The sequence below is a fragment of the Oreochromis niloticus genome, linkage group LG22 (assembly GCF_001858045.2).
Source record: "Oreochromis niloticus isolate F11D_XX linkage group LG22, O_niloticus_UMD_NMBU, whole genome shotgun sequence".
NCBI lineage: Eukaryota > Metazoa > Chordata > Actinopteri > Cichliformes > Cichlidae > Oreochromis > Oreochromis niloticus.
In genome coordinates this window covers 38,095,107-38,239,285 of record NC_031985.2, presented here as the reverse complement: position 1 = coordinate 38,239,285, position 144,179 = coordinate 38,095,107, and the positions used below count along the sequence as shown (strand labels likewise).

The following is a 144,179-nucleotide window of genomic DNA, read 5'->3' as shown; positions in this document are numbered from 1 at the left end:
TGTGGTGGGAGACGTGCAGTGATGATGAGCTGCCACTGTGACGCCGTGACACAGAGAAGAGAGCACGATGGAAAGCTGGGAGAGCAACAGAGGGACCGGAGCCTGAGAAGTAAGAAAACCACCTTCATCAACATCATCCTGGTCATCAGTGTGGCTCTCTCCCACAGCGAGTCTTTGTCCTGTCGTCCTCAGTGTCATAATAACCCCCACCTTTGTGCACATTTGTAAAGTTATGCCTGTGATCTTCCACGTCCATGGATAGCAAATGCAATGAGAGCTAGCAACCAACGAAACAAGCACCTACAAAACCAGGCAGTGTGGCCAGTTATGCTGTGAGAACCTCCCATCAAAATCACCCGAGTCCGAACATCATAACACAAACTGGTGATCAGAACCTGCATGAAATCCCAGCTGTCCACAATCGATGATGAAGACCAAGAGAGTGAAGGAATCAGTGAGTTGCATTAATGCAGTGATGGGGCTTTCTCTTCATTACTGTTACCTTTCAATCTCAAGCGATTTAAGGAGATTGTTGTGATTTGTTGATAAAATTAAACTGAATATAAAACTGAACTGGATGGATGGAATCACACAGTCACTCTCACCTGACCAGGGACTGAGCGGGGCCCCAGGAACTTGATGGTCATCGCAGGTTGGGAGGAGAAGGAGGAGGAGGAAAGAAGGGGTCTGACTGACAGCTGGGAAGAGCTGGAGGGGAGGAGGTGGATGGGGATGAAGGCTCCGCCCTCACTGCCAGAACATGTCGTGCTGCAGGGTTAATATTTATAAAACAAACAGAAGGGAAAACAATGAAAAACCTTTAATTACACAAAAATAATTGAATATAGTTTGCCCCAGATATATGTCTCATTGCACTCTGAAATGAAAGCATAGTACAAATAATCAATTGGAGTTAAAACAGAAACCATGGAATCAGTTTATAGACAAAAGACCTAAATAGACCTAAACCTGTGACTCCTCAAAGTAGCCACCTTTGTCAGATCCAGCAAACAGCCCCAGACCATCACACGTCCTCCTCCATGTTTGACAGTTGATGCCACACACTGTGGAACCGTCCTTTCACCTACTGGACGGCGTACAAAGATCCTGCATGATGAACCCAAGATTTCACATTTGATTCATCAGTCCATAAAACCTTCTTCCAGTCTGCAGTTCCAGTGGCAGTGTTTCATGGTCCAGCCAAGCCTCTTTGTCTTATTCTGACGTCTTAGCGATGGCTTTCTTGCTGGAGCTCGTCCTGTCAAACCTGCAGCTCGAAGTCTTCACAGTTGAAACTGAGACTTGCTTACTACGACCCCCATTACCCAGTTTGCCCCAGTTCTGAGCCTTTTCATGGTGAAGGAAACTGTACTCACTTTCTTTGCAGTTTCTCTGTAGGACAGACCTACATCTGTAAGTGTTATGATGGTCTGTCTCTCTTCCATTGTTTATTGTCTTTTTCTCCGCATTTATGTACCAACACACTACTTTCTGCAGTACAGTACACCTGTAGGAATTCGTAGCACCAGCTTTCAAGGTTTGCTCAACCTCCATTTCTGTAGAACAGCTTTAAACTGTTAATCTATGTTGTGTTCTCTGAAAAAGGCCTTTTTGTATAATTCTGAAATGTACATTATTAACCTCTGGCAGTTCACCACTTATCTTTGTACCATTTCAAATTATTCATTGGACATGAATGACTTGAATAACAATAAAAAGGTGGACAATTGGGGCGTTCTAAAACGTTTGACCGTTTTTTGTGTGTGTGTGTGTGTGTGTATATGGGAGGGAGGGAGAGAGAGAGAGAGTGCAAGACCATGGAAGGAGGTTAGCTAACTATCAGAGGTGCCTACGAAGTATAGCAAGCTGTCCACACCTGGCGCCTTGGAAACTGCCAAGCAAAGACTCACAGCCTTGGCCAGCTGCTTAAAGGAGGTACACCAGAGAGAAGGCAGGAGAATAAACCAGCTGTTCTCCACAGAACCAGCCAAGGTGTACTCTCATGAGAACAGCACCACCAAGGCTGGAGACGGAGCAATACTGGAAGAGCATATGGGAGAAGGACGCAACCCATAACGGCAATGCTCAGTGGCTAGTGGATCTGAGGGCAGACCATAGCGACCTCCCTGAACAGGGTCCAGTAACCATCACAGTGGCAGATATCCAAGAAAGGGTCTCCAGTATGAAGAGTTGGACAGCACCAGGCCCTGATATGGTTCACGCCTACTGGCTGAAGAAGCTGACTGCACTCCACAAGCGCCTGGCAGCACAAATGAACCAGCTGTTGGTTGACAAGAAACACCCAGAGTGGCTAACCAAAGGCTGGACAGTCCTGATCCTCAAGGACCGCCAGAAGCGACCGGTCCCATCCAACTACCGGCCAATAACCTGCCTCAGCACCACGTGGAAGCTCCTGTCAGGACAGGAGCTTCCACGTGGTGCTGGAAGCTCCTGTCAGGACATAGCGGCTAAGATGAACAGGCAATGGCTCAATACATGAGCGGAACACAGAAAGGGAATGGCAAGAATACCAGAGGCGCAAAACACCAGGTAGACAGAGCAGTCAGCAGAGACTGCAAGACCAACCTGTGCTCTGCCTGGATTGATTACAAGAAGGCCTATGACTCAATGCCCCACACCTGGACCCTGGAATGCCTAGACCTGTCCAAGATCAACAGGACCCTGAGAGCCTTCATCAGGAACTCAATAGGGATGTGGCAGACAACACTAGAGGCCAACTTCAAGCCCATAGCACAAGTCACCATCAAGTGCAGGATCTACCAAGGAGATGCTCTGTCCCCACTGCTGTTCTGCATAGGCCTTAACCCTCTCAGTGAGATCATTAACAAGACTGGCTACGGATACCGACTACGGAACGGAGCAGTTGTCAGCCACCTCCTGTACATGGATGACATCAAGCTGTATGCCAAGAGTGAACGAGACATCGATTCACTGATCCACACCACCAGGATATACATCGATGATATCGGAATGTCATTTGGATTGGAGTCTTAGTGTAGTCTGATGGACATACAGAAGTCCTACCAGTGGCTGGACAAAGCTGGACTGAAAGACAGCACAGAGGCACTAATCATGGCAGCACAGGAACAAGCTCTGAGTACAACCGAGCTAAGATCCTGTGGGACCAGATACAGACGGACAAAATGGTGGTGGCTAACCAACCGAACATAGCGTGGTAGATAAACAGAAGAAGACGGCCGTAGTGATAGATGTAGCGATGCCGAATGACAGCAACATCAGGAAGATGAAACACAAGAAGCTGCAGAAGTACAAGGGCTCAGAGAAGATGTGGAGGGTGAAGGTAACGGTGGTCCCCGTGGTAATTGGACCACTAGGTGCGGTGACTCCTAAACTAGGCGAGTGGCTCCAGCAGATCCCGGGAACAACATCAGAGATCTCTGTCCAGAAGAGCGCAGTCCTGGGAACAGCTAAGATACTGCGCAGGACCCTCAAGCTCCCAGGCCTCTGGTAGAGGACCCGAGCTTGAAGGATAAAGGCCGCCCGCAGGGGCGAGTGGGGGATTTATTCATTTTTTTTAAAAGCGTGTGTGTGGGGTTGGTTTTTCGGATGTTAATTTGTCATATTTTAATAATACGTAAACATCTTTTGTAGCAACATGTTTTCATATATACACACGCACACATGCTACCTGTCAGACTGTGATTGTGTGTCGGCTCCACTCTCTCTCGGCTCTGATACAGTTTCATTCTGATAAGTCATCCCACTCTCTGAAAGAGGAAAAGAGTGTCAAATCTGGCAGATTCCATCTTTATCATCTATCAGGGAAAACTTAAGTTAGATTTATGAGGTCTGTAACAGACGGGAGGTTTCCAGGCATGTGACAGCTGTGATAGGCTCCGGGCCCGGCCACAACCCTGAGTGGAGTAAGTGGAAGAAAGTAGATGGATGAATGTGTGAGTGGATAATAGTGATTAAAACAACTCCAGGTTCACATTACCATAGATCACTGTATTCAAATGGAGATCTGCTCTTTATGTACCCACTGTCACTATGAATCCTGGTAGCTCCATTCCCGATAGAGCAGATTCACTCTGATCAGCCTTTCCTGACCTGAAGCTCTGACCCTCTCACAATCAGAGTGAATTATTTTGCTGTGGTGCCCCCTTGTGGTCACATCATGAGCAGCTGTGCAGGACATGGAACCAGTTCCTGACAGAATACTTTAAATCATTTCAAAATGATTATCTGAATCAGGCAGCAGCGTTTTTAAGGTCAGAAGGTGTCGAACCATGCATTAACCTCTCACAACATGAAAACCTTTTCCTTTTTATGCCGTATACCTTGAATGTGTGTGCTTCACCTGTGCACGTTACCTGTGTGCGCTAACATGATGCAGGTGTGCTTTGGCTTCTTTGTCAGATGATTGGCCATCAGGTCTCCTCTGCAGGTTAAGAGTTTGCATGTCACACACATCAACATGTCCGGCAGCCTAGAAACACACGAGAGCAAGTCAATTATTCAGGTGTTCCTGTTCACCTGTAGATAATTGATCACACTGATCTGATTCTGCTGTCTGGTTACTTGGGGTCAGAATGGAAGATGGTTTGGTACGGCGGCACCTTCTTGCAGGTCGCATGGTTACTAAAAAACAAAAACAAAGACAGTCACACGGTTCAGGAAAACAAACAAACAAAAACAAGACATTTAAAAGAGACTGTGAGATGACCAATCAGAGGAGCGTACTTGATCATGTGGTTGGCGTAGGAGGTGGAGCAGCAGGTGATGAACCTGCAGAGCGAGCAGTGGACCAGAGAAGGGTAGTGTGTCCTGAGGTCAGGGACCGAGTTCAGACACTCGAGGCAGCGCTGAAGCGGCCGAGACAGCCTGAGAGAGAGAGAGAGAGAGAGAGAGAAAGTGAAGGAGTGAGAGGTTTTGTGCAGTGGCGCCGCCCTGCTGGGAGGATGAAGCTGTCAGCAGAATCTGAGCCACAAAGATAAAACATGTAGGCCTTTTCTACTAGAATCTACCCTGCTCAACTTGGTGTTGGTCCTTTTTCATGACATCCACGTAATGTGCATGGGGGGTTGTTAGAGGGTTGTTATTGATGACTCTGTCATTTTAAAGTTTTCTTCTCTTTTTAATTTTAAACCTTCTTCTGATGATGTTGACATCCTTATTAATTCTTTTAATGAACACTGTCTTGCCATTCTTAATCAGGTTGCTCCTTTCAAAACTAGTCATTGCACTGTTAGTTCCTGCACACCCTGGTTAAATAATCAAACCCGTGGTCTTCGACGCTCCTGTCGAAAAGCAGAGCGTCTCTGGAAGTCCACTGGGCTGGTTGTCCATCGGGAACACTTCAAAGAACTTCTTCACTTATTTAATGAGTCAGTCAAAGAGGCCAGATCCTCTTACTTCAATAATCTCATAAATCGTCATAAAAATAAGCCAAGAATTCTATTTGATACCATCAACAGTATTGTTTCTCCTCCAACTCAGCATGCTGTGTTACTTTCTGACGAAGACTTCAGCACTTTCCTCAATTACTTTGTAAATAAGGTGATGGACTTGAGATCCAAAATCTCCTCAAGTGCCTCCCCTTATGAAGATGCCCCTTGTTGTCCCGGGTCATTTACTTCTTTTTCTCCAATCACACTCAATGACTTAATTGCAGTAATAGGTAAAATGAAAATCCTCATCATGCTCCTTAGATATATTACCTCCCTCTGTCCTGTCTGGGACTCTCACTAGCATTGGTCCCACACTTCTATACATCATCAACAATTCACTGAGGCAAGGCTGCGTTCCGTCCTATTTTAAACATGCTGAGGTAACCCCTCTGTTAAAAAAAACAGAATCTAGATCCTACCTCCCCTAGTAGTTATCGTCCTATTTCAAGATTGCCATTTATAAGTAAATTACTAGAAAAAATTGTAGAAAACCAGTTCAGGTCCTACTATGCCGATTGCAGATTTTTGACCCTTTTCAGTCTGGCTTTCAAAAGCAGCACTCTACGGAGACCGCTCTCTTAAGGGTCCATAATGATCTACTAATGGCATCTGATGCAGGAAATTGTTCCGTGATCATTTTGCTAGATCTTAGCGCAGCCTTCGATACCATCGACCACAAAATCCTACTCAACAGGCTGAAGGTTCTGGCTGGTATATCTGGCACCGCCTTAGACTGGTTTTCTTCCTACTTATCAGACAGGACCTTTTCTGTTAGGACTGATAGGTTCTCCTCTAACACTGCTGCCCTGACCTGTGGGGTTCCACAGGGTTCAGTTTTGGGTCCATTGTTATTTTCTTTTTTATATGCTTCCTTTAGCTGGCATTATTCAGTCTTTTAGTGACCTGTCTTATCATTTCTATGCCGATGACATTCATCTGTATATGTCCTTTAAGCCTCATCAGCTGGATAGGCTGTCCTAGTCCAGTGTTTAACTCAAATCTCTGATTGGCTTTCCAACAATTACCTTGTTTTAGACATGAACAAGACAGAGACCATGATCATAGCTCCTCCTGATCTATATTCTAAAATCAGTCAGGTTCTTGCCCCTTTCTGTTCTTCTGCTAAGCCAAATATTCGAAATCTTGGAGTAATATTTGACTCTTCTTTGGGCCTTGACTCACACGTAAAATCTCTGTCTCGTTCCTGTTTCTTTCATTTAAGGAATATTTATACTGCAACATATGGTCTCCTTAGCTGAACTGGAAAAAATTGTCCATGCATTTGTGTCATCGCGTTTAGATTATTGTAATTCCCTGTTTACCAGCTTGGATAAATCATCTCTTTCTCACCTCCAAGCTATACAAAACGCAGCAGCCAGACTACTAACTCGCTCTAGCGAGCGAGCTCACATCACTCCTATTTTATGTTCTTTACATTGGCTCCCAATAGATTTTAGAATTCGTTTTAAAATTATTGTTTTAACGTACAGAGCACTAAATGGCCAAGCCCCAGATTATTTATCCAAGCTTCTCACAAAATACACTACTGCTCGCTGTCTCCGCTCTCAGACTCAGAGTTTGTTGGTTGCTCCCCGAACACGACTGAAGACGAAAGGGGGCGGAGCCTTTCAGTCTGTGGCACCAAGGCTGTGGAACAGTCTACCTCTACAACTACGTTTGGTTGACTCTGTGGAATCCTTTAAAAAACAGTTAAAAACTTTACTGTTTAAACAAGCTTTCTGTTGACCAATGCTTTTTACATTTTTATATTTTTAATTTACATTTAAACTCTATATTGTGTATATTGTGCATTTTGCTATTTATCGTACTGTTTATTTTTGAATCTCTGTGTGCAGTGCTTTGTGACTACCTGTCTATGAAAAGCACTTAATAAATAAACTTTACCTTACCTTACCTTAGAGCACTGCAGCCGAAAGTCCTGTGACGTCACTGGTATGTGACTTGAACATCACAACAATTTTTTATCCAACCATTTCCCCGACTGCCACGTTAAAAAAAAGAAGTTGGATTTAATTTTCGTGAATGATACGCTTTCGTGACTCATCGAGTGACGCCACTGACCAGCCAATCGGTGGCACACAGTCTCTTGATGTCACATTTTGGCTCGCTTTAAGATTGCTTGGACCCTCAGCTGAGTAGGTACTAAACAAGTACCTGGTACAAGGACCGACCCTCTAATGGAAAACCTTAAACACCGAGTCAAGCCCACCCGAGCAGGTACTTGTGGAAAAGGGCTAATGAAAAATTTTTCTTCTACAGTTCTGTTGGGTTTTCTGCAACATCTTTATCTAAACAAGGGCTTCTTACGACCCATATGTGAGTAGAATATTTTAGGTATTAAACAGCAGAAATTATTTAATGTCATTTACATTCTTATAAATGCTTGTTTTTTGAAGAATTCCCCACACACTCACATCCCACGGGCCCATTCTCCTGCGCAAGATAAAGAGTTTAAATGGAAGAAGAAGTCACTTGGATGAGTAACGAAACGTTTCTCCTACTGAAAACGCAACGCCCAGATGAACAGAATCAACTTTTGGAGAGTTTAAACGGACTCTGGCGCTTTAAACTCTGAGGGGTTGTATGTTCAGCTTCCATTGATTAATCGTTTGGGCCAATAAAATCACGGTAATGAGGCAGTTTTCATGTCAGTTCCACCAATCAAAAGTTGTAAGGCGAATACCCCACGTGGCCCTAAATGTATCCAGTCACATATCTGTAACTGGGCTGAAAATGGCGATTGTTGATGGAACTGGCTGTGATGCATGGGGTTAGCGCCATTATCAGTAGCTACAGCGGCTCTCAGCTACCAGCTTTAGCACACTTGGCACGCTACGTGTATATGTGGTTTTCTTTTGCGGCTGGTTCAGTGAATTTTGGTCGGAGCGTGATGAAACTTGGAGGCTTGAATTCTGTGAGAGCTCGGCTTGGTACCCCGTTACATAAAGTCGGGAGAGTTTGTAGCTCCGTTGTTTGTGTTTAGTGGACGCAATTACGCAACTGCTCTTAAAATCATGGCTTGTTTTCGCTGTTTGGGGGCGTAGAAATTATTTATATGAGCATTTAGCTGAGATTCTGAGGTTTCTGTGGATGCCACACATGTCCATATTTACATAAAAGCCCCCCTTTGAACCCGGTACCGGGGGCTTTGGGACTATTTTTCCATTTTAATTATTTTCTTGAGACTTTCCAATGACCCAGGGAACCCCGGCTCTGATACCTGTCCGGGTTCAGGCTAAGCAGCAGCGATCCCAGCGTTTCCACTGGTTTCCTCTGAGGAACTTCCTGCAAAGACGTAGGAAGGGCAACATCCACCACCTGAGAAACAGGAGAAAAACAAAACATCATGAAGAACATGAGGAGGGAATAAAAGAAGTGAAAGAAACAAAACTTTATTCACACATACACCCATCTTCATATGCTTCTGCATTTTGTGGGTAAAACTACAAACAGTAAAAAGCTAAATGAAGGCAGAGGAGAAAAAGAAGAAATAAACAGAATCCATTGAAAAGATGGAGGATTTCCTTCCTTCCTTCCTTCCTTCCTTCCATCCATCCATCCTCTACATCAGCCTAAGCAGAGAAGCCCAGACCTCCCTCTCCCCGCCCACCTCCTCCAGCTTGTCCGGGGGAACACCAAGGCGTTCCCAGGCCAGCCGAGAGATCTCTCCAGGGTGTCCTGGGTCTGCCCCGGGGCCTCCTCCTGGTAGGACGTGCGAAACACCTCAGCCAGGAGGCGCCCAGACTTTGAGGTAGGGCTGGGCGATAAGAGGGAAATCTAATATTTACAAACTAAAAACCAGCAATAAACAACTTAAACATAAACAATCACAAAGAAAGAACAATACAGTATCCACATCTGAACCAAAGAGTAAAACAGTGAAATGTGGATTATTAAATATTAGGTCTCTCTCCTCCAAGTCTCTGTTAGTACATGACTTAATAATTGATCAACAAATCGATTTACTCTGCCTTACAGAAACCTGGTTGCAGCAGGATGATTATGTTAGTTTAAATGAATCAACACCCCCGAGTCATTCTAACTACCAGAAACCTCGAAACACAGGCCGAGGGGGCGGTGTGGCAGCAATTTTTCACACCAGCCTATTAATCAACCAAAGACCAAGACAGACTTTTAATTCATTTGAAAGCCTGATGCTTAGCCTCGTCCACCCCAGCTGTAAAACTCAGAAACCAGTCTTACTTGTTATCATCTATCGTCCACCTGGGCCTTACACAGAGTTTCTCTCTGATTTCTCAGACTTTTTATCTGATTTAGTGCTCAGCTCAGATAAAATAATTATTGTGGGTGATTTTAACATCCATGTAGATGCTAAAAATGACAGCCTCAACATGGCATTTAATCTGTTATTAGACTCAATTGGCTTCTGTCAAACTGTAAAAGAACCCACCCACCACTTTAATCACACTCTAGATCTTGTTTTAACATATGGCATAGAAACTGAACATTTAACAGTGTTTCCTGAAAACCCTCTGCTGTCTGATCATTTCCTGATAACATTTACATTTACAATAATTGATTACACAGCAGTGGAGAGTAGACTTTATCACAGTAGATGTCTTTCTGAAAGTGCTATAACTAAGTTTAAGAATATAATCCACCCACTGTTATCATCTTCAATGCCCTGTACCAACATAGAGCAGAGCAGCTATCTGAACGCTACTCCAACAGAGGTCGATCATCTTGTTAATAATTTTACCTCCTCACTACGTACAACTCTGGATACTGTAGCTCCTGTGAAAACTAAGGCCTCAAATCAGAAGTACCTGACTCCGTGGTATAATTCTCAAACACGTAGCCTAAAGCAGATAACTCGTAAGCTGGAGAGGAAATGGCGTGTCACAAATTTAGAGGATCATCATTTAGCCTGGAGAAATAGTTTGCTGCTTTATAAGAAAGCCCTCCGCAAAGCCAGAACATCTTACTATTCGTCACTGATTGAAGAAAATAAGAACAACCCCAGGTTTCTCTTCAGCACTGTAGCCAGGCTGACAAACAGTCAGAGCTCTACTGAGCCAACCATCCCTTTAACGTTAACTAGTAATGACTTCATGAACTTCTTCACAAATAAAATTTTAATCATCAGAGAAAAAATTACCAATAATCATCCCACAGATGTAATATTATCTACAGCTACTTTTAGTACCATCGATGTTAAGTTAGACTCTTTTTCTCCAATTGATCTTTCTGAGTTAACTTCAATAATTACTTCCTCCAAACCATCAACGTGTCTTTTAGACCCCATTCCTACAAAACTGCTCAAAGAAGTCCTGCCATTAATTAATTCTTCAATCTTAAATATGATCAACCTATCTCTAATAATCGGCTATGTACCACAGGCCTTCAAGCTGGCTGTAGTTAAACCTTTACTCAAAAAGCATCTCTAGACCCAGCAGTCTTAGCTAATTATAGGCCAATCTCCAACCTTCCTTTCATATCAAACATCCTTGAAAGAGTAGTTGTCAAACAGCTAACAGATCCTCTGCAGAGGAATGGCTTATTTGAAGAGTTTCAGTCAGGTTTCAGAGCTCATCACAGCACAGAAACAGCTTTAGTGAAGGTTACAAATGATCTTCTTATGGCCTCTGACAGTGGACTCATCTCTGTGCTTGTCCTGCTAGACCTCAGTGCAGCGTTCGATACTGTTGACCATAATATCCTATTAGAGCGATTAGAACATGCTGTAGGTATTACAGGTACTGCACTGCAGTGGTTTGTATCATATCTATCTAATAGACTCCAATTTGTACATGTAAATGGAGAGTCCTCTTCAGACACTAAGGTCAATTATGGTGTTCCACAGGGTTCAGTGCTAGGACCAATTCTGTTTACATTATACATGCTTCCCTTAGGCAGCATCTTTAGAAGACATAGCATAAATTTTCACTGCTATGCAGATGACACGCAGCTCTATCTATCCATGAAGCCAGGTAACACACACCAATTAGTTAAACTGCAGGAATGTCTTAAAGACATAAAGACCTGGATGGCCGCTAACTTTCTGCTTCTTAATTCAGATCAAACTGAGGTTATTGTACTCGGCCCTGAAAATCTTAGAAATATGGTATCTAAGCAGATTCTTACTCTGGATGGCATTACCTTGGCCTCCAGTAACACTGTGAGGAACCTTGGAGTCATTTTTGACCAGGACATGTCCTTCAACGCACATATTAAACAAATATGTAAGACTGTTTTCTTCCATTTGCGCAACCTCTCTAAAGTTAGAAATATACCTGGTACCTGGACCCAGGGCATAGAGTATGTTTGGGGAGTATGATTGTGTGTACATGTCTATGTATGTCTGTCCCTACGTTGGGTGAGTGCTGAGTGTTTGTATATGTGTGCATGAGGGTGGGAAAGCATGTTTATGTCTGTGTGTGCCTGTTTGTCTGTGTCTATATGTCAGGTCGGGTCTTAGACTCCACCTCTCTGGGTACTCCCAGGCGCTCCAAGTGTGGAGGCCTATCTCCCCTCACCACACTCCCTGCTGGTAACTGATGCCCTCAGGGGTTGGTGCATTGGTGGTTCTTGGTGTCCGGGGCTGGGCGCTCAGGTATGCACCAGCTCACTCCCGGTGGCTAATTGGCGGGGCCTGGTGCCTGTCGCTCGGTCAGGCCTCTTCCGGAGCAAAGGGGGCCCTCGGGCCTCCGGGCCTGCAACTCGGTTCACTCTGGCACAGCTGGCTGCCGGCAGAGCCAGCGGGCACGCCGGTGCAGCCCCCTCTGGCTTCTGCTCCGTGGCTACTGGGTGACCCCTCGTCTGGGGATCTCCTCAGCCCATCCCAGGAGGGTGGCACGGATGCCCCTCCGGTGGTCCTCCTTGGGCTCTCGCACTCTGGGGCCTCTGGATGTCTGGAGCCTGGATCTCCTCCATGCCTGCTTCATGCCCTGGGGGACGGGGCTATGGGCCTCCACACCCTCTAGCAGACCGTTACATGGGGAAACCTTTTGTATACAAGCGCGTTGATCCACACAGGTGTGCACACGGGTGTTCACTGTTCGTAGACATAAACTACACCTTTCTTAGCTGCTACTTCAAAGCACATTGTGCGCTGTCTGTCCTGCGTGCTGCACAACAACTTTCAATATTTAGTATTTACTGCTGTTCACACTCAGCTAGATTAACATGATGGTGTTGTGTTTAGTATGTTGCTTTGTTTTTTTTTTGTTTTTTTGTTTTTTGCTTGTCTTCTCCTTTTTCTCTCAACAGGTGATCCAGGAGATTTTTTTTTTTCCTTTCTCTTTGTCTTTGTAAGTGCCCTTTCTCACTGTCCCTTTTCCCTTCTGTTTTTCTTTTCCTTCCTCTCTTTCTTTCTCCCTTTCCTATCCCCCAGTCATGTCTGTCCCATCTGTAACAACTGAAAATAAAGTAAATAATAATAACAAAGTTTGATCAAATGGACCAATACGGCAATGCCATGATGATCCATTTGGCAAAATAAATCCATTTGGTATCCTTGTTGGTCTTCAGACAACAATTCTGACGGCTTAAGAACCAAATGGGACAGAAAAAAAAAAAAAAAGAAAAAAAAAAGACTGCTTTCTTCCATTTGTGCAACATCTCTAAAATTAGAAATATCCTGTCTCAGAGTGACGCTGAAAAACTAGTTCATGCATTTATTACTTCCAGGCTGGACTACTGTAATTCATTATTATCAGGATGTCCTAAAAACTCCCTGAAAAGCCTTCAGTTAATCCAAAATGCTGCAGCAAGAGTCCTGACAGGGACTAGAAAGAGAGAGCAGATTTCTCCTTTTTTGGCTTCCCTTCATTGGCTTCCTGTTAAATCCAGAATTGAATTCAAAATCCTGCTCCTCACATACAAGGTCTTAAATAATCAGGCCCCATCTTATCTTAATGACCTTGTAGTACCATATCACCCTATTAGAGCACTTCGCTCTCACACTGCAGGCCTACTTGTTGTTCCTAGAGTATTTAAAAGTAGAATGGGAGGCAGAGCCTTCAGTTTTCAGGCCCCTCTTCTGTGGAACCAGCTTCCAGTTTGGATTCAGGAGACAGACACTATCTCTACTTTCAAGATTAGGCTTCAAACTTTCCTTTTTGCTAAAGCATATAGTTAGGGCTGGACCAGGTGACCCTGAATCCTCCCTTAGTTATGCTGCAATAGGTGTAGGCTGCCAGGGATTCCCATGATGCACTGAGTGTTTCTTTTTCAGTCAGCTTTTCCATTCACTATGTGTTAATAGACCTCTCTGCATCGAATCATATCTGTTATTAATCTCTGTCTCTCTTCCACAGCATGTCTTTATCCTGTCTTCCTTCTCTCACCCCAACCGGTCGCAGCAGATGGCCCCGCCCCTCCCTGAGCCTGGTTCTGCCGGAGGCTTCTTCTCCATTCTTCTAATGGAGATTTGGCGCATCAATGCAGTTATGGCGTTAACGTCATTTTAACGAGATTAACGCTGACGGCACTAATAAAAATTCTAACATAAAAATGTGATGAAATTACAGAAACAAAAGTGTAGATAGTGACTAAAAACGACTGACGTAGAACAATCACAGCTGGTTTATGTAACGTGCTCTTTGGTGTGCACGCAGACACTGACATTTAAAAAAACGTTGCAGTGGATGACTTTTCAGACTTTTCATGCATTCACAGTGTGTGGGAACAAAAACATGCAGACATCCAAATGTTGCCATGGCACTTTATACTCTATTGTTACGATAAAGCCATTTTAACCATCGTACATGGAAAAACTCCTGATACATCGAGTATATTCGATATATCGCTCAGCCCTAATTGGAGGTGCTGAATCTCTTTCCCACTGCTTCACACGTGACTGCAAACTGCTGCAGTGCGAGCTGGAGAAAGCGAACAGAACCACAAAAAGCAGAGATGAGGTTCTGGGACCGCCCAAGCGGCTAATTTCCAGCTTTCTCCACTTTCTACAACTAATTATTTATTCTAACATCTTTGCACTTACCATACAGTGTGTCTGTGTTAACTTGTCAGTTGTTTCTAAACAAACCAACCTCCTTTTGGTTGATCTTCTGTCTCTAAACAAGAACAAACTAAAAAATGGTCTTGGATGGTAGAGCAGATGATTTGGATCTGAAAGCTCAGGTGATGAGCGTTTCCACGCTGCTCACCTTGCATGAAGTAACAGTCGTCTTAGGTCCTTCACCTTCAGATTCCCCAACCACAGAATACGCCCTGACCGTCACCTGCATACAGAGATACTCAGTAAAGGTGAGGCGGTTCCAACGGGAGTTCATTAATTATCGAAGGATATTTTCCTCGTTTTTTAGAACTATTAATGATCAAATCTGGGTCATGTGTGCCAGGTGTGCTGTGGACAGGTGTGTGAGGTCTACCTTGGTTCCAGGTTTGAGTCCGCCGAGCTGAGGTGGTCTGATGTGCGTCCTGTGATACAGAACTCTGTGCTCAACCAGCTCTTTTACGTACAGGAAGTGGAGACGACATTTATCACAGCCAAGCTCGCGCTTCTTCTGCAAACGTGTACCAACACACAGAATTAAACCCCACCTCAGTGCAGATGATACACTGCTTTATATCAAAGTTCCTCCTCGGTCCTCTCCAAACCCTCAGTGCCTCAGACTTGATCTCCAAAAACAAACGCTGATGGTGGCATCTGTCCAGTTCAACAAAGCCAGGCTTTCTTTGCATTAACTGGTCTGATAAAACCTAAAACCCCAGTCAGGGATGATGGGCATCGCACCAGTGGATGTCAGCTTTATCTGTTAAGCCAGGCTTCCTGCTTCAGGCTCTGTGTGGGCTCACATAAGAGGGACATTTCATTGAAGGAATTGGACTCCTGGCTCCCTGCTAGCATATCTGTGAGGCCAGACAAGCCTACAGAGGTTTATCTGCAGGACGAGATCCTAGAACAAACTCATATCAAACTCATGTGGTCTGGAAGAACATCTGGATATTCCAGGAGAAACGGGGATATATCAACTACAAGCACACTGATGTTGTTCCTCCTAACTCACTCACTGGTGTCCTTCCTCTCTACATCTCCAGGCTGAGAACCATGGAACGTGGAGTTTCGGAGTCTAGACCAACCCCTCGGAAATCTCTCTACCCAAGGACCCACGTCATCGTGGTAGTTCCAGAAAACCTCTCTGTGCTTTAGATTCCCCTTGATTTAACTGTGTAACACATTTTAACCTACACTTAAACTCTCACGGGTCTTCTAAGTTAAACCCATTAGCTGCATTACCTGCAGCAGTTACCTACCTGGTGGCGGATGAAGTGCTGCTGGTAGCAGGTGTTGCGGCGCAACACTCTCAGGCAGTATTGACACATAAGGTTTCTGGTGCTGGCGTGACACTCCTCAAAGTGGAACCACACATCTGAGTAGAAGGACGACCTGAAGCCACACTCCTGCAGACAGAAAGCGGGGCACATAAACTCTCAGGTCAAAACGAGCACTGACAAAGGTGAGGGCAGGTTTCTGGTGCTCGGAGTCGAACCTGGCAGATGTAGGGCATCTCTCCCGGTTTGTGGGTGGTCTTCATGTGCCACAGGAAAGCAGGTTCACTTTCAAATGCCAGCTCGCAGATCCTACACGTGGCTACGAAGGCAAATGAGAAACAAATCCATCACTGCATGACAGACACACAAACCTGAAGCATCCTTTTTACAGTGGGAAACACTCAGGATCAGCAGGCCATCCTGTAACTGCTAAACCAACCAAAGGGTAACCGCTTATGGTGTCACAGACCTTTGGACTCGCACTGATTGTGGACAGCCTCCACGTGACTCTGCAGTTTCCCAGCAGACAGGAAGTGACGGAAACAGTGAGGACACGAGAATGCCGAGTCCTGCTGAAATATCATGGACACATGCTGCTGCATGTGACTCATCAACCTGCAACATATACAAAACATCAGGAGTCACAACTGAAGACACAAACCAAACATCTAATGACTTGAGATCAAGTCCACAATTTCCATAACTAATGTCACGCTTTATTCAATAAGAGAGCATGAATTCATGAGACAAGTGGCCCGTTTTCTTTTTTATAAGCACAGGAGGCACATCCTGCTCATTTAACAGAAGGCAGGTTTAAGACAATCTCCAGAGTCTCACTCGATGTTGTTGCAGAGCGTCGTGGGACAGTGGATGCAGCGGTATGGCTCGCTGTACTTTGCGCCCATCAGGTTGCACTTCTTAGGGTGTTGTCCGGGGGCGGAGCCGTAATAAAAATCCTCAACCAGGATCACAAGTTTGCTGTGAGGCGAGCTGGGCAGGGATCCAAACAGATCTGGCTGAGAGGGGTCGCAGAGGGAAGGAAGGGAGGCGGAGGTGCTAACCTGGCTGGTCAGGAGATCACCAGATGACCGGTGAGCCCTCTGAGAAGGAGAAACACCTTTATACTGACACACAGAGAAGGAGAATGATGTCACATGAAAAAGGTTCATCAGGTGACTCTCTTGGAGTAGATCCTCATTGATCAGCAGTGTGAACTCACAGCAGAGGGTCCTGGTCTGGTTTTGGACACCCTGCTGTTGGTTTGAGAGTCTTTGCTGGGTTTCAGGGTTCTGACTTTGTCCCTGCTTCGCCCGTGGTGTTTGGTTTTCTTCTTCCTCTTGAGGTTCCTCAGACTTTGCATGATGGCTGGGCTGCACATCTGAAGGAGGACGGAGGAGGAAGAGGGTTTTAATCAGGCTGTGTGATGACACAGGTAGAGGTGTAAAGGGGTGGCTGTGCAGGACTTACACACATGAATCCTCGCAGCTCTGTGATCAGTTTGTACTGAGATGTGCAGATGAGGCAGTCGGGGGGGCGCACAGGACCCAACTCACCTGAGGGGGGGACACGACACACGACAGCTAAGTACATATCCTACACCTTAGCAGAAATCTGACCTGAAGCAGCCTGCACCTGAATCCTCTACAACACAGTCCTCTGCACTTCACCTCGCCTGAATCCTAACCACAGTCCTGAGTCCATGATATCAGCACTCAGAACTGAAGCCCCCACATCACCTGAGTCCTAACCTCATTCCTCAACATCCGTCTTCCCTCACACCTGGGTCGTCTTCACCTTGGTCCACATCTTCATCCGAGTCTGAATCTCCAAGTCTTATCACAGGGTTAAGGGTCATCTTTGGGTTTGTGTCAGCTTTTTATCAATAATGAAGCTGACTAAATCACCATGGTAACCTGACGCTGCAGGTAAACGTCTACTGACAGCCTGACAACTGACCAATCAGATCACAGGACTGGGAGAGTGACGTACTGTAGTCTTCAGAGGTATGTGATCAGGACCTAACTTGATAGTGGGGTTTACACGGGAACTTTCTTTTGTTATAATTTGAAAAACATGAATGCTTGAACTTTGATATACAGTAATTTGTTATTTTCAAGGTTTAGACTACACACAGTTTTGGGGCCAGAGAACATCTGCAGGAGAAATCCCTCCAGCCTGACATTGTAATCACACGCGCTGCATCAGAGCTTTGAAAACATTCATTCAGTTCCATAAAAGGAAAAACTACTTTTCACTGATTTTAATACTACTTCTAATACAATTGATCAGCTTTTTTTGTTTGTTTTGTGTAGGAAACTGGACCAGCTGAAGGTACATTTTTTAAAATCAAGCATCAGTCCTTTTTAATCAAATGGGCTACAACTTTTAATACATTTAAATCAGCTCTTTCTGAAATACAGGTCAGCAGTAGAAGGAAGCACCGGCTCAGCTTTTCTGTTTACAGATGACTGTGTGAGCTCAGGCAGTCTTCATTCACAGGTAACTCTGGCTACGTTCACACTGCAGGTCTTAATGCTCAATTCCGATTTTTTGATCAAATCCGATTTTTTTTGTCTGCTTGTTCACACTACAAATAAAATGCGACAGCAAACGCGCTCTAGTGTGAACGCTCAAAGCGGCCCGCATGCACAAAAGAAGACGTCACACACAACGCGCTCTGTTTAGACCCAGAGCAAACAGTATTGTTTGACTGATGGTCCTTAATATAAAGACTTCAGACTTTGTTTCCCAATTTTTGCTTTAAATTATTTTGTTATTTACATAATAATGTAAATAACCTAATAATGATCCCTATTGCTGTTTTAGAGGAGCGCTGCTTCAAAGGATAGCTGCAGATTTCTGTCAGAATCTGCAGATTATACAGTACAAATAAAATGTTCACGTTGTCTTCCCAACAGTTTCACTGACATCTACACTGGATGGCCAGGAAGCGTTCGCGATGTCTTCTCCGGCGCTGATAATTGGCGTCTGTCTTGTGTCAGTGACGTAAAAGACGGATTTAATGCGACATGACCGTTCAAACAGCAGTCGCTTTCTAAAACATCGGATATGTATCGGATTCAGTACCACATACGAAAGTGACCCAGATCGGATTTGAAAACATCGGATTTGTGCCGTTCACACTGTCATGATCGGATATGGGTCGCATAGGGTCAGAAAAGTCGGATTTGATGCGCTTTCGCCTGCAGTGTGAACGTAGCCTCTGACATTTCCAGGCTGGTAAACTGGTGTAATGACTGCAGACCCCCCCAAAAAAAGCTCTATCAACAACTGTAGCCATGACAACCGCCTGGTTACGTCGTACTTAGCAGCTCTGAGAGAATCCATCAAGATCTCTATAAACATTTTTAAAGTTTTATCTGGAGACTTTTTGGTGTCGGACAGAATATTAGGACAGTATTTAAATATCTGCTGGACTGTCCATCTGATCTCCTCAAGGTGCTGGTTTGGAAAACTCACAGTCAAGTGTAAACCTCAAATGTATTAATATGGTTAAAACAGGAAGGATAACTGGAACAACAGCACTCCTTACTTCCAGAGACAGTTCTGTTCACAGTTTTTGTTCTGATCCTTTGCATGAGTTAAACTCACACGGGCTTCCTTTCTGTAAGAACAACCGTAAAAACAAAAACCAAACCAAAGAAGATCAAAAACAAGGACAAACTAGGAAACATGGTCACCTTGTATGATGAATAAAGGAAGTGAACCCTGACATTTAGTACTAGTTAACTCTTTGGTCATGCTGGATTAAGCTGAACACTGAGATTTTACTTACTGTACGTAAACAGAAGGACTTCACTTGATTTATAAGCATTTGTAGTAAAAATTTGTGTAAATGAGCAGTTTTACCCAGCTTGTACAGTTTTTATGATCACTGAATTCAAACTGGGGCTGAAATTTAAATGTTCTAACTCTGTATGGTCTCGTCTTGCTTAGCGTCATGGTGATGAGTTCAAACCATCTACATACTGAGCTATGACAGGATTTATTTATTTATTTGGCTTACTCTCTAACATCTCTACAGACCTGAGCACAGACGATTAGGAGTTGTCAAACCTTTGTGCAGCAGTGTGTGCGGTGCTGCAGATCTGCTGCTCGGACGCTGTTTGGTCCTGACAGGTGCTGGGGGGGGTGTGGCCTGCGGTGAGGTGAGCGGTGATGCCGCAGCAGAATGTTGATTCTTTAACCCGGATGGAGGGTTGAAGTTCACGTTGTGGTCAATCAGAACCTTCTGAGCTGCTTCACCAGAGATCACGCCTGAGCACAGAGACAGTGTGCGTTAGCCTGAGGAACACCTGAACTGGGTCACATCTGCTGGCAGAGGGATTACCTGTGATGATGGGGGTGGGGACAGGAGCAGGAGCAGGGGAGGCACTCAGCGAGGCAGTGGTGCTGATGTACTGGATCCCTGCAGGACTGTGAAGGGTCAGCGTGACAGGGATCTGGACCGTGGTGAAACCGCTGGCTGAACCTTCAGGATGAGCACGCAACTTCAGCTTTGCAGTGCCCCCTGCAGGATAGACGCAGAAATACATGACACCGTTGATCAAAACATCAAACCATTTTTAGGATCATTATTATTATTATTCATTATTTATTGCAAACACTCACAGAAAACCAGTTATTTTCCATATAATAAATAGTATGGGGATGGGACATCGGTGGTGATTAGTAGGGGTGGGTTTCAATAATCGATTTATCAATTCAAATCGATTTTATCTTGAATAAAGTGATATCGATTCATTAAATCCTGAATCGATTTTTAAATATAAATGTATTTTGCCAGAAATGCCAGAATTTCAGGTTAAAGTTCACAAAACTATTTCAACAACCACCAAACAGCTAAAACAGCAAATGAGAGCACATGGATGTAAACGCAAAGCGCAGACCTGACGCATCCGAATCTGTGAGCTGGCGGGTCCGCGCTTTGTGTTTACGTCTTTTTTGCGCTGATCCTGAAGCTGCAGTTTTGTCTCTCTCCAAACAAAGTTGACTGAACCAGCAGCAAAAGAAGATCTAAGCTTCAGATTTCGCTTCACATTAACATTGTCATGAATTCCCTCTGACTTTTGCTGTTTTGTTTCCACCACAATTTAAAAAAAAAAAATAAAAAAAAAAATCACACTTCCTGCACAGCTCTCTCTCTCTCTCTCTCTCTCAGTGTACTTCCAGAACAGTTTCCAATCTCAAATCTCTGTTTTCTGCATTATTCGCGTGCTTATTACCCACCAGTCTATCGTTGTGTACAGCACTGTCAGCCGCTGTTTTGGTTTTTTTTTTACCTCCGACAAGAAAGCCTCATTTCTGCTGTTCAATACCGAAGAAATTTTAACTTTTAATATTAATAATAATATTAATATAATATATAATATTATTAACCTATCCCCACAAGTCAAGTCAAGACATGCAGCTTGTGGGGATAGGTTAATTGGATAATTCAAATTGCCACTAGGTGTGAATGTGCGAGTGAATGGTTGTCTGTCCCTGTGTGTTAGCCCTGCGACAGACTGGCGACCTGTCCAGGGTGTACCCCGCCTCTCGCCCTATGACAGCTGGGATAGGCTCCAGCGCCCCCGCGACCCTGGAAAGGGTAAGCGGAAGCGAATGGATGGATGGATAATATTATTATATATTATATTATAATATATATTATATAATATTATTCTTCTCTTTTTCTATTTACTGAAGAATATCTTAAGCGCATTATTTGCTATAAAAAGCCAGGCCAGGAAAATCTCCTTCATGTTTTATCCTCAGTTACTTTGACACAAAGTCACCTGCTGTGATGCTCACACCTCGGATGAAGTCTCATGAGAGTCAGTACTGACAAATGATCAGAATTATCACATTTTTGACTGAGTCAAAACTTCCCAGATTCAAATCGAATCAAATCGTGGATCGAATCGGTTCTAGGAATCAGTGACGACACCCAGCCCTAGTGATTAGAGTCTTGGACAAAATCTTTTGCCTCTCGACACCTTCGTGGACAAAAATGCCACATTTATTTCCATTATAACCACATTTTTAATCTCTCTGCCACTGCAGTATAAAACCATGCATTCTGTAATGTCAGCATTTTATTTTGAAGAATAGTCGTGATATTTGACATTTTTACTGTATTTCCCCGGATTCAACCCTTTTCCTGTTGTAGGCCAACGCATGAAACTTGTATTACTGCCATGTAATCATGTATCATGTAACTACATGATGGAGCCGTGTGACCACCAGGGAGGCCCCAGAGTGATTTGTGTGGATGTGTGTCTGAAACTATTTTCTAATCGAGATCTGAGTCATCAGTGGAAACAATTATGCAAACTTCAACAACAAAAGATAAATATAACAGAACATATGAAATATGAAGAAATATTCAGGCTATGCGGGAAAAGAATCGGTTTTTGTGAATTATTGTAATAAATACTTAATTCAAATGTTTAAACTGGCAATTAAGTGATTAAAATAGTGAAAATAATTTAATATTTGATCATTTTGAAAAGGTCTCAAAGTCATTAAGTGATTTATGAAAAAAAAGCAGACTATAACATTGTATTATATATTGTATGAGGATTTTATGGCCGATTTTGTGTGTGCACATTGTGTTTGAGGAGGGCACAAGGGTCAAACATGAACACAGCGAGCTTCAGGGTCAATGTTTAGCAGTGACTGATTGTATGAACAAAGATATGAATGAAGTGCTTCTGTCTGAAAGTGTTTAGGACTGACCTCCAGGCAGCAGGGGGACCAGCTGACCGTTGACCCTGAAGCTTAGAGAAGCACCTGCAGACTGAACACATCACATGTTTGAAATGCTGCAGATGATCTATAATCAACAACCAGCAGTCGATCTATAATCAATAATCAGCCAGTACCTCCATTGCGCTGCTGACTGTGAGGGTTCCACAGCTGTTCTCTGCGTTAGGCTGGACTGGGATCGGGATGATCTGGACTGCTGGGGGGTCAGCGTCCTCCTGTAGACCTGAACATGAGACACACACCTAATCAGCTGACTGTCTGATCACAACAATCAGCCAATTTGAATTTAAGAGGAAATTCTACGGTCACTTTGCTTTTATCAGGTGCTGAACTTTATCCAAATGCTAACAGCTTCCTACTGAAATCCTACAGACTCAATCATATTTGGTCTGTTTAATCTGAAGGCCTTACTGATGTTAAATTCCAAAGCTTTTGGTTTTTGGGTGAAGGCCGCGTCCGTGGTAACACGTTAGTCGACTAATCATCACCATTAGTACGAAACTTACTCGTCATTTAAAGGGGACATGAGACGCTTCATATATAAAGGCTAATTTACATCATGGAGCCCTGCTCTCAATGACATCTCAAAATGTCATTATTGCTGGTCTCCTCTGCAGGAAGATAAGGAGGGTGTAAAGTTTTTCAGTAGCCTCTAAAATCTTTGTGCTTCCATGATGAGCATCAGTAATAGTAATAGTAATGAGCATCCTTCCGACGTCACATCTTATGAAGACTCTAGAGCGGCTCTTCCTCAACCTCCTCCAACCACAGGTACAACATGCCCAGGACCCACTACAGTTCGCCTACAAGGCGGATGTCGGAGTGGAGGATGCCATTCTGTACCTCCTACACAGAGCCCACTCACACCTGGACAAGGGAAAAGGCACGGTCAGGATCCTGTTTCTTGACTTTTCCAGTGCCTTCAATACAATCCGGCCCTGTCTGCTCCAGGAGAAACTAAACAGGATGCAGGTGGACCCCTGCCTGGTCGCTTGGATCTCCGACTACCTCACTGACAGACCACAGCACGTCAGGCTGAAGGACATCACGTCTGACCCTGTGGTCAGCAGCACAGGTCTTCACCTCTGACTTCTGTTACAACTCTGAATTATGGCATATTCGGAAGTTTGCGGACAACACAGCCATCATGGGGTGTATCTGGGATGATCAGGAAGAGGAGTACAGGAGTCTGGTGAGGAACTTTGTCACATGGAGTCACACAACCCACCTGCAACTCAACACCTCAAAGGCCAAGGAACTGGTTGTGGACTTCGGGAGGTCCAGAGAAGGTCCACTGCCGGTTCAGATAGAGGGAGAGGAGGTGGAGGTGGTCACCACATACAAGTACCTCGGGCTGTGGGTGGACAACAAACTGGACTGTTCACACAACACGCAGCAGCTGTATAAAAAAGGCCAAAGCCGACTGTATTTCCTCAGGAGGCTGAGGTCTTTTAACATCTGCAGGAAGCTCCTGAGGATGTTTTACCAGTCGGTGGTTGCAGGAGTACTTTTCTATGCTGTGGTGTGTAGGGGGAGCAGTACAGCAAAGAAGGACTCATCCAGGCTGGAAAAACTGATCAGGAAGGCTGGCTCTGTGGTCGGCATGAAGCTGGACACTCTGGTGTCAGTGGCAGAGAAAAGGACACTAAAGAAACTGCTGGACATTATGGACAATGCTGGGCATCCTCTGCACACAGTCGTAAACAACCAGAGGAGCCTGTTCAGCGACAGGTTGCTTCTCCCAAAGTCAAGAACCAACAGACTTAAAAACTCCTTTGTCCAACATGCCATCAGACTGTTTAACTCCTCACTGGAGGGGAGAGGGAGGGGAAACAGGAGGACAAAGGAGGGCGGGAACAACTGAGCTGTAGGTGCTTTTTAACACTGTGCAATATTTGTTTTGTTTTGTTTTTTTTCTTATATTCGACTGTGTTATATAGATACAGAATATTGTATATTCTGTATCTATATATGTGTATATATGGTGTATTTATGCTTATATCCTTACTCTCATTCCCCTTTATTGTATCTGTAACATGCAACTTCTTTCGGTGCTTTGCTACTGGAAACTGAATTTCCCGGAGGAACCCACCCGAGGGATTAATAAAGTTTCATCTAATCTATCTAATCTGATAAATACAGATTCTTAGACATGGCAGTTAGTTAAGTGAATCGAGATAATGGAAGGATAACCTGCATATGCAGAACTCATTTCACTGTACAGAATTGTTTGTTTGTTTGGGTGTTTTTAACCTTCATCATCCATTTCTTGCAGGACCTCTTCCTCCTCTTCATTACATTTCATCTCCTGGTCAGCTGTGCCTCCTGCTGGCCTCTCCACCTCTGTTGTCATCTCCTTGCCTGGTGGAAGGACACACCTGTGAGACAAACCTGCACAAAAACTAGAGGTCCAAGTCAGTAGTTAGCAGCCAGCTAGCAGCTAGAACCACCTCTGTCAGCGTGCACCCATCAGTCAAACATGCCTCTAAAAATGCAAATATTAAGCCTTAATCCAATTTCAACAGGTGAGTTATAAAGCATATAGTTAGGGCTGGACCAGGTGACCCTGAATCCTCCCTTAGTTATGCTGCAATAGACGTAGGCTGCCGGGGGATTCCCATGACGCATTGAGTTTTTCCTTTCCAGTCACCTTTCTCACTCTCTATGGCTACGTTCACACTGCAGGCGAAAGCGCATCAAATCCGATTTTTTTTTTGACCCTATGCGACCCATATCCGATCATGGTATGACAGTGTGAACAGCACAAATCCGATATTTTCAAATCCGATCTGGGTCACTTTCGTATGTGGTACTGAATCCGATACGTATCTGATGTGTTAGAAAGCGACTGCTGTTTGAACGGTCATGTCGCATTAAATCCGTCTTTTACATCACTGACACAAGACAGATGCCAATTATCAGCGCCGGAGAAGACATCGCGAACGCTTCCTGGCCATCCAGTGTAGATGTCAGTGAAACTGTTGGGAAGACAACGTGAACATTTTATTTGTACTGTATAATCTGCAGATTATCCTTTGAAGCACCGCTCCTCTAAAACAGCAATAAGGATCATTATTAGGTTATTTACATTATTATGTAAATAACAGAATAATTTAAAGCAAAAATTGGGAAACAAAGTCTGAAGTCTTTATATTAAGGGCCATCAGTCAAACAATATTGTTTGCTCTGGGTCTAAACAGAGCGAGTTGTGTGTGACATCTTCTTTTTAACATGCGGGTCGCTTTGAGCGTTCACACTAGAGCGCGTTTGCTGTCGCATTTTATTTGTAGTGTGAACAAGCAGACAAAAAAATCGGATTTGATCAAAAAATCGGAATTGAGCATTAAGACCTGCAGTGTGAACGTAGCCTATGTGTTAATAGACCTCTCTGCACTGTATCACACTTGTTATTAATCTCTGTCTCTCTTCCACAGCATGTCTTTATCCTGTTTTCCTTCTCTCACCCCAACCAATCACAGCAGATGGCCCCGCCCCTCCCTAAGCCTGGTTCTGCCAGAGGTTTCTTCCTGTTAAAAGGGAGTTTTTCCTTCCCACTGTCGCCAAAGTGCTTGCTCATAGGGGGTCATATGATTGTTGGGTTTTTCTCTGTATCTATTATTGTAGGATCTACTGTGCAATATAAAGCGCCCTGAGGCGACTGTTGTTGTGATTTGGCGCTATATAAATAAAATTTAATTTAATTGAATTGAAAGTTATAAAAACATTCATCAGGTACAGTTGTTCTGAACAGGGAGATTATCTATAGAGACCTCATTTTTAATACAGTCTAATAAACCAATTCTGCAATTCAAACAGGACATCAGTCAAAATAAGCTTTATAAAAGTATTTCACAGGGGGTTCCTAACAAAGAGCATGTGGCTAATTATACCAATGTTATTTTTGAACACAAAAGGAAATCTCAAACTAAAATTCTTTCCTTTTGGTTTAAATCTTTGAAAACAAATTTTAAAAAACTAAATAAACAGTAAAAGCTAACCCAGTTTACTGTTGCAGCTCTACACAGATCTGAAGCTATTTCATTAATAAATATGTCAGCTGCCCTGTATGAGCATTCTGCTAGTGGTTATCTCAAAGTTAGCAGTGCCAACTTCATCAATAAGGAGCTCCTATTAATATTTTATTTTCAACAACAAAGGGATTTAATTAGTAGCTGATAGAGGGAGTAGCTCAAAGTTGTTCTAGTTGACCCTAAACTCGATCAGAAGCAACAGAGCTTAAAATACATTAATAAATTCAGTTCATGAGCAAGTTTCAAAACTCAATAAAAACACATTCAGTAACCACAGCTGCAGCTTAGCATGCTAAAGCTCAACGACGTTTCACTTACTGATTTCTAACTATTAAAAGTTGAGTGATATGAACAAATCTATACACCGTTATTTTTCCCTACAGTCTCTCCACACTGCAGCTTAGCATTGAGCTAACTATGCTAACTAGCCGAGCTGCTAACTCAAAGACTTCAATAACTCTGGATGACATCCACTGAAAAAGTATACCAACCAGACGCTTACCTTATCCGGACATTTAATGTGCAAAATAATTATATATTCCGTTAAAATTCCGCCTGTGAACCGTGTGCTTTTCTTTTAGGAATAAAATGAATAATGTGTGGTCTTCACACACACGTTGGGGATGTTGTTTGCTCCTGCTAGCACAACCATATCCCTCCGCCAACAACCTCCTGTTAGCGCTGCTGCTGTTACGGGACTACATTCAGACAGAGCGGAGTGATACCTGTCCGTGGGGCTCACAGCAGCTGTTTTGATATGTGGCTTATTAAATGTTTTCCTCCTCGTAACCGGATGTTTTTGCTTATCGATGATAAATACGCTCAGTTTAAGCACCACACTCTGCCAGTTTAAGTAGAGTTCAGCTTCATGTCGGCACGCTAACAGTTGTTAGCATGCTTCTTATCTTTGGCATGCTAATGCTAAGCTAATTATTAGCAACACAGAGTTAATCGGTTTGGGACTGTTTTTATTTACAGAGTCTATAAACTCTGATTAAAGACATGAACGGCGAACATCAAAGGCTCTAATGTAACAGCTCCGGAATCTAGCTAAACTTTCCAGCCCAAAATGTCAGGATGGTTTGGCGATTCCTAACACAACAACCAACAAAATGTAAAAAGAAATCAGTAAATATATTTATATGTAAATAAGATACATGTTTACTAAGTCTAGTATTTGTTGTTGTTGTTGTTGTTATTGTTTTTGGCATAAATAAAGCATTTCATAAGTGGAATTGTGTAATTTATGTTTTTTCCATTTTAAAATTCGGACTGAAGGATGTTATTCTATGTCAGCCTAAAAGGCAATATCAACATGCATCATCATCATCATTATTATTATTATTATTATTATTATTATTATTATTACTAGTTTAAAAAAATCTCTCAGAACCCGATGACGCAAGCAGAGTGCGTGTGGCACGTGATGTCAGGGACCCGGAAGGAAGTTTGCACCAGTGTTGTTATAGCAGCTCCGCAGGTAAAGAGACGAAAAGCCCTCTCTGTAGCCGCTGCTCTTTGTTTATTTGTTTTTGTTTGTGGTCTCTGAGTGTCGCTATCATGAATGTGACGCTCGAGGTGAAGCAGTACATCTCCAAGATGATCGAGATCAGCGGGCCCGGGATGAAGGTGCTGCTCATGGACAAGGAGACGGTGAGGCACCGACCCAGGACTGTTAGCGGTGCTGGTGCTGAGCAGTGTTTACAGCAACGTTACTGTGTCTGATGGTGTCTGTGTGTGTGCGCGTCTGTGTGTTCAGACCAGTATAGTGAGCGTGGTGTACACTCAGTCTGAGATCCTGCAGAAGGAGGTTTACCTGTTTGAGCGGATTGACTCTCAGAACAGAGATAACATGAAGCACCTTAAAGCTATCTGCTTCTTGCGGCCCACCAAGGTACAAACCACCCTCTGAGTAACATTGTGTGTGTCTGTGTGTGAGGTAACACCATCTGCAACAGTGTGTTTGTGTGCTTGCTGCAGGAGAATGTGGAGCACCTGATCCAGGAGCTGAGGAGGCCCAAGTACAGTGTCTACTTTATCTGTAAGTTTCCACAGTGACAGGGCGGGAGTGAGAGGAGAACGGGGTTGCTGGTTTGGCACTCGTCTTCCTCGGACAGTTCAAACATAGTTCGGAAGCTAACATATGCAACTGAGTTTAGCTTTGCTGCAGAATCCTAGAGATCAGTGATGTAATCAGAAAATTCGTGATACACATGGATGAGGGCCTGCTACCAGCGAATCCTGCTGCTTTTAATGACGCCAGTCTGATTAAACACAGTGACACTGTCATCAAATGTGAGTCGTTTTCTACTTAGAGCTGTGGATTTGTCAGCTGAGCAGATATCAGAGATTTTTTCTGTGGAGTTAGGTGTGGGGCAGAAGTTTGTTTCAGTCTGTTTCATCTGAAGTTCATCACCTGACTTGTGTGTGTGTGTGTGTGTGTGTGTGTGTGTGTGTGTGTGTGTGTGTGTTTCAGACTTTAGCAACGTGATCAGTAAGAGTGAGATCAAGGCCTTGGCTGAGGCTGATGAACAGGAAGTGGTGGCTGAAGTCCAGGTGAGTGTCAGGACCTCAGAGAAAGCGTGGGGGTTTAATATTTCCACATTACTGATGATGTAAGATCTCTCTGTCAGTCATGGCGGTTCATTTTTAGCTGAACTTGACTGCCAAAATACATCTTAACAACACGATAACTTAACAACGTCACTATTATTACAATGATATTAGTCCAGAGTCTTTTTCTCTCTTCACCTCCTTGTTGCATGTGGAAACCTGGTTCAGTCTTTGGACAGATCATTATTTCACTGATTTAACATTTCCTCTAATAATGCAATAAATACTTGTTTATAATCAGAGTTTCAGCTGACTAGAGCTACATTCAGCTGAAAGTGTTCCTCTGTGACGACTTCATTTGATGACATCAGTAACATGTAGCCCAACATGCTAAGTTTATGTATATGTATGTAATATGAAAGAATTCCTTGCTAGTAACATCCAGTTTGGCCTGCGTGACCATCAGTGCTCCATTAGCCTCTCATCATTTCTCCAAATGTCAGGTGAGATCCTCCTGATGCTACTGATAGTCACAAATGGAGGAGGAGCTTCCTATGGCGGTTTGTGGTCGGGCCGAGCTGTTTGATCAAATTTAATTTTAATGCAGACACAGAACAAAACTGTGCCGAGAATTCATAGGATGTCTTGGAAAGCTGTCCTCCTCCCTGCGTGAGCATCACCATCACTCTGCTTCATGTTTGGTGTGAACACAGTTCATACACCTGAGTGACATCATCAAAACCAAAATAGCAGAAGTATAGCTTACTGTGTGTGTGTGTGTGTGTGTGTGTGTGTGTGTGTGTGTGTGTGTGTGTCTGCAGGAGTTCTACGGAGACTTCATCGCCGTGAATCCTCACCTCTTCTCCCTGAACCTGCAGGGAGTCACTCGGGTAAGAACCACAAGGCCCTCAGCTGTCAGAGCTCCACCCTAAAAAGCTCCACACACTGAAATCACATCACCTCTGTGTGTGTGTGTGTGTGTGTGTGTGTGTGTGTGCGTGTGCGTGTGTGTGTGTGTGCTTTTTAGGGGCGGAGCTGGGAACCCTCTATGTTGGCACGCTGCACTCAGGGATTGACCTCCGTCCTGCTTGCTCTGAAGAAATGTCCAATGATCCGCTACCAGTTGTCCTCAGACATGTCCAAACGGCTCGCGGAGAGCGTCAAGGTTTCCACAGCATCATCATCACACACGTCATCACTGAAAAGTGCTTTTAATGCCACTACAGGTTATTTTAGCGCCGTGTGTCCTGTTGGCTGTTCGAAGATGATGCCACCTCTGTGCTGTAACCTGAGCCCTTTGGTTAAAGCACTTGAGCCTCAAGCTGTTAACACTTTTACTCAAGTAGTACTCTGAGTAGTACTTTTATTCTTCAGTATTTTATTTGTTTGTTGTCAGCAAATCATCACGAAGGAGTACGAGCTGTTTGACTTCAGGAAGACTGAAGTTCCTCCTCTGCTGCTTATCCTGGACCGCAGCGACGATGCCATCACGCCGTTGCTCAATCAGGTGACTGGTCGCTGTCCTCTGTGACGTCGATGAAGAAATTAATTAAAGGAAATCATTTTACATTTTTAATAATTCTGTCATCTTTTACACTGCATCCTCTGCAGCTCATTTGTCACTTTAATTTGATGGATGTTGTGTGCCGCTACAAAATCAGCAAATCATAAATTCACTGGTTGTGTGTCTGTGTGAAGTGCATGCGTGTTTACGAGCTTTCGCTGTGTTGCAGTGGACATACCAGGCCATGGTCCACGAGCTGCTTGGCCTCAACAACAACAGGATCGACCTGTCCAGAGTCCCCGGGATCAGCAAAGACCTGAGAGAGGTGGTCCTGTCAGCTGAGAATGACGAGTTCTACGCCAACGTGAGTCTCACACAGCAGCACATCTGCTCACATCTGTCAGCATGACAACACAAACAACAGTCTGTGCTCAGCTGTAATAGGATTTAAATGAATGACAGAAACAAGCTGCACTCGTCATGTTGGTAGGTTTCTAACAGACTGTCCACCTGTTCTTTAAAAATGTGATGTTTCAGCTTCCCCTTCACTCCAGGTTACAATGGTAACTCTCACAGAGCAGAAACGTGTCCTAACAGTCACTAACCTCCTTCTCTCTTCTCCTCGTTAGAACCTGTACCTGAACTTTGGAGAGATTGGCACCAACATAAAGAACCTGATGGAGGATTTCCAAAAGAAAAAGCCAAAAGGACAACAGAAGCTGGAGTCCATCTCAGACATGAAGGTCAGGCTGCAGTCAGGGCTCAGCTTGTTTTTAGATTTAAAGATTTTACTACATGAACATCGGTGCTGGAAATGTGAGTTCCTCCACAGGCCAGCATAGGCTTCAGCAGGGAGTCAGTCCCAACGCTACAGCAGAAATAATCATGTTTACAGCCTGATACACAACTGGTTTGGCCTCTATAGTTGATTTCCCCCGTCACAGCACCTGCTGGAAAATGTTGAAATGCTCCCTCTGGATTGGAGGACGGAGGTCGCCACAAGCAAGGGAGTTGAAATGATGGGGAGGTGGAGCCTGAATCGGGCCAGCGAGTTGGTGCAGTGTCAGCAGTAATGTGGGCGTTGTATTGGACTGTCGTGGTGAAGAGAGAGGTGGCCAAAGCTTTTGATTTACCAGTCCACCTACAATCCAACCCTCACCCGTGGTCATGAAATCTGAAAGGCGGCTGAAATGAGTTTCCTGTGCAGGGTTGCTGAGCTCAGCCTTACTGATTGAGTAAGGAGCTCAAACTTCCAGATGGAGTGGAGCTGCTGCTTTTGTGTGTTGAAAGGAGCCAGCTGAGGTGGTTTGGGTATCTGATTAGGATGCCTCCATGGCACCTCCCATTGGAGGTGTTCTGGGCAAATGTAACAGGGAGGAGACCCCAGGGTAGACCCAAAAACCCCTTGACTAGCCTCGGAAGGCCTCGTATCTCCCAGGAGGGAAAGTGTGAGGCGGGGGGAGGAAGTCTGTAAGAATCTGCTTACCCACCATGACTCGACTTCAGAAGAGGATGGTTGGATGGATGAAATCGAATGGATAACAACTGTAAGGCTTAAAGATTGCGTTGTTGGGGTGTGGCCCAAAAACTTGCATTCCCTAGCTTCTGATTTGGAGTCTGCTGTATTTAAGATTTTTGTTTTTACTCATCGCCCATCTGAGTCGCTGAGGTTGAAGTATTCAAAAAGTTATTCAGTCTCAGGGCCAACGGGGTGGATGAGCCGAGGTCCCTAAATCTCGTTTTATGGACAGCAGATGTGTCCGTCTGTGTACGGAAGTCAGACAGGAGAGGAGTTTTCACCCACCCGAGATGCACTCCCTGCAGCTCTCCTGACTGCTGGTTGTTGGAATCAGATGACGTGAGCAACTGCTGGATATTGATTGGCTGACAAATGGGCCGGAATAGAACAGGAAGCAACAGCAGAGTTCCCTGGGAATGGGAGAACCATGAAAAAAGCTTTAGCGGGATCACACTCATCAGCCTGTATGCCAGGGTGATGGAGAGGAGAGTCCATGTTAGTCGAACCTTGGATTCAGGAGGAGCAATGTGCTTTTCATCCTGGTCATGGAACGCTGGATGAGCTTGTCATCCTCTCAAGCTTTTCCGTTTTTCCTTCCCACTGTCGCCAAAGTGCTTGCTCATAGGGGGTCATATGATTCTTGGGTTTTTCTCTCTATGTAATATTGTAGGGTCTACCTTACAATATAAAGCGCCCTGAGGCAACTGGTGTTTTTGTAATTTGACGCTGTGTAAATAAAATACAATTGAACTGAATGTTGGGCGTGTCCCTGGGAAGAGGGCTCAGGGCAGACCCAGGAAGGTCTGGACGTCAGTGCTTAAACTGCTGTCCCTGTAGCCTGGACCTGGATAAGGAGCAGAAAATAGATGGAATTTTATATTTATGAGATATTTTCTTGTATTTGTAGAATGTTTGAATGTGTTAATTATGCAATGCTTTTCAAAAAATGTTAAAGATTTGTGTCCTTTGTCACCCACTGTAGGCATTTGTAGATAACTACCCCCAGTTTAAGAAGATGTCGGGGACCGTGTCCAAACATGTGACGGTGGTGGGCGAGCTGTCCCGACTAGTGTCAGAGCGGCAGCTGATGGAGGTGTCGGAGGTGGAGCAGGAGCTGGCCTGTCAGAATGACCACTCGAGCGCTCAGCAGGTACATGTCAGCTGTTTCGTTCTCCTGAGCTTTACAGGGTTTTTTGAATGTGTCATAAATGAGGGTTATTCTGGATGTGTTGTGTCGACTTCCTGTCTTCCTTTCCTGCCTGTTTGGGTCAGGTGCTATAACACAATATCTTCTTTCAGAATGTGCGGCGACTGCTGCAAAATCCACGCGTGTCTGAGCTGGACGCCGTCCGCCTCGTCATGCTCTACGCTCTGAGGTACGAGCGCCACAGCAGCAGCATCCTGTCATCTCTGATGGACGAGCTGAGCAGAAGAGGAGTGTCTGAGCGTCACCGCAGGGTAACAGACAGCTCTCCAAATGCTCGTGCTAGGATAAAGGATCTTACTTGACAAAGCTTCGGTCTACAGAGGGGCATTAGACAGGCCTGTCTGCTTTCTCCCTCGCTTTTTGTTATTTTTATCAAGCCACTAGGGGCAGCAATCTGACCAAACATAGATATTAAAGGAGTTCAAACTGAAAATAGCGACCATAAGATAAGCCTTTATGCTGAGGGTTTCCTTAGGAACTCACAAACCTCACGTATAAAGATGATCACACTTATAGATAAGTTCTCATCTATATCACACTACTGTTCTGTCTCTGAATTGTAATCTACAAAATACCACCAGCAGTCAGGTAACATCACATAAGCAGGTATGAATGTTTCCACCAGGCTCTCAGACCTGGTGCGGTTGATCGTATTCCTTCATCATCCTCCACTGGACCTAGAACAAGCATTCTGTGTTCAAGTAAAAATCTCTCCTCTGCCCTTCATAAGCTCCAGTATTAAGCATCATAACTGCTTTAAAAGCCTTAACATAAACACCCTCTGACAGCCTGGTGGGGTAAGTCCTTATTTATCCCATGTAAACTAACACCCATTTGGAGCAATCCAGATATATATCCAATAAAGAAAACACTACATTTTTCATCGTGGCATGAAACAGAGATAAAAAATCTACAACGTGTTATACAAGATGGTTTATTTCATTTGAAGAAGTTGTAAATTTCTAGAATATCAGCAGCTGCAATAATACAGGAAAACTTTCACTACAATCAACTGAATGGAGAAATACCTACTCGGGGAACAAAATTTTGAAATGTCTGTGCCCTCAGAACAAACATGTCTAAGCTATTTCTTTAAATTGCCGAGTCAGTTTTCCTCCCAGCTGTAAGGTAGGAGCGAAATCTTTCCATCAATCCAGATCCAAACATCTGGACACAAATATGCTGAAACATCTTCACAATGACACGTCTGACTGCTTCCTGGGGGGCGGAGAACTGCTGTGTAGGCGTGTGGAGGTGGGGGCGGGTGCTCGCTAACAGAGAGACACACCATCGCACACACAGACACACACACACACACACACACAGACACACACACAGAGACACACACACCAACACACACACAGAGACACACACACAGACACACACACAGAGAAACACACAGAGACACACACACACAGACACACACACACACAGACACACACACAGAGAAACACACAGAGACACACACACACAGACACACACACACACAGACACACACACAGAGAAACACACACCATCACACACACACACACACACACACAGACACACACACACACACCGTCACATGTCCAGTGTTGCTATTCTCACAGCTGTTACAATAAAGTTTAATGTCCATGTAAAAAACAGATTAACAAGGTTTAGTTGAGTTAGGTGTTAGCATGAAGTTGGCTCGCTAGTTTCTATGTAAAGATGATGATTAAAATGTAGAACTCTGCTTTAACCTTGGATGTAAATGAGATATGGTTAGCCTGGTACAGACAGATATGCACAGGGACGAGCGAGGCTGAGGGTTCAGCTGTTCAAGGACCCCGACAGACAGAGACAAAAAGGCCAAGGCCAGAGAACCTCTGAGATATTCCATCGTATCCGTACCAACCATTGGAGGTCGGTACGGATACGTTGCTGTGTGGTTTGGATTACTTGCTCTGAAAAAAGGTCTGATCATAAGTCTTAATCAGCCCAGGAGTCACTGCTTTCTGAAAAATTCAAACACAGTGTCAGGTATCTGTGACGTGTGGAGGTTAAAGACGTGCTTTTTCATGCACAGTGCTGATAAAACCTGGCACGGCTGAGCATGATGGCTGAAAAGATGTTTTGTGAGAACAGTAAAGCTCATGCTTTCCCTTCTCTTCTTTCAGATGGTTCAGGCTGTGGTGGAGTATGGCGGAAAGAGAATCAGAGGAAGTGACCTCATCACACCCACAGACGCGGTCTCCATCACCAAACAGTTTTTCAAAGGACTAAAGGTACAAACAAACACATGACAGATGCTCTTCAGCACAAAAGGTTTGCGTTAAATGTCGTCATTGTTATTTGATGAATCAGGTTTAAACTGTTGATCTTTTTCCTATTGCGCCTTCATGATCTCACCTGCACTTTTAAAAATAAGTTTTTTCGGTTCTGAGGGCGGTGTTTCTGTTGTGTTGTCAGGGTGTGGAGAACGTGTACACTCAGCATCAGCCTCTGCTTCACGACACGCTCGACCAGATGATCAAAGGTCGACTCAAGGACAGCCAGTTTCCTTACCTGGGAGCCAGCAGCCTCAGAGACAGGTAGCACTCACCTGAGAGACTCACAGACAGAGAGGAGATGCTGACATGATTCACACCTGTGGTTCTGTTTCAGGCCTCAGGACATCCTGGTGTTTATGATTGGTGGAGCCACGTATGAAGAAGCTCTGACTGTTTACAATCTGAACCGCAGCACACCTGGAGTACGGATCGTCCTGGGAGGAAGCAACATCCACAACACCAAGAGGTCTCACACACACACACACACACACACCATGAAATATAGACCATTTGACCATGTGACTGTTATAACCTTTGTAAAAACAGAAGCCACATTCTGTACTGTTTGGTTCGACTCCTGTTGATAAAGGTCAACCGTTCCAGTCAAACAGATGATAAAGTAAGGGCTCAGTGATCGCACAGCACTCAGTAGCCTGGTTTTCTACGTCACTCACAGTTTGTTTCCAGATGGGATTAGCTGAAAAGCTGAGATTCTTTGAGTAAAAAAGGAAAAAGAACCCATAATCGATCCCTGAGGAACTCCAAATTTCATTTTAATGAACCACAATTTAACAGGGTGCAGCGTATTTCCGTGTGTTTTTTTTAAACTTTAAAATCTTTTCCCAAACCACCATTATAATAAAGAACATGCTCTTAACTGTTAGATTCATTGACAGCGCAGCATCATGTTGTACAAACTGAGATCATCAAAAACATCCAGACTTGGTGGTTTTTGGCTTCACTTGGTATCAAAGTGGTTATTTCTTCATGTTCTGTTCACAGAATTCACAGTAAATGAACCATAAACATCTATTTCCTACAGAGACTTTGTTTTGTTGTTTTTTTTTCCGCAGTAATCCAAAAGTCTGTGGGGAAATAAAATCTTACCAGAAGTGGCAAGTCTTGCCATCATCAGCTTTATCCTAAAAAAACAATGTTTTCTTCACTTCAGCTGTCTTTACCTCCAACTGTGTCCCTCTGTCTTTGTCCATCAGTTTTCTGGAGGAAGTGATGTCAGCGACAGGTCACAGCAGCAGCAGCAGCAGCCGAGCACATGGAGGTGGTTTCCATAGCAGCAGGCGCTAAGCACAGAGACTCGCTCTTCTTCCTCTCCTCCAGCTCTTGTGTGATGAGCAGCATCATTCCCTCCGTCTGTGTTTGTGTATAAAAGTTTGACACTTCTGTGAACGGACATCATCATCTGTCCGTGTGATATTAGGAACACCTCTGATCAATACCTGTGACTGACAGCAGAACTGTTCAACTCTGCTGCTGCACAGCACGGCTCAGACTGGACTCCGCTTTAGTGTCGCCTTTAAGATTAAAATTAAATATGTGAATAAAGAACATATTGTCTTTTAAAATGAAAAGATTTCAAATGTTGTCCTCTTCCTGTGTTTAAATACAGAATCCAGGACGTCTTGCTTATCCTCAGCCTCACGCTGTTACTGTTACAGCCGACTGAAATGATCTCACAGTGAGCTCAAATAATCCACAGACCTGTGGGCCACTACTGTGGCACCTCAGAGCCACTGACAGTAGGCAAAATAACATAAAAATGAGAGGCAGAAAATTCTCTGCATCATATAAAGGCGGACGGACTACAAGCTATCGTCTGACCTGGACTAACATCACTGGTCTGTACGTGCAGCCAGAGACGAGTGCTCAGAGACTGTCTGCAAACATCACTAACAGCTTTGCTCTCAGTCAGTGTCTTTTTTTTCACCTTCAAAAGCCCCGATACGCTGTGGTCCCACTGTTTACCTTTGATGTAAATAAATGATGTAATAAAAGAAAGGAGTCTGGAACCTCATTGGACCATCAGTCATTAACGCTGCTGCTGGACTTAAATTTTGTGGAATGTCTCTTTAAAGTGTCTGTGTGGCTGGCTGTGGTTGTTTCAAGTTAAAAAGCACTAATAAATAAAAATGTTCACACAAATGGCGTGTCTCTGTTAAGATGACATTGGACATGAATCTTCAGTGACTCCTTAGAGGACAGATCTCTGGTTCTGGAGAGACTCTCTGAGCACTACTGCACCAAACCACAAGGAGCCTGATGAGGTGGTTCAGGCACCAAGATGCCTGATGGTTAGGTGGAAGGAGGCCAGGACACACCCAGGAGCTACAGCAGTAAAAACGGAGCTCCTGTGACCTACAGCACATATCTCTCTACTATTAAATAGGATACATGAATAAGGAGAACATTGGAAAAGCACATAGTGGAAACAAAATAAAGGTTGTTCAGTTTCAGCCTAACCCGATCTTTGCCGTACTCTGGTGTCCAGCTTTGCAGACTGATGCAGGTTCATCGGTACGAGAAAGTGAGACCAGAGAACATGGACGCTATTCTGGAAGTGGATATAATCTGGCCCTGAGCCTTTAATATCCTGAATCTGTCCAAACTGTTTATGCCATCTTACTTGCAGGTGCAGAGAACTTGGATTTTTTTGTTGGCACATTGTCACGCTGTGATATTTCTTTTCAATCCACTGTACAGAGACACAACAGGCAGATACAGGTTGAGGCTGAAGTGTTTGGAGCATTTAGGAAAGGTCTGAGTCTCTGGGAGCTTTTGGCTCCCATTTTGCAAGAAAAAGCCTTTAATGAGATGCAAATGCACCTTCACTACAGTATAACTGTGTCCAGTGTTGGTTGATGTATGTGGGTGAAACAAGTGAACATCTGAGAGTCTGATTATAGCAACACCTTTATGCTGTGTGGACAGGTGGACTGCACACCTGTAACCAACCTGTGCAGGCTGGGTTATCATGGCCCAGCAGGTGGTGGAGGAGAGTGCAGAAGATTTTACATTCATTCAAGGAAACAGGCGTAAAACTCCCTGCTGAGCTCTGCTGTTTCATGAAAAATATTTCTCTCACTCACACACTGAATTAAATAAATATTAAATATTATTTTTGTGTTGATTCTGGATGTAGCGTTTTCATCCAGGTGACTCCTTCAGTCTCAGCTGACTGCAGGTTTCCAACCTTATAAACAGGACATTTGCATAATGACTGAAACCAGCCCACTGACTAACAATGGGCTGTGGGGTCAGTTTATGATCATTAATATGCAAACTGTCATGACCATTGATTAACAACCACTGATCAATGGCCATGAGTCCCATTCACAGAGAGTTGGGGAATGGCTGCAATCACAGCATTGTAAGATGCTGACAGATGGACCCCCCCCTCCTCGATTCAGAGATGGACTTTCCCTTTTCACCACTAAACAATAAGCAGGACACATGACTTCAGCTAAATTTCTTTATTTGGTTTTAGGCATTGAATTTGATGAAGCAAAGAGAACAGGTGGTGTAAAGCACAGAACGCAGACAGCACAGCTGGAGGTCACAAAGGTGCTTCTTTCCCAGTCGGAGGCTTTTCTCTGAAACACTCCTGAGTTTAAACTAAGAACCTGAATAAAATCGTTCTTCCCTCCAAAACACAAACAGCACAGTTTACAGCAGTAATTGTGCCAGTGATGGAGCTTCACCACACACGGACATGCTGGGCTAAATAAATAATGTAATTATTGATCAAAGGGTCAGATCAAACTAATCACTGGGTAACAAAGCTCTGTATGCTTTGGCCTGGGTGAGCCACAGGTAGTACTAACATGAAGTAGAATAAATACAGGATTAAATACAATCAAATGTATTGTGTCTCTGTGTTCTTCTGTTATTGTGTCACGAGGACAGTTTATTCTGTGTAGCTGTGAAATTGAGGGTGTATTTAATTGATTCAGAATAACATGGACTGAAGTGAGAGCCCAGTGTCACTGAGGGCGACGTGAGGTCAAAAACAAATGTGATGTGAAAGTCACAGCATGGTCTGTGTGTCCACCTGCTGCCTGTCTGCTCTGTATTTCCACACCTTTCATGTTGACCAGAGGACAGGCCCTCAGGCTCAGCAGGTTAAAGCTTTTTGTAAAAATATAACAGTTTAATATAAAGGTTTGGGAACACTGAAGCACTTAGAATTATTAAAGCATTGTTTCTCCTTGGTTCTAGCAGCCAGTCTCTACTTTTCTACATTTTTCTGCATTTTTGACCTTTTTTCTTCTAATTGCTGCCTTTGAGCAGTTTGTGAGTTTAATGCCTCAAACAACAGAAAGCTCACAACACTTGCTCAGGCTATCTCAAAGTAATCTCTCACATGTACCAGAGAGAAAACATCTGAAATGTCGTTGACTCTAATAACAATAATATTAATAATAATCAAACATTCGTTTTGGCACCGTTTCCTGTCACAGCAGGAAGAACATAAGAAACTAACGTGTTCCTTTCAAATGGCTCTACACACTTCATACTACAAAAACACTTTTTTGGTATCACATTTGTTTCACAGCGTTCATCTGCAACAATGGAAATGAAGAGAAAAGGGCTTATTTCTGCTCGTGGTGTAACACTCATCAGGTCGACTCTGGTGAACCTCGAGGGCCGTGTGAACTTGAGGAAACCATTATCATTAACATATTAGAGTCAAAGCTGGATTCTCCCAGTTGTTCTCAAATCACTGGGATTGCTATCAACTTCATAGCAAAAGGAAAAAAGTGATAAATAATGTTTGCTTACAGGACATTGATCGTCCGACGATATGTGTGGTAGTTCTGACATATGAAGAAGCCCATGTGGGTTTCATGATACAGCCTAAAATGAAATAATTTCATGCAAAGAGCCAAACTGTAAGTAAGAAAAACACAGTTTTCTTCTGTGGCTGCTGATATTCTTCTGATCCGCGAAAGAAGAAGACTTATGAGCTGAAACCAAAACGTTGTCTCTACATTTGGGATTCCTTCGTACCACGTCTGCCCTCGAGGTTCAACCGCTGCTGGCTTTTACATATTCGTGTTATTTGGTCACATATTTCTTCAACATTTTTGGCAAAAACTCAGCTAAAAAAAACAACCAGTATTCCTTATAGACATACAAAATTATTCAACATATCTTAAATGTTAGAGTCAATGAAATCTGTGTGAGAAGGGTCCACCTGGAGTAACTAGAACAAAAGCATGTGGAAGAAATGAAAAAGAAACGATGTTTAAAGTACGTTTGGGTTCAGTGAAAGCACAGGTGGCCCACTTCCACAATCCAAAACTCAAAGTAAACATATATCTCTATAGTACGTTTGAAATGAACATAAAGAAAACCATGAAATCTTTATATCTTTGGGTTTCATTCATCTTGGTTTTCATAGAAAAACTTTTTGGATAGGCAGCCAGTGTGAAACGCGGTGCTCGTCTGTGCATTCAGGCATGTGGCACAATAAACGTCGGAGTCACTGAAGTCCCCGGCTGACCAGTTTGGCATCTAGAAAGTCAACTTAGCAGCATGGCCTCAGTCATTTTTTGGATTCAGTTGTGCAGATTAACAAAGACAAGCTTCCTGTTTTGCTCAGTGGAGAGGAAAAAGAGGACGCCTGGGTTGCTTCACCATGTTGTCCACGACTTAGTTCCAAATATGTCTTTGGAGGAAAAGCATGAGCATCTTCCGACGTCACAAAAATGGAGAAATTCCACCAAAAAAGAAGTTGAGGCTTGATGGAGGCTGACCTCAGGCTGAGACTGATGCTGCAGAGCTCCACATGCTGCTGCACAGTTAGGTCTGTTGCTGACACCGGTCAGGGAGATGCTCACTGACCAGAAGGCTTTATTTTTGGATGAGGTAGGCTAGCATTAGCAGGGTCGGGCTAACTAAAGACAAATGTTCCCATCAGAGTGAGGTAGCTTTCTTTGGAAATGAGCAGCTTTGGGTGGGAGGAGCTGAGTAAAGATGGTTACACGACTCTTCCTAATGGCTCGTAAATGAATAGAATGAATACCTACAGAGCATCCCCTAGCTCATGCAAGTAGGTGATTCTATTGTTCGTATCTGTGGGTGTGTGTTGACTGTCACCTCTGGAAGGTGTTCACAAAGGCCGCTATGTTTCTTCTTTTCCTTACTGTAGAGGAATAAAAGGCAAAGTCAAGAGTTTGTCACAACAGATTGACCGTCTCCATCAGTTTGAGTTTTTGGCTTCATATGAGGTTTAAAGTCCACATCATCACATGTCAGTTTATCAGTGGCGGTCTGAGAGGTAGAATATTTTGGTTTATGCCTTCCACTGAAAAAGTGACATAAATGTTTGTGGTGTGAGACAGGACACGATCTGTGGTGACAACGGTTTTCAAAGGCTTTCTTCACATGCACGGGCACGTGCACAGGCAATAAAGGCAATAAGCTTTGGTTTGAGGTGGGGCAGGAAGGCGAGGGAGGGCTAGAGTGTCTCCTGGTCCATATCTACAAATCTACTCTCAGGTTATTAGCAGCAGGTCTGGGGAGACTAATGGTATGACTGAGCCTAACAAACCAAAGGTGGTGCTCTTTGGTGGGAGGTTCCTAGTGAATGGCTGACTGCTGGAGGACAGGGCAGGGGTGTGGCTGTTATGACATCACTGACCAGTGTTAGCCAGTGCCCATGGCGTGCAAACCTGACGAATGTTGATCAATGATAACCTGGCATTGTGCCGGACAGACCACCTGCTCACAGGACAGAAGAGCACAACAGGAAGGGGACAGAAGAGGACACGTCACAGATCAGAAGCATGCATGTGCACTGCATCACTGTGACACTGCAGAAACAAGTCAGGTTTTCTCTTTGAGAACTAGAATCATTCAACATGGTGATTAAACAACTTTCTGTTTATTCTTTGTAAATCTTTTTGCACAAGAAGTTTTTCTCCAAACTTTTTAAATAGAATAACAAAAACTATTGAGCAGATGTTTATTAGAGATATAACTGGATCCGTCTATTTCTATTCTGTATAAGGATGAACCAAACCAGAGCTGAGCGCCAGCTACAGTCAGTGGCAGCCGGTAAATATGACACCACTAATAATGTCATGGAAAATTATATTATTACTATGAAGATGCTAAGGCCTTAAGTTTCAGGGTGGGGAAAAATGCACAGGCACACAGCGAGGCCTGGAAAGGTTTCTCCACCTCCAGTGCAAACATCCTGGAATTTACTGACTGCAGAGTTTTATGGATCATATTCAAAAGCACATAATGAAGTGGTGAAGCTGTGCTTTAACCAGTCACTTTACACGCCCACACACTGTGTTTCACTCCTGTGTCACATATTGCATATGTGATATATGTTTTCTTAAACATCCAACAATGCAGTTTGTTTTTATAAAAAGCTTTTATACAACGATTACTCGGGCAAGTGCGAGTACAGAGGACAGGCTGAGACGTGCACTGCAGCCAATGAAATGCAGGATGACTCCAGGATGAAACAGGTGGCAGGACTCAAGCCTGGCTAACTGATGACATCATCGTTGCTTATAATGATGATGTCATCAGTATATCTTTAATGACTTTAAAAAAGCAACTGTAAATCTGCTAAAGGTGCTGATTGCTACCATTATAATCATGTGTGTATGGGGCAGGAAGAGGCCTGCAGAGGAGAGCTGCTGGCTGAAGCATCATGTATTTTTGTATCATGAACTTTACACTTTATTAGTAAACCTCGTGACTTTGAAGAGTGACAAACTAACTGGTTTGGTAGTTAACCTGACTCGGCAGTCTGTGGTGGATGATGGAGTTAAAAGCACTAACATTTGAGCACCTTTAAATGTTTCTTATTATTAGTATGAATGAGGTGATGAGATAAAGTGTGTACCTGAGATTCTCCTCTGGGGAGAGCCTCTCCATCTTTAGGGATGCCAGTGTGCACTGGTTGGATCCTCGATGGAGACCAGCTGTCCTGGGTCCCTTTACTGCAAAACAGACTGCAAACCAGGCCCCAGCTGTGAGTGCGTATATGCTACATATGATCATCAGTTAACAGGGTAGAACTCTATTTATAAAATGAGCAAAGAACAACAAGAGAACATGCACAGTGCATGGATGCATACTTGCGACGGTATCCAAACATGAGGAAGAGAACACAGAAGATGATGCAGGCGGTGCCGATATGGATGCCGATGACAATGCTGCCCAGCGAGGCCTCTCCGTCCCTGCACTGACACAGACGGTCTCCTCCTGGAGAAACCAAACCAAATATTACTGTAAGTCATAAATCATTAATCCTTATTTTCCATTTCCTTGTGGTGCATCGTGCTTGTATTCTCCTGAAGATTTGACATATTACACATTTATTTTGTTTTAGCTTGTACACATCCATGAATTAGTGCTGTAGGGTTAGTGGTGTCATTAGTTATCATTCAAATCTCTCACCAAACCTGCTTTTTTTTCAGTGTGTCTCCAAAAATCTGTTTTCATTTACTGATAATCGTTTTCAATGTCTGCAGGAACTGTTTGTTGCTGGAGTCACAGATGTGTGCCGACACTCACCGGTGCTTTGGTCTGTCGCGCCCTCCTCTGCGAGTGACACCAGCCTCTTGGAGCAGTCGCTCTCTCCGTTCCCATTATAGGCAACCAGTTTGATTTCATACACTGCACCCGGTTCTAAAACAGATTCAGACGAGCTCAGACACAGCGTTGTATAAAACCACTTTGAATAGAGGGAATAAAGAAACTGATGATGGGCAAAGATGTAAGACAGACAGGGTGGGACATTTTCAAAGGTAAGGACTGCTCAGATATTTCAGAGTTCTCAATTAATGTTGGATTTGTTGCTGAATCGTGTGTTTGTGAAAAGTGTTACTGGTTAAAGTGGTTAGTTTGCAGTACTGTGGTTACAGTGTGTCTATGTGCACCCTCGCAGAGACATAAATGTATTGTGCAAGCACACACAGACACACACACACCCAGGTTCGACATGGTGTGGGCATTAACATAGCAGGGCAGCTGAATTGGGCTCTGGTAGTCAGCGTGGGGGACCCTGCGGTACGACAGCCTGAAGCCCTCGACCACACCGGCCTTAGTGGGAAGTTCCCAGAGGACCTGTACGGCGCTGGAATTTAACACCTTGGTGAAGTAGGTAGGTGGAGCAGGCACTGCACGGAGGCAAAAGGAGAGTGGTCATTTGGAAAAAGGCATTACTCACTGTGCTAAAGGAAATGATAAAAACCAGTTTGGAAGATTGATCCATGCTGGTCTCACTGTTTGGTGATCTTACCGCCCCCTAGTGTAGTCACAGTCACTGTATGGGACTGCTGACTGGCTCCCATGGGAGAGTAGGCCTTCAGGTAAAGAGAGTAGGTGGTGGCTGGCTCCAGGTTGGTAACATCGTGCTGAAAGTTGCCTTTACTGATGGCTTCCTGCAGCTCCAGACTGTCAGCCTCTAAATAACACACACACACACACACCGTATGAGACTTCATAAGATAAATGGCAGCATGTGTGTGTGTGTGTGTGCTGACACTCACCTCCTATCTTGCGGATGTGCAGCACGTAGCCGATGATGCTCTCAGTGACGTTGGTGGGCGGCTGGTCCCAGCTGATCTGCAGGGCGTGCGTGGACAGGGCTTTGCCTGTGAAGCCGCGTGGGGCTTCGGGCAGATCTTTACCCTGCGCCACGGCCAGGCGGGCACTGGCCTGGTTGGTACCGGCACTATTCTCGGCAATGCACTGGTAGATAGCCTCGTCTTCCGAGCTGATACGGGTCAAAGCCAGAGTGCTGTACGGACAACATACCCAAGCAGTTGTTACTTCACCGCGTGGGAAATGTGATGGTTCAGCAGTTAAAGCAAGTGTTAAACGTACCGCAGCTCCGTCTACTCTGCTTCTAGCTGCACTCACTTGTCAGTATTACTGTACTACTATATCTATTGTATCTCCTCCTTTGCAGAGTGTAACCACATGACTGCTAACACTGTGAGAAACTGGACTGATTCTGGTCTCACTGATAAGAAATGAATTCCTAAAAATGCGTCCTGGAAAAATACTTTAAAATACATTTAAATGAGGATGCAGACGAGCCCGAAGGACTGCACGTCAAAATGTTTCACTCAACAATTACAGAGGATTACGTCGGGATTTTACTCCTGGATTCAGTGGTGTTCATGGAAAATGTTGTAGTCTCCTGTGATGTTTCTCACACACTGTGATGGAGCTGAACTGCACGGGGAGAGAGGACGGCACTGTCGCCTCACAGATGAAGATGTTTTTGGTTTGAATGTTTCTGCGTGGAGACGGCACGTGCTCTCTATCTTTATGTGACCTGCTTGGTCGATCTCACTGTTTAAATGACCGACACACACCGATCAAGACTTCCGGTCAGACACTCTTGACACAGCGCTGTCACTCTGTGGGTCAAGTGTTAAAGCTAAAAAGGTTGAAGTATACTGCAGATGGCGTTTTTACACTCCCTGACTCACATACCTGTTGTTATTGGTAAGCTTGATGTTGTGTCCAGGCATCAGGACCTTGCCATTCTTCAGCCAAATGAGATGAGGCTCAGGGACACCCTGGGCCACACAGGTGAACACAGCACTGCCCCCTGCTGGTTTGGACACAGACTGTGGCCACTGCAGGAACTCAGGAGGAGCTGAGGTGGAACAGACGGAGATGAGACCAAGAGCAGACAGCAAAACAGAATCACAGAGTAAACCTGAAGCACATCCCGTCCACTGTATGAATGCACACCGAGAGCATCTACCAGGCTGAAGAGCGTTTAAAGATCATTCTGCTTCATTACAATGTGGCTCTTATTTTATTAGCCTTAAACATCTGGATTACTCATCACAGCAAGTCTATAGTTGGCATACATACGGTGGCCCTAAGAGGTCAAATGCACCGAAAACACCAGCAAACAGAAAAATGCTGCACAAGGACACAAAACCAAAGGGAAGTGTTTGTGGGCGGAAGTTAGCATGACGGAAACCAAAACATGTGAATGACCGCCCTGAGAGACCCTTTAAAGAAGCGTACGGTGCTGTGACGATTCAGGTATCACCCCTGTCCCTGTGTGTGTGTGTGTGGGGGGGTAAACATCATGCCTCGTCTGCCTCACCCAGGTGTTGGGCATCCTGCGGTGAGCGTTCGTCGGTGGGTCCATGACCACTACTGCCTTACATGCCCCATTATACTGATTAAACATTTGTCTGCCTTTATCAACCACCTGCACAGCTGTATTAACAGATTTAATGTTTATTTATTGTTTTTCACACGTTGGCCACTTGTATGGTGTCCCATCCCCTCCTCCTAATATAAGATAGACAGCAAACCTGACCTGACATGCATGTGCACTAAAACATCACACCTTGCTGTTGTTGCTGTCCTGATACTTTATGCCTTCAACATCGTTTATTATGCTTCCTAGTTATGAGGAACATAATGCACAGGGACACATTTTATTGAAAAATGTTATGATTAGTGGAAGAATGATGGACGTATTTATTAATACTACTGCTGCTCTGCTTGTAAATGACTTATTCTTTCTCCTTCTGCCTCCCTCTCTGCCCTCCACGCCTACTCCCTCCATCTAACTGTTTTCAGAGACGTGTCCTTATTACTCCAGTCTAGGTCATGGGTCAGAGGTCGCAGGTCATTCCCTCCCCCTTGCAACCCCCACCTGCCCCTTGTATTGTTGTCCTGCACGTTTTGTTTCCCCATATGTGCTCTTTGTCCCTGCATCCTGGCCTCGTGAAGGACAACACCTGATTTCAGTGGGACGATGATATATAAACTCATATACACATATAAACTCGGCTGACTCCACTACCACAAACATGGCAGATGTTTTCCCAAAGTAATTTTAGTGGAAACAGAACAAACTGAATTGCAAACTAAATAAATGAATGAACACATTAGAGATGATGTATTGATAAATGTTTTAGAGCGATGTGTAGCAGACAGAGCAGCTCACATTGGCTCCAGTAGGACAGCTCGGTCTAATATTTAACACACATTATAGTTTAAAATTTGAGAGACAAAAAGGAGGAGAATTCAGCAGATTGTCTTAAGTTTGAAAATTACCCCTGTAAAAAAGATGAGGCGCTGCTGTTTAAACTTTTCTGAGAATACAAACCATCATGTTTTCAGTTTGTGTTAATTTGGAATTTTTTTCAATTAAACAACTTAATTGATTTGAAAATAACTGAATTCATTTTTTTTTTACTTAATTTTACTGATTGATTTTTATTTTATAATCCCCAGAGCTTCATTTTCAGCAGCCTTGTCACTGAGAACAGCTAATGAGCTTCAGAAATATCATTAGACTCAGAATATGGACATGTGCAGGGTGATGGATGAAAGCACGTCCACCCCCAACTGCAACATCTATAGTCGGCCTCGCTCAGTCCCTCCCCCACCGAACAGCCGGGGGCACAGACATACATACAGCCCCCCCCCCCTTCACACGCAGGGACAGGATCTGTGCTAACTGAACACCTCTTAGCTCACATATCTTACAGCTACTTGTATCTTGTATATCTTATGTTTGCTGGTGTTGCATTTCTCCACATTATCTGTCATATTTGTAAGTGTAACATGTAAACTACTTTCTAAATGCTGATCATGCATGTATCTGCACACAGTCATATAACTACTTATTACACATAAACCTGACGGGTACAGTGAAGAAGTGTTGGACAGTCAGCGGTCAGTACTGAGGGGTGGATGCAGCTTTAACGTGCTAAAGAGCATGTCAGCAGTCCCTGTACATCCTCACCTTGTACCACGAGGCGTCCGAGTGCAGTGCGCCTCATCCTGGTGCCGGGCCGGTTGGCAGCGCACACATACACACCAGAGTGCTGCAGGGATACGTCTGAGATCATCAGGTTCCCTGTCCCAAGAACCTGGATGCCCTCCACGCCAATGGAGCGCCCGTCTGATGGACACACGGACACAGAAACAGTTCATGAAATCGTCTTGATGCATTCTCAATCATCCAGGAAAGTAAATCTCCAAAAGTTGAATCTGTTCATCTGGACGTAGCGTTTGGTGGGAGAAACGTTTCGTCACTCATCCAAGTGACTTCTTCAGTCTCAGCTGACTGCAGGTTTCCCCAAACCTGAGTAAATGTGGTTATCCCAGCTGGACTTTTGTCAAAGCTGGGAAGGCACCTAAAGAAAGCTCCAGCCGATCCAGGAGAGAAGGACAACCGCTGCCCAGGTGAAAACCTGTAGTGATCCCATATGTGTCAGGAGTATCGGAACAGTTGAGACGCATTTTTTCTAAACACCGGGTCTCTGTGGCTTTTAAACCCCAAAACACGCTGCGCCAAAAACTGGTCCACCCCAAGGATCGGGTCCCCCGACACAAACAGAGTAACATAGTGTACGCTGTTAAGTGCAGGAGGATTGCCAGGATTTATACATCGGGGAAACCAAACAACCTCTAGCGAAGCGGATGGCACAACACAGCAGAGCTACCTCATCAGGCCAGGACTCTGCAGTTTATTTACACCTACAGGCCAGTGGACACTCTTTCAACGATGAGGATGTACACATCCTGGACAGGGAAGAACGCTGGTTTGAGCGCAGAGTCAAGGAGGCCATTTACGTGAAAAGGGAAAGACCATCTCTGAATCGAGGAGGGGGCCTAAGGGTACATCTGTCACCATCTTACAATGCTGTGATTGCAGCCATTCCCCAACTCTCTGTGAATGGGACTCATGGCCATTGATCAGTGTTCTTTGATCAGTGGGTTTTGGTCAGTGGTTGTTGATCAATGGTCATGGGAATTTGCATAATTATGATTAAGGAACTGACCTCACAGCCCATTGTTCCTTCAGTGGGCTGGTTTCAGTCATTATGCAAATGTACTGTTTATAAGGTTTGGGGAAACCTGCAGTCAGCTGAGACTGAACAAGTCACTTGGATGAGTGACGAAACGTTTCTCCCACCAAACGCTACGTCCAGATGAACAGATTCAACTTTTGGAGAGTTCATGAAATCAAATTTTTAAGGCTTGGCAATCTTTTTTTTCCACATTCTACTGGGATGCTACAGAGCTACCTAGCCTGCTCCAGGAAACAATGGGCCTTGGGTTTCCTGTGGCAATACACTCCAAGATGGCGGTCTGATGGACTGTGATGGTCAGATTCTGAGGTCCTGACAGGATCACGGGCTCCTTGTAGGTTCTTGGAGTCCCACCTGGAAGGTGAGGAGACACAAAAAGAGAGTATGGAACCAATGACGTCGGGACGATGAGTGTATAGTATGAGTTTAATACACAGTACGTGGTATACAGCTGTGTTTAGTATATAACGCACTGGTTTTACTCCCAGTGACTGTTGACTTTAGCCATGCAGTAATCAGCGAATTCAAAGACATTTGGAAGTATCACAGGCAGTGTATATGTGATATATGAGAACGTCCCTACCATCACAGCCACATGGAGCGGTCAGCGAGTACTTACATAAATGTGTGATTGTGCTTGTGGTTCTAATCTTGACTGCAGCTTTGACATCACTGCAATAAACCCAGCAGCACTGTTAACAATGTAAGCACCCTGCACACCTGACTACTTCCAGATGTTTCCAGTTATGAAATGTAACATTAGAAACAAAGTTCTGTTTGGGCTGAGGACTGTCGCTGGGAACGACTCAGGTTGTAGTGACACTTACATGGACACACGTGTGATAGGAGTTTTACAGTCTCTGGTTACGGATCAAAGATGTGAGCATGTACTCTTGGACTGTGAGAGGAGGCTCATGCAGGCACAGTGGCTGGGCTGACACAGCGCTAACCCCTGCCACTCATATCCCAGCCGTACTATGACAGCTTGTACCCTGCGGGGGATCATGAATCCACCTACCGGTGACGTTGAGCGTGGCTTCGTGGCTGTAGCGAGTGTTGGCGATGTTGGTGGCAACACAGCGGAAAACCCCTGCATCCGCCTTTCTCACACCTGTCACCTGGAGGATGCCCATTGGTAGGAGAGTGTACCTGGACAGGTAAGACAAGTCACAGTGAAGATGAGGCACTAAACATCATTATTAATTACTGTCTAGTACTATAAAATTTCCTATTATAAAATTTCCTATTTTGTCAAATTGTTACAAAAGAGGTGAAAGGAAGAAAAAAGTTGACTATCCTTCTTCTTAAGAGGAACATTATTTATTTTTCCAATGAATTCTGCTTATATATGAACATTAGATGTAATGTGACCCAGGTCTAACAAAAAAGCTACCAGAGCATTTACATGTGGTCCTTTATAAAAAAACACCACATATCACAGTCCACGATACATGTGTTGGTAGTTCTGTTTGTTGAGCCTGAGTTTACCTGCTGTCGGTGGTGTTGAGCAGCACTCGGCCTTTTTCCCATGTGATTCTGGCTTCAGGTACTCCATCGATCTGACACTGGAATCGAGCGACTCCTCCCTCGTCCACAGACATTGATGCTGGGTGTGTGTGGAACTTAGGAAGAGCTGGAGAGCCAATCACACAAGGAGAAAAACAGTGCACACAAATGTTGAACATCTCTATAAAGTCTGTGGGAGAGTCAGGCAGGAAGACATCTTACCGGGAAGTGTTGTGTGGACTGTGTCTGAGGTGTGATTAGAATTAGCTGACTGAGTTTATGATCTATTTAATGATTTTTCAGCCTTTCTTACTGTAAGACTTACCTTTTTACATGCTTGTATGCTAACCATGTTCCTGTGAGTAATATACCTTTGGTGCCCACACACAACCATGCTGGGCTGCTTTGAAATGGGCTTCAGTTCTCCTCAAGGACTGATTATAAACAGCTGTGAAATCTAATGTGACGTTGGGTGTCTCTGCATCTTATCAAACACGTCAACATTGCTGAGTAACACAGCATTAGTGGTCTTAAAAATCTAAATCTGGGACGGTGAGCTGGGTTGCTTTGTTTAACCAGCCAGATCAGAGTGCTCCTCCTCAGTGAGCATGCTCAGACCACCCAGTGACCACCTTTCTGCACCTAAATGTGTTTTTTCCTAACATATCAGCTGCTAGCTGTGTGTGTTGCTGAAGTATGAGGAGGTCATAACATTCTTGTGCTGTGCCGCTCAGTCGATCACTTACATGCGAGGTGGACTTTGGCCTTGCGGCTGACGAGCAGGCCGTAACGGTTCTGTGCAGCGCAGTCGTACTCGCCCATGTCTGCATCGACGCCCTCTCTGCGTTTCTGGAAGCTCTTTATTAGCAGCGTGCCATTCTCTAGAACTCGGACCCGTGGGGTACTGGGTACGGGCACTCCGTTCTTGCGCCATGTAATTGTGATGGGTTCCTCACCCTGCACCTGACAGTCCAGCATGAGCGGCCGATCCCTCACCGCAATCACGTCCGTGGGTTCTACCAAGAAAGAAAGCTCAGCAGCCCAGCAGCCGCCTGCAGGCAGAGGGAAGACACGAGCGGCTTATTAAAGACAAAGCTTTATTTATTCTGTAATTAAAATGCATTTTAACTATAATTTCCAAGCCCAATACCGATCCTTTGTGGATGTGTTGGGAGGTTAATAAGGGCCAAAGCATCTTACTTATATTTATACAGACGTTCCTCTGAGTTGGGCTCACTCTAGTGCATTTTTAAATCATCGTAACAGGAAGCACAAAAGAAAATAAAGTAAATATAAAGCCAAACTATCTTGATGCTGGTTTAGCTCAGTGTGTGAGCAGGTGATCACCTGCTGTATGGCTGTAAAGCAGCGTCTTTCCCAGTCATCTCTACTTACTAAAAGAAAAAAAGTCAAACTATCAAAACAATGTAACTCCCACTGGATACAAGCGGACTGGAAAAGAACTGGAGGTCTGATTATGTCCTATTGTAAACTTTCACACTGGTGTGTGACTGAAACAGAGACTGTCACAACTTCCTGACCTGACTTATAGGTAAATACTATCCACACACACACACACACACACACACACACCTCTAATTCGATAGATGACACATGAGGATTTGTGGCCTGTGATGATTTTATTGCAGTCACAGTGGAGGCTGAATGCCACTGAGCTGTGGAGGAGAACACTGGTGGGGTCGCTGGGGTCAAGTTGGGAGACCCTCTATTGAAGCAGGGCCCAGTAGAGACAATGGTATTGTGACCATGCTTATTTGCACCCAACCCCCAGTTACTTCTTCTTGTTGGCCAACACACAACCAAGGGCACCATCTGCCCCTTCTTATGCAGCCCTCCACCCATCGTCTCTCATTCATATCTGTGTCTGAGGTGACTTTCCCATGCTCCCAGATCTCCTTCCTCGGCCCTGTCCCGTCTCTGCAGTGACCTCGGGAAACCTCTCGGTCTTTGTGTTTTCTTTCAGCCTTCAGAACATTGAACCCTTGCATTGGCTGCCCTCTGTCCCGGCTGTGAAGCATTAGCATTAACTGCACTTGAACTTGCAACATATCTCATCATTGTCACCGAGGATTCTCGTAACCGGCTGGACTAAACATGCAATACAACCGCCGACAGTGACAGCCCACACACAGCAGCCTGAATTTGAACTTTAGTCGTTTTTGGTATTTAATTGAAGTTCAGTGTGTTTAATTTGTCAGTATACATTTATATTCTCACAGATTTTGAGTTTTCACTTGCATCCAACCCAGTGACCAGAAAGTTCTTCCTGTCTATCATCATTCAGCAGGCATGTCAAAAAGAAGAAGCTGCAGAACTCAAGTCTTTACTCATTTGTCCAACGTGTAACACTGATGATCAGATTGAGCTCTTCATGTTTTTTCTTGGTCCAGCATCTGCACCTTGTAGTGAGGATGTGCTTGGACCCCATCTACAGCAGAAACTCAGTAGGACATCAACACGAAATCGAACACTAAAACAGAAGATGAATAGATCCCAGTGTCAAAGTTCAGACTGTTCGTCCACTGTAAGATCTCTGCTGGTTTTCAGGTTCGATACCAGCGTCACGTCAGCGTGGTTGAATGTAACCAGCAGTGGGAGCATTAACGTGTTGTTACTAACATGACTGACTCTGTCCCAGGTTACTCAGTCATTCTAACATGACCTCGGGTCATAATAAGCTCCTCCGGTTCACTAAAGCAGAAACATGTCAGAGACTGTATCATAACATAGTTTTGTAATTTTACATATAAAGGTGGATGTGTTTATGTTTGAGTGGCTGCATTTCCTCTGCACATGAATAAATGTTATTGGCTTTGAGGTTTTATCAGAGTCAGATTTTAACCTTCCACAGAGCTGCTGCCCGTCCTCATGATCTCTGTCACGGCTCTGACTGATGTGCTGAATCCAGAAATGAGCGTCTGCCCTCATGGTAATGAGAAATCTCTCACTCAGCAGATGCTCTTAGCAGATACGACTGTGGTTCTTCTGGTCAGCTGTGTCTGGGCGGAGGGGGGGGGGGGGGGGTAACAGCCTACAGCCCCTCTGAGACCCACATCTCTCAGGCCTAGTGGGGGCTCACACCTTCTGTGGGTTTAATTATTGAACACAGTGTTCCAGGCTGTGATATCTAATAATAAGTATTATTAGATATGTCTTAATCAGACTGCTGCTACTAATGAGGAGTGCCCACAGCACCACCCAGCAGTGGAGAAGTTACGTGTGTATGAAAGTGATCAGTGTGGGGTCAGCCTTCAGATACAATGACCCACCGTGCCACGACCCACGGTGACAGGACTAAACTTTATCTGAGCCTTGAAGATAACACTTCTGAAAATCCTCAGAACGTTTCTAACCTGTATGTGTGTCTGTTCATTTGTTCACATTTAGTGAGGTTATTATTAGCAGTTTCAATACTATCTATATATTTGCACATCCAGTCTCTCTACTGTTGTTACATAGACAGTAAAAACGTTTTGGAACAAACCCGCTGTAGTCACTTCTTTATAATCTACCTGAGTTAGGGACATTTCCATATGCTGGCAGTGTTTGTAACCTTTGAAACATCTGAGTCATCAGTGACTCATCAGCAGCTGTCTAACTTTGTAAAGTTGTGTGGTCCAGTGTGGAGCACCAGTGTGAACCATCACCAGCAGATCTTTATGAATATGATGGTAAGTAGTGTCCTGTGTTTGTCCAGCAGACTGGTCTCTCCTTTATAACAGAACAGCCTCAGTCTGAGGTGAGCATGGCTGCCCTGCGCCCCCCCCCCCCCCCCCCCCCCCGGCCTCACCCAGTCCCCCTTAATGTCACCTTTGTGTCACATTGTTTCCTGCTGCCTAGGGTTAATGTCATTATGCTGTTTCAGTAAATTACTACATCAGGCTTTTTCACACTGTACCGTTATGGTTCTGAGACGCGAGGTCTTTGTCCCTGTGGAGGTAAAGTTACAGAGTAGTAATTTGTATAAACTGTGTTATTAGAAACATGCCCATTGTTGTTATTTAGCTGTATATCAGTAAAAAGCTGGATAAATATTACCTGATCATCTACGGAGAAGGAAGTGAAACAGGTTTAAATAACTTTTCACTCCTCGATGTGTAAACCAAATCAGGTGGAGCCAAATGGCTTTTTCATAGTATTTCCTAAATGACCTTATGTTTATTGTTTACATTATGAAAAAAAACTGAACAAAACAAAAGAAAACAAACACACTTACATCATCACAAAGACATGAAGCACTGAGCTGACTGAACCAGATGACACAACTAACCAATGAGTAAAAATGAGGTGAGCTCTGAATTCTGTGGCCTGAGCGGCCGACACAACAGTCCTAGAAGCAGGACGATAAACTACAAAGACTTTAAATAATAATTATAAGAGGAAGGCTGAAGTCACACTGAGGTCGCAGCGTTACAGACTGCTGAGTTCAATCTGTGAACTTAATGAGATTTTTTAAGGGAGGAGGTTGTCCAGCAACCCCCACACTAGCACCCCATACTTGTGACCTCAAGCCCTTCAAGGGCCACGAGCGAGTCAGAGGTGAGGAGGATGGATATGTAGATGAGGGTTGGGGGGTTGGTACTCGTCCCAGCCTGAGTGAGCCACCCGGCCTTCTGCTGCTATTGTTTAACTGCTGCCCCTGAACTTCACACATCTCTCACCATCCCCCCAAAGCCCATAATTTATTGTACAAACATACAATCTTTTAAAGTTTTGCCTCCAAACACTGACAGCATGGATTTTACAAGATGTGACTGAAGTGCAGACGTTTAACTGCAGGGCTTTTAGGAACTGTTCCCCATTCTCAGATGCTAAAACAGGAACATGCTGAGGCCTGTTTCCTTCATGACAGTGAAGCAGACATAATATCTACAGTGGATTCCAGCTGTTGTTGTGATTTGGCACTTTATAAATAAAACTGGCCTGGCCTGTATTTGTATAGCGCTTTACTAGTCCCTAAGGACTCCAAAGTGCTTTACACGTTCAGTCATCCACCCATCCACACACACATTCACACACTAGTGATGGCAAGCTACATTGTAGCCACAGCTACCCTGGGGCGCACTGACAGAGGCGAGGCTGCCGAACACTGGCGCCACCGGGCCCTCTGACCAAACTGTGTTCAAAGCCTTGAGTTTGTATTTAAACTGTGGTTTTCCAATGTCGTTTAAAATATGAGGCCAAAAGAGATGTTGGTGGAACTAAAGGAGTCCATCACTGAGTCAGAGGGTGAGTCTGTGTGAATGACACGTGGTGTAGTAAGAGCTTTGAGTGCTGAAGTACCAAAGTGAGATATAAGGACCATTTACCAAAATCAGCAACACCGGAAGACTTAAACGAGCAGAGGAGGCAGCTAAAGAGTATGATCACAGAGTAAGTGTTTCCACAGTTCAGCAAAACAGCCTCACAACATTTAACCAAGTGAGGATCGATGTCGAGGTCGTGAATCAAAATGTTCTCGCATAACGAGACCTCAGTGGAGTCCTTAAACTCCACTCAGTGTACATTTATGTGACATGAAAACTGTCTAAACAGTACAGTGGATTTCAAAGTTAGCATCAGATTATCTACATATTTCTTAACCTGCTGAGGTTACCTATGTGCAGCCTGATCCTGGCCTCTTGGCCTGGGGGCTCTGCATTCAAGGGGTCGATTTTTAATAGGAAGTCAATCAATAAGCTTCAGCTTGTAGTCACATTTGATAAGGTTTGTGTTCACACATGAAGGCTGCAGTAAGCTTTGTTTATTCCAACACAACAGTGCTCATCCACAGTCAGACTGAAGCCTACATGATGATGATGATGATGATGCATCTCTATAAAATAAATGCATTCTTTAATTTGAAATCAGGAGACTTGAAATACTCAGGAAGCTGAATCTCCTAGTTGTCCTGCTTCGTGTTATAAACATGACACAAACAAACAGAAACTGGAATGCAGTGACGTGTTTCAGCTTCAGCAGCTTCATTCAATCACATCGGTGGATATCTTCCAAAATAATTGTGTTTTCAGACAGGAAGAGATATTTTACTGTGAAAGGGAGGATTAACTGTATAATGAGGGGTACCTGTGAAATCCATCATCTGTGCTGAAAACATCAGCAGCAGGTCTGATCCAGGAGCAGCGCGACAGAGACGAGGGACCGAAGCTTTTTAAAACCTTATTATGGTCCAAAGTCAGACAGGCTTTTAACTGAAGCTGTAAATGAAGCTGACTGTGATCCTGTTTCATGTCATCATGCACAGATACACGACCTGCTGGTAGAAAGAGTTTGTCTGACCTCTGTGCTCGTTACAAGCAGCACCGTGTTTCACAGCTACACCTTCTCAAACAGCGATGCTGAAGCTGAAAGACGGCTTTGCAGCGTTTTATCTGCTGTCTCTGATACTAAGTGGCACAGCTGTGATACTCTTCCAGCATAGAAATATGTAAAACAATTAACAGGCCAACTAGTAAATGAGAGTAACTGGGCCCATGAAGGCATTCGTTCACGGTGGCAGGGCACACTGTGGTGCTGTAAACATTAGCCTGAGCTCTCCACAGATTGAGATGTTAGCTTTTGTATGTTTCACTGCAGGAAACAGAGCCACCGGAGACCCATTGTTGTGGATTAAACCAGTGGGATGAACGGAGGAGCGTGAGGGGGAGGGTGGTGGAGGGCATGGTCACAGGCAGCTGGAGGAGGATTACCTTATAGTCACATATCTTTAATAAAGGCTCAATGTGAGCACAGACTGCTGCAGTGTTATGGAGATGAAGGTGTAAGGGTGAGGTCAGTGAAGACTGAGCACCCCCACAGACTTCTCTGGTGACCCTGAAAGCCGACCCCCTCCACAGGGTCAGAGGTCACTGACTCTCAGCTCATTCTGTGCTCTGAGTTAAGGACAGAAAACAAACTGTTTTAAACCTGCTGTGCTTTTCCCAAAAACAAACTTTTTCTGTCTCCAGCTCTGCTGCTCGCTCGGCGGGGTTACTACATCATGACCTAAATATAAATGAAAACTGCATTTTTTCTTTTAGATTTTCAGTTTTATTTGAAATCCTATTTTGAATGTGTAGAAATACAGTTATGTGAAATGTATGTGCTGTGAATACAAAGAGCCTTGCTTAGGCTAATGTTTGTTTGTGGAATATTAACAGTCACCACCCATATTACTCCGTAGAGTGGAGAGGAACCCCAATAATTCACCCCCACCCCCACCAAACTAATATCCATTCAACGCTGAACCATCAGCATTGAAAATGTGTGGGTGGGAGGAAAATTGGAATAATGGTCACTGAATTTACATCAAGTCTGAAACAGGTTTAGTTATATCATCGGTATATTATCGTCAGACAGGCTGGGCTCTTGTTCCAAAACGATAAAGATATTCACTGTCAGTGAGATCTGCACATGGTGTCAGAGTAAGAGATGGATAAACATCTGCAGTGAGAAATAAAGGTTATTAATATTGTGATGTTTTATAAAATGCTGTTGCTCTTTTGGATGAACTCACTTCCACACTCACCAGCTTTGAGTGGGATAATTCTGTTTCTACACCGTGTGACTCTCGTGTACACGTACAAACAAGACAAAACTCATGTCCACCTGCAGCCTGTGCAGGTCAAAACACACGAGGCCTGGTCTTTATGAAACTTAAGGACAAACAAACAGCAGCACTTACCGAGGAGTAGTTTTGTTTATCAAATGACAAAATGTTCTGCCCATTAATCAACACTGAACTGAACTAATATCAGTCTAGAAACTCATAGGAGGACAGAGCAGCAATCACACCATAATGTGTGAATATCTGCCAGTGCAGGTGAAGGCGAGGTCTACTTACTGAAACTGTAGAAGGCTGTGAGCCAGCTGAGGAAGGTTACTAGTTTCATTTTGGTCTCCAGCGTCCTCGCTGTTAAAGCTTCTCAACCCGCAAAACCCCAAAATCCAAAAGAGGAAAAAAGTCAAACGGACAGCCAGTTTCTTCTGTGCTCTCCTGCTGCGTGTCTTCTTTGGTAGGACAGCATAAACGGACACTTTCTGTGTCAGATCATTGCTCCTCTTCTGTCCTTCTCAGCATTCAGCCTCCACAAGGTTCATGTTCAAAGCTGCTCTGAGCATCGAGCGAGGAAGAGACCTCAGTGTGGACAGAGCTCATTAGTTATTCTGCTTCATTGTTGTCAGTGAATGGACACTGACACAGAGGTTTGTGGCAGGTTTGCGTCCTACCAACCAATCACAGCCCCAGAGCAACATAAGGGTGGTAGCTCAGCCCGGGAGCCATGATTGATAATCATTTAAAGAGAGGTCTTCTGGTTGGCCGCTGCCTGATGGACCAGCTGTGGCCTGAGCCCGAAACCCCTCGCAGGCTGGCTGGAGTTGTGATCCTGGGATACTTCCACCAGGCATAAAGAATCCAAGTGGAAAATACTCTGGATTCACAGGAAATCCAGTTTGGATTCAGGAGGGTTACATCGAAATATTCCTTAGCTATGCTGCAATAGGTCATTAGGGCTTTCCATGAGTGTTTCTTCTTCACTTACCTTTTTCATGTGTTTATAGACCACTCTGCATTTCATCATGCTGTTGAGATTTGGCACTGTATAAATAAAACTGGACTGAATTCAGCTGAACTTGTGAAAACATGAAACAAACACCTAAGCTGAGGCAAGTGAGGCCTGGTGTTTGTTCCTTTCATGAGTAATTATGGTAGGCCAGTATTTAAAAATAGTGTGCTGTATTTAGTCTACTTATACTTGTCTGACATTAACATTTGTTTGGTGATATGAAACATTTAAGTTGAACAGATAACTGTTTGTTCTGGAGAGAAGAGGAATGAAAGTCAGTAGAAGCAAGACAGAATACTTGTGTGGGTGAGAGGGAGACAGGTGAACAATCAAGAAATACAGGGAGTGAAGGTGGTTTAAATACCTCAGGTCAACCATCCACAGCAACAGACAGCGCACAAGAGAGGTGAAGAAGAGAGTGCAGGCGGGTGGAGTGGGTGGAGGGGTTATTTGTAGTGAGCCCTACTATGATGGGTGGTTTAGCAGAGGTGGCAAAAGTACACCATTCTTTACTTAAGTAGTTAAGACAGACTAATTTGCTTGATGAGGGAAAGTTTGGGCCACACTCCACTCCAGTTGGTGGCGCTAATGCACCATTTCGCTGTTTGCAACCTCCAATAAATGCCAAGAAGAAGAAGAAGTGACGCAGTGATATCACGGACCAGGAAGAGCAGCGTATTTACTACAGGACGAGAAGCTTTACCAACCTATGTGTTCGTTTCAGACAGCTTCATAAGTAAGTATGGGCTGGTTTCTTTTCCACGGTAAACGCCAGCCTCAGCGACGCCATGTTGTTTCTTTGTCTTATTCATCACACTGTGTTACCGGAAACAACCAACAGCTGACAGATTAGTGTCCCGAAGCTAGGAAGCGAGGAGCCGAGCCCGTCCAGCAGCCTGCAACACCCGGGAGATAAACAGAAAAAGCCCGACGAGGTCGCTGGCTTGGTGATTTAGGAACACACCAAATTAATAAGAGCTTACGTTCCCAAATATGGCTGCGCGTCGGCTGGCACACGCCCAGATAAACTAGCTAACTCGTTAGCAAGCTAACAGCTGTTGTTCCGACTAAGTGCCATTATTTTCAGCTCCGGTCTGCCGTCAATAACTGTACCCGGACTTTGAGACATGCAGCTGTACAAACCCCAGAACCGCACCGAGGAGCTGTCATACAGTGAAACCGAATCGGTGCTTTCTGATCCCTCTCTTTTTCTCTGCAGCCAAAGCTTAAGGTCCAAGGCTCCATCACAAACATGTCCTATGGTAAAGCAGAGAGCCGCTCGGTCCCACGGGACTTCGGCACCCTGATACAGACATGCAGCTCCAACATCCAGAAGATCACACAGAACAGTAAGTGCTTCACTTCCTTTGAAACGGCAGTGTGATGTGGCTGTACTCTGTAACAGCGAAAGGGTCCCATATAAGAAGACCGGTGTTTCTGAGGTGGGGGGTGTTTAACTGTAGTAGTAAAAAAGCATAAATAACTGGTCTCCGAGCACGCTGAGAGCCAGAGCTGTGCAGAGAATACCATTATTTTTATCATGGTGCAACCGACACAGCGAAGGTGAGACAAAATTAATGACAGTGTTTTCCAAACGTCTTCTTTTGCTGCTGGTTCAGATAATTTTGGTCAGTGAGACATGAAACCTGCAGATTCAGAATCTGTGACATTTCCAGCTGTGTGTCCGTGTACAGATGTGGCCCACGGGCCATACGTTTGACACCCCTGCTCGAGGCTTTTTAAATGCCAACTTGTTTTTAGACCAAAGATTTTCTTGTTCTTACAGCTCACGTGTTTGTTACAGTTGTTTGTTGTTTTATTGGTTTACTATTGTGGCTTTCACTTCAGCTTTTTCCACAGTACTGTGCAGTAGCAGAAATTTCTATTAGTGTTCTCTCCAGTGTGTAACACTGTTAAGACATCCAAACTATGACACAATATTTATGTTGTGAGAAAGAATGACACCAAAGCTGGATTTGTGTTGAGTTTCAAAGGAGCTTATTTACCTGTAACAGCCTCACATACGTTATTCTCTCATCCAGCTTCATTAGGCCCTCTCCTAGAGCACTTCATCAAGTGTTCGAGGCTTTTTTTCTTTATTGCCACTGTGTAAACAGATTATAACTCAAGTAAAAAAGTGGCACCTTCCTCGACACTTCCTGTCGCCTTTAACAGGGTGTGGACTGAGTCATATGTGAAAGCTGCAGCAGGATTTTCATTGAATATGAATACATGTTCATGCCCACAATGTCCGACTGCATGTTGATTGTAATATTTTTGGGAAAGATTTACAAAAGTATTGCAAGCAATAAATTGTATGACCTGTTTACCCACAAAGTCTGCACACAAGCGAAAAATGAACAGTTTCTCAAATTAAGGCGTGTCCTTTCTGTGAGAGGCTTTAAGCAGTGACCCGGCCAGGACAACAAATACAAACACAGAATCACCCAGATACACCTGAAAAACTGTACAAGCGATTGAACACAACAGCCAGATCATCACTGGGTACTTTTCACTTCCTTATATCGTTGTTTATGTGTATGTTCTGAAATCCCTCAGCTTCTGTTTCAGGTCACACTGATGATGATGATGATGATGATGATGGCTCATAGCAAACACACGTGTCTGACACAAATGTGAACATTAAGAAGCAGCATCAAACTGTGATGACTACAGATGATGTCATCTCTGTATAACTACCAGGAACAAAGTGCAGCTTCTTTCTTGTGTCACTTGTATATTTTTCTTCCAAAACTGAGTGCTATCATTGTGTTCCCATGGCAGCGGCTCAGATAAAGACCATGGTGAACCAGCTGGGGACCAGACAGGACACCAGTGAACTGCAGGATCGGCTGTATGTACCGATATCATCTCCTCTGCTAAACAAACACACTTTCAGTCACCTTCACTTTCTCAGAGCCAGCGCTGCCACGCTGTAGCGACTCTGTTGAACTGTCCTATAAGAAATGTATTTGTGTAATTATTAGAAGGTCTTATGGTCTGTCTGCTGTTTGAACTGTTGGTGTTCACAGGCAGCAGACACAACACTACACCAACCAACTGGCAAAAGAAACCAACAAACACCTGAAAGAGCTGGGATCAATCCCTCTGCCCTCATCGCCTTCAGAGCAAGTAAGTACTCGTTTACATGTCCTAATGAAAGTAGCACTGTACTGATTCTTCTATAGCTTACAGTCACAGCACTTTCTACAACATGCCTCATTCACCCATCCAAAGTTCCCACTGCTCCTCCTCCTGAGCTACAGCCACCTAACAATGGATGATGTCAAACTGTAAGATAAATATGCACACTAAGTTTGAAAGTGTGACTATGGAGCCTGTTCTTACAGCACAGGCTGAGTGATGCTGACAGACCCACTTGGTTTAATTGGAATTTCATTCAGCCAACATTGTGGCTCAGGACACACACACACACACACACTCAGGACACAGTGTGTACAGTATGTCATCATTCGTTGACATTTCATGTGTGGTGAAGGAAAAATTACTTTGAGACAACTGCAGAGTTTAGCTTAACAAATGGACACATACAGCTGAGATATTTTTGCTTTCAAAATCAGGATATTTTACTGCTGACTTTTCCAGTCTTCTACTGTCTCTCCGAAGCTTTGCAATAAAAACTCTGGTGCTGCACGTGGTGCTTCGGATATCTGCTTTATCATCTGTTTATTCTGCTAGTAGTTCTTTTGAATTGTGAAATTAATTTCCTGATAAATTTTAGCTTTAAATGAAAGTCAGTAAAGTCACCTCAGAGTCCTCAGAGAGAGTTGACAGTCACAGCAAAACTAAAATATTTCCTGAAGCCAGGAATGTTTGTCGTTATCATGTTAATGTCTTTCTGACAGTGTTCTTACCCCCTCTGTGTCTTGGCTCCGCTGTGTCCAGAGACAGCAAAAAATCCAGAGGGACCGGCTGATGAATGATTTCTCAGCCGCTCTCAACAACTTCCAAGCAGTCCAGAGGCGCGCGGCCGAGAAGGAGAAGGAGTCGGTGGCCCGAGCGAGAGCCGGGTCTCGCCTGTCGGTAAGTGTGACACAGAGCCGTCATTTAAAATTTTCATTATCATCAGAATAAATACCCGCTACCTCGATTTACAAACATGTGACCTGATGGTTCTGGAGAAGGCGTTGCAGTGGATGTTGCATCCACCTTTGTGAGTCCTCAAAAACATATGAATGCTGCAACAGACTGTAGACTGTCTGAGAACAAGCGAATCCAGCCACGCTGCAAGTAATTTGTCTGAAATATCACAAGCATGGCCTTACAGACACCACCGCAAACATGGAAACGCAGTACATGCAGTGGGAATAATGGGTCAGTTGCAACTGTGGCTGATTTTTCCCATGCATTCACATTTAGCCTCAGTTTGTAGCTGTGGCTCCACTACTTTGCTGAACTTGTTATTCATCACAGCACAGAGGATATTACAGCTGCCTTACCACAAGCTGGTGACTGACAGGATGTCCAGACAGAACAGCATGCTGGGATGTTGCAACATTTGGATGGCCAGAACTTTGGTTCAGGCTCCTCCAAGAGCCACCTCGTCGGGCCAGGACTCTACAGTCTATTTAGAACCTACAGGCCAGTGGTGCTAGTTTCAGTCATTATGCAAATGTCCTGTTTATAAGGTTGGAAACCTGCAGTCAGCTGAGACTGAAGAAGTCACTTGGATGAGTGACGAAACATTTCTCCCACTGAAAACTTCCAGAATCAAACTTTTGGGTTTGGCTGCAGAGTGTACGACTAATAAAAACTTGATATAATGAAAATGAGAGTGGTCAATATAATAAATTATGATTAAAGGAGTCGGGAACCACTGACCTTCCAAAAACTACCAGAAAATGAGTTGAAATGACTTGGAAAAAGAGCATAAAAAGGATCCTCTACATCAGATGTTTCCCCGCTAGCCTAAAGTTTGTCTCTTTGTCTTTTGATCCGTTTAACTTCAAAACAAAAGAGAAAAACAAGCCTGGCATTGACAGTGCTGAATTTTTCCTCCTCTTTTAGGCTGACGACAGCTCTCGGGATGAAAAGCTTGTGTCCTTTGATAAGTAAGTGACCTCTGTTCATGGTTGGAATTTGTTGCAAGTGTGTCATGAAGACCTCACTTAAAAATAAAGACCATTTAGAGTCTGCATGAAGATGGAGGGGAAAGAATAAATATATCCAATTCTAATCCACACATTTTCACATGGTTACTGAAATGTTGTTATGTTGATGTGAATGTGAAGCCAAGATGAGTGGGGTCAGATGACCACCCAGACGGAGGAAGCGGCCATCACAGAGGAGGACCTGGAACTCATCAAGGAGAGAGAAACCAACATCAGACAGCTGGAGGTGATCCTTGGCTCGCTCTTTCTATAATCAACATCCAGCACGCTCCCGTCAGCGCTCAGCTAATATCTTTGTCTTTACAGTCTGATATCATGGATGTAAACCAGATCTTCAAGGACCTGGCTGTGATGATTCATGACCAGGGAGAGATGATTGGTAAGTAGTAACAGGAATGTTGTTATTCCCATCACTTAGTCTGTGAAGTAACCATTAATTAGTTCCTATATCAACAATCTATCTGTCCTCCTTAAAAACTGACACACACTCACTTTTTAGCTCAACCCAGAATGGTCTCTGTCCTCTCTGACCAACATGCACAACACATTCACAGCGCTTCCACGTTGTGTCACAGCCTCATTCCACATTTTTACACACAATAGCCCATAAAGTAAATTATTCCTGAAGACCTTCCACATGTATTAAAAACAAAAAACAAAGTCATAGCATGCACATAAGTATCCACAGCCTCTGTTCAGGACTATGTTGAAGCACCTTACTGGGACCCTTCCCCAGATCTGCGCCTTGATACAAACCTGAGGTCTGCAGACCTTCCCTGGACGTTTTGGCTTGGTCTGTGCTCTGACATGTGCTGTCAGCAATAGGACAGTAGACACAGGTGTGTGTCTCTCCAAATCATCAACTGGTGGACTCGAGCCAAATCAGCAGAAGCAGGATCCACCTGAGCTCAAATCTCAGTGTATAAATACGTTAGATTTTTGTTTCCCTTCACAGCCTGGAGTAACCAGTTAACCAAACTAAAAATCTTGTCTTTGCAGACAGCACATGTCCAGAGGAGCTTGCTGTTAGCTCCCAGCTGACCATGGTGTATTTTTTTGTCTTCCTGCAGATAGCATCGAGGCTAACGTGGAGAATGCTGAAGTTCACGTAGAACGAGGAACAGAGCAGCTGCAGAGAGCTGCTTACTATCAGGTGGGTGTGTGTCAGTCACCACTCTGTGGTGTCATTCAGCGCAGACCCTCACTATAACCCCGCTGTCCCGTCTTTATCGCAGCAAAAGTCCCGGAAGAAGATCTGCATCCTGGTTATGGTCTGCTCCATCGTGCTCGTCATACTCGCCATCATCATCTGGTGGGCGTCCAAATGAGCCGATGTCACGCAACCAATGTAATCGATTCAGTCCCCTCCCACCTGCTTGGAATCAAAAGAACAGTACGAAAAGGCTCATCCCTGTACCAAGATCAGTGGAGCACGTCTACAAAGGGCTTGTCAATGTGGAAATTGTAGTTATCTGAAATAATCAAGCCTTTGTGTTCCTTTAAGAACTGTAAGAGGTAATTTAGGAGAACGAGGACTGGGTTGGTGCAGGGGAGCAATTCAAGACTTGAGATTCCTAAATTAGCGTCACTGATACATTTCTTCTTATTAACTGCACTAACACTAGCTCTCACTGTTTTGCAAATGTAAAAAATATTGTTGGAAATTATTTTAAAGACATGCACACAAGCTCGTCTGGGTAACTGAAGATATTTAGGGTTTTTGTTGTTGTCAATAAACATGTTGTGGCCCTTTCTGATGTCTAGTGTGTGGAGAACTGTATCCTGCTGTGGTTCCTTGTCTTCACAGGCACAACATACTGGTAATGCCAGCGATGGTTAAATCGTACATGTTGTAAAAGCAAAGTTGAAAATACTAGAAGTCGAATTCAACTCTGCAAATAGTTAAAACATCAAGAATCGTAAATTAATCACTCCTTCAGATCAAGTGTTTTAAGTTGATTTCTATGAACCCTGACAGTATGATAATAAATGTCTTAAACATTGGCTGTTCTGTGGTATGTTTCCCTCCTCTGTGATTGTACACATCAGCTTTACTTGATTTACAGTTTTTCGAAAAAGAAAGTTGCTCTTTAGTTAGTGAAGGAAATCATTTTGACTTTGAGTCTGGTTACTGTATCTGTCAGCATCACTAAATGTGTTTGGCATCATCACTGAAAACTGATAAATGGGTTTAGAAATGCAAGACGTCAGGTGATCATTTGAATCCTTTCATTTCCCCAAGTTCTCCAAAGCATCTGCACGCTGCTCTTAGAGTGAATCGGAGACTGCTGGGTCCCTGGTAGCTACATTTGACTGCACAATCTGGCTGGAGCTTTTCTGAGTTTGCATGTTCTCCCAGTGTTTGCTTGGGTTCTTTCCAGATCCTCCAGCTTCCTCCCACAGTCCAAAAACATGCAGTTAGTTGGTGTGAATATGGGTGTTGTTTGCCTGTGTGTGGTAGCCTGGCATCAGCCTGGTGACCTAGCCAGAGTGTACCCGACCTCTTGTCCAATGACAGCTGGGATAGGCTTCAGCTTGAAGGCCTGTGGTACATAGCCGATTATTAGAGATAGGTTGATCATATTTAAGATTGAAGCATTAATTAATGGCAGGACTTCTTTGAGCAGTTTTGTAGGAATGGGGTCTAAAAGACACGTTGATGGTTTGGAGGAAGTAATTATTGAAGTTAACTCAGAAAGATCAATTGGAGAAAAAGAGTCTAACTTAACATCGATGGTACTAAAAGTAGCTGTAGATAATATTACATCTGTGGGATGATTATTGGTAATTTTTTCTCTGATGATAAAAATTTTATTTGTGAAGAAGTTCATGAAGTCATTACTAGTTAACGTTAAAGGGATTGTTGGCTCAGTAGAGCTCTGACTTTTTGTCAGCCTGGCTACAGTGCTGAAGAGAAACCTGGGGTTGTTCTTATTTTCTTCAATCAGTGATGAATAGTAAGATGTTCTGGCTTTGCGGAGGGCTTTCTTATAAAGCAGCAAACTATTTCTCCAGGCTAAATGATGATCCTCTAAATTTGTGACACGCCATTTCCTCTCCAGCTTACGAGTTATCTGCTTTAGGCTACGTGTTTGAGAATTATACCACGGAGTCAGGGACTTCTGATTTGAGGCCTTAGTTTTCACCGGAGCTACAGTATCCAGAGTCGTACGTAGTGAGGAGGTAAAATTATTAACAAGATGATCGACCTCTGTTGGAGTAGCGTTCAGATAGCTGCTCTGCTCTATGTTGGTACAGGGCATTGAAGATGATAACAATCTTCAATGTTAAAATCATCCATCCATCCATTCGCTTCCGCTTATCCTTTCCAGGGTCGCGGGGGGCGCTGGAGCCTATCCCAGCTGTCATAGGGCGAGAGGCGGGGTACACCCTGGACAGGTCGCCAGTCTGTCGCAGGGCCAACACACAGGGACAGACAACCATTCACGCTCACATTCACACCTAGTGACAATTTGGATTATCCAATTAACCTATCCCCTCAAGCTGCATGTCTTTGGACGGTGGGAGGAAGCCGGAGTACCTGGAGGGAACCCACGCAAACACGGGGAGAACATGCAAACTCCACACAGAAAGACCCCGGCCTGATGGTGGAAATCACCCCAAATAATTATTTTATCTTAGCTGGGCACTAAATCAGATAAAAGTCTGAGAACAGACAGAAACTCTGTGTAAGGTCCAGGTGGACCATAGATAAGACTGGTTTTTGAGTTTTCCAGTTAGGAATATGGCTCTCTGTCCACAACAGGGGTCTCAAACTCCAGGCCTCGAGGGCCAGTGTCCTGCAGATTTTAGATCTCACCCTGGGTGAACACACCTGAATCAAATGATTAGTTCATTACCAGGCCTCTGGAGAACTTCAAGACATGATGAGGAGGTCATTTAGCCATTTAAATCAGCTGAATCAGCTGTGTTGGATCAAGGACACATCTAAAACCTGCAGGCCCTCGAGGCCTGGAGTTCAAAACCCCTGGTCTACAATCTTCTGTCTCTCAAGACAGTCAAAACCCTTTAACTGGAACTTCATCAAAATCAAATGTACTGATATCATCAGGACATTTTCACACTGAGCCAAAACCTCTCTGTTACAGAGCTGAGAATGCCTTTGTGTCAAATATCTAGAATAAATGTCTACATTTAACCTACAATGACAAAACCAACACAAAATGCTCTGTTTAAATCAAGTTTGTGCGATTGTCTCTACATTGTGATTGATGAGACTACAAACTATTATACACATTTAACAAGTCAAATGTTCTGACAAACACACATTTGTTTCATTTTATTTCCAAATTAAGAAGCAAATTATGTGACCAATTTAGAGTGTCCAATCACAGTGCATGTCTTTGCACTGTGAGAGGTCCCACAGAGCCGACGTGCTGCTGTTACAACCCTACTTTCAAAATCAGTATATGGTGGACAGAGTCAGATTTGAAAACCTGTCCTGTGGTCTGACTGTCTAATCAATACTGCAAAGCAAAGACCCTGCAGTTTGGGGAGAAAACCCTGACAATCAGACCACCCCCTCTGAGCAAGCACAAGGCGACAGTGGGAAGGAAAAACTCCCTTTTAACAGGAAGAAACCTCCAGCAGAACCAGGCTCAGGGAGGGGAGGTCTTCTGCCGCAACCTGTGTTAAATGACTTACAAACAGCTGAAACTGCTGCATATTTTTTTAAAAGAGGATTGTAACTGTTGTAACATTATGAAGGTACCCCAAAAGGTGGATTCTGTTCATGTGGACGTAGTGTTCACAGCGGGAGAAAACTCCTCCCGCTGAGAACGCTACGTCTATCGCCCATTTGCTGGGAGTAAGGGCGCCCTCCGTTTGCGAGGTGCGCCTGCTGCTTGCTGCACAGGGAGGAGAGGGCGGGGCGGCGGGGGATTCTCTGGCTGGCTGGAGCAGCGTCTAATAACCAACTCACAAAATAAAACAAAATAAAAACAGAACAACAAACATGAAAACACCAGACATCATAATACAGACTTATAATTTGCACCGATGTTTTTTCAAAATTCTATACGCGAAAAGTGAGCGCGAGAGCCCTCGGTGCGCCTGCTCGCTGCTGAAGTCAAAGTAAACTTTATTGTCATCTCCACTACATACAGTCCAGTATATAGAGAGACGAGACGACGAGGCTCCAGTTACAGCAGTGCAAGTAAACAAACAATAAATATAAGAAGAGTAAGAAAATAAATATACACTTTAGAACTCGGGGTAAAGGGATCAATAACAATTTAAAATGTATAATTTACAGTTTGATGATTTAAAGTCTCACACACAACCCGTCGAAAGGGGAGGGGCCTGCTGCTTTCAAATAGAGCACATTTCATTCATGTTGTAAATCCAAGCCCATTATGTATTCATGATTTGAATCCTGGGTTGTGTGAAATCCCAGAAATACACCTTAGACAAAGTGAATCTGTGGACTAGGGTGTAGGTCTGTTAGGTTATGTTGTGGCGATCCTCGAGTTGGGGAATTTGTGTTCATACTGGAGTGCAAAATTAAAACCAGTGGAAGATGGACAAGAAAAGTTCAAAGCCATCAGGTGCTCAGTTTAGAAAAAATAGAAAAAAAGAGGAGGAGAAACGAGCAAATGATACAGGTAAGCAGATGTGTGATTGGATAATAGCAGGTCATCCTGAACCAATCAGAATCAGAATCAGAATACTTTATTAATCCCTATGGAAATAATGTGGGTTACAGTTGCTCCAAGAAGAGGGCCAGAGGGAGTGTTCGCCCAGGGCGAACAGGCTGTTTTACAACTGATCAAAAGTTTAGGAGCACACCTCCAAAAAAACCCTGTAAATTCCCCAAAACAGAAATCACGCAAGATTTCTGTTCTGTTGTTCATTTTTGTAAACTTCCCTTGCCATCTATCCCCAAAGGTTCTCGGTTGGATTTAGATCAGAGGAACATGGAAGATGGTCCCAAACAGTGATGTTATTCTCCTGGAAGAAGTCCCTCGTCCTGTGGACACTGTGTACTGTAGCATTGTCCTGTTGAAAAACCCAGTGGTTACCACACAGATGAGGGCCCTCAGTTATGAGGGATGCTCTCTGCAACATCTGGACATAGCCAGCAGCTGTTTGACGCCCCTGCACCACCTGAAGCTCCATTGTTCCACTGAAGGAAAAAGCACCCCAGACCATTATGGCACCGACAAATATGTTTTTTTATTTTTTAACAAACAAATTGTAGCCCAGATGAAAAAACAACACATTTACACCAATGATAGAGAAGAGAGAGTATTTATTCTCTTTATTTTAACTGTCCACATCAACAAAGCATCATATTTCCTATGACCATTGAATGCACCTCTCAGTTCACCCCACGTGAGGGCACCTAGCTCAGCGACCAATCAGAGCCTACGCAGGCCGCACTGACCCTGTCAGCCAGGAAGTGAGGTGAAGGTGCATGGTGCTCCCGGGTTTTTCTCATCTCAGCAAGAGGAGTGGAGGCATCTGCTACTCAATCCGAGAAACGCAGGGACGAAAGAGAGGAAAAACTCAGAATTGAGAGGAAGGAAAGCCAGCATACTTACCTGCTGGAAGTCCGGGGTCGAGTGGCTGGATGAAGGAGAGAAGCAACGTCGGCTAACCACTCACCTTTCATGCGGAGAGCTGCTGCAATTCCAACACCAGTGTGTGTTGGGCTTTTGTGAAACAGAGCAACGGTCAGGTTTTTGGAGAGGACAGAAAAGTCCGAAGATCAGGACAAAATTCCGGTCGTGATAGATGGCGAGCCAACCACTTTGAGGACGATCTACCCCAAAGAAGATACACACCCACACACTCATACATTCCAAGTACACTCACAAGGACCTTTGAAATTGGCTGTTGCCAACTTAACTCTATATTCTTAAAGGGCCCCAACCAGTACTTTCATTTTGTTTAAGTGTGCACACTGTTTGTTTTGTTTTGTACTTTTTTCTGTACAAATTGGACAATATCTATTATATCTTGTAACAATACAAGAGTGGCTACTCAAAAGTTAACATTGTGTCCAGGTCATTATTGCTGCTCAATACTTTGGCTCCATACGAATTTGGTGTCTTCTGATACTGGCCAGGGCCTCATTACGAGCCCAAGTAGTTATTATGCTGTAATTCACCTTTATACCTTAAAGTTGGTTACAGAAGTGGCGAGCCAGCCAGGAGCCATTTGATTTGAGCATCAATATTGAGGCAATGACCAGCATGGATTTCATACAAAAGTCTGGTGTCAAAATACCTAATGCAGTTGTTGTCGCTGGGATAACACAGGTATCTGAGAAAGATGAACAGGTCATTGACTTTCTGAAACAGTATGGTAAAATCGCAAGAGTCCTTTTTGTTGATGATTCACTGTCCGACTTCTGCCAAAACCTGATCATTGAATACTCTAGCAGTTCAGCCTTAGAAGGTTTAGAACCTCGCTTACCATACACGTGCACAGCACAAGCTGACCCCAGCATTGTCTATGAAATTAAAACACTCAGTAGCATGTACACTACCAAGGTTGGGAGTAATGTTACAAAGACCTACTTAGCTGAACTCAAGGAACTAACCAAGCTGAGTGGCAAAGACTACGGTGAGGTGCTGAGGGAGATGATGTGTCAGATTGGGGAGGATGTTGAAGCCATGCGACCTACCACTGAAGAACCTTCCCCCACGTATGTCGAGCCCACTGTCGTATCTCCGCCCGCTCCTAAAGAACAACAGTGTCACACCTCACATTCAGATGTTACACCAAGTGATATTGGTGCCACTGATCATGTTCCCCTCACCAATGGGAGGAGAGCAGCGTCCCTTTCAGTAAGTGATTTGAACCCACCTGACATTCAGAAGGTCGTGGTAGAGCATATCGTACGAAGGCAAGATGTTGTCCCACACATCCAGTCCCAGGTGAGGCTCCATTCCTTCTCCGGTAAGGTTCCCAGACCTAACAACGAAACTGATTATGACACGTGGCGCACACAAATTGAACTGCTCCAAAATGATCCCAGCATGTCCCCCCTGCAAATATCCAGAAAGATCCATGAGAGCCTGCTCCCACCAGCAGCTGATACAGTTAAGAGTTTACGGCCTGAGTCACCACCTGCGACTTATTTGCAGCTTCCAGATTCAGCCTTTGGCACTGTAGAAGATGGGGAGGAGCTTTTTGCTCAATTCCTGAACACCCTTCAAGATCCAGGTGAGAAATCATCCACTTACCTTCACCGGCTACAGCTAGCATTAAACAGAGCCACGAAGAGGGGGGGAGTTGCATGTGAAGAAGTGGACAAACATCTCCTTAAACAGTTCTGCAGGGGATGCTGGGACAACGACCTAATCGGCGCCCTGCAACTTGAACAAAAGAAGAGCAGCCCACCCCAATTCTCAGACCTCTTGTTAATGATTCGCTCTGAGGAAGATCGACAGCAAGCAAAAACTAGTCGTATGAGAAAACACATTGGCAGCACAAAGCAGAGAACTCAGTTACAGTTCCAGGGTGCACATGTTTGTGAACCAGAGGAGAAACATGAGAGTAGCATCGCTGCTATTGAGGATCTGAGAAAGCAGGTGGCAAGTCTGCAAAGTCAACTAACTACATTCATGTCACAGAAAAAAACAAAGTTTGCGAACAGCAAAGGATCTGCAGGGAAGCCGCTGAGTAAGATGTCAAAGCCACATGATGTAGATGGACGTATGCAAAGACAGACTTCAAAGAGGCAAACAGGCCGACCCAAGCCCTGGTATTGTTTCAACTGCAGTGAAGATGGGCACATCGCTCCATGCTGTGTTGACCCTGCTAACCCCAACCTAGTAGCAGAAAAAAAGAAGCAGTTGGAGGCAAAACAGCACCAGTGGGAAGCACGAGGTTGTACAGATTCACCTTTAAACGACTAACAGTTCCTGTTGTGGGACAAACAGGAGCTGAGGAGAATCAACAACGTCCCTCAGACGTAAACGATGGCAACAAAATCGCAGCTGAGGTTAACAAAGTAAGTACCCCAGCAAAGATTGTCAAAGCACAAACATGTTCTGGCTTAAACCATTCAGAGCAGAAACAATCTTTCCAACTCCCTAAACAGTTGATTGGCGCCAAGAGTACAGCTCAAGTGACTGTGAGAGGTGAAGAAGTCAACTGTCTTCTTGACTCAGGCTCCCAAGTTACCACTGTTCCTGAGTCATTTTACAAGCAGCAGCTTTCAGAGCAGAAGATCAAGCCACTACATGACCTCTTAGAAGTGGAAGGTGCTAATGGCCAGCTAGTGCCTTACTTCGGCTATATAGAAATGACCATAACTTTTCCAAAGGACTTTATAGGTGTTCCAGTAGATGTAAACACACTTGCTTTAATCGTCCCTGACACTTCACAATCCCTCATGCTCATAGGCACAAACACCCTAGATGTACTGTTCGACATCTACTCAAAGACTGACTTAGCTGATCGTCAACCCCTTCCACATGGCTACAAAGTAGTCTTCAAAATCATTGAGTTGAGACGGAAGCAGACAAGCGACCACCATCAGGGTGTAGTGAAGCTGCAAGGCAAGATGCCTCAAGTCATTCCAGCTGATTCAACTATAGTGGTTGAGGGAGTCGCCCTTGGCAGGGGCCTTCAGGATGAAAAATCAGTTGTTGTTGAGTACCCGTCATTGTCCCCCTTGCCCGGTGGCCTGTTACTTAAAGCCGGTCTGGTTGACTTCCCCCAGCGGCGGCCCCACAAGTTGCCAGTTGTTATAAGCAACGAGTCTGACCACGACATTGTCATCCCTGCCAAGTGTACTATTGCAGAGGTTAGTGCTTATCAGACCATCCTATTAAAAGAGCACAACAAGACCAAGCAGTCAGAACCACCCCAGAGAACTCCAGAGACTCCGTCTTCCCAAGAGCCCACCATAACTTTCAATTTTGGTGACTCCCCAGTTCCACTGGAATGGAAACAGCGCATCACTCAGCAGCTCAACAGCATGCCTGAGGTGTTTGCACAGCATGACCTGGATTTTGGCCGGACGGACCAGATGCGACATCATATAAAACTTTCGGATGACACGCCTTTCAAACTACGTGCCCGGCCAATCCACCCAGGGGACATTGAGGCTGTCAGGAAGCACATTCAGGAACTCCTTGATGCAGGAGTTATCAGAGAGTCAGAGTCCCCATTCGCGTCACCCATAGTGGTTGTCCGGAAAAAGAACGGCCAAGTCCGGTTGTGGATTGATTATAGGCGTCTAAACCTCCAGACTATAAAAGATGCGTACAGCCTTCCGAAGCTAGAGGACACGTTCTCAGCCCTCAATGGTTCTCAGTGGTTCTCTGTTCTTGATCTAAAATTAGGGTACTACCAGATCGAGGTCGAAGAAGCAGACAAACCGAAGACGGCCTTCGCGTGCCCTCTTGGCTTCTGGGAGTTCAACAGAATGCCTCAGGGTGTGACGAACGCCCCCAGCACATTCCAGAGGTTAATGGAGCGGTGCATGGGGGATATGCATTTGAAGGATGCGTTGGTCTTTCTTGATGACGTGATAGTATTCTCCCGAACCCTTGAGGAACACGAAGAAAGACTCATGAAAGTGCTCACTCGTCTGAAAGAGTTTGGGTTAAAGCTGTCACCGGAGAAATGCGTCTTCTTCCAGACTTCAGTCCGTTATCTGGGACATGTGGTCTCCAGAAATGGTGTTCAGACTGACCCTGAGAAGATTTCGGCTCTTAAAACATGGCCTGTCCCCCAGACTCTGCGAGAGTTAAAGTCGTTTCTTGGTTTTGCTGGGTACTATAGAAGGTTCGTTAAGGGGTATTCCAGCATTGTGAAACCTCTCCACAACTTAACCTCGGGGTACCCACCTAGCCACAAGAAATCAAAAGCAAACACAAGGCAAAATGCACATCAGTACCATGACCCAAAAGAGCCCTTCGGAGGTCGCTGGACGCCAGCTTGCCAGCAAGCCTTCGAGTCAGTCATCCAAAGTCTCACCACTGCCCCTGTACTTGCTTTCGCTGACCCTCAGAAACCCTATATACTGTACACCGACGCCAGTCCCACCGGGCTCGGTGCTGTGTTGTATCAGGAGCAAGAGGGCCAACTTAGAGTCATAGGCTATGCAAGTAGAGGGCTGTCACGGAGCGAAAATCGCTATCCAGCGCACAAGTTGGAGTTTCTGGCGCTCAAGTGGTCAGTTACAGAAAAGTTCAGCGACTATCTCTATGGCAACCACTTCACCATTGTAACGGATAGTAATCCGCTGATTTACATTCTGACTTCAGCAAAACTTGACGCAACTAGCTATAGGTGGCTAGCAGCACTGTCCACATTCTCTTTCAAACTCCTCTATCGTCCAGGGAAGCAGAATGGCGATGCAGATGGATTATCACGCAGACCACACGGAGGGTTAGCGGACGATCTGAAATCACAAAAAGAGAGAGAACGCATACAACAGGTCACTCAAGATCACCTTTGTGATCCAGACAACATCAATGCCGTAAATCAGTCTGTGGTGAAAGCAATCTGTGAGAGGCAGTTCACCTACAGCGTCAGTCCTGACGATGAAAGAGAGGCAGATGCAGATTGTGTTGCCTTGGTGGAGGTTCTTCCTATGTCTCCTAGCGCTGTACCTGATAGCTATGGGCAGGAGGAACAGTTTGGAGGTCTGCCAACCATTCCCCATCTAACTGAGGAAGAGCTGGCAGACGAGCAAAGAGCAGATCAGTGTATAAAGCACGTTATCTCCCACATCGAACATGGGGACACACCACCTCCAACCGTGCGTACACAGCTCCCTGAACTTCCACTCCTCCTCCGGGAGCTTGAACTCCGCAACAATGTCTTGTACAGGTGACACCAAGAGGGGTCCCAGACAATCTACCAGCTTGTACTTCCGGCTGAGCTTCGCAACACAGTCCTCACCAGCCTGCATGACCATATGGGTCACATGGGAGTCGACCGTACACTGGACCTTGCAAGGGCCAGATTCTATTGGCCAAGGATGGCTCTGGACGTGGAAAAGAAAGTGAAGATGTGTGGCAGGTGCGTGCGAAGGAAGGCATGGCCTGAAAGAGCGGCCCCCTTGGTCAACATTAACACGACACGACCTCTTGAACTCTTGTGCATGGACTTCTTGTCCCTGGAAGCTGAAAAGAGTGGAACCAAGGATATATTGGTGATCACAGACCACTTCACTAAATTTGTGGTTGCTATCCCAACACCTAATCAAAGGGCCTGCACAGTGGCAAAGTGTCTGTGGGAGAACTTTATGGTATACTATGGCATCCCAGAAAAATTGCATAGTGACCAGGGTCCAGATTTCGAGTCCCGCACAATCAAGGAACTCTGTCGGGTGGCTGGTATCCACAAGGTGAGGACAACCCCATACCATCCTAGGGGCAACCCTGTGGAACAATTTAATCGTACCTTGCTTGACATGTTGGGCACTCTCCGTGATCAAGATAAGTCCTGTTGGCGTGACCATGTAAGACCCCTGGTCCATGCTTATAACTGCACCAGGAACGAAGTGACTGGTTTCGCCCCGTACGAACTGATGTTCGGACGCCAACCTCGGTTGCCAGTTGACCTTGCATTCAACCTGCCAGTACAAGAGGAACAACACTCATCTCACTCTGAACATGTGCAAAAACTCAAGTCACGTCTCAAAGAAAGCTACAAGTTAGCTATGGACAAGGCTGCAAAGATAGCTCACAAGAACAAAATGAGGTTTGACAGACATGTAACTGCCTCAGACTTGGAAGCTGGAGATCATATTAATATAAAAATTACCAAAAAGTGATACTGTATTCACAGTATCATTTACTGTACTCACAGTATCATTTGTGCCTCATTTTCTGTAAAACACACAGAATTTATAGATTACTTAAAGTTACTAATTAATTTTTCTTTTTAATGTAAAATAGCAGAAGTTATGCACAACCTAAAGTGACTTACGTATTATTTCAATAATTAAATTATTGTAATTTCACATGAAATCTATTGAAATTCCCTTTAATGACTGCCTTATTTATAAAGTGCTAACAGACATTGATTTTGAAGGAGCGTCCTTCTTGTCTCATAATTGTTAGTGTGGTTGGTTAATTGCCCATGGATGCTCTCTTGTTTATCCTGCATATCCCCCTGTATCACTTGTTTTAAATGATTTTATAACAATTCTTTTTCAACTTAATTTTGTTCTTAATAATATATACACGTATATATATATATATATATATATATATATATATACACACACACGTATATATATATATATATATATACACACACACACGTATATATATATATGTATATATATATATATGTATATATATATATATATACACACACACACGTATATATATATATATATGTATATATATATATATATATATATATATATATATATATACACACACACACGTATATATATATATATCTATATATATATATATATATCTATCTATATATATATATATATATATATATATATATACATATATATATATATATATATATATATATACACACATATACACACACACACACACACATATATACACAAGGCCAAATCACAACAACAGTTGCCTCTTTCTATTGTAAGATGAAGACTACAACAATAATGATCGCATGCTATGTTGTTTCTTTTCCTTCCAGACAGTAGCACGGGGTTGCTCGCAGCCTTGTGTCTGCCCTTCAGACACCACTACCTGTCTGCTAGTAATAACAAAGCGAAGGGCGGCTACCTTGAGGACATAAAAATAACATATTTAGAGTGTCCTGAGGATGTACTTCCTCGGGAAGCTGCGTCAGGCCCAATTAACCCCAGAGACTGCTAAGAAACTTCTACCGCTCCACCATCGAGAGCCTTCTGACCTACTGTTGCACCCCCGGTTCAACTGCTGCACTGTGGAGGACAAGAGGAAACTGCAGCGGGTGGTGAAGGCGGGAGAGCGGGCAATTGGCACCTCACTAACCCCCCTCCCCACATAGGAAAATTGGTATGGTCCGGATCTGGCCCACACAGTGTGCTTGCACATGGCCCACATACCGCAAAGAATGATGGCCCTTTGGTGGCCCAGACTTGGTTTGCCAGAGGTGGCCCACACATGGGCCAGCACAAGGCCAGTTGCAGACACACTGCTGGCCCTGTGCTGGCCCAGAACAGTTTCAGCTCTGGCCCCAGATGTCAGCGTAATGTGTACCTTAATCAAACCATGTAATAACAACATGTGCCAGAACATAATAGTGCAGATCCTGGCCAGACCTGTCTGCTATGTGGGTCAGAGACATTTATACTGGCCGACTTCACCTGAAAGCCAGTATCATCATCGAGGACCCCCCTGGTAAACGCTACAGGTCCATCAGGTCAAAGACAACCAGACTCAATAGAAGCTTCTACCCACAGTGTCACGGGGTGCCGAGGCAGGCCGTGTGTGGATTAGTAACGGACCCAAGATGCAGACTGCGTAGTAGTGAGTGAGCTTTATTAACAAAAGGGTGAAGTACAACACAAAAGAAAGGGTGGTGAGAAACAGAACTGAAAACACTCTAAACTGGGAAAACTAAAACTTAACACAAAACCTGAACACGAACGAGGGTACCTTGCAGGGAGATCAACGCGGGGAGAATGCACAGGAAGACTGAGGGGAAAAACACAGATGAACCAGCAACTACTAACGGTGCATTCACACCGGATGCGAAAGAGGCGAGCGAAAACGCCCAAACGCCCCTAATGTCACGCGTGCACATTTGCACCTCAAGCGTGTCCAGGGAAAATCCACCGCGCCTCAAAATTGCATCTTTCCACGCGCGTGAACCGGAAATGTGGGAGGAAGTTGTGCCAGATGTGTTGTGCTGCAGATGTCCTCTGAATAAACACATTATCTTGTTAGCGGAAAGGTATTTGTACATCAGTGGGAAAATATCGGGACAGTAGGCGGGCTTGCTAGCTTTTGCACGGTTTCATCGGGTCAGTCTGGAAATTAAAAAGCAGAATGAATGACCTTACCAGGTTGCCCAATCTCCTGACTAATGTGCCTCCAAGCTATGTCCATTTTATTCCTGTCTCGGTAGAAGTAGCAACTTGCATCATTTAGCTCTGGATGATTAGTCACGGCACAGATGAGCTTTTCCTCCATACGGAGTGACTGGATCTGCCCCTTTGACCTAGTTACAGCCACGTCACCGGCCTCCTGATTGGTTGTCGGGGCGTGATTTGACACCGGAGTTCATATTTTCCAACTCAGCGTGTGCACAAAATGCAACACACGACCTGACGCGCGTGGTTTTCTTTCGCGAGTCACACGCGCCCCACGCGGTACACTGACGCGCGTTTCACGGGTTTTGGCGTTTTCCCGACGCAAATCTGCCTCCGCATTTTCGCCGGACGCGCAATCGCGTGTCATCGTGCTCTTTCCATTGACTTTACATGTGAACCTGACGCTCTGGCCGCCTCTTTCGCGTTCGGTGTGTGCGCACCGTAAGACAGAAGACACGACTTAAATACACTCAGAGAACACAGGGAGATTACACGCAGGTGGGGGACACAGCTGGGAGTGATTAACGTGACAAGACAAGGGAGGCAAACTGAAAACACTCACATAAGACGCAGACCTTCACAATAAAACAGGAAACACATACACGCAATGACACAACACACAAACTTCACACAGACTGGAGAACACAGAACATAGGAACATGAAACGTGAACAAGGAACGTACAAGAAACCCAAAATAAACAAAACCACAGAATAAACATGGAGTCGCAGACTCCGGATCATGACACACAGCCTGTCCACCACGCCCTACCTCCACCCTGTCTGGAGGTTAACTGTGCTGTTAACACTCATGGACACTTACACTGTACTTATTTATACATTACAGCAGAGGTTCCCAAAGTGTGGGGCCCGCCCCCTAGGGGGGGGGCGCGGTATGAAAAAAAAAAGAAAGCTTGGACACTGCTAGCATTATGCAGTGTTGCCAACTTAGCGACTTTGTCGCTATATTTAGCGAGTTTTCAGACCCCCTAGCGACTTTTTTTCTAAAGAAAGTCGCTAAAAAAAGACGTGAAAGCGCATATCGCTTTTACTCTCAACAAGCAGCGGGTGCTGTAACGCAGGCAGTTCTTCTTTTACTCTTATGCTGTTTTGTGGATCACAAGGTTTAAAACTACTTATAAACACACACACACAAAGTAACTCCACCAGAGTGCCTATTTCGGGTCACTTTTGCCGGTCCAAGCCCGGGTAAAGGAGCAGGGTTGGAATTGTGACATTAAAAAAAACAATAATTGCTAAAAGAAATTTAATTTTTAGTTCTAAATAAACTCTAAATGCATTTAGGACGTTTTTTACTCACTTTATGTCTCTTCCACGATGTTATTTCTCTCTCCAACAACATAGGTTACAATTACATTAGCATGACCAATTATGCAAATTAGGTGATGACGTCATTTAGCGACTTCTAGCGACTTTTAGGACAGCCAATAGCGATTTTCCTTACTGAGGAGTTGGCAACACTGGCATTATGGACAGGTTTTTGACGAGGCTCCCACACAAACGCAAAGCAGGAGATGAAGCATGGCTGAATATGTTTCCAAACCAACGTCCTTCCAAGCCAAAGACAGGAAAATATGGTGAAGCATGTCTTCCTTTTGGCTTCACCTGCACAAGTGCCGAGGTAGGTCTCCCCTGCAGAATTAGTTTCCCTGCGTCGGGAGCAGCGCTGGGCTCTCCAAATCACAGACAAACAGGATCCCACATTCTTGATTTTTAGTTCACAAACACTTCTTGTAATAACTAACTACTCCTGACATTTTGGACATGTTAGCTCTTTATGCAGTAAAGTTACAGCGGGATACAAATAATATCAGGCTGATTCTGCCGTAATTTGTTCCCCCGGTTCAAATCACGGACTAACAGTATCCCACAGCTGTTTATGTTTTTGAAACCATTTTGCACAGAGAGGCATTTTTTTGTTTTAAATAATCTCCGTTTTCGGTGAATCGCAACACCGTTTACGTGTTGACGAAAAGCCCAAACGCATAGAAACAGCTGCGTTTTCAAAAATACCCGTGTAGGTGTGGACGTAGCGTAAAAGAGTTAGTAGTATATTTTATTACTACCTGTAATTTATTGCCGTTTACTTGTATTTGCGTAATTGTTTACTAAATGTTTGAGGTGTGAAATAAACCGCAATGGAGTTTGTAAACAAAATATGTGTGTGTGTGTTTGGAGGATGTGTTTGTTTTACATTTTTCTTGTAAAACAAAGGGGGGCCTGGCAAAAAAAAAGTTTGGGAACCACTGCATTACAGTATGATACAACCAACATTCTTACCTCTATTTATATAACTGTAGAGTAGCAACAGGCATTCCTACCCCTTACTCAATGTGCAATACCACTGATCACATCACACCTTATACTGCACTGATCCTACTCCTTACACTGTACCTGCAGATATATTTATATTTTGTTTCTGTATATAACGTTATAATCTCATTCTCCTATCCAAAGAAAGCTGAATGTAAAAACCTACAGCTTCAAATGGAGACATGCCAAACTGTGTTTTATTGCTGCTATCTTATTTTTTTTCTTTGCTACATAATTCCATAGATGTTGCTTTATATATTTGATGTCTTCAGTTTGTATCTATAATGTGGAAAGTAGTAAAAACGAGAAGGTATGTACAGACCTTTGACTGCATGTATTTAACAAAGTATGAAGAACACATTTGCATATATCAGGTAATAAAAAGCATGTTATACTCCTCACATCACATCACACACACACACACACACACGCGCGCGCATATTCGTTTTGCATCAAAGTATAATTTATAATAGAACAAGAGGAAATACAAAAATACAAAATTTCAGCTCTGTTAACACATTCCCTCTGTGTGTGTGTGTGTGTGTGTGTGTGTGTGTGTGTGTGTGTGTGTGTGTGTGTATGCGCACTATCACCTGCCCACTGTCTTTGCTTATGTCGTACCTGTACAGTGGGGTACCTCCATATCAGAGTCTGTGTTCATGTTTCCGGTCTAACTTCCATGTGACGCATTCTCCGTGCCGGGGCGGCTCCTCCTCCACGGCTCCGCGGTGCTCTGCTAGTCGGCTGGTGTTGGTGTGAGCTGCAGGTGACGCTGGTGTAATATTAGCAGGAGTACAGCCGGCAGAGGTGGATGGAAGATCCCGGATCTGTGAGCAGAGAAGAGGAGCAGACATTGGCCGGCTGTCAGGTGCTGTAGCTTGCTGTGCATCGCTGCAGCGCACTGTGAATGTGTGCTGCAGCAGAATGGAGAACGCGTGGGCATTTAGGAGTGCTGATCATCTGCATACATTGCATACATATGCATGTTAAAATATATCAGTATTTCATATATATTTAAATATTGTGTGTGTGTCCATATTCTGTTTATCCACACATAACAACACCATGGTGTAGTGAACGAGGATTTCAGTATTCTTAAAGAGCTGCTTGGTGTTAACCCATTTGATGATTAGCATCTCTTCATGATTATGAATTATTCATGTGTTCTGGTAATTCAAGCCTGCACATATTTACTTAAAGACAGCTGACTTAAACACACACACACACACGAGCAGCAGACAGCAGATGAGTAATGCTGAAAGTAGTTTTCTGTGTAGTGTACAGACACTCCCGCAGCCTGTCACCCACACAGCTATGTCAGCCCCTCCAGCATAGCTCTCCCTCCTTAATGCTCCTGCAGTACATGTGCACAGACACTATAGAGGTGAACACTTTCACAACAGCAACACTGTGAGCAACAGTGAGGATAAATACTACTGAACTGGACTGAAGCTGCTGGGACTCAGGAGGTGCTCTGTTCCCCAGCCATACATCCAAGTGTTCTTGTAGTAAATAGTGAATCCCAGTGGATCTGTGAAAGTGTGAGTGTGTGGTAGGTAGTGTTTAATATAGAGTAAAGACCTGAGATGTGTTTGGGGCCTGGATCATGGAGGCCAGCGTGCTTTTAGACCACGTGGGAGAATGGGAAACTGTACCAGAATGCTGCTAACAGTCTCATGTCACCCTGTGACCAGCATCGCTTTACTGGTTCCCAGCTGCAATCAGGAACCAGTGTGAAATATTAACCGCCTCATACAGAGCATGTGATATGTTTTGTAATTAGTCTGAGGCCTAATTGTACTTAAAACACGAGAACTGAAGGTAGGTTTGCAGCAGGTTAGGGTGGACAGTGGACAATCAGTCGTCCCACATACATACAGATGGACAGCTCAGAGTCAGAGAGGCTCAGGTGGTTTGGACATGTGGAGAGGAGGAGAAAGGATGATGACGGTGGAGCTGCCAGACAAGAGGAAAAGAGGAAGACCTCAGAGGAGCTTCATGGATGTAGTGAAGGAGGACATGCAGAGGATGCTGGGATCGGAGTATAAGGAAGCAGGTGATGGGAGGAGAGGGAGAAGATCCTTCTTCATCACTCTTCATCTTGCTAACTGAGATGGGATGTAGTAAGCTTCCTGGCTGTCCCTGGTACCCACCTAAATTCCCAGAAGGATCAAGGTTTCCAGGATGGGACATGTGGTCTGTGAAACACTTTGCAGATTCTTTTGATGCATTTCTGTTATCGACACATCAGTTTAGAGCCGGAGCAGGCAATCTTTATAGAGCGGCCACAGGAGTTCAAAAACAAGTTTATAAAGAGATCAAAATTAACACTGAGAAGAACTGAGCGCAGCGTGCTGGTGATATATTACTGGCCCTCCAGTTTTTCATGGAAGCCCTCGGGAAAATGAATTCCCCTTTCCTGGTTTAGATGGACATGTTTAATATGTACTCACTGGGTTTGTATGCATCTCTGATACCTATTCTTTATATACTGTTGTGATTTATTGTGCAGCTTTTGTATAGTTTGGAAAGGTTGAGGCTCAGATAGTGAGCAGGGTCCATAGTTTCTTATAGCAGTGCACTGGTGAAGCATAGCGTTAGTGTTCTCTGTAGAACGTGTTCATGCATGTGTAGAGGCTCCGCCTCACCAACGAGCTTGTAGGAAAGATGCATCAATATTTATTATTTGCTGTTACTCGTGCTTATGTTGGTTGTTGCCGTGGTTTCCCTGCTGTCTTGTTTTCTTTTTGCTGTTTTTTTCAGCAGGTGTTGAAGCAGACTTTCGGGGTCTTTTCTCTTTATCCCTCTTCTCCTCTGTTCTCCTCTCCTTCTGTTAACTCTCTTGCCAGCTTCTCTTTCCTTCTTCTTTCTCTTTCTTGTCTCCCAGTCCTGTCCGGTCTGATTGTCATAACTTGTCATAAAACTCGAATAAATGACAATCATGTGGACCAGTATCTGCATTATTTTTCACACAATAATTCTGATTTCTGCAGACAGGACAGGCAAAAATAAAAAAAGGTGCATCCAAAGCTGTGTCACTGTGAGCAGTGTGTGTTTTGTTTGTTGCAGGGCTGGTGTGTGTCTTTGTGTTACTGTGCACTGTTGAGCCTCTGGGTTTACTGAAAGCAGCGATTACCACACTTGAGCTGAGGCGCACCGTTGAATTGTCAGAACCACACTACCAGAGGTACCTGTTTGAACACATGTCTACGTCTGTGCCTCATGTTCAGATGTTACTAAAAGGATTTGCTTCCATCTGCAGTGAAACTGCTCCTTAAGTGAAATCAGGTGATTTGCAGACTCTTGGCAAACGGAGGCATGCAGCTATCATGTTCCACCTCAGCCAGCTACACAATTCAAATTCTACTTTCATGCATCTGCACTGACAATCTTCTTATATATATATACATGCATGAAATATAACCCCGCTGTTCAATTTTAAGAGCTTTGGTCTTCAGAGTCTCTCTTCTACGTAAAGTGTAGTGGCTGTGTTGTTGGTGGTGTTTCAAAGCTGCCATGTGTCCAGCAGAGTGCAGCAGAGAGGAGAGGATGACTAATGGATGACCAGGTGGTCTCTGACTACGGATGGATTATCATCATGTCTGCATGCTGATCTAGTGGAGGAAAGATGGCACAGGGCTTAATCGGAGCAAGTCTCAGGCAGTCGTCACGACACATATTCGACGCGTCAGCCTGTTGATGATATGTTGTAGTCTGATGGTAACGACAATGACAATGTCAGTCTGGTTATCTAAGAGTGGAGCAAGCAGCTGTCAGGGCAATCCCTGCCAACAGGGAACTACTCTTTGTTTAAAAAAGAGTCACCTAAGTCATCAGCACGGCACTTAGTTGGCTCCCCAGTGACACACCCGCCATGTCTGAAACATCGCCGATGAAAGGATTTACAAAGAGTAAATGGAAGGATGTTGTCAAATTGTTACTGAGCTCTGTCAATTTAAAAAGGTCACAGAATAAGAAAATAAGTAAAGTTGATACAAATCAGGCTTTGACCATTTTTCCCTGTTCATTTGAAATTTGGATATGTAAATCACACAGTGTTGTCCCCGTATGATTCTGTAGCAGAATAAGGATGCGCTGGCCATTAAGATGACTCTGGATCACTTAATGATCTGTTACTCCAGTGGTTCCCAAACTTTGTTTTGCCAGGCCCCCCTTTGTTTTACAAGAAAAATGTCCCCCCCCCCCACAAACACATCCTCCAACCACACACACACATATTTTGTTTACAAACTCCATTGCGGTTTATTTCACACCTCAAACATTTAGTAAACAATTACGCAAATACAAGTAAACGGCAATAAATTACAGGTAGTAATAAAATATACTACTAACTCTTTTACGCTACGTCCACACCTACACGGGTATTTTTGAAAACGCAGCTGTTTCTATGCGTTTGGGCTTTTCGTCAACACGTAAACAGTGTTGCGATTCACCGAAAACGGAGATTATTTAAAACAAAAAAATGTCTCTCTGTGCAAAATGGGTTCAAAAACATAAACAGCTGTGGGATACTGTTAGTCCGTGATTTGAACCGGGGGAACAAATTACGCCAGGATCAGCCTGATATTATTTGTATCCCGCTGTAACTTTACTGCATAAAGAGCTAACATGTCCAAAATGTCAGGAGTAGTTAGTTATTACAAGAAGTGTTTGTGAACCAAAAATCAAGAATGTGGGATCCTGTTTGTCCGTGATTTGGAGAGCCCAGCGCTGCTCCCGACGCAGGGAAACTAATTCTGCAGGGGAGACCTACCTTGGCACTTGTGCAGGTGAAGCCAAAGGGAAGATATGCTTCACCATATTTTCCTGTCTTTGGCTTGGAAGGACGTTGGTTTGGAAACATATTCAGCCATGCTTCATCTCCTGCTTTGCGTTTGTGTGGGAGCCCCGTCAAAAACCTGTCCATAATGCTAGCAGTGTCCAAGCTTTCTCTTTTTTTTTCTTTTCATACCGCGCCCCCCTGCAATGGCTCTGCGCCCCCCCTAGGGGGCGGGCCCCACACTTTGGGAACCTCTGTGTTACTCGTACCCCTCTGTGCTCACTGTGATACTGCGATGACCAGGTTGTAGCTGTGGTTGTGCGAGCAGAAAAGTTGGGAGGTAATTAAAGAGCACACGCTCAGCTAGACAGCACGTAGCACAGATGTGAGGGAGGGAGAGCAGAAGCCTGTTCAGCACCACTTTGTTCACACAGAGGAAATGTAATTTATTACCCCCACCTTCATCACAGCAGAGGCACTAGAGCCAAAAACAAGATGGGCTGCTTTGGATCGGAGCAAATATACAGTTAGCAGGCAGTGTAATGAGGTTAGCAGGTGCTACAGAGGTATGCAGGACTGGGCAAGGTTCCAAACATAGGCTCCACAGTGCTAGACTGATGTGGATCCATAAGGACACAGGTCCTGTTCAGCACATGTCCTGGTGACCCACTGTTTGTCTCTGATTTCAAACTCTTACATTATTGTTATTCCTGTTTTTGGTTGTCTTTACTTCTAAGTTCTCAGTGATCTTTGTTCTTCCTCCCTCAGAGTTTAGTCTCTGTTCCCGGGTCCCATGTTTCATGTCTCTATGTTCCCTATGTCTCCACAGTCACTGTGTTAAGTGTCTCGTCCTGTGTGCAGTCTTTTCAGTTTTGCTTCCTCCCAGTCTCGTTATTTGTGATTACTCCCTCCTGTATAAGCCCTGTTTGTCCCTCTGCCCGTCGTCGCGTCGTACCCTCTCAGTGCTGTGTGTTATCGCCGTGCTCCCCGTTTTCCAGTTTGTTCGTTTTGAGTTCCTAACTTCCAGTTTAAGGTTTTGTGTTTTCACTTTGTCAGTTCTACCTTTTGTTTGAGTCCTGCGTTTGGGTCCTCATCCTGCCTGCCATGACATGTCCAACTGAAGAAAAGCAAAACTGATTTGTTCTAATTATGTTTATGATTTAAATGTTTCTCACTGATCTTCTTATCCACGTCTCCCCTGAACCTTCTGTGGAGGAGACATTAGTTTCTATAACTGTTGATACACTGATTTGGGGTACAGTTATTACCATGACTACACAGTCCTTGTCTCGTTTAGGAGCATGAGGGACATGTTGTAAATCCCTCTGAAGCAAATTTGGTATGTGTGACATTGAGCTGGATAGATTTCATTTGCATATATAATTAATCATTTTTAGGTGTTTGTGAAGGACACACACTATTTCCTAATGATCCTCATCCTCATCATCAAGAAAACAAGTAATGATGTTTACAGTTTAACAACAAACCTTTAAAGACTCTCCTTCTGAGTGCTATTAGAAAGTTAACAATCAAACTGCAAGATTTTTTCAAACGGCCATTTTATGCCAGCAGACACTTATTTTTTAATTGTTCATAATGAGTCTTTTATTGGTGGATACAGAGACGTAATGTCTGTGAAGGTTCTCAGTCACCCAGGTCATCATAGTCTGAGGAGCTTGGAAAGAAAAGCATCTGGACTTCTTTAAGTTTCTTGAAGACGTTTCATCCGAAAAGCTTCAGTTCAAAGAGCGACTGGTGGAGAGTCCCTAAGGCTACGTCCACACTAATACGTTTTCATTTGAAAATGCATCTTTTTCTCTCCGTTTTGGCCTCCCGTACACACTGAGACGGTGTTTTTGGTCAAGGAAAGCGGATACATTTAAAAACGCCGTTTTCGCGTTGCAGTGCGGAGCCTTTTTGAAAACGATGACACATTTTAGTCATGTGACCAACTAAACCAAGATAGCGGAGGGCATTATACAGCAGTTGTTTTGACAGCCCTATTAAAGATTAATATCAGTCTGTACGTGCTCCAGATAGCTTTTCTTCATATTCTTTAATTCTCACTCGCTTTTGCAACTTTGTACTTTTGTGTTACTCGCAGCAACAACTCCACCTCATTGTCAGTCCATTTAAAAAACTCGGTGCTTTTCTTCAACAATCTGTTTCAAAGAGCCGGAAAGTAAATAAGCGGCAGACAGAAATGAGGCAGGTCGAATCGTCTCGCGCTTCACGCATGTGCAGGACTGGAACGTAAGCGTTTTCGGCCATTTCAATGTGGACGCACAACTCTGTGAAAACAACTGAAAACGATACTGTGGATGCGGAGCGTTTTCAGACGAAAATGCTGTTTTCAAATCTATCAGGGCTAGTGTGGATGTAGCCTAGGAGGGTCATGGACCTCCTATTGATCCTCTACATAATCACACAAGCCAAGGTGTAAAAACAGGTGTGAGCCAAAATCAGCCAAGGTTTCAGGTGAACCTCCTCTTTGACTCCCACCACCCTCTGGAACACAAACTAAGTCACATGATAGGGCGGGGCTAGGTTTTACAATGAGTTCACCCGAAACCTTGGCTGATTGTGACCTACACCCGTTTTCACACCTTGGCTCATGTGATTAGGTAGAGGATCAATAGAACTGAAGAAGCTTCTCGGATGAAACGTCTTCAAGAAACTGAAAGCAGTCCAGGCGCTTTTCTTTCCGAGCTCCTTAGATAAAGATGTATTCTTGTTTAGTCAGTTTATTGTTGTGCGTATCTAATGTGAAAGTACCACTTGAATTAACTGTGTATTTTAAGATTTCATCTTCTTGTGTTATTCTTTTCGATTGCTTTTCCAAAGGACACTTTTTATCATGCTCCCAGGCTGGTGTACACACACTGCACACAGCAAACTACAGACACTGCTTATGCCACAGAAATGTTTGGTGTAGGTGATGATACACAGCAGGGATGGTTTGGATGGCTAGTCTATGGGATCGCCTCTGGGGAGCTGCTGTGCTTCATGCTGACGCTTCACCTCAGCAGACAGTCTGGCTTAGCACCTGCTCCTGTGTGGAAGGGGGTTGGAGGATGCAAGTGAAGGAGGAGGGGGTTGCAACGGTGGCCTTTTGTAAAGTGATGGGGGAAGGAGCGTCTCTGTGAATGCGAGAACAGATCTAATTGTAAAGAGTGCCGATGTGAGAAGCAGTGTGGTGAAAAGACCAGTGCTCAGACAAAAGCACACGAGGTGGCTTAGATATGGCAATTATAACCACATTGCTGTATCTATGGGGGCGTGTCTCACAGCTTACTTGGTACGCTCTTCCTTTGTGCCGACTCAGGCGGCATGTTTGTCCTTTTACTGAAATACATTTTAAAGACATGTTTCATTTTAAGAACTTTCAAAAGAAGCACAAAGAGCTGACTGTAAACTGGTACCACAAATAAATCTGAACTAAAATGAAGTGAAATGGCCTTTTATGACTTATAGGACGTGGCAGGGCTGTGGTCTCTGGCTCCGCTGCACGGGCCAGGTGGAGGGAATTTGGCTGACCAACTCTCTGCCTTTTTTAGTGATGCTGGGGACCAGCGGAGGGAGGTGTGCGTGTGAGGGCACAGCTGCAAGCTGCCCTGGGAAACACAAGGTGCCGAACAGGAAGCTCGGTGGTCGAGGTGGCGAGGAGGAAGAATCATGTGTGTGCAAAATCTGTACAATAAAGACAATTTAACTGAACGCTGTGTGGGTCTGTGGTGTTCACATAGAACAATCATCAAGAAATACAATAATATTCCACATTGTAGCTTAAAAAGTCCCGTGTGTAAAAACACAAATGTGTAAACTGGATCTGTCCCACAGACACTATCACTGCATACCAAAAACATCATATTCCAAACATTGTTCATGTAGCTACAGTAGCACGTTTCTTTATAAAGAGAGATATTTGAAGGATTTTGGAAAAGTTAAAGCTTTCCTCTACACGTAAAATAAATTTTTACCTGATCTAGTCTGACTGATGCTGACTGATAACTGCTGCTGTCTGTTTGCTGTAGCTCCTGTACATACACGTGTGTCAGAGGTCTCTGGTTCCTGGCATCATGCAGCGCACCAATAATTCTGCTTTGGGGGGAAAGTGTGAATAAGCACGTTTGCGCTCTTCCTCAGAGGATCTAAAAGCTCATTCACGAGCTCCTCTAGCTGTAATATAATGGCTGCTCGGATCACAGAATCTTGTTTCACATGAGATTGTGTGATTGTTGGCCTATTACAGCCAGTTATATAACAGCGAGTGTCCAGATACATGTGAGATCCTTTCTGCATGCCACACGAGCTGTCCAATGCAGGCTGCTTTCATTTTCATCAGAAAGACAAAATCAACCTTGTACATCATTTCCGCTCATTTCTAGCTGCTACTGTTTCCAGTGGCTCACTGATGATGGATGCACTGATTTCATGGCGGGGACCCTTGGTTACTGATGGTGGCGCTCTGCCAGGAGCAGCAGCTTCCTGAGCTCTGATTGGTGAACGCTGCAGTCTGCTCCGCTAGCATTGGCTACTTGTACATATACACTGGTCTCATTACATTCAAAACTCCACCCTTCTGTAGAAGGAAGGGGGTGGCAGAGGGTGTAGCGTGGGCCATGTTGTCCCTCATTGTTGTCTTACAGGCTGGCTTTCTCTTTAGCTACTTTGTTGTTTCTAAGCTGCAGTGGCATTGTTTCTGCATTTACTTGGATGTAGCTCAGGAGGTCGAGCAGGTCATCTACTAATCACAAGCTTGGTGGCTGTCCGGTCTGCATGTCAGATATCCTTAGCAACATACTCATACCACGTTGCTCTCTGAAGCAGAATGTAGAACAGAATGCCTTTTACTGTCACTATACACACAGTGAGATACAGAGCAGCTCCTACTCAGTGCAGACATATGAACAGTATTCAAAATTTTAAGTGTACGAATATACAAATCAGGAGAAATAAATAAATAGTCTTATATGTTTACAGTGTGGTTTATTGCACAGTGGTGATGGTAGTTTAGAATATGAACGTGTGCTTATGAAAGAAAGCACTTCAGTAAAGAAAGTGCTCGTATGAATGGCTGGGTGTTGTATAAAGTGCTATATAAGAATGCCCAGAGAATACAGCAGGTCCTAGAACTGACTGAATATATTAAAGCTGTTGAATACTGCTGTATGTGGACAGGGTAGGGTCTGCCTTACGATGAGGCGGCTGTTGTTGTGATCGGGCGCTGACATGAGAACGAAGCGGTCCTTACATGCACCTCTAGCCTGCACGTACCGCTGTCTGTCAGACAACGCTCAGGGCAAAGGGCCAACTGGCGCCTGGTACCCAAACACTTTGTTAAAGCCGCTTGATAACGCTGATGAATGAGCGCTCTCTCTAACTGATGCCTGTGAGGACTAGTGCACGCTGACACCGCTTTCAAACAGGACCTGTTCTTTCGGCGGATGCTCTGAGGTGAGCGGGTGAGTGATCGTCGGCATCACACGAGCTGCTCACGCACACATTCAGCGCCATTTGCAGACAGGTACACCTACCGCCCCTTTTATTGTCCCCACGCTCAGCGCCGGGCTGTAGTGTTGACTGAGTCACGGCAGCAAAATGCAGGAAAACAGGTCAGAAAAACAGTGTTAGTGGAGTTTGGATGATTTCTGCATGGTAGAAGGTCGTGTCTGATGATAAAGCGATGATGTAACAGCATGAGCGGATGCACTGCTTCTTTATCTGTGACCACCGCAATCCGCACATTCGTGTTACACAACCAGCGCACCAAGAGTTGCTTCTGTTTCATGCTTTCATACACTATGAACATGAACAGCACCGCGCTCTGGTACCCAGGCCTGCAGCGCTCACAGCAGAGCGCACCATCATCATCATCATCATGAGGACTGGACTCTTTAATTATTGTCCGGTGAGACGGAGAAAAGTTCTTCACGTCAGTTCAAGCGCAGCAGAAGAAAGCAACGAGGTGTGGATGCTCTCGGTGGTTTCATAGCACTGCTGTCTGCTACGTGCTGCCAGATTGATTATTGTCACAGCACATCAGACACATCTCACTGCTACCTCATATTCATTCAATTGTTCCAAGTCAGACACTAAAATGAGGCATTTCAGCAGGCAAACGACGGAATAAACACTATACACATCCGCAGACTGTTTTTATTGTATCTCGCCGCAGTTTTGATGCGTTATATACGCCTTCAAATATTTCACTGTCAAAGAAGCAAAGTGTGACTGTTGAACCTGTTCAACTGCTCGTTATCACAAATATCTAACTCAGCTGTTCAATGCGTAGACATGTTCAAACTGAGCGTCAGTATCGTGGTGCCAACAGTAACTCAGATAACACTCATAATAACCACGGTGCGCACAAAGCTTCAAACCGGGATGCAGATGGGTGACAGCAGCAGAGGCATGCACAAGGTGCTGATCTAAGACCGGAGAGCCGAGCTCACGAAGCTGGACGACAGGAGACTAGAAACAGATTTCATTCTGTGACCACCAGTGTTGGTCAAGTTACTTGAAAAAAGTAATTAGTTACTTATTACTGATTACTTCTCCAAAAAAGTAATGCTGTTACATTACTGATTACTTATTTTCAAACGTAATTAGTTACTTAGTTACTTAGTTGTTTTTTTAAAAAACATGATTTACAACCTGCATATGTAATAAAGTAACAGACCTTTCAGCCCTATTCTACTTTTTCTGCATGATCCATCATATGAAACTGAATCAAATGAAAAAGTCTCGTTTTAAAACTTGTTTTTTATGAGTTTTAATCTTTTAACTTTATGCACATTGCATCAAGCAAATATTAAATTATATGCAGCAGTCTTTGACTGGAAGAAATGTGTTTAACATTTAAACCTATGTTCTGCATATTCCAGCAGATAAAATAAAATCATGTTTTGTGTTTACACTCTTTCAAATAGATGCAAGTAAAACACAGCAGAAAATAAATAAAATCACAGATTCAGCAGCACTGAGTCCTGTCGCTCTTAAATCTATTGTCAGCTGTTTAGCAGGAGTGGAGCGGGTGGAGGTTTGCCCACAGCGGTCATGTCAGTGGGGGGATCCGGGGGTTTCTCTGTGAATGTCACTTTCCCGTGGCAGCGTGCTCGCTGCTCGCTCAGATTTGAAGTTTAATTTTTTGCTGTAGAAAGAAGTTTTCTTCCCACGCAGAGTGAACAGCGGACGCTAATGTTTTTGTTACTTTTTACAGAATTAAACTCAAAGTAATGTGATTACTTCCACGCTTTAAACGCTGCATGGTCGTACTCTCTCCATCACTCCATATTATCCGTTGTTGATCTGCACACGTCTGTCGCTGCCATGGGCGTCACACGCTCGTACATCATTGTCATGAGACACTCACACAAACAAAATCACAGTTTAGTAACGTTGTAACGCAGCGTGCTTACGGGAATGTAACAAACAGATCGAATGTGTCCACCTAAGCGTAGGAAGGTTCTTCTGACTGGCTCGTTTTCAAACTTGTCCCGCCTTCCTGTGCACCTCGAGCACTTCTGATGAGATCTTGTCTCTGTAGGACTTTTGTTATTTTATTCGTTAATGAAAGTTTTGCTACATTTCATCATAGTTTCTTTTCCTTCGATTATTAGTGTTTATTTAATTATTGTGCTGTTTTCATCAGAAAGAAAGGTCATTGATAAAAATGATCGTTAACTAACTGAACGATGTTCCCTACCTGCCCAGTCCTCAGATGCTCAGTACGTCAGAGCTGTGTGTGCTGACTGCCTCCATTGTTGTCACTGATGCCTGCTGATTCAGTGTGACCCCATACTGCCCTCTCCTCACACAGATGCTGTGCATGGATTCACGTGTTTTTGTGTTTCAGGACTTGTTTTTCCTTTGCTGGATAACGATGAATCCTTGCCACAGATTCATCTGGGTCAGGTCGAATTCCATTTTTTTTCTCTCCCCAAACATGGTGGCACTGTGTAGATGATGAGTGTGTGAGGAGGGAGGCTCATGCAGTAGTTACTGATTAACATCAGCATCCTCTGTGCTCCACATCTGCACACTGCACACTTTAATCCCACCCAGATTATTTTAAAGCCGCTTTTAGCGCTTAAGCTCAATTCTAGCGCTCTGACACAGGCTACCATGCAGTCAGAAATACAGATACACTTAAGTACGTTTTACTCTTTGCTGAAAATGTTTCGACCTAACCGGTGAACCAGGCCTTCCTTTCAGCCTAAACCTTAGCACCTCTTTTAAATTGCTTGGTCTGTCTTGTCATATCACTTCATGTCACTGACCTAATTTGAACCTAGAAATCCACCTCATGATATGGATGTGTCACTGTGATTGTCAGTATTGGTACTGGGCCAGTATTTGCCCAAACACAGGCCACATCCTTTAAAATCTGTGTCTATATCAGTACTTTCAGACAAGATCAAAGACACCATTATATAGTTTGACTTTGCACTATATAAAGCATTTCTACCACTTCTTGGCTCTGTGATCTCACTACACTCTGACTCATTTAACCCCTCCTCCACTTGCCCGTCTGGCCCTCAGAGTTTTTTCCAGCTTGGAGGAAGATGCTGATCTTTTCCTCCAATAAATATTACCTTGAAGTTAATGTGACATTTACTTATTATGTTACAAATGGCAGTTTGCTGATTGTGTAAACGGCACGTTATGAAGTTCCTAAGACAAAAACAGTCCATCACATAGTGGCGCTCTACAGCACAGCGACTGCGGGCTGTGACGAGCATTAGACACAGAGGCTGAGCAGGTTATTGTAACATAATATCAGTAACACTGTGACTGTTACTCCGCACCTCAAACTGAGAAGACAGAGAAGTGCCTTCAAGGATCAAACCACTGAAACCATTTAAACATCATAATGGTGCTAACTGGGCCTTCTGAAAATTGTAAATGTAAAAAGTAAATGTTCATGCTTTAAGACATTCTTCCATTATGTTTCAGCAGCAGTCACTTGTGATCTCTCATGTGTTGCTTTTTTAGAATGCCAAATATGTCTCATGTCACAAATGTATCTCTTTTTTTATTGTAGTAAATTTTATTTATACTGTTTCAGTATTATTCTAGTTAGTTGATGGTGTTTTAGTCCCGGAGTCGGCGATTATGTGAAAACTTATAAACTAAGGACAAAAATCTGTGGTCTGTGATATGTCTAAAGCATAAACTGTACATAAAAGATGGACATAGCCACTGTGATGTCACCCATTTGTTTAGCGAGGTGTGAAGTGCTGTGTTTCTGAGACACTCGGGGACAGTGCTTCCCTGTTAAAGGGTAGGGTCACTCTACAAAGCATAGTCTTTATTCATTTATATATTTTTTTTGTTTTTTGCCCATATTTTTCTAAATAAACATCATTTTCTGTTCAATATTCTAAATCGTGGAGCCTTTTTTTCAGGCTGCACCTTATTCATTTTTCCCATACTTGACTAATTCACCTTTAAACTGAACTGAGTTGCCGAATTTCGGTTAATAGCTCTTTGGGAATCCCCTTGTTATGTTTTGTTTGCCAAACTGGGTTATCTTTGGCATTTTTCAAAGAAGCACAGAAATGAGAAAAGGTCTGTGTGTTTTTTTTGCTGCTGGTAACATAGAGCCTAAAGATACCGTTTGCGTTGTTTGCTGAGTTATGTGTTAGACACATCACAGGTTCATCCTTTCAGTTCGGCGTGTTTTTTATGCTTGACTGATTCATAGGTCAACAAAACAAAACAATATTCTCCTGGCGATGGTGATGTGTTCAGGGACTGGACTGAAAATGAGTTAAAAACACAGCCAATGTCCAAAGAAACACCGAAAGGCTTTCATTAAGAACAACAGCTCAACTCTGCTGAAAGAAATGCGAGAGTGTTTCTCTTCTTCACTTCCTGATATGCTCAGTGTGTTTGGCAACATCATTTCACACACAGCAACACAAATTAAATTTGCATACTTTTTCTTTATCACACCAAACTGCCCATGTGCTCGCTGAACTGTAAAATACAGAGTTTAGTTCTCATCACACTCGTCAGTGTACCTGGAGCTGTGGCACTCTGTCCTGTCAGCACTCGTGCAGCTACGCCCGTGTCCACTCAGCACTGTGGGCTGCCAGCAGCTTCTGGAACTTCATGTGCTAGTCGCGTTGGCTTTCCACCTTTAATCTATGAGCATACCTTAAAATAGTATCAGGGACCGTAAGCGTATCCAAACACTGAGGCTGTATAGCAACTGGAAATTCAGTGCATTCAAAAATGTATTTATGTCTTTTTGCAATGGTTGCAGTTGTACTTTCTTTGTATATGTTTTCACATCAACTCAATAATGTCAGTTTTCAATTATACATGAGAATCAGTACAGTCACTGTGAGAATATATAATTAGAATAGTTTTAAATGCTGAGTCAGTCAGCTGTGAAATAATACTACACATCAAAGAGTTTTAATGCTTAATGCACGTTTCCTGCTTTGCCATTAAGCCAGTCATGTCACCACCAGTGCCAGAAGGTCAGCTGCAAGGTCATCAACTGAAGCCCTAAATCTGTCGTGGCTCAGGCCAGACCCTGTTTGGGCTCTGATTCAACCAATCAGCCAGTACCACCCTCCGCTTGTTTATGTGTGCATGTGTGATTGGTTCACCTGAATTTCTTTATTTTATTGAAACACAAACTGTTTGGTATTTTGTAATGACCCTGATGAAGGCCACAAGCCGAAATGCGTTGGTCAGCTGACAAAGTTGTTCCCTCGTGCTTTAAGTGTCGCTGGAGTCTTCACGCCACCACATCAACTGGAGGTCGCCATCCGTGGATGTTTTGCCCCCTATCCCAGTACATCTCCCAGTGGGGGACAGTGGCACACCGGGGATGTCTCTGTGGCACCCCCAGCAGCTGCCTTTACTGTGGTGTTGCCCACTAACTGACATCCTTCCACCAGAGCCAAAGCCAAAAACTTGCTTTCTCAGCCTCCTCTCCTAATGCCTTGATGGCTTTCTGCAGGTTTGGGCCCGTCACTCATGAAGTAGCTGGACAGCTGCTTTGCCCACTATGTCCTGACACCCAACCTCCACTGGGTAAATCCTGGCTTTGCAGCCAGCCTCTTGCCTGGCCTCTGGGCTCTGCCAGTTCAGCCGTCTCTATCTGCGGAGAGTGGTTGTTATATCTCTTGGGAAGACGAGCTTCTCCCTGAGGTTCACCAAATATCTGCCAGTCTTTCCCAGCTGACAGCATTCCTCCTCTGTTCAGGGGCTTGGGATGTGCTGCCAGCTTGAACAGACCTTACCAGAAAACGTCTCACTGACTCTGATGTATGCCATCACACTACACATCTTGAGGACTTCCTGACTTCCTTGCCACCCGAAGCATCCCTGGGACAGTGCCATCTTTTCTCCTTTTCATTGTTGCATCCTTTTGTTATGAAGACATGCAGACTTGCCATGCTGTCCTGCCTACAGGCACCAGCTGCCATAGTAGGCACTACTAAACAGGCAGGGCTATGGAAGGGAATTGTAGGCAACACTTATGAGAAACCTGAGCTTATTGTCTGGCATCCTTCAGATATCTGCTCATCTGAGGCACCTGTTAAAAGTGGTGTCCCATCATGTCCAGGAGCCCTGGCACCTCTTACCTTTATAAAGAAGCACTCCTTCTCCACCCTGAGGACTTCATCCACCACAATATCGCATTGAGTTTAAAATCTTGCTACTCACTTTTAAAATCCTGAATAATATTGCGCCCAGTTACCTCACTGACCTCAATCTGTACGCTCCTCGTCGTGCATTAAGATCATCAGGTTAATTACTCCTGGCCCAACCTAAGTTTAGACTGAAGACCAGAGGCGATCGTGCCTTTGCTTCAGCTGCAGCCAACCTTTGGAACAGCCTCCCTGCTTCTATTCATGCCTTGGGCTCTATCCAATCCTGTAAATCAAGATTGAAAGCATACTTATTTAACCTGGCTTTCCTGACCAGTTAATACCCTTTTGAAACTTTTTACTAAATTTATTATTTTATTATAAATTTTACTGCTTTTTTTATCTTCTTAGTAGATACTTTGTATTAGGGCTGCTCGATTATGGCAAAAATGATAATCACGATTATTTTCACTGAAATTGAGATCTCGACTATTTGACGATATTTATTTAACAATAACAATGTATTGAATAATGACTTTAAAGATTGTCAAAAAATAATATAAAATAGTGTGCAAATACTGATTACAGTGCAAATGTTTGCAATATAAAAAATAAATGAAAAATGTAAACATCTATGTTTAGTGAACTTCAAAATACTGCACAATATTTGATCCACGTCTGAACCCATAATGTTTCCACCAATGTTCCCTCTAATATTTCATGTGTCTGAGCGAACACACAAACTCCCTGAGCGTCCCTTGGACCACTGTGAGCGACATCAGACGTGTGCACTGTGGTCACGCCAGCATCTAATCCATCCAAGTTACATGGTTTATTAAAATAATCAAATTACAGCATTTACATTTATGTTAGACTACTTTTAATTAACTGCTTTAGCCCACTTACAATGACCTGTTCATGACCTGTGTAGGATGTTAACACTATTGGAAGTAAAAATAACTTGAACTCCAATTTTGAAAACACAACTTTCTTTCTTTCTTTTGTTCATAAAGCTCTGACTTGTATTATGAGTCTGTGGTCTGGGAGAGAGTCTGTAACTCTCTGTCTGCAAAATACAGTATATAATGACCAATGTTGGGCAATTAATTATATAGTTACTACTTCAAAAAGTAACTCAGTTTGGCAAACAAAGTTTTTTGCAGCTATTTTTTCTTTTTAATGCAGCCAAGGCGTTCTTAAATAAACATTTCAAACTATTTACAGAACAATCAGCTGTTCTGCATCAAATCTGATGCCACACAAATTATTTGTGCCACTCCAAAAATTAATTTCTGTCCACTATGAGATAAAGGAGAACAACAGCCTGATACCTGCAGGCCTGACAACAGGAGATGTATCACTGCTGTAACACCTGTAACATTCAGCAGCCGCCTCATTGTTCTGACACACACAACAAAACTATTGACTACACTACACACTAACTACACACTAACTACACACTAACTACACAAGATTTGCGCTAAACGTCTCAAATCTCTCACATCTCAGAACACCGCCGTCACTCCTAAAACTTCCCCCCGTTTCTTAACAACTAGATGCCACGTTGCCATATCATTTTTTGATTGGTCGACACAGTACTTTTTTCGACCAATAGGAAAGGGGCCGGGGGGGGGGTGTTTTGGTTTTGGAGAGCGCTTTCCTTATAAAACGCCGTTTTTACCGTTTCTTCCCGCAGTAAATATAAACAACGACAGTATTCAGGAAGAAAACCAAACATTGCAGATATTTTTATCATAACTCTGGTTTTACGTGGCCGATCAACACAATTTAAAAACTGGTATAAAGTCCACACTTTTTCCGTCAGTTGTTCCGTCTGTCCTGATCACATCTCCAATGGTTGTACACGTTGTCATTAATGTGGCTTCACTGCACATCAGCCGCCGCTTTGCTCGCTAAAACACCGGTGTCGGCACATAAGGACGCTGTCATAGCCTGTCAGCGACGTTGATTGGCTGCGTATATACGAATGTGAATCGCATTATTGGCTGGACTATAGGATAAGGTGGCATCGTTCTAATCCCATACAGGAGCAGCCAGTCACTCACTGACTAACACTGCAAAACAGAATTGTTAAAGTTTTAATTTTAATTTCAATTCAGGTTAGATTTTTTTTGTGCGCAACGCAGATTTTCTGTGCGCAGAGACCGTGCCAGCAGTGCGGTCCTCTTAATTGTTGTGACGTGTGTTCGAAACGCAGAGAGGTGCGCTCGATTTGCCACACGGAGCAGCGCGAGAGTAAAGCACGAGGGAGGTGCTAATAATCGGCTCAGTCATTTTTAATGATCGTTGAAAACCCAGATCGTAATCGAGATTAAAATTCGATTAATTGAGCAGCCCTACTTTGTATTCACGATCTGACCTTCCTTCTGTATTGAGGTTTGATACCTATTTTACTCAATTCTTCTGGTCTATTAGTGCCTCCATTCTGTCTGTGCTAGTACCCGATCTGTACCCTGTTATTGACTTATGTTGTTTCTCCGTATTACTGTGAAGCACTTTGGTGTGCCTTCGGGGTTTTAAATGTGCTATATAAATAAAACTGTATTGTACTATATTGTACCACCATGGTCCCCTTCTGTTTCTTGCTGACTTGGTGCTTTAATCTTATTAATTCACCATTTTATCTTCTGGTCAGAAAGTCATTGAATGATGTGGTTTATGACCAAATAGCAGTAAAACACAGTACAGAGATGATAATGCACGACCAACGTTGTTTATCCATGGATGTAAATATATTTTCTCCAGTTGCCTGCTGAAACCTGGTCACTAACTTTTTACTTTTTTACATAAAGATTCTGGTTAGTCACTTAGGTGGGTTAGCTTCCAGTGACTTGGAAGTGTTTGTCCTGGTATTAAGCCAGGAAAGGATTCTCACCATCCACCTTATGTGCCTGTAGGTGTTACAAGCTGTCTGTCCTGATTTTAACTGACAAATTGATATAGTAGAGACTAATATTCCTGTTATGACAGCAGAGGCCAGTGCATGAAAATGGACCAAAATGCAGACAGAGGCAAACTGGTAGGTTTTATTTACAAAGACACAAGATAAACACTTAAGCACAGGAAACATGAAATGAGAATCTAACAGGAGTCCGAAGCAGTCACGGCTCGTGGGTCGGGGATAGAGGTCACTGAAACAGAGGGAGAGAAATGTCAATGGAATGCTGAGTGAGGTGACGGGGCGATAAGGCAACTGAATGGCTTTCCAGTGGCTCACTTGCTTGCAGGTGGAGCATGACATGATGGGGAAATGGAATGGTCTGCCATGAGAATTTGGTGGCGTGAACCCGGTCCAGAATCGTGGAACTGCAGGTAAATAGCCCTGATTCGCAAGACCAGTACCCAGATCAGTTTCAATGTCCAGTACCCGCGAATGGCGTCCTCCACATCCCAGGCAATGAACCCAATCTTGCTTGTAGCGGGGAGAATGGTTGGGAACTCAGAGCGATTGTGTCGGTGGCGAACTGGTGAGATAATGCATTGGGTTTGATGCTCCGTGAACGTGGACGGTAGGAAATAAAAAAGTTAAACCTGGCACAAACAGTGACCAGCGTGCCTGTCGTGCACTCAGTCTCTTAGCTGTCCTCAGGTAAGTTAGGTTTTTATGATCCAGCAAATGGCTGCTCGGCTGCCTCCAACAGATGTCGCCATTCTTTCAGAGCGAGCTTTACTGCTAACAACTCCCTGTCACCCACCCTCTAACCCACATGGCTTCAGTTTAGCTTTGGGACTAGAACACTGGGATAGGATGGCACCGTCCCTGTGTCTGAGGCGTCTACCTCTGCAATGAAGGGTTTGTCTGTGGGTGGATCAACACTGGTGCCGTAGTGAACAGATGTTTTAGTCTGGAGAAAGCAGCGTTGGCTTCAGGTGACCAGGTGAATGGAATTTTAGTGGATGTGAGCTGTGTTAGTGTTGAGGCTACCCGACTGCAGGTAAACCATCTGTAGAAGTTGTCAAACCCCAAGAACTGTTGGAGATGGGGGTGTCGGACACTCTGTGACCATAGCCGAATCCGCCTTCACCTGCCCCCCTGCCAGGGTGTAGCCAAGAAAACAGATGGTGAAAGATGAGAGAAAGATGGTGAGTGAAACACATTTTTCTGCTTTGATGTACAGTTTGTTTTCCAGGAGGAGCTGGATGTGGGTTTGTTGTTCTTCAAGAGTCTTGGAAAAAATCAGAATGTCATCTAGGTAAACAAACACGAACCTGTCCACAAAATCCCTGAGAACATCAGTTACCAAAGCTTGAAAAATGGCTGGGGTTGGTTAGCCCAATCGGCATCACCAGGTATTCAAAGTGGTGTACTGAATGCGGTTTTCCATTCATCTCTTTGTCGGATGCATTGCGGAGGTCAAGTTTGGTAAAAATAGTAGCTCCGTGAAGAGTGTCAAACATGGAGTTTATCAAAGGCAGTGGATACTTGTCTTTGATTGTGATGTCATTCAGGTCCTGATAATCTATGCACGGGCAGTTTTGTCATTTTTCTCCACAAAAAAAACCCAACTGCGGAAGCCCACGCATTTTTCCATGGCCGCTTGTTCGGGTCGGGACACATTGCACAACCTAGTCTTCTGTTTCATAATAAATTATATGTTCAGCATGATTCAATGACTTCTCATCTCTTAATAATGGATAGGGAGCCCATGTCAGTCAGCCATCACTGTAGCGTTTAGATTAGGGAGTAATCACCTGTCTCCGGCGGAAGGCTGTAAAGGTTGGCTCTTGGAGGGTTTTTTTTTCTACATTGCTCTCTCTATATGTTTATCTGTTCCATCTGTGATACGATTGTTGTTGCTACAGCAACAACATTTCTGACTGTAGTGCATCATCAGTGTTCAGCTGATGGTCATGCAGCAACCCACCTTCTCTGGTGTAATTCCCATAGGACTGCATTAATCCCAAACTGAGCTCTGGATGGGATCACTGTGACAGGCAGACAGGAAAACGAGTGTTCTGCCAGAAGTGTGACATGTCCCGAAGTCACCAACGGGTTTCATGTTGCCATTAGCACCATCTGAAAGTGAGAGTGTAGCTTTCACCCCTTTAGTGCCAGTGTGGCATCTTAAATGATGATAACGTGATGTAACGCTTGTAATAATGTAAGGTCAGATGTTTTTGTTGTCTCTCTATGATCGGGGTTCATTTTACATGCTTTCTAAGTAATCAAACGCTGGGATTCAAATGTAGTCAGTTTGAAAGCCAAAGCACAACCAGTATGTTCTAGCCATTTTGTAACACTCATTGAATAAATTTCTGATTAATTCAGCATCCTGCCATCCTGGTAACCATCCCACAAACATTTCATTGCACAGGAACTGTGATAACTGCTGATAATTATTTACTCTTTCTTTCCTGTTGTTCATTAATTTCTTCCTCCAAATCATTTACAATACACCAGGAAGACTGCTCAAATAAATCCTAACATTAATTAATGTTCAGATTTTACAAATTCCATTTTTAGCAGTAAAGTACAGAAATGAGAGACAATTCCATTCTGTTTTTTGTGCAACAGAATTAATTAGACTTGCACTTAGAAATATCCTGTCTCAGAGTGACGCTGAAAAACTAGTTCATGCATTTATTACTTCCAGGCTGGACTACTGTAATTCATTATTATCAGGATGTCCTAAAAACTCCCTGAAAAGCCTTCAGTTAATCCAAAATGCTGCAGCAAGAGTCCTGACAGGGACTAGAAAGAGAGAGCAGATTTCTCCTGTTTTGGCTTCCCTTCATTGGCTTCCTGTTAAATCCAGAATTCAAAATCCTGCTCCTCACATACAAGGTCTTAAATAATCAGGCCCCATCTTATCTTAATGACCTTGTAGTACCATATCACCCTATTAGAGCACTTCGCTCTCACACTGCAGGCCTACTTGTTGTTCCCAGAGTATTTAAAAGTAGAATGGGAGGCAGAGCCTTCAGTTTTCAGGCCCCTCTTCTGTGGAACCAGCTTCCAGTTTGGATTCGGGAGACAGACACTATCTCTACTTTCAAGATTAGGCTTCAAACTTTCCTTTTTGCTAAAGCAATATAAACCACCTTAAGGCAACTGTTGTTCTGGAATGGCACTCTGTAAAGAGAACTGAATTGACATTAGTGTATTTGTGTATTTGCTGGTTTTTGATCTGTTCTGTTGCAGAAAAGTTTGAAAGGTTTGATCTCTGAGAAAACATTTCTCTTATCAGTCTGACTGTAAATTGGTAATGCTGTTATGATGGACTGATGCATGATGGTAAAGGTATCATTTTTTTTAAACTGCACTAAGCCAATCTGCTTGTGATTTAATTTTTATTTTATGATCTACCTCCACAGCTGTTGACATGACAACAGACGAGGCAGAAAGTCACCAGAAAAAGCCGAGGCAGCAGGAGGAAGCTGGCCAGGGTGCCAGACCTCCCACTCCAGAGGACGACCAGCTCCGACCTCAAAACCACAACTCTGCTGGCCGCGGTCTCACACGCCTCTTTTCCTCCCTCCTGAAAAGGCGTTCACAGTGTGAGAGCGAGGGTGGAGAAAAGGAGGACAAGGAGGAAGAAGCTAAAGCACCCATCGCTGACCCCGAACCTGAACTAAAAACAGAGGGCGAGGTCGCCCTTGACCAGCACTCAGTAAGCAGCGCTGAGGCTCAGGTCAGCCTGTGTTGGTGGCTGTGTTTATACAGTTAGGTCTTAGATGTGATATGTAAGGAAATGTGTCATGGATCGTGTAAAGTATTTATTGTAGGATGCCTCAACTTTTACATTACTGAGCAAATCATTTTCCAAACCTGAGAGTCTTGACTGTAGATGGTGCATGAAGCCTCCTCCCTGCTCAGGCTACAAGAGAAACATTACAAAGGTGGTTTTGGGCTCCTTCAGGTGTAGCCTGGTTCACCTCTGATCACCTCTGACTACACTGTGACTTTTTTAAGATCCTCCATGTGCTATACAGTGGCTTGCAAAAGTATTCGGCCCCCTTGAACTTTTCCACATTTTGTCACATTACAGCCACAAACATGAATCAATGTTATTGGAATTCCAGGTGAAAGACCAACACAAAGTGGTGTACACGTGAGAAGTGGAACGAAAGTCAAACATGATTCCAAACATTTTTTACAAATAAATAACTGCAAAGTGGGGTGTGCGTAATTATTCAGCCCCCTGAGTCAATACTTTGTAGAACCACCTTTTGCTGCAGTTCCAGCTGCCAGTCTTTTAGGGTCTGTCTCTACCAGCTTTGCACATCTACAGACTGAAATCCTTGCCCATTCTTCTTTGCAAAACAGCTCCAGCTCAGTCAGATTAGATGGACAGCGTTTGTGAACAGCAGTTTTCAGATCTTGCCACAGATTCTCGATTGGATTTAGACACCAGACAGGTCAGGGATAAAGTTATTGAGAAATTTAAAGCAGGCTTAGGCTACAAAAAGATTTCCCAAGCCTTGAACATCCCACGGAGCACTGTTCAAGCCATCATTCAGAAATGGAAGGAGTATGGCACAACTGTAAACCTACCAAGACAAGGCCGTCCACCTAAACTCACAGGCCGAACAAGGAGAGCGCTGATCAGAAATGCAGCCAAGAGGCCCATGGTGACTCTGGACGAGCTGCAGAGATCTACAGCTCAGGTGGGGGAATCTGTCCATAGGACAGCTATTAGTCGTGCACTGCACAAAGTTGGCCTTTATGGAAGAGTGGCAAGAAGAAAGCCATTGTTAACAGAAAACCATAAGAAGTCCCGTTTGCAGTTTGCCACAAGCCATGTGGGGGACACAGCAAACATGTGGAAGAAGGTGCTCTGGTCAGATGAGACCAAAATGGAACTTTCTGGCCAAAATGCAAAACGCTATGTGTGGCGGGAAACTACCACTGCACATCACTCTGAACACACCATCCCCACTGTCAAATATGGTGGTGGCAGCATCATGCTCTGGGGGTGCTTCTCTTCAGCAGGGACAGGGAAGCTGGTCAGAGTTGATGGGAAGATGGATGGAGCCAAATACAGGGCAATCTTGGAAGGAAACCTCTTGGAGTCTACAAAAGACTTGAGACTGGGGCGGAGGTTCACCTTCCAGCAGGACAACCACCCTAAACATAAAGCCAGGGCAACAATGGAATGGTTTAAAACAAAACATATCCATGTGTTAGAATGGCCCAGTCAAAGTCCAGATCTAAATCCAATCCAGAATCTGTGGCAAGATCTGAAAACTGCTGTTCACAAACGCTGTCCATCTAATCTGACTGAGCTGGAGCTGTTCTGCAAAGAAGAATGGGCAAGGATTTCAGTCTGTAGATGTGCAAAGCTGGTAGAGACATACCCTAAAAGACTGGCAGCTGTAACTGCAGCAAAAGGTGGTTCTACAAAGTATTGACTCAGGGGGCTGAATAATTACGCACACCCCACTTTGCAGTTATTTATTTGTAAAAAATGTTTGGAATCATGTATGATTTTCGTTCCACTTCTCACGTGTACACCACTTTGTATTGGTCTGTCACCTGGAATTCCAATAAAATTGATTCATGTTTGTGGCTGTAATGTGACAAAATGTGGAAAAGTTCAAGGGGGCCGAATACTTTTGCAAGCCACTGTATGTTCACATAGTTTACACTGTGACACCTCAGATATGTGGATGATCTCACAGTTTTTGCTGAACTGTAATTCTTGACATGCACATCTCCATCAAAACTTCACCATAGCACGATGTGCATCCTTTTCATAGCTCTGACAGCAGGTGCATCCATCCTCTCAGTTTATACACAGTAACTGTTGTTTTTCAGTATGAACTGCTCAGTTTCACCTGTGATGGCATTAAATCCAAACAAGGTTGTCACCTGGTATTCAGATTAGGATTATGAATTGCACTTTAGTCTTTTTGTAAAGACACTGATGTTTTTAGGCATATAAATATATCAGTTACTTCATGACTGCATCATCATCAAAGTGTCTCTGTCAGGCTACCCAGGTAGAGAAGAAAGAGACTGACGAGGACAAGGTTGGAAAAGAGAAGGAGAAACACGAGGACAAGGAAGGGGAGGTTACCTTGGAGAAAGAAGAGGAGAAGGACAAAGAGAAGAAGGAGGAGGAGGAGGAGTCTGGCCCTGAAGAGGGCAGTAGGGGAGAAAAGGAAGAGAAAACAGCAGAGGAAGAAGCCAAAGCTTCCAGAGTGTCACGCCGACCCAAGACCATGCAGATCAAAGTCACACTGCTGGACGACACTCTGTATGAGTGCGAGCTGGATGTAAGTTCACACACACACACACAGTTGGCAATAACCCAATTCCTTAGTTATTTTATAAACTTTTTATTCTTGATTAAGGTGGAATTTTTGCTAGTGTAGGGCTGCATTGTTTACGCATAGGACCAGCTGATGGCGCTCACTGCCCATGCCACTGAAACAGACACTATGTAGAATCCCTCTATTATCATCAAGCCAGCAGACAAAGGTGGTGTAGCTGCCATACTTAGTGGTAACCATCACTCATAGTGGTATCAGACCAGTCCAGGAGAAGCTGGAGTCCCTGTCGAGTCCCTGCTGGACTTTGAACTGCTGTCTGAGTTTCTCCACTACTTATTTCTGACCAACATCCTGCGTGTGATATCAGGTGTGTTACATTAGCAGGTAAATCTTTGATCTAATGTCTGCTCCATTTGTTTGTGCGTGCGCACTTATACATCTTTGTGAGGACCAAATATTGGAGTGTTACTATACCTGTGGGGACCAACATCCCCGCAAAATGTGCTTTTAGTGTCAGGGTTACAGTTGGGTTATGGTTAGGCTCAGGGTGAGGCATTCATTTTTGATGCATTACGTCAGTGAGATGTCCTCACTAAGATATAAAAAGCAAGTGTGTGTGTTTGTGTGTGTTTGTGTTAGAAACACGCTAAAGGCCAGGAGCTGTTCATGAAAGTGTGTGACCACCTGAACCTGCTGGAAAAAGACTACTACGGCCTGGCAATCTGGGAAACTCCCACTATGAAGGTGAGCTGCAGTGTAACGGTCAGTATCCGTCCAACAATCCCAGCCCCCCTGTTCCATTAGGAGATATCATTCACATGTCATTGTACCTGATAATTAGACTGACCCTTTGCCCTGTTATGGAAAGAGTTGATGGTTCGATATCACTAAAGCTTAAACTGCATATGACATTTTTTTGATTAGACTTGGATGGACCTGACCAAAGAGATCCGCAGGCAGGTACAAGGTGAGCTCAACTCTTCCACAAAGAAAACTTGTGTTCGTCTCACAAACAGTGAGCCTCACTCACAAACAGTAATTGCTGTGAGTTGGTAGATTAGGTGCTCTCTGTCCTCATGTTTTCATAAACTTTATCTTCAGTCACAGTGAGTATCTGAGGAGAAACATTTGTATTTTTAACGTCACTGTTTTGTCTCCACACGGACACTGTAGTTTCACTTTCAGTCAGCCTTTCTCTTGCTTTTTTACTTTGACCACTGCACTTCAAGACAAATGTGTTTCCTTATAAAGAGAAGCATGAGTGTGGCAGTATGCAGATTGCAAGTAAAACTCACGAGCCTGTAGATTTAGAATGATTTAGATTCATTACTAAAATTAGCCAAGTTTCATAAACCCAATGGTAGACTTGCGTGAGCATTAATAATTGTGTGCAGGGAAATAAAGATTTTTGCACACATATTAATGAATTACTCAGACCAGTCTGGGTAATTGTTTAATCACTCCTTCCTTTCTTTCTCAAGGTGCCAATTATAATTTCACTTTCAATGTAAAATTCTATCCACCGGACCCAGCCCAGCTATCAGAAGACATCACCAGGTACAGTATATATCCCAGTACACCTGTCTCCCACTAGTGAAAATAGTTTTATTGTATCACATAGTGGACGGGGTGTGTAGTCCATGTGTGTGTTTTTAGTTCCCAGAAGGATGAAAATCCGTCCAGTTTAGCAGCTGGAGGCTCTCAGAGCTTTCTGTGGCATTTAAGACGTTTTCAGTCAGTCAGATGGTGACACAGATGAATCCAAGCTACATGTCTGTTTCTAACCTGTGGAGCCTCCGTGTTTCCTTTCAGTATCATTTAACCTTCTCCAAATTGACATTGGTTATGTATTATTTCAGTAGGAGAAGCAATTTTTCCCGGGAACAACCTGACCAGCCTCTGTGAGTCAGAGCGGGATCAAATATACCTTTCGTGTGTTCATTAGTGAGCATGCGAGTTTAGCTCTGAATCTGGTTTCCACCATCGTTTTCTGGGGCTTTAACACATCTCACAGTACGACTGTATTAATCCAGGTCATTTACCATCTATCTATAATTAATGTGAGAACTGCATGTGCATTGCAGATACTATCTTTGTCTCCAACTGCGAAAGGACATCCTCCAGGGCCGCCTTCCCTGCTCCTTCGTTACTTTGGCTCTGCTGGGCTCCTATGCTTTGCAGTCAGAACTTGGTGAATATGACCCCGAGGTGCACGGCAGTGAATATGCTAAAGAAATGAAAATGGCCCAAGGTCAAACCAAGGAGCTGGAGGACAAAATGATGGAGCTGCACCGCACATACAGGTCAGTCGCCCAGTGGAAATCTTATTTCATTAGCTAGTTGTAGATCCATCCGTCTTCTTCCACTTACCCAGGGCGACCACATTCTCACTGAGATCACAGTGGATGATGGTGGATTTGAACCCAGGACATTCTTGCAGTGAGGCAACAGTGCTAACCCCTGGGCCACTGTGTTCCCACTTATTGCAGAGAATTTATGTAAAGTTCACGAGTTGCTGCATTGCTGAGTTCACCAGTGCTTTCTTTCCTTCTCAGGATGCACCAAACTGTAGCTCATAATATTGTAGCAATTTCTTGGATGAGTTTTTTCTGTTTCCACAGTGTAAGTACGGCCTGTTTCACCTGCATGGAGAGCTCCTTTGACCACATGTTGTCTGTTCACAGCAAAATCTTCCAAATGCAAGCACCACACCTCAAATCAACTCCAGGCCTTTTATCTGCTTAATTGAAATGACATAACGAAGGAATCGCCCACACCTGCACACAAAGTAGCCTTTCAGTCAACTATACAATTACTTTTGGTGGGTGGCACATATTAAGGAGCTGAAGCTCGTAAACCCTTCATCCAATTTGGATGTGAATACCTTCAAATGAAAGCTAAGAGTCTGCACATTATGTCCACGTCCAGATAAAAAACTTGTCAGTATCTCAGGTTTGCACAAAACCGCTGATCGATCACAGGCGATAGTGATGTCAGCATCACTGACATGAGCACGCATCAAGACATAACTTTATTTGCAGACAGTGAAGTTAAGCTAACAAACATTAGAAATAATTGAGCAGTCAAATTGATTGCACGGTTGATTAGCCGTTCTTGCCTTTGTCTTGCTTCGTCATAAATCCTTGAACTTGTGTGACCTTCATATAAAACTTGTTTCTAAAGTGAAACATGTAGTAAAGCAGCTTACACCATTACACATTTAACATCTAAGTGTGGATTTAATCAGTGTCACAGAAGCTAAAGATTTTGGATTTCTTTGGGGTGCCAGATCCATGAGCCCAGCGCAAGCAGATCTGATGTTCCTGGAGAATGCCAAGAAACTTTCCATGTATGGAGTGGACCTCCACCAGGCCAAGGTGAGCATACACATCCTCAGCTGCTCTTATTATTCCTTATAAACTATTCTTAACTGCTCCAATCACTAATTAGTAAGTAGTGATTCACCCTCGTTTTCCATGCTAACTTTGGAAGTAGGTAGTTCACATACTTCACAGAGAGCTTGTCCTCTTACATGCTGGTGTGAATGTGGTGCTCCTTGTAAGAAAACGATTTGATATGTGGCGTCTGTGCAGTGTGACAGTGTGCACATCAGAAATAAGGTCATTCTCCTCACATCAGAGCAGGGATTAAAAATAAATATAGGAGAGCACTTTGAAGATGATACTGCCCCCCTGTGGATGCTTGGGAGCAGCACAGGTAGGTTGCACAACCAGTCAGAAAAGAGCTTAACAGCCCAGATGAACTAAATGTGCATCATAACCAGGTGTACTGATCCAAGGAGCATCCTTTAGACTACTGCACGCTGACTGGGCTGGAACGATGTTTAGTATCTCCTGTTTATTTATTTATTTGTGTACACTGCTTTAGGAGTTATTTCTTTCATTCTGAATATCTGTTAGGATCTGGATGGAGTTGACATCATACTGGGAGTTTGTGCCAGTGGTCTGATGGTTTACAAAGATAAACTGAGGATCAACCGTTTCCCCTGGCCCAAAGTCCTTAAAGTCTCATACAAACGAAGCAGCTTCTTCATTAAAATAAGACCATCTGAGGTAAACCACCACAAAAACTTCCTTTTTGTTTTTCACTGACGTCCTTCTAAGGTCTGTTAGTCTTGTTCACAGCAGGTTTGTGTCTGTTCTAACAGGTGGAACATTATGAGAGTGCCATTGGATTCAAGCTTCCCAACTACAAGGCAGCCAAAAAGCTGTGGAAAGTGTGTGTCGAACATCACACCTTCTTCAGGTGTTGTATTCTCATCGTGCTGCGTTTCAGAAGGAGCTGAGGCTTTGTTTTTTAGATCTGAAGATCAATATTCTTTGTCTGCAGGCTGACCTCCTCTGAGATGGCCACCACCCCAAGGAAGTTCCTAGCATTGGGCTCGAAGTTTCGTTACAGCGGTCGGACTCAGGCACAGACCAGACAGGCTAGCTCTCTGATTGACAGACCAGCTCCCCTTTTCCAGCGCTCCTCCAGCAAGCGGAACTCTCGCAGTCTGGATGGAGGTATGCCTTTAATACCAAACTGTTGCACTCGTGTTTTTCAGTCTAGCCTATGAGTCCTTGGACAAACAGCTACAACAGACCTGTATGCATAAACGGTTGGGTGCGCCCATACTTACGTCGGTTTTAGCCAAAACTACCATAACTCTTGACCCACTGGTGCAACTGAAAAATTCCAACAGTTCCTGAAAGTATCTGTGCTTTTTCAGTAAAATTATGGTCGTTACGGCAGACAAAAGGCAAAAGAAAGAGAATTTGGGCAGAAAGTTAGCAGAAGAAGAGGGAGAGAAAACTGAAAATCTGCTTCATCACCTGCTGAAAAACAACAACAACCAACATGAGCTTAAGTAACAGTCGGTAATAGATATTAAATGTCACTGCGCAGCACCCTAATGATACATGGCATGTTCAGAGGCAGCAGACCAAGATAGTGTGTCTGTGAGCACCTGTTTGGACACCTGTGTGAACACATGTGTTCGTAAGGTTTCTCTATTTAAGTATTTAACAGTGGGTGTGGGGGGGCACTGCCCTGCCCCCAGGACATGAATGGAGGAGACCTGGGCCCCAGACATGCAGAGGCCCCCAGAGCACGAGAGCCCCAGGAGGACCACTGCAGGGGCAATCGTACCACTGATCTAGAAAGAGCCGTGGAGAGCCCTGGATGGGGGTCACCCAGCAACTGCAGTGCAGAAGCCACAGGGGGGCTGCAGCAACGCGCCCTCAGGCTCTGCTACACCAGAGCAGACCGAGCCCTACACATATACAAATACCCAGACCTTCACCCAACATGAAGACACACAGAAATGAACACAGTACACACACTCACACTCCCCAAACCCCCAGCATGGCCCCTACCAAGACCCCTCAAAGTCTACATGTATTTAAAACTGAGAGGTGGGCACCGGCACCAGAGGTGAGGCTGAATAAACAGACCGTCCTCAGTGTGCCCACCCATAAGGCCCTATATGTATGTCAGGAGAGTGTAAGTAATGTGAGTCTCTAAATTGCAGAATAAAATTGAGACACAGGTGGGCAGGAGGGGACAGAGGAGGAATGCCTCCCTTGCACCTCTGTGATGCACGTGCACCCCAAGGCCCTGCATGTGTGGTGGGGTGATGGAGCGGGAGGTGGGAGGCAGTCTCTCAGCACACCTTGATCTTTGCAGGGCCGCTGCGACGCCGTGCATGGGTTTACCGTAATGACCCTAATATCACTAAAAAGCACAGAGTTGCTGCTTTCAGAACCCGTTGTAATTCTTTCAGTTGAGCAAATGGTCCAGGAGTTACAGATGTTGGAAGAAAAGTTGCAAACACCTGTTTGATGCCAGCAACAGGTTTAGGCTTTAGAGGGTTAATCAGTCACATGTTTAAGTGTGTTGTGTGTTCTTTGCTTTTTACAGTCAGCTGGTGGCTTTGACGTGTTTCAGGTTTTGAGTGACATTTCTATACAAAGATTGATTCATAAAGATAACTGCCAAGAGCACAGTGGCATCTGTGCCTCTTCAATCAGTAGCACACCATGCACTCACAGTGTGTACTTTATGTAGTACAAGTACTTTTGAGCTGATTCAATGGTATTTGCTTTCTAAACTGGGACATTAATGGGTCCAAGTAGTGTTTATTGATAAATTACATCATAAAGAATTATTGTTGAATTGTTTCCAAAAACAAAGCGAGGCTATCGTCTCTTCCATTCTAGCAATGGTGTCGACTCCTGACAACAAGTCCAGTCGTCCTGTCAGTGCCCCCGTTATGTCACCAGTGTCACCTGGGGAGGCCACCCCATCACCACTGCTACCCACCCTGCCTCGTTCTGACCACCACGATGTCTCCACGCCCAGAGGACACCGATATTCCAGCAGAAAGGCAGAGTTAAAGGCAGAATGCCTAACAACTGACAGCGTCAAGAGCCACAGTCCCAAGTCTACTCCAGAGATTAAGGTAGGGGACATACCGCCGAGCTTTAACTCTACTTATTATTGGGAAAAAATACCTCGGTATAATTTATAATCTGAGATCGACAAGACCAGAGCAACCCAGAGAGGACAGAGAGAAAGGTTCAGCTTGGCAGACACTGGGTGAGCGCTGTACCTTTACAGTACAATTTAAGGACCTGTCCTGTATAACTTTGTATAAATGAAATGATACTTATCACATATTAGTTTTTTTCTCTCTCTCTTTCTGGAAAATATGGCCCCTGTGGACTCAGTTTGAGTGTCCTTTGTTTAAAATGCTGCATTGGAAATGAACTGCTCCTTGTCGGTTTATGCTAACTTGCCTTCAGTTGTGCTAGCTAGAAGCTGTTGTACTGCACTGGACTACAACTTTATTTACATTTGCAAAGTGAGCACAGACCACTTCACTCTTGGTTGTAACTATATGAAGGCTGTTGTCCTGTTTTTCCTGAAACTGATCCTCAGCATGTGAGTTTTGTTTAATGTACTAGACGGTGGGCAGGAGAGAGCGGAGGCATGCCCCGTCTTTGGCCATCACTAATGGGGAAAAAGAACGAAAAAGCCAGGTTTGTTTTCCTTGTACATGATCAGACCTGATGCATGATAGATGAGACCACTTACATCAGTTTTTACATTAAAGATGTTTTTATAACTGAATCTGCATATGTAAGTGCGTGTGTGCGCGTGTGTGTGTGCGTGCGCGTGTGTTGAGTTTTGCTGAGTTAGCAGTAACATGTTCACCTGTGTTTCCTCTGATGGGAGAGCAGCACTCTCTTCAGGACAGAAAGATGGAGATGGTTCGAGTGAGGAAGGTTAGCGTGTCACTGCTGCCCTGTGATCCCTGCATCAGCTACACATCAGCTCATGTTTATTTTGTCCAACAGTGCTGTTTCCATTGCAGACACAGTGATTTGCTGCCTTGATTGTTTCATTATTTCTGCTGTCTGCTTCTCTGTGAATGCTGCTGTATTTTCTCTGAGCTTTTCTGAAGTTGAATCATTAATCATTCAACTTTTGAACTGTGTCTCTCATTGCCTGCAGCTCTTGGACAAAGTGGCTCTCTCGTATTATTTTTATCATTATTATTATTATTATTATTATGAAGTATTAGTAGTTGTAGTTTCTTTCTTTCTATCTGTAAGTGCTGGATGTGTAAATAAGTCTGAGCCTTTAAAGTGGGCTTCTATAACCAGTTTAATGTGTTGGGACGGCACAGCTCCAGTCCCAAAAATGTCAGGATAAAGAAAAAGAGGGAAATCATTTTCAAATGTCATAAACAGGTATTTTATTCACAGTAAAACATAAAAGACCAAAATGTTTAAACTGAGACGTTTTCACATTTGAATGAAAAACACTGGTTCAGTTTAAATTTGATGGCAGTAACACGTGTGCACAAAGCTGGAACAGGAGCGTGTTTGTAGCTTTGCAGCTGCCCGTCCTGTTTGAACATGCTGTGGAGAGCAGCTCTGTGGCTGCTCGGGAGTCCTCTGTGTTTTTAGTTTTGTCATTTTGTGGCAGCCCAAATGTTCTATTCAAAGGTCTGCACAGTTCAGGATCTATACTCACTGAGTATGAAGCCATGTGTGGTAATAGGTGCCGTTTGACCTACTGAAATATGAAGCTCTTAACCGGAAAACAACGTCTTAATAAGAGCAGACGTTACACTAAAACCTGCGTGTGCCCTCGTACCATCAGGGATGCAGGCTTTGGTTCCTCTCCGCTTTGTTTCCACAGATGTGATGTGTCTGATCTCAGGAGAGTTTCCTTAGTCCAGGACAGAGAAGTCTTTAGCCTTCCTGCATCATATTCACACATGGCTTCTTCGTTGCCTTAAGCAGATCACGGGCATTCACTTATCATGTTTGCCTCTGTTGTGCACGCAGGTTTTTCCAGATTCTCAGGATCCTTTGATGATATTCTGTATTTCAGATGATCAAAGTCTTAATATTCTGATCGTGTTCTGCAGTTTTTCTTTTTGCAGACTGGTGAACTTGTGCCCATTGTTTTCTACCCAAACCTGATGTTCACCCAGCTGTTTCCTCTTAGTTCCACTTGTTTTTGGATGTTTTTCCTGCATCAAATTCAAAAGGAGATTATTTTTCATAAAATATTAAAACATCTCAGTTTAAACATGCTGTTTTCTGAGCTGAGAATAAAATATGTGAGAGTTGAAAATCATTGAATCCTATTTATCCATTTATTTACATTTTACATAATGTCCTTACTTTCTTTGAAATGAGGGTTTTAAATTGAAATATGATCGAAATATTTTAATGTTGCCTTCTCACCATTTTGGCTGTCCACACACATATTTTGAACTGAATGCAGATGATATTTAAATTAAAAAGGCTAGGCTCACAGCACGGAGAGGCATTCAGGTATTTTCATCAATCTACGAGACACCTGAAATAGTTATCAGTGAATATTATTTGATTTTTTGAAAGCATTAGTTCTAGATCTGACTCAGGAGACAGGCGCGCATCATCCTGCACTTCCTGCACACCACACTGCCACTGTAGCAGTCCTTGCATGCACAGAATGTGCCTTCCATAGATGTGCATCAAATATGTGATCTGGTTCCCCGGAGATCCCTACATATTTTCATATTTCTGTGTGGACGCTCTGCCACATCAGGTTATAAAACCTTCCAACACTAAATCTGCACCAACAATGCTGTAAAGGTGCAGCCCGTGTTTGTGTCCAGTGTATTTCACACTGACTGTGTCACTAATGATCAAAATGAAATATTTCTTTAGTTTTATTAAGAAAGAAGAATAAGATCAGTATTGAATCATCGGTGCATTTAATAACAGGTGATGGGTCTCCGTGCATTCACCTGGTAGCAGTATAAATCACTGCAGAGGCTGATAACAAGCCAACTTCCAGTGTTTCTGCCTTAGTCCAGTTAAGAGAGCCTTCACCAGTCCACTGAGTGTAGGGATGGAGAGGAACTGGGTCCCAGCCTGCTGCATCAAACACGTGACCGATGGTCCTGTTGCATTGTTACCTTTACTGAGCTGGACGCAGTCGGGGCTGCAGCCTGCATTGTTGTTGTGATTGCACAGCTCGTTTTTGATACGGCTCATGTCATTGGTCAGTCGTGCTCATGGGACACTATTCAGAATCACATGTGAAATGTTCAAACCAGTTGTTATGTTAAACCAGTGTTTTCCTTTTTCCTCATTTCCACAGAAAAGATCAAAGAAACTTGAGGGTGAAACAATTTATATCAGACATAGCAATTTAATGTTGGAGGTTTGTATCTTCAGTCTTAAATAAGCGTTGTTCGCTGTCACAGCTCCGTTCTTTAGTTCTTTCATTCTTTCGTTCTGTCTTTTGTTCTTTCTAGTTTAACCCTAAAGGGTTGGCATGCACCATTTTCCTGTCTGACTCTCATGCAAGTAGCTTCACTTTACTTTCACATTGTGTTTGTCCGTGTGATAGATGACTGGGAAACATCTCCAGGAAAGTTCACAAACATATGCGTTCGCCGTCCTTCCAACCTCTGTCTGTGGTTCACGTCAGTGATGCTCCTTATAATGAAATGTTGGAGCTCTAGTACGACATAAACACTCACTTCAAACTGTGATTGGTTGAGAGGAGCAAGGCATTGTATTCCTGTTTTATTGGTTATCAGAGGACCCAGTATAACATCATCTCCTGGGCCTGGATTCACAAAACTCTCAAGTACGAGTTTGTTTCCTGGTGACAACATCCTATGAAAAGTTTTAGAATTTTAATTTGTTTTTAAAGAATTTCCCCTTAAGGTTGGGCGTAAAACTGTCACAATTATAAGTTATTCATAAAGTGTCTTAGCTCTGAGCTTAAAAGTGTGGAACAAGAGAAAAGTTGAAGCATCAGTAAAGTTTTAACTCAGTAACTGTTAGGCTGGGACTCCCTGCTAATGCACTTTAGGTTTGACTCGGAGCTAAGCGAGGGGATTGTGAATATGAGTCCTGGAGAGATGCGTATGTTACCTTTTAACCAAAATCAGCTCCGTGTGTGACACCATCACTGCCCTCAAAAACAGTGAACTTCACTGATAACGTGATCGCAAACCACAAAACGGTCGGGGGGGAAACGTGTTCTCGACTGACTTCGTGCAACAAACAGTTTCAAGAAAGCTTTTCTGACTGTCAGCCGTAAACCCTCATCATGTCACACCAGCCAAAGAATAGGTGTAAATATCTGATCAACAACCCAGTGAGCAGGAAGCAGAGTCTTTGCTGTAAACAGGCTCCAGTCAGTATATTTGTTTCCCAGTCGTTTATGCTCACAGTCTGATATTTAACACTCCAGACTTTGCTGTCATCGTCATTACGTCTCATGGTCATTTAGGACATTTTTAATATGATGAATGTCCTTCATGGTCCTAACACAGTGCTCATGCTGAGATAATGGACTTGTGTTGTTCTGTTTGCTGTGTCCATTGTGCTGTATCATATTCTGTCAGCATCATTTCAGAAGAAAGGGATGACAAGAACCACTGATACTCGTTAATCCACAAATAAAGCATTCATATGTAAAATTAGGCTACAAAGTTGACCTGGACTTGTCATCTATCTAACTGCAGTACATGGCTAAGCCTAATGATTTTATAATGTGTCATCCCTCTCTACAGTTTACTCTGCTGACATGTGGAAAAGTCTGTATGTGACATTTAAATTGTTGGCTTTTTTTAACTGTATGTAAAGAAAAACCACTTGATCTCTGAAACACTGTTTCAGTCTGCTCAGATCGGCTCTGTTAAGGTGGCATTTTGTTGATCTGGATCAAAACAAGAAATGGATTTTTATGGAAACGTCAAAGCTAACAGTATGTGCAAGAAACCCCAAAACTAAAGGCCTTTTATGAAGAGCCATCAAACATTACGTTTATGGATGTGCCGTTTAAATGTTCTGACTCAACCTGTGCTTATTTTTCACGATGAACTAGTCCAAATATATCTGAAAGCTAACAGTTTTCATGGCAAGTACTCACTTGTTCACATGATAGGACGTGTCTGGGTTCTACATTCAACAGTAATACGACTCTCATCCTGCTCTGAGCAAAGCTGAGGTCTTTAGTAGTTACAGCAGGTAAAGCAGGTGTGTGTTTGTGAATGCTGATGTAAAGCCGTCGGTGTTCCACCTGTGCCTTCCTTTCTGGAAGAATGAAAGTGAAACATCAGAGAGACTCTTTAACCACTGAAGACCCAACGTTTCCATCTCTGCCCACGTCCGACATAAACGATAGTCATTACTGTAAATAATAATGGCAGACATGACTCAGAATGAGTTTTGCACTTTTTTGCAGTGGCCATGTTTTTCCTTTGTGTGCCGGCTTTGGCTCGTTCACCCCAGCGTGGATGTGCACACAGTCATCTTTCTTGCTTCGGTTCTGTTAGCGCTGCCATCTGGATTTTTTTGTCAGATTACATTGTTGTGTTTGTTCTCATTAAACATCTTCTGCTGGCATTGATGCAAACCATGATTTGTGAGCCACAGACCTATACCCACTAATCATTAGTAATGCTCTGCTGCTTCCTTTATTACTGCTAACATGAAGCAGTTTGGTTTGTCTGGAAAATCTGTTCTTCCACAACCTCTAAAGGTCAGTGGGACATGGCAGACCCAGCACTGTTGAAATATTTAATATATATTTATAGAAAGTGCAGTCCTGTGTTTTCATTTGCTTTCTTCTCTTGTCTTCCCAACCTTAATCGTTGCCTGTCAGTGTAGTTGTTTCCTTCCATCAACCTACTCTCACTTTTGCCTCCTTGTTGAAGGACCTGGATAAGACCCAGACTGAAATTATGCGGCACCATACCAGCATCAGCGAGCTGAAAAGGAGTTTCATGGAGTCTGTACCGGAGCCTCGGCCCAGCGAGTGGGATAAGCGTCTTTCCACCAACTCTCCTTTCCGCACAGCGAGCATCAATGGTCAGCTCCAACCAGCAGTAAGTCTGATGAGCTCGGTGCAGTGCAGCTCCTGTTTGCTTTGTTTTACTCACGTGAATTACACAAAGTTACCTTTGAAAGCTTTTCCAAGACAGGCATGCTGACGTGTCAAGAGCAATCGAGCAGTGAAATCAGTTCACACGTATAGAATCGCTCATGCTGGCTCACTGACACACTCTCATGACTTACTGGGATGCAGGAACATAACACAGACACTGCTAATGTGTTTGGTGACTGGTGATGGTTTTCCTTGCCATGACAAGTCAGAATGTCTGCTTTGAAACAGCCGCTCTGCACATACTGATGCTCCTCTGATTCTAAAGCTGGCAAAAATCGGTTTCTAAAAGCTTCAGCATTGACTAAAAATGTATCAATCCTGTCTTTTTTCTCTCTACATTTCAATATAAATGTGATAAATAATGAACACAAATTAATCACCACAAAGATCAGTCTCCAGAATTCATACTGTATGTTCCTACGATTATAAATGTTCAAAATAATATGACAGGCGTGCAAGGAGACACATTATGATCAAAGTACATGTGTACAATATGCTTTTGCCACCTGAGTGTGCATCATAAACAGCTGACACACACAGTCACTTGAGTAGAAGTACAGATACTTGTGTTAAAAATAAACAAAGAGTACTGATTCATCTTGTTTAAAGACACGACAAAGTAGAGACTCTGAAATGGACTCAAAGTATAAAAGAAAAAGAAAAGTAAACAGTTTTAACACAGGAACATTACTTCAGCTCCGACTGTGATTCTATGAATGAATCCTAAAGATCTTTAATGTAGAACACCAGTGAATTAAAAGGAAAAACTCTGTTTGTTGCCTCCATCGTGGATGGTCGGGTTGCCTTTGTGTGCACGCCTAAAGAGAAAAACAAATGGGATTTGGCAGGAGGGGGAACCTGAGATCAGTTGGAAACAGGTCACAATAACTTCTTCTGTAAGAGCAGGTAGATGTGATCAGCTGAGCTGTGCTCCTTAATGCTCGCTCCTCTTCTGTGATGTTAGCTCGGTGCTGAAATAACACAACCACGGTTCATGGAGCTCTTCACCAAAATGCTGTTTCACTTTAACCTCTGAGCCTAGTGCCATAAATGATGTTTTTGTCTCTTTCATCTCTGCGTGTGCAATAAGAACTGATGATGATACAATAATGGATTGTCTTTGAAGAGTTAAATATTTCTTCCTTGTAGACTCCAATCAGTTATTTAAAGTTATTTAAGGTGGAGTGACAGGAAACAATAACTCTGTTGAAATGTCTGAAATCTGAAAATGTCAGAAGTACAAAGTCGAGATATTTCTGAGTTCAGCTGTAAGGAGTAAAAAGTAAAAGCAAGCAGTAAAGATGGCTGAAAACTCTACGTATGCACAGTAACAGAGTATTTGTACTCTGCTACGTCTCGCCTCTGATCATAAATATAAAATATGTTTTTAACCAATCAGAATGTGAAAGATTCCAAATTCATACACTGATCCTCCACTAGGTAGCGCTGTTGGCTTTCACCATGTTATTCCACAGGCACAGACACTTTTCAAATTTCCTTCAATGTCGTTGATGTGACGATGGCATGCTTGTGCAGGAGAGCATCTCCACGGCTGCACTTCCATACCCAGCGGGAGGTGGCGTGTAGTCTGGTGCTTTGTGGCCAGGCTGCAGCAGGCCAGCACTGTGCAGCGTTTATGAGCAAAGAATATCACGAGCATTGGTCAGCCAGCTCCCCCGGCTTGTGCTCAGCTGCACGCTCACTATGCTTCAAACCAGCAAACCTTAAGACCTTTGCACAGTACTACAGAGCTTTATGCAGCGCATGGATACCAGAAAGTTTACTACAAGGAAAGGCATCTGTGTGAGCTCAGAGAAGGGAAACTCCAGAAGAAATCAATCAAACATGATAAATAAATAAATGATAAATGGTTGTACAGCTGTGTAACTGGGACAACAAAGGTGGAGCGGAGCAGCGGATTGACCAGCAGCCAGTTCGTGCAGCACAAACAGTGTGTGGTCATCTTATTGTTCATACTTGCACAGCTGCCAGATCATTTTGCTGCTCGTAGCTGTTGTAATCAGGGTAGTGTAGAAAGAGTTTCTGATGCAGCTTTCTTCACACACTGCAGAATTTTCTTATTACAATTATACAGTAACATTAGACATTTACATGTAAAGGTTTCTGTTTGATCCACCTTTTTATGAATCATCACAGGACGTCTGTATTTTGGACAGTTCTATGTAATGAAATGTGTGACAGAAGCTGGGGAACCACCGTCCTGTACACGGTGCCTTTATTACTATCTGGGCCTTCTTAGGGGTTTGGTGTTTCTGGTAAATTACCCCACGTGGCATGGATAACCCGATCCAAGAACTCGTTCAGGTTCATTCTCTGATATGAACAAGTACGAGGTGTTGCATGGGTGTGCATGCCTCCACTAGAGCCAGTGTTGTTTCAGTGAAACAACATCTTTGGTTCAGCTTTGTTCATCAGTATAAGCAGCGCTTAGTTTGGTGCTCATGTCTTGTACTCTCTTTATGTAGGTGCTTCAAGCTTTGTGACCTTGCTTCACCTGCCAGTCGCATGGCTCTGTTAATCTGTGCATGTCCACTGGCTCGCATACAAACTGTAACAGTAACAGAAACCCAAGAAAACAAACTGAAGGCCAACGGTGCCAAGAGGACTGATCCCCCACCCCTCGTCATCCTTATCCCTCCACCCTGCATCGTTCCCTTCACTCTTTGTTTTCCTGTATCTCTGTCATCTCATTCCCTTTCCTCTGTAGCGTCTGGGCTAATCCCAGCTACGCCATCCTCTTCCTTAGAGCTTCCATCATGCTTCCCTGTGAGTTTAAAAGCTGAAGGTCAGAGAGGAGGCCAGCAAAGTTACAATATTCCCCTCTGGCTTCTCTTCTACCCACAATTTGAAGACACTGTTTTTATCTCAGAAATTATATTTTACTGAAAATCTAGCCATAGCAGCACTTTTTATTTTATTTTTAAAATATATATATTTTTGCTGAAAGCCTCAGGCAAAATTCTTAAATTTCACATTAGTGCTTTGCTGAGTTATGACATAGTGTATGAAAAAATAAAAATAGCCTTCTCATGATCTCAAAGATCTCTAAAGCCCACCATGATGGACCCTGCTCTGTCACCGTACAGACTCCCCAGCCTGTGATCTTTTTACACACTGTTTCATCTTTGGGTGACTGGCTCTTACTGACCAATGAAGGATTGTTATGATTTTTTAAATTTACTGACTTGGTGTATTTTACCTGGAATGAATTATCTAACATTCGCCCTCTCTCTGTCAAACTCGTGACACAGAGCAGAGATTCGCCTTCACTAAACCCGACTGCTCTCTTTTACTGTAGCGGTCAGCTGTTTCACTCCGATGCTGTGTGTACACACTCACAGGGATGGACAAATCTATAATTACTCATAGATTTGGATTATATAACATGCAGCTGCCTGATATTAAATTACTCGTTTAACTGAACTTGTTAAAAATCCCATTTAATTACAGGAAAATTCCTGTTTCATGAGTGTGAATCCATGAAATCCACCGTATTGCCCAAAGTGTTCATTCATCTGCCTTCACACACAAATGAACTATGAATTATTCATCCATAGGGTTTAGTTCACCCTTTACCGTTATAATTACCCATAATTCTGTTGTCCATGTACAATGGCTATAAAGGGCTAATCTGTTCTTATTGTGTTTCTGGGAATTTTTGACCGTTCTTCCAGAAGCACATTCGTAAGGTTGGATGAGAAGGCCTGGCTCGCTGTCTGTAATCCATCCCAAAGGTGTTCTATGTGTCGGACTGAGGCCAGTCAAGTTCTTCCACACCAAACTCGCTCATCCATGTTTTTATGGACCTCGCTTTGTGCGCTGGTGTGTAGTCATGTTGCCACCACGTGGTAGGTCACATGGTGGCAACATGACTACACATGTGACCTACCACGTGGTGGCTGAGTTGCTGCCCTTCCCACTTTGTTATAATACCAGTAAAAAGAGACTCTGGACTTATTACTGAGGTGGCATCCTATCAGGGCCCCACGCTGGGATTCACTAAGCTCCTGAGAGAGACCCATTGTTGCACACAGTTGTGTAGAAGCAGTACACATGCCTAGGTGCTTGATTTCATACACCTATGGCCACAGTATCAACTGGAACACCTGAATTCAGTGATGTGGGTGGGTGAGTGAATACTTTTGGCAATGCAGAGTAGGTATAATACACACTATCATCTATCAACACTGTAGAGGTAGATGAAGAAAGGACTGTCACTGTTGTTATGCGTTCAGCAAAGTCATTGTGGTTATACTGTGCTTCTAATCCACAATAATCAGAAGGCAGGTCACTCTGAAAAAGCGGGACTCAGAGGCTCTTGTGCTGTTGTTTTTAAAGTAATTCTCAATAATAAAGACACCCTGAAAGCTTAGTGTTTTCAGACATGAATCTGTGTACTTTCTGATCATCCATTTCTTCTTCCTCTATGATCCTTCCCTCCTGTCATTCGACTGTATTTCACATGTCTGTTCATTGTTATCTGTCTCTCTTGGCCTGCTGCTGAGCACAGCGAGGGAGGCACACTCTGTTTGGACAAAAGGTAAGAGCATGTAGTTTGTCCCCAGAGCCAGGGGGGTACAGACCTGACTGGCTGCTGGAAGAAGATGAGGAGAACAGTGAAGTGGAGTGGGTTGATGATGGTGAAGATGAGGAGGAGGAAGAGGAGGAACAAGCTCACGGTCACACTCTAAAGGTGGTCGTTAATGAGCCACATGAGAGGGGAACTTTGGTCAACTCGCGCGAGCCAAACCCAACCAGGCTTAAGCACTCCAGGATGTCCTTCTTTCTCTCTGGCCTGCTGGTGATGGCCCTGACTATGCTGTGGTTAGCCTTTATTTAAAAGCTAATACAGTGGCTTGCAAAAGTATTCGGCCCCCTTGAACTTTTCCACATTTTGTCACATTACAGCCACAAACATGAATCAATGTTATTGGAATTCCAGGTGAAAGACCAACACAAAGTGGTGTACACGTGAGAAGTGGAACGAAAATCATACATGATTCCAAACATGTTTTACAAATAAATAACTGCAAAGTGGGGTGTGCGTAATTATTCAGCCCCCTTTGGTCTGAGTGCAGTCAGGTGCCCATAGACATTGCCTGATGAGTGCTAATGACTAAATAGAGTGCACCTGTGTGTAATCTAATGTCAGTACAAATACAACTGCTCTGTGACGGCCTCAGAGGTTGTCTAAGAGAATATTGGGAGCAACAACACCATGAAGTCCAAAGAACACAGCAGACAGGTCAGGGATAAAGTTATTGAGAAATTTAAAGCAGGCTTAGGCTACAAAAAGATTTCCCAAGCCTTGAACATCCCACGGACCACTGTTCAAGCCATCATTCAGAAATGGAAGGAGTATGGCACAACTGTAAACCTACCAAGACAAGGCCGTCCACCTAAACTCACAGGCCGAACAAGGAGAGCGCTGATCAGAAATGCAGCCAAGAGGCCCATGGTGACTCTGGACGAGCTGCAGAGATCTACAGCTCAGGTGGGGGAATCTGTCCATAGGACAACTATTAGTCGTGCACTGCACAAAGTTGGCCTTTATGGAAGAGTGGCAAGAAGAAAGCCATTGTTAACAGAAAACCATAAGAAGTCCCGTTTGCAGTTTGCCACAAGCCATGTGGGGGACACATCAAACATGTGGAAGAAGGTGCTCTGGTCAGATGAGACCAAAATGGAACTTTCTGGCCAAAATGCAAAACGCTATGTGTGGCAGAAAACTACCACTGCACATCACTCTGAACACACCATCCCCACTGTCAAATATGGTGGTGGCAGCATCATGCTCTGGGGGTGCTTCTCTTCAGCAGGGACAGGGAAGCTGGTCAGAGTTGATGGGAAGATGGATGGAGCCAAATACAGGGCAATCTTGGAAGAAAACCTCTTGGAGTCTGCAAAAGACTTGAGACTGGGGCGGAGGTTCACCTTCCAGCAGGACAACCACCCTAAACATAAAGCCAGGGCAACAATGGAATGGTTTAAAACAAAACATATCCATGTGTTAGAATGGCCCAGTCAAAGTCCAGATCTAAATCCAATCCAGAATCTGTGGCAAGATCTGAAAACTGCTGTTCACAAACGCTGTCCATCTAATCTGACTGAGCTGGAGCTGTTTTGCAAAGAAGAATGGGCAAGGATTTCAGTCTGTAGATGTGCAAAGCTGGTAGAGACATACCCTAAAAGACTGGCAGCTGTAACTGCAGCAAAAGGTGGTTCTACAAAGTATTGACTCAGGGGGCTGAATAATTACGCACACCCCACTTTGCAGTTATTTATTTGTAAAAAATGTTTGGAATCATGTATGATTTTCGTTCCACTTCTCACGTGTACACCACTTTGTATTGGTCTTTCACCTGGAATTCCAATAACATTGATTCATGTTTGTGGCTGTAATGTGACAAAATGTGGAAAAGTTCAAGGGGGCCGAATACTTTTGCAGCCACTGTACACAAGGAAGCCTCTCAGCATTCATTCTGCACGGTCCCTCGATTATCTAAAGACTGCTTGATTCGAGGGATGTTTACTTTCTGCTCTATCATCAAAATTCCTCAAAGAGACCCAAATAAACTACGAATGAAGGACTCATAAAGAAAAACTACTCTTTAAAGAAAGCCTGTGTAGCATTTGGTGAATGACCGCCGTGGACACGAGGCACTTTATGCTTGCTCAGCCTTTTCAGGGTCTTTCTTAGAAGAATGGTGGTGGACTGTTTCCAGACAGACATGCCTCTCGTGGAGTCGGTCAGGGTTTTTCAGCTGAAGTGAAAGCTAACAGTTCTGCATGACTAATGCATGTGTAATTTCTTAAATGATGCTCTTTCTATAAAACCTGCATGTTTCAGGCAAAAGGTTTCCGTCCTGACCCATTAATCAGCTTTGCAGAAACCTGATTGAAGTACAGGAACAGTCTTACTGTTGTATGGTAGTTTCAGGTTTTGCTGCGGTTGTAATCTTTTTCAGACGCATATATCTTTAAATCAGACGTGGACAATCATACCAAGGTGAGCCATAACATAAGAGCATCTGCCTTGATATTGTGCGTTTACTTGCTGAGGTTTGTGGGGTTAGAGCTTGTGTGAAACTGACTTTTTTGCTGTGTGTGTGTGTGTGTGTGTGTGTGTGTGTGTGTGTGTGTGTGTGTGTGTGTGTGTGTGTGTGCGTGTGTGTGTGTGTGTGTGTGTGTGTGTGTGTGTATTAGGGAGGATGATCTTGGTGCAGAGAGCCAGTTCCAGCTTTGAATGCTGAGGTGATGAGTGCTATTCAGTTTGCATGGTTTTAGTTGTGCTTGTTGGTGTGGTGTTACTGGTTCTCTTAAAGTGGACAAATACGCACTTCTTTTTTTCAGTTTTGTACATTAGCCTTCGTATTTTGTATTTCTTGACTCTGTAATGTCAGAGAGGACACTGATGAGACATTACACGAGTTTGCTTTTATTGTTTTTATTTATTGATTTAGTCTTTTATAGTCATGTGTGTGCTGGAAACGTGTCAGACTGATAGAATCGAGGCCTATTTGAGTGACCACCATAAATATCTGCCAAAATGCAAATAATGTAGAGGTATTATAAGTAACTGAGTGTGTACATTTGTTTTACTGTGCCTGGCGCTATAACTAGTCAGCTCTTTGCATTAGACAGCAGAGATGAAGACTGACTGATGCCTGTCAGGGTTTGTTTGTTTGAATCCCTTTAAAGACACAACTGTGTGCTCACAGCCCTCGATACTTGCTAATCTGCCTGTAGTGCCTAAAAAGTACTGACAACATTGGGGATAGTGCGGGTTCAAATGGTGAGGTGACTTACACTACCGCTCAAAAGTTTTAGAACACCCTAATTTTTCACCCCAAATGTCTCATTGCACTCTGAAATGAAAGCATAGTAGAAAAAGATATTTTTTTCCAAATATTAGTTTGTCAACTAAGTTTGTCTTTTTTGAATGATCTCAGTGTCAAATCTTACACGTTCAAGTGTGGAGGAGTTGACTTTAGGAGTCAATCCTGTTTGTCTGTTTTTAAAGTCTAAATCATGCAAATCAACAGAAAAACCTCTGAAACGTTTCCAGTGGTTTAAATTTGGTAGTAAACAGAGTTGTTGTTTCCTCAGATGAAAATGTGCCCAGTTTGGAAATTTGGCCAATTCAACTGGTTATTAGGCTGTTTTAAAACGAATGTCGTCAGAACATAAGGTGGCTGTACCAAACACTGACAACAAAGCCTGAACTCTCTTATTCTGGCTTTTTGTCTGTAAGTAGGAGTTGCCCTGTTGGTTTAACTAACTCAGAGGTTCCCAAAGTGTGGGGCCCGCCCCCTAGGGGGGTCGCAGAGCCATTGCAGGGGTGGGGGGCGCGGTATGAAAAGGGAAAAAAAGAAAGAAAAAAAGAGCGCTTAGACACTGTGGACAGGTTTTTGACGGGGCTCCCACACAAACGCAAAGCAGGAGATGAAGCATCGCCAAATATGTTTCCAAACCAACTTCCTTCAAGCCAAAGACAGGAAAATATGGTGAAGCATATCTTCCCTTTGGCTTCACCTGCACAAGTGCCAAGGTAGGTCTCCCCTGCAAAATTAGTTTTCCCTGCATCGGGAGCAGCGCTGGGCTCTCCAAATCACGGACAAACAGTATCCCACAGCTGTTTATGTGTTTAAACCCATTTTGCACAGAGAGACATTTTTTGAAAAATGTATTGACAGCAATGTTGAAAATTATTACACAGGAAAAAAACAACTACACGTAAAATAATCACACCGTGACGCCTCTGCCTTTCTAAATGGAGGGACAGTAACTGCGTGTGTGTATGTAACGTGTAAAACCTGAAGATAGTCAGATTAACAGTATTTGGTCTCTATCTGCCATTCTGCAATTCATCTCATGTAAACAATAACGTGGCGCACAGCGTGACGTGAGAAGAGGCACATACCTTTGACGTTGCGTGACGAACTCTGTGGGCGCGAACATTTTTCTTGTAAAACAAAGGGGGGCCTGGCAAAAAAAAGTTTGGGAACCACTGAACTAACTAAACCGTGTATGCTGAACAAATATACACAACCATTGGTAGGTGTGCGCACGCTCAGGTTATCTTGGTTTTTAAGTGTAAATAAATTGAACTTTCCTCGCTGGAAGCAGTGAAGGAGGTTTTCCTGACCATGAAAAAGAAGCTGTGGTCATCTGCCAGTGGTTTTTATCCAGTGGGTGTGCCATTCCCACCACTGTGTTTCTGTTTTTTCAAAACGTACCAGAATTGTTTCTTTAGCTGCTCTTAATTTTCTCACTATTATTCTGATTTCTACATGACTGGTTTCACTTGCACTAGGAGCTCCTTTGAGAGCATGCACCTGCACCTCTTTAACTGTTTTTTTTTTTCTCCTTCTAATGTAAAAATCTACGCGCTGCTAACGGAGACATGCCAAACTGTGTTTTATTGTTCTTGTAACAGTGACAATAAAGATCTATTCTATTCTATAGAATGTAAATGCCACACTTTGAATCATCTTCAGACTGTATACTTGCTGCATTTAAGAGGTGTAATGGTAAATACACAGGCTATACAGCTCTTTTCTAATCTAACTGAAAACAGCCAAATGTACCTTTTCTCACACACACAACACTTCTATGTCTTAAGCACTTTCTCATTACAACTCCAATGTTGAAAAAGTTGGGACGCTGTTGAAATAAAATAGAATGCAATGATTTCTGAAACCATTATTTAATTCAGCAATAGATCAAATGTGTAAAGAAAGAAGAAAAATACTAGCTCATCCTGAATTAAAGATGAGTTGTTAGACTTTTGTTAGAGGACCATTGTATAAAGAATTCTGGCTTTTCAATTATTCTGAATCTTCAGTTTCATATTTTTCATTTAATGTTTTTCCAAATATTTTGAATTGGTAAGAATTCTAGACTCAACCTAGACTCTATCAACCCATGCTGTTGTAATAGGTGCTTTACATGGTTTAGCACTGTTTTCTTAGTTACTATGTTGGTCTAAAACTTACATTTCAGCACTGATGGATCCTTTCCAGATGTGCAAGTTGCCAGATTCATAGTCAGTAATGTATCCCCATACATCCAGCTGAATGATGCTTCTTCATCTCGTCTTTAGTCCAGGTGAAGTGACGTCCACATTTGCCAAAAAGAAAACAAATCAGATGTTTCTGACCACACAACAGTTTTCCACTTTGCCTCAGTCCATGTGACATTTGGCCCAGATTCAGGATGATGTTCACATACAAAGTCAAACTGCATATGTGGACCGCACCGTGAGCCGTTTTCACATTCCTGGAAGTGTTCCCGAGTCTTTGCACTGATTTCCATGACAGAATCATGCCTGTTGTTAATGCAGTGCTGACTTAGGGAGAAAGGTCTCGCTCACCCAAAATCCTTGTGCACATGGATTTCTCTAGAACCTGTTGATGCTATTACATACTTTAGATGATGAGAAATTTGCAGCTTTCACAATTGTTTGTTTGACAAACAATTGTTTTGTAGCTTGTAAATGCAGTTTTTTTGCAGAGTGGTGCCCCCCTGCCTGTCTGTACTTCTGAGAAACTGCCTGCCTGCTCTGCTTATACTCAGTCATGTGACTGCCCTGGTAACAAATAGCCTGTTTGTCTGCCTCATGTTCCCTCAGGTGCTTCTTAAACAATGATTTGTGGGGATTTTCAGACAATCATGATATGATAATGAAAAGTACAGCCTCACAGACTAAGCTCAAACTGACTTTTGTGTGCACTTCATGCCAATGTGGACACACTTATCAGTGGCTGTGTACATCTACTGAGCATGCACCATCAATAATAGATATATTATATTCTGTTAAAGAGCTGTGTTATAGCAGGAGTGGCGACATATTTTAGCATCTCTTTTTTCCGCCCCACTAACATTTCAAAGGGAAATGTTCTGGTTGTTAAAAGGGAACATTTTCTCTGTTTAAACATTTGGTATGATTTCTGTGTTCTATGAATAAAATGTGTTTAAGGGATTTGCTAATCATTGCATTCTGCTTTTATATTTTACTCAATGTTTTTAGAATTGGCATTATTAATCTCGTGCTATTGTCACACTTATGTCGATGGAATTGATAAGAATTTAGCGATTCCGATTCCATTATTGAGATCACTTATCAATTTAATTTCTTATTCACTCTCACGAGGTTCTCATCGTCTCCACGTTGAGAGCCAGCACCATCACTGAGCAGCGTATGAAAGAAATTGCAGTCATGCACGTTAACTGCATGCTGTGTGCTCACACGTGTTCCTCCTCTTTGTTGTGATCCATGTAGGTTCATTAAGCAAAAAAGTCATCATTGCAGAGAACGAGTAATGCAAAATGTTACTTAATTACTCCCAGGAGAAAGTAATCATTATCCTACTTGTTGCATTACTTGTGTTGTGTTTCTTTGTAAAATGACCTGAAACACATTATCTCATAATTTAACAGCTGCTTCTAGCTTCTAGCTGCTGGTCTGGGGTCAGCATCACTCGGCTTAAACATCATTCTGGGTTTTGGCTAACTTAGCATTAGCATGCTGTGCAGAGCGCCATAATGGAGATGTCCTGCCTACTGATCATAAGCTCTGATGTGGAATGTGTGAAACTATGAATACAAGCAACCGAAGTTGTTTTCCTTTGCCGTATGCTGCTGAGGAAAAACTGAAGGAGCTCAAACATCTGGAGTGAGCTTAAAGAAAAACTTCTCAAAGCTCAAAGGAGCTAGTTGATGTGGTTTTGGCAGCACATGAATCCCCATAGATCATTGTTGGTGGTTTTCTGGGAATGCCTAACAGAGGGGAATGTGACGCAGACCTAGAACATGCCGGGGTGATCTTCAGAGTTCTCCATGAAAAGCTAGAGGATGTGGCTGAGGTCTGTATGGCTGAGAAACTATCAGCGATTGTTTTGGTTCCCTTTCACCCGGTGGAACATTTGAAGGAATACTAATAAAACTGGGCAGAACGCTGATCTTTAAAGCAAACAATCACCAGCATTTTAACAGACATAAACCTAATGTGGAGGAGGGAACCAACTAAAGACAGACAAATGGTTGTAATGGACGCTTGCACTCAGTAAGGAATAACAGAACTGCATTAATATATTGAAATGCAATGTCTCATCATTTCCACAAACACTGGTCGTTTCCAGCTGCAGGTCTTCACTCCTACATTTTTGCAGTTTAGGAAACATCTCGTGCATGGCGTTTGAAGGCAGAGCACTGCAGAAATTGTGGCTTGATTTTTATTTTCTACCAAATGAAATGTTGTTTTGTGCAAACATTTGGATGCCATTTGGAATACTTTGTCCTTTGTAGTTGCACACTTCATTATTTGCCTGCAGCTGCTAATTATTTTTTAAGTCCGTTTTTGTGCAATGGGCAGAAACAATTCTGCAACATTAAATATATTATGGCATAATACATGGGTTGACATGCGCATTTGAGGACCTGAAGGCTGATTGTGATCAGATCAGAGTGATGACAGAACTGTGTGACAGCATGAGAAAGAGACATAATTAAGAATAGATTGTTGCCCAAAACGCAGGAACATGATGAGTGAACAGTGCAGCTTGACAGTGACAAATTATAATGACATAAACTATATTTTCAAGTTATCCTTACTTCTAGTGTCTAAAACATTTTAGTATTATACAAAAGTTTTATTACATACATACAGCAAGTTGTGGAATCATGCAGACAGATCATATTTCTGTGTCACAGAGGTTTGGTACAGATTATTTGTCTAGCGTTAAGGTGCACTCAGCTTCATGCCACACTTTTATCTAATCACACTCACATTTATCTCGAATAAAAAAAGGCTTTGGTAGATTCAGTTATAATCATTAGAGTTCCCTGTTAGACATGTTGTAAGTCAGGGATAGATTTTAAACATGCTGGTTTTCATTAATGCATTTCCCAGTACAACAGTTATATTACCAGTTGCCTTAGTGAAGTGGGATTTAAGGATCAATTCATAGTTTAGTAAGAAATCCAGCAGGATAGTTTCTGTGTGTATAAATTTGGAACAAACAGATTTTGGATTTCTTTCCCTTGAGTTGTATAACAGTTACAATGCCACAGTTTTTTGTTGTGTCTTTGAAAACCCTGAGAGTTTATTGCTGTTTATCTGATTTCTGCAGTCTCCTGTGCTAAAGACCCAGACAATCACCATCTCAGATGTTACCAATTCTGTAAGAGGAACTGCAGCCTACAAGGACATACCCTTAGTTCACACTGAAACCAAGACCATCACATACGAGTCAGCTCAGGTGAGGTGAATTTGAGACATTTCCCCCTTACAAAAATATGCATTTTACGAATTATTTTCTCAGATTAAACACAAAGTATAGCTTTTTTTTTTTTTTTTTACTTTGTGTGCAACGCTACTACACACTGTCTGGTTTTCATAAGCCTGGCCTAAAGTTTTGGCCCTAGTATTAAGGAATGGTGAACATAATGGTCTTAATACAAGAATTAAATTAGGTGTTTGGAAGCAGACTGGTGGGCTGAAGTTCTGGCCTGGAATCAAAGGCCCAAAGCCACCACGGTCAGAGTTATTAGCCTGGTACAAACAGGGAAAGGTGGTCACTCAGAAGAACAAGCAGCCTTCCTGGGAAAGGCTTTTCACCCACCTTCATAGGCCTTGGGTCAGTACGGAGTGTTTCCACAGCAGATCCTGAGAGTACTGGTTGGTCACCTGCTAATTACAGAGTAGGCTTTTCCCCCTCCCGTTATTTGCAGGTCCAGCAAACTAGCAGTTTCCAATCCAGTCTATTATCACAACAAATCCACGTAAATCTAATTAAAATGAATCCTCCGTCTGGTAAAATGTAATTATTTACCAGGTTAAAACTACTTTCTTTTAAAATATCTTTTTCCCTCACTGGAGTCTCCAAGTCCGACCGGCTTCAACCTGCTGCTGCAGTGTCCTACAACCTCCCTCCTTCCTGTTTCTCTCCCCTTTACAGACAAGGGCTCAAATCATCACCAATCCACTAGTCCCTGTACTCGACTCCAAATAGCTGGACTAGAGTGGAATCTCCACTTCCACAGGGTGTGGCCTATATCTCACACAAAAACGCAAAAGCATGCAATAATTGAAATGCAACTCTTTGTTTAGTGGCAGATTCGATTCTACAGGGTGGGCCATTTATATGGATACACCGTAATAACATGGGAATGGTTGGTGATATTAAAGTCCTGTTTGTGGCACATTAGTATATGTGAGGGGGCAAACTCCTCAAGATGGGTGGTGACCATGGTGGCCATTTAGAAGTCGGCCATCTTGGATACAACTTTTGTTTTTTCAATAGGAAGAGAGCCATGTGACACATCAAACTTATTGGTAATGTCACAAGAAAAACAATGGTGTGCTTGGTTTCAACGTAACTTTATTCTTTCATGAATTATTTACAAGTTTCTGACCACTTATAAAATTTGTTCAATGTGCTGCCCATTGTGTTGGATTGTCAATGCAACCCTCTTCTCCCACTCTTCACACACTGATAGCAACACCACAGGAGAAATGCCAGCACAGGCATCCAGTATCCGTAGTTTCAGGTGCTGCACATTTCGTATCTTCACACCATAGACAATTGCCTTCAGATGACCCCAAAGATAAAAGTCTAAGGGGGTCAGATCGGGAGACCTTGGGGGCCATTCAACTGGCCCACGACGACCAATCCACTTTCCAGGAAACTGTTCATCTAGGAATGCTCGGACCTGGCACCCATAATGTGGTGGTGCACCATCTTGCTGGAAAAACTCAGGGAACGTGCCAGCTTCAGTGCATAAAGAGGGAAACACATCATCATGTAGCAATTTCAAATAACCAGTGGCCTTGAGGTTTCCATTGATGAAGAATGGACCCACTATCGTTGTACCCCATATACCACACCAAACCATCACTTTTGTTGTTCCAACAGTCTTGGAGGGATCCATCCAATGTGGGTTAGTGTCAGACCAACAGCGGTGGTTTTGTTTGTTAACTTCACCATTCACATAAAAGTTTGCCTCATCACTGAACAAAATCTTCTGCGTGAACTGAGGGTCCTGTTCCAATTTTTGTTTTACCCATTCTGCAAATTCTGTGCGCCAATCTGGGTCATCCTCGTTGAGATGCTGCAGTAGCTGGAGTTTGTAAGGGTGCCATTTGTGAGTAGCTAATATCCGCCGAAGGGATGTTCGACTAATGCCACTCTCCAGTGACATGTGGCGAGTGCTACGCTGTGGGCTCTTGCTGAATGAAACTAGGACAGCCACTGATGTTTCTTCATTAGTGACAGTTTTCTTGCGTCCACATTTTGGCAAATCCAACACTGAACCAGTTTCACGAAACTTAGCAAGCAGTTTGCTAACTGTAGCATGGGAGATGGGTGGTCTCGTAGGGTGTCTTGCATTGAAATCTGCTGCAATGACCCGGTTACTGCGTTCACCAGCTATCAACACAATTTCGATCCGCTCCTCACGTGTTAACCTCTTCGACATGTCAATGGCTGTGAACAAAGAGAAACTTGTAAATAACTCATGAAAGAATAAAGTTACGTTGAAACCAAGCACACCATTGTTTTTCTTGTGACATTACCAATAAGTTTGATGTGTCACATGGCCCTCTTCCTATTGAAAAAACAAAAGTTGTATCCAAGATGGCCGACTTCTAAATGGCCACCGTGGTCACCACCCATCTTGAGGAGTTTGCCCCCTCACATATACTAATGTGCCACAAACAGGACTTTAATATCACCAACCATTCCCATTTTATTACAGTGTATCCATATAAATGGCCCACCCTGTACAACACTAGCATGACCTGCTAAAAACTAGGTCAGTCATCTGTTAAACACAGGGCTGGGATTCAATCCCAAATTCCTTGAAATGTCTGTGGGGCAAAACAGCTGATCAGATCAAACCTGCATAGTAGTGAAACTGTAAAAAGTTTTCAGTCCTTTACACTGTTACCAAACCAAACCAACATTTTCTAGCTTGCGTTGACGCTGTATAATGCATTCTTAATTCGGTTTTGTTTTATGTCAGCTCTCGATCGTGTCCTGTGATTGGTCCAGTTTCCAGGAATCATCAAAAAGTAATGAATGGATTTGCAGTATTCAGCACCCTCCTTATTACAGCCTGAGCGTCTGTTATTTATTTTCCCACTGTTGTGACTCCTGTGAACACTTGTCTGGTTTCCCCTGTCAGACACTGTTATTTAAGTTTCTTCAGACTGACTCTCTCCAGTGCAGCACGCTTCTCTCCTGGAACATAATTATCACTTTCTCTGCTTCACCTAGAGAGCTGAGGGACATTTAACCAAACATTAGTGGGGGTGTTTGGGTCTATCTGAGCCTGTGGCGATTACAGAAAATCCAACATAAATTACTTTAACATAAATGTTTAAACATGACGGGGCTTAAAGCGATTTCTACTACAAATACTTTATCCTCCAATATACAAACTAACATGACTTTACATTTCCCTGGAAATACTTTGTATTCAGTGACTGAAGTCTAGAACCCAAGAACCTCATCAAACGCTGCATTTCGTCCTTGAGATGCTCTGCCAGGCCAGAACTGAACCAGCCTCAGTTGCTGCTTCTTTGTGGATCTCACTACCTGCAGTTTTGTCCTTTTTAGGTTGAGATCATGTGACTGAGTTAGCCATGGATCAACATCCCATTTCTTTGCTTGTAGCATGCTTTGGGTGATTAATCATTTGTACTGTTAAATGCTGTTTGTTCAGTTTTGCAATAACTTGATGCTTCAGAGTTTACTTTCACACCACTGACTGTTACATTGTTGCTTATGTTCTTGGGATGGCTCATCTTGCTTTGGTGCTCCAGTTTCAAATGCTTTACCAGTTTGCATTTCTTAAAGCCACATTGCTGTTGTGAACACTGGAAGCTTTAGCAGAGATCCACAGAGTGTTCCACATCCTTGGTTTTCACCTGGATGTGCACTGTGGACACTGGAACGACACAAATCTGATCAATGCAATTTTCAGCTGGTAGACGTCCAAGTCCCACAGAAAAGAGCTATGATTTATAATGAGAAGCTTCAAGTTAATAATAACCTTTATTAGAATATCAATACATTAAAAAAAGAAAACACATTTCACTTTTACCTGTTATTATATATTAACAACACAAAGTCTGTAAAGCCTTTATGGGTCTGCACACTTTTATCCTTTTCTGACATAATGAAGTTCATGTACTGCATTTAAATATGTGAGTAATTTCTTGTCTGGTACTTAAAGTTATCTCTCCCACAGCCGGTGGACAGTGTGGCAGAGAGGGAGTCGGGAGTGCTGCTGAGTGCCCAGACGATTACTTCTGAGACCATCAGCACCACCACCACCACCCAGATCACCAAGGTCTGGCACACTTCACTAACAGCTTCTCAGGCAGTAGAGATCAGTGCACTATCACCATGTTGTGATAGATGTCTGCTGTTAGTCACTTAAACCAGCTGTCTTGAAACACAGGCTGTGTTCGAGTGACAAACATTTTCAGTGTGGGTGTGCTTTATTAAATCAGATGTGACTGTTTACATGAAGCATCCTCGTCTCTCCCAACAACAACAGTCTCAGATGGTACTGTGGTTTTTTTACATCGTTATCTTTTATTTGTGGCACATGTTTCTGGTCCCAGTATTTTCATGTAACAGAGCACAACTTAATGTGGAGCATCCCACAGAGTGGGAGAAAAGTTGCCCAATACAAACTCATGAATGCTACTGAAATGAGTTTGTTACAGTCGGATGATCAGTTTGCAGTGTTTCAGGGTAAAGATAACTCCAGATTTTATTTGATGATTCTCATGTTTAACTTAGATCACTTCCAACACATGAACTTACAAAATTCGGAAGGTCTGCATAGTTTCTCCCATTTTAAAGATGTTGATCCACGTAGCATAAATAATCATTGTCAACTCTTTCTACATTTTTTATTTACTTGTCCAAAGGATTCAGTAGATCTGCTATGCAGAGCAAGTGTAGATGATCCGTCAGTTAAATGGTTTCATGACCATCTTTTTAGAAGAAAGCTAACAGAAACTGAAGCGATCAGCTCAGGCATCAGCACATGTGGGACTTAGACAGCTGGCTATGAATTGGAGTCAGCATCACACAGCAGGAGCATTACGTGCATGGCACATAACTTTAGATGATTCAGTCAGGGTCGGGTACATTTTGTGATCAGCTGTTGGATCAGTTTCTAATCGAGCAGTCGCTACATAACTCCTGTGCTCCTCCCGGCCATCAGACTTCTGCTGCGAGCCTCTGAGATCTCACACAGTCTCCATCAGAAACTGATGGCAGTTAATTCAATTCTTATGTGAAAGACATACTCTCCTACATCTGCTTCATTCAGCTGAATTGACATACTGATACTGATATGTTTAATATACTGTTTCCAGATACGGAAAACTTTCATAAGCATACTCTTATACTGTTACTGTAAAATCTGCTCATTTTGAAATGAACTGACTGTGACTGTATCTGTAGAGGTTTCCACTCAGTAAGTGGCGTGCTCTGGCCTCGCGCTGGTGAATGTGGTGTGAGGTCATTCGGTCCTGGGGATTTAAGAGGATACACAGTCACTGTCAGTCACTGTCTTTACTTTTCCTCTGTTCAGAGGAAAAGTAAAGACAGAGGGAGGATTTAGCTTTTTAAAGCTTGTCTCTGTTACAGACGGTGAAAGGAGGGATCTCTGAGACTCGCATTGAAAAGAGAATTGTCATCACTGGGGACACAGAAATAGATCATGACAAGGTAAATTCAAATTCATTATGAAGTTAAAGCATTTCTCAGTGGTTCGTTGTTCACACTAAATCATGTTTTCCTTAAAGGTCTGGCTGTGTGTTAGCTCATACGCTGATTTACATGAAATGTACAAATACCACATAAGTGACCCTGGAATTATTTGTAGGCCTAGTTTGCCCCACGGAGCATATGCTACATGAAAGTCATGTTCGTTACTTGCAGTGTGTGTTGTGCAGGTCATTTAGGAGTGTGGTGTTTACTCTGTAGGCTTTGGCCCAGGCCATTAAAGAGGCAAAGGAGCAGCACCCAGACATGTCTGTCACCAAAGTGGTTGTGCATCAGGAGACGGAGATCACCCCAGAGTAAGACGGACTCATCCTGTGGAAGGCAAGTGTTACATCTGGATTTCATCTGTCCCCACCAAGTACCCACTGGTCTGACTGAAAATCACTTGTGAAGGTCATACTGAGTATAATTATAAATGTGACGAGGATAAAAGAAGATGTTGAAAAAGTTTAAACTTAACCATGAGTTAAGACATAAACCAAAGCCTCCTAACCCCCTCCACCTAACCACTAACCAGCATAAATAATTAAGAAACAGCAGTCATGCAACTGTGCCAGGTTACAATAACAGCCACCAAAAGAAACTTATGTACTGTAAAAGCTATGATGGAGACGAAATACATCACCAATGATGTAATGATAGAAACCGACTGAACCAAGTCATGGAAACATGGAGATATTTATGAAAGACACAGATCAGTTATCAGGTGTTTGCATGAAAGTGAAACATGGTGCCTCCACAGTGTAAGGTGCTAGTGCCCATGTGGTTTTAACTGTTTCTTTGTATATGTGATGTTAAAGGGTCCAGGCTGGGAATCTGATGCTGTTGAGCTGGTTGGCAGGCTGGTATGTAAACAGCCCAGCCTACCTTCCAGTTTGTCTGAACATGTGAGTAGGGCTGGGTGGCCTGCAGATTGTTGAAGCCCTCAGTGCTGTCTCACAGGAAGATCAGGAAGGCGTGATGCCAACTAAAGCTCCCAAAGTGGTAAAAGCAACAATAATCATAGTTTTGTAAAACACTTTGTTTGTTCCAGAGAATAAAAAAACCAACAGAGACAGATTTTTGTTGGTATGTTAACAAACTCAGTAGCATCACTTGGAGTGAAGGTCAGCAGACAGAGCTAATGTAAAGAAACAGAGGCTGGGTGAATCTATGGTAACAGCTTCCACAAAGAGCTGCGTCATGTACGGCCACATGGGTCCTGAAACACTTTCAAACAGTCTGTTTACTGTCAATGTGGAGTCAATGAATGGCCTCAATAGCCGATCACACAGAAACTTTAAGACACTATATGAACTGTAAATGTTGATGGTCAGTTTCATGACTTTTTAATGAATTGTAAAATAAAAACACACATTATTATTATTCAAACATTATTATTTCAGAATTTAGTCTATCTTTTTCCATCTATCGTTATAAAAAATAGTGTGTTTATTATAATGGCCAATAAAAATGAATTATAAAGTATTTTAAATAAACTATTAAAAATAAATGAATCTATAGTTCAGCAGAGGACAGAAATAACAATCAAATAAATAAACTCAATAAAAAGCGTATTTAAAAACTATGTTATGTTTTTAAAATCTTTAGAAAACACGGATGAACAAAATGAGTGACTCAGAAATCAAACTCGAGTACAGATTTGCAGCAGCATGGTGCTTTTAGTCTGGGACCAAAGAAACTTGTCATTCTATATTCTATGTTTCAGTTTGATTTGAGCTGGGTGAAATGCTTCATAGAAATAAGTGCTCTTTAAATGTATGGTTAAAAAGCTCTTTAATGTTTAGTAAGACTAATGTAGTGTTATACAAATCAAATTACATTACATATATATTTAAATTCTCATTTTCTATGTAATATTCCTTGCTTCGTTTTCATTTTCTTTTTTGGTATTAGGGCCTCAGATATTTGGCTTTCATTGCCTTGTGATCAAAAATGCAGATATTTTCATGTTTAAAGCCACTAAATATTCTTTTTCCCTTTACTTTCTGTCATCTTTCCTTTGTCTCAATCAAACTTCAGCCCTCTCAGCTTCCCCCCACCCCACCCCATTCCTCCTCGTATCTCCATCACACCATTTTACCTCAGCGCACCCAACAACCATCAACGGGAACCACCAGACCTCATCAGAGCGAACCAGCTTCAACAATGACAAATGAACTTGACTCCACGAGTGTGAAGTTTGGCCTGAAGGAGACAGAGTCACCAGAAAATTCCCAAGAACCCTGCCAGTATTCCCCACAATCCCCCTCTTGTTCCATTTACTGCCAAAAGAGCAGCTGCTGGAGTTATGGATGAAAAATCATCTTTTTTTTAAATATGAAAAGGAAATTAAAGAATAGCATTTGTGGATTTCTTCCTCTCCAATTTGTGTGGAGATTTTACGAAAAAATCAAGGGCATTTGGTCTTTTACTCTTGATATATTGGTAATTTATTTTTCTACAGCTTTTCTTACCATCAGAATTGGTTACCAGTAACTTGAAAATCAAGTATTTTGTAACAATGTATTCCGAGCAGCATTGACAAAGGGATTGTGGGTGATGTCTCTTGGGATTGTACACTTTGGGACTCGCAGGATCCCTCTCAAATTTTAGTGCAAGTTTGGTGTCATTTCTTGTACAGTAAATATTTTATTTTCCCTCTCGACGTAAAAATAATATTTTTTCAATTTGTGTATAGGAAAAGATTGATTGTATCAAACTAACGTGCGGGAATTAATCCTTTCATCAGACAAAGTTCTGGCATTTGTTCAGTGACACCTTTTGATTGTTTAGTTGTGTTTTTGTGCTCGTGGTACCAAAACAGGGCTTCATCAGGACCACAGAGATCGTAGTGCACTGACATGACTTTTATTTATTTCCACTTTTGTGCGTTTTGTGTTTTAGATATACTATGATTTTATATTGACAACGTTCCCCACACCGGTTATAGTTTGTGCATAATGTTTCTACTTTTCCTCACAGTGGGCAGTGTGTACACTTCCATTGGCGCTGCTTTAAAGACATTTGCCATCTGTGAAATATTGAAGTCAGTAAAGAGAAGAGCAAAACATCAGAGTCTGTATATTTAGACTTTATTATATAAAATCTGAGTATTGCATCACATTAAAATGATAGAAATGGTTGACATATCCAACTCTTAATAATAATACGGTAAATTGGGATAATTTTCTGTTATATTTCAAAGAACAACACAATTCAGATTATCAGCTGATTATAATGGAACAACAGAAAGGGGATGAATGTGGTGAAATTACAGCAGCAAGGGGAAACGACACAGAGGAGAAACTCGGCATGTAACGTTAATAAAGCAGAAGCAACAAAAAGAACGAGATGAAAGAACAGAATCAAAACAGCAGTGATGATGGATTCTTCTCATACTGTCTAACTTCTATAATATTTGAACACAGCAGTAAAATTGTCGTATGATTATGATATATGTACTTCTTGGAGGACAAAGCCGACCACGTCTGCACACGCCGCCCACTGAAAGCAGAAACACAGAGTCACTGCCACTCAGACGTTTGGGGTCACTTGGGAATGTTCCTGTTTTTGAAAAAGATTTTTGTTTACATCAAAACATAAAATGACAACAAATAAAAAGCCTTAGCCTTTATAACTGGGACCCCAGTTCACCCTGAACAATGACATAAATCATTCATTTTTATCATCCAGTGAGTTTTTGTTAACTTTCCATTTAAAATGTCAAAATCAAATTAATGAAATACAGTCGATATTTTTACACTTTAAAGAACATTTCAGAGTGACTTCAGGCGTTTTAGCACCAGTGCACACTTTGCACTTTATCTTCAAACACCAGACTTTTAGTTACAAGATGCCCTTTAAAATCCTCTCCAGTGTTTGTTGTTCTCACTGTATCATTATGATCACAGTACTCCTCCTCCTCTGTGTCAGCAGTCCACATCTTATTTTCTATGTATTTTTTCTTAAATGTAACCCTCACATGATCATCACACAAAAACATGTAAAAAGCACCATGCACAAAATAAACACTGTTGTGGTCATTATTGACATTCTCATCTTGCAGTTTGTTTGTAGCCAGTGTCGTCATTCCTGATGCTTTTGCATACATTTAAGGTCAGTTCACACTAAATATCAATATGTAATCGAAGCTTTATTACCAAAGTAACTAATAAAATATGCACCATGTTCAAATATTCCTAAGGCTTTAGAGATAACCTAATAGTTGTTTCGCTGATTACACCATCCTGATTTTTCATAAATATTTGAATCACCCTGTAGACAGTTAACCATGTAAAACTCTGTCCTTTTAAATCGGTCTTAATTATTATTTATTGCTTTGTTAATCAATTTGTAGCTTTATTTTTGCGCTGTGCTCAGTAAACAGCTCGCTCTGGCTCTGATATCCATTCTTTAAAACTTACCTGATGCCACAGATTCTTAGATGACTTTTTAAATGCAGCAATTAAATGTTTAGATATTAAATTAATTAGGAAAATGAATTAGTAAAATTATTTTATTTACATATTTATTTTCAAAAATTCAAAAAGGCCCCAGTTCTATTTATAGTGCTGTAGTAGATTTTAGATTATCATATTAAAAACTCCTTGTGGGCTGTAAATCATTGTTGCTGTTGCTGTGAAAATAGTGTAACTATTAATAATTATGCTGCACACAAAACATTTATGTAACTTTATTTGTAAAGCACTTTGAATCAGTCACAGGTGACACAAAGTGCTGAACATGAGAAAAAAATAGACAAATATTTTGGGTATCATGCTCTTCAATGAAACAGTTTAACTAAGCAGAAACAATTTTCTCTAAATATGTTTCAAAGAATTTGCAGCTTGGAGAGGATCCCTGTTTTTTGTTTTTTACCTCAGTTTAAGATCAAGTTTTTTAAATAAAGGTTGCATGTTTGCATGTTTAAAATTCGCAGGAACCACATTCGAAGACAGACTGCTGTTAATAACGGAGAGAGTCAGCCGACCTGTAATCTCTTCAAAACCTCTTTCAAAGAAAAAATAGAGGAGCAGCGGCGTCGTGGAGAAACCTGAGGGTTAAGCGAACCACGTTCACTAAAACTGACAGTCATGAGCTCAAGCTGTCTGAGAACAGCAGAAAAAGGGACAGAGACAGAGTCCTGATGCATGCTCAATCATCCAGGCAAGGAAATCCCAAAAAGTTTGTATTCTGTTCATCTGGACGTTTTCAGTGGGAGAAACGTTTCATCATCATCAGGTGACTTCTTCAGTCTCAGCTGACTGCAGGTTTC

General features: G+C 43.4%; 4 protein-coding genes across 22 annotated transcripts; 3 read left to right on the top strand and 1 right to left on the bottom strand.

The window, feature by feature from the left end:
• Positions 1–27,924: 27,924 nt before the first annotated feature.
• vps45 (vacuolar protein sorting 45 homolog) lies at positions 27,925–37,749 on the top strand. The gene is made up of 15 exons (XM_003458512.5): positions 27,925–28,168; positions 28,275–28,409; positions 28,496–28,556; positions 28,992–29,071; positions 29,890–29,958; positions 30,096–30,233; positions 30,465–30,575; positions 30,802–30,936; positions 31,202–31,315; positions 33,074–33,241; positions 33,391–33,549; positions 35,437–35,544; positions 35,729–35,850; positions 35,924–36,055; positions 36,804–37,749. The coding sequence occupies exons 1-15, from the start codon at positions 28,076–28,078 to the stop codon at positions 36,892–36,894; spliced, it is 1,716 nt and encodes a 571-aa protein (XP_003458560.1). The 5' UTR covers positions 27,925–28,075; the 3' UTR covers positions 36,895–37,749.
• Positions 37,750–39,062: 1,313 nt separating this feature from the next.
• On the bottom strand, positions 39,063–59,239 carry si:ch211-57n23.4 (immunoglobulin superfamily DCC subclass member 3). 2 transcript variants are annotated; one of them, XM_025902356.1, is made up of 14 exons: positions 58,792–59,239; positions 51,695–52,000; positions 50,931–51,075; positions 50,461–50,591; positions 49,659–49,796; positions 48,371–48,529; positions 46,081–46,246; positions 45,126–45,376; positions 44,876–45,040; positions 44,565–44,753; positions 44,149–44,262; positions 43,710–43,836; positions 43,475–43,601; positions 39,063–42,330 (listed from the first exon to the last, which is right to left on the bottom strand). In XM_025902356.1, exons 1-14 carry the CDS (start codon positions 58,838–58,840, stop codon positions 42,256–42,258), a joined length of 2,142 nt encoding a protein of 713 aa, XP_025758141.1. In that variant the 5' UTR covers positions 58,841–59,239; the 3' UTR covers positions 39,063–42,255. The 2 variants fall into 2 exon arrangements, with proteins under 2 accessions (XP_025758141.1, XP_005463639.1); XM_005463582.3 differs by having other exon boundaries at positions 43,475–43,583; positions 58,792–59,238.
• Positions 59,240–60,094: 855 nt separating this feature from the next.
• Positions 60,095–66,651, top strand: stx12 (syntaxin 12). Its single transcript, XM_019351003.2, has 10 exons — positions 60,095–60,251; positions 60,735–60,864; positions 62,300–62,369; positions 62,548–62,647; positions 63,422–63,559; positions 64,544–64,587; positions 64,768–64,873; positions 64,954–65,026; positions 65,718–65,800; positions 65,883–66,651. Exons 2-10 carry the CDS (start codon positions 60,768–60,770, stop codon positions 65,973–65,975), a joined length of 804 nt encoding a protein of 267 aa, XP_019206548.1. The 5' UTR covers positions 60,095–60,251; positions 60,735–60,767; the 3' UTR covers positions 65,976–66,651.
• A 16,049-nt stretch (positions 66,652–82,700) lies between these two features.
• Positions 82,701–142,950, top strand: epb41a (erythrocyte membrane protein band 4.1a). 18 transcript variants are annotated; one of them, XM_025902234.1, is made up of 22 exons: positions 82,701–82,851; positions 104,715–105,031; positions 107,334–107,618; positions 108,255–108,359; positions 108,540–108,582; positions 109,097–109,172; positions 109,700–109,918; positions 110,905–110,992; positions 111,536–111,688; positions 111,784–111,881; positions 111,966–112,141; positions 113,837–114,078; positions 114,584–114,658; positions 114,860–114,904; positions 117,285–117,347; positions 119,640–119,684; positions 119,860–120,030; positions 133,244–133,372; positions 137,367–137,468; positions 138,785–138,865; positions 139,124–139,243; positions 140,945–142,950. In XM_025902234.1, exons 2-21 carry the CDS (start codon positions 104,723–104,725, stop codon positions 139,220–139,222), a joined length of 2,604 nt encoding a protein of 867 aa, XP_025758019.1. In that variant the 5' UTR covers positions 82,701–82,851; positions 104,715–104,722; the 3' UTR covers positions 139,223–139,243; positions 140,945–142,950. The 18 variants fall into 18 exon arrangements, with proteins under 18 accessions (XP_025758019.1, XP_025758023.1, XP_025758027.1 ...); XM_025902235.1 differs by lacking the exon at positions 82,701–82,851 and adding an exon at positions 92,065–92,228 and having other exon boundaries at positions 104,715–105,010; XM_019350931.2 differs by lacking the exon at positions 82,701–82,851 and adding an exon at positions 92,065–92,228 and having other exon boundaries at positions 119,643–119,684.
• The last annotated feature ends 1,229 nt before the right edge of the window (positions 142,951–144,179 follow it).

What these genes read in the sequence shown, in the direction of transcription:
- vps45 (XM_003458512.5), top strand. Translation starts at nt 28,076, where the DNA reads ATGAATGTGACGCTCGAGGTGAAGCAGTACATCTCCAAGATGATCGAG. An exon ending in ACCTGCAGGGAGTCACTCGG is followed by an intron (nt 29,959 to 30,095) that starts GTAAGAACCACA and finishes TGTGCTTTTTAG; the next exon opens with GGGCGGAGCTGGGAACCCTC. An exon ending in AGTCCATCTCAGACATGAAG is followed by an intron (nt 31,316 to 33,073) that starts GTCAGGCTGCAG and finishes CACCCACTGTAG; the next exon opens with GCATTTGTAGATAACTACCC.
- si:ch211-57n23.4 (XM_025902356.1), bottom strand. Translation starts at nt 58,840, where the DNA reads ATGAAACTAGTAACCTTCCTCAGCTGGCTCACAGCCTTCTACAGTTTC. An exon ending in AGCCACGCTCAACGTCACCG is followed by an intron (nt 49,797 to 50,460) that starts GTAGGTGGATTC and finishes CTCACCTTCCAG; the next exon opens with GTGGGACTCCAAGAACCTAC. An exon ending in AAGCTTACCAATAACAACAG is followed by an intron (nt 45,377 to 46,080) that starts GTATGTGAGTCA and finishes TTGTCCGTACAG; the next exon opens with CACTCTGGCTTTGACCCGTA.
- stx12 (XM_019351003.2), top strand. Translation starts at nt 60,768, where the DNA reads ATGTCCTATGGTAAAGCAGAGAGCCGCTCGGTCCCACGGGACTTCGGC. An exon ending in CCTCATCGCCTTCAGAGCAA is followed by an intron (nt 62,648 to 63,421) that starts GTAAGTACTCGT and finishes CGCTGTGTCCAG; the next exon opens with AGACAGCAAAAAATCCAGAG. An exon ending in AGAGAGCTGCTTACTATCAG is followed by an intron (nt 65,801 to 65,882) that starts GTGGGTGTGTGT and finishes TCTTTATCGCAG; the next exon opens with CAAAAGTCCCGGAAGAAGAT.
- epb41a (XM_025902234.1), top strand. Translation starts at nt 104,723, where the DNA reads ATGACAACAGACGAGGCAGAAAGTCACCAGAAAAAGCCGAGGCAGCAG. An exon ending in ATGGTCAGCTCCAACCAGCA is followed by an intron (nt 120,031 to 133,243) that starts GTAAGTCTGATG and finishes TGATTTCTGCAG; the next exon opens with TCTCCTGTGCTAAAGACCCA. An exon ending in CCACCACCCAGATCACCAAG is followed by an intron (nt 137,469 to 138,784) that starts GTCTGGCACACT and finishes TCTCTGTTACAG; the next exon opens with ACGGTGAAAGGAGGGATCTC.